Source organism: Triticum urartu, chromosome 5A (genome assembly GCF_056163025.1).
Source record: "Triticum urartu cultivar PI428250 chromosome 5A, HENAU_Tu73, whole genome shotgun sequence".
In the NCBI taxonomy this organism is placed as follows: Eukaryota; Viridiplantae; Streptophyta; class Magnoliopsida; order Poales; family Poaceae; genus Triticum; species Triticum urartu.
The window spans coordinates 467866725-468010903 of NC_141877.1; the positions used below are offsets into that span (position 1 = coordinate 467866725).

The following is a 144179-nucleotide window of genomic DNA, read 5'->3' on the forward strand; positions in this document are numbered from 1 at the left end:
CTTCTGGCGCCTCGTCCCCCCAGCTTGGGCTGAGGAGCGAGCCTTGTTCGCCCTCGTGTGGGTGTCCTTGGTCCATCATGAGGGGCACGTACTCCTCTGGCGTCGTCATCCCGAAGGCCACGCCGTAGTGCTCTGCGTGCCACGTGGTCCTGCCTGACGCGCCTACCGTGGGTTGGCAGCGCGGCTGTCCACTGGGGCCGCAGGTCGCGTCGAGTCCTTCTTCTTCACGGACCAGGAGCGGGGGCTGCGCCGCCACCGGTCCGGTGCTGACAGCCTCACTGGTGTTGGAGTAGCCCTGGAGCCCGCGGGCGCGCGCGGGGCCCCGCGTGGGCCGCCCTGGGTTGGAGATGGGAGCTGGGTGCAGAAGGGGTGAGCCCCCAAGGCGGCGAAGCCCAGGAGCTCTACCACCCGCTCCAGCAGCACGTCGCAGTCGCCCTCCAGCAGTCTGCACTGCAGTAGCTCTTGGGCCACCGTGAGCGCGGCCCTCGAGTTCGCTTGCTCCCGGCGGGTGTACGGTGTCATGGTCGCGGCGTGATTGGAGGCCCTTGCTGCCGACCGCGCCTGCCGTGGTGTGAGAGCTGTCGAAGCCTGTCCGCGTCGCCCGCGGCCCGCAGCACCCTGCGGACCGCGAGCTGCCTGGGGCACGGGGTCGCCCGAGGCGAGCGGCTCTGCGCGGGCGGGCCATGCCACCCATGGGTCTGGGTTGCCCTCCTGGTCATCGAGCATGGTGATGACGACGCGACGGGGCACGGAGCGGTGGAAGACGAATTCCGGCACACCCCTACCTGGCGCGCCAAATGTCGGATTTCGGGTTCCGACAGACCCTTGAGGTTCGAACACTGGGGTGCACGCGGAGATTTCGCCTCCTACCTACCTGCACCCCTCCGCCATGCTAGGAGCTAAAACTACGGAAAGAACAACACAAGAGACACAGGGTTTATACTGGTTCGAGCCACCGTTGGTGTAATACCCTACTCCAGTGTGTGGTGTGGTGGATTGCCTCTTGGGCTGATGATGATGAACAATACAAGGAAGAACAGCCTCGCGAGGGTCTGTTCTTGGCTAGGGCGATGAACTGCTCGGAGGAGTTCAGTCACCTTTCTCTCTCTCTCTCTCTCTCTCTCTCTCTCTCTCTCTCTCTCTTTCTCTGCTTCCTCCAACCGACCGAACCCCCTTGCTATGTGGGTGGCTGGTCCTATTTATAGAGGCCCTAGTCCTCTTCCCAAATATCGAGCGGGAAGGGAGCCAACAATGGCAGGCTAATTTGAAGGGGGACAGCAAGTATCAGCTATCCTGACAAAAGTAGTCTTCGCCTGTGCAAAGCTCTGGTGATGACGCCGTCTTGGGCTCCACGATGACCTCCGTCTCATAGTCCTTCTGGTCTTGGTCTCGTTGCACCGAAATGGCAACCTTTGCCTGATGCCTCGGTACTCCGCGGCTGCGCTTGCCCCCTTTGCACCAAAGAGGAAAGGAGGACGCTGCGCGGGCTGGCACCCGCCTGGCGCCCTGAGTCGACATGGCTTGCATCACGGGCACCTCGCGAGGTACCCCGCCTTGATCTCTCTGCCTCCTCGTGAGCCAGCCTGACGAGGCCGTGCCTGAGGAAGCTCCGCGTCGTCCGCCCCGCGAGGCTTGGCCCCTCGCGAGGGTCTTGGGTTTGTGTTGGTGAAGATGGGCCGTGCTGGGCCCCCCTTTGAGCCACACCGCAGGCCACAGGCAGGCAAGTCTGGGGACCCCCATTCCTAGAACGCCGACAAATTTCAAGTACTACACTGCTCAAATGCGTAAATATTATGTTACTGTCAAAAATTGGCACAAAATACGAAGGAGACCAATGGAAGTACTACTAGAAACCCATGATTTAAATACTCGCATGCGCGCAGTAGAGTAATAATGTCTTTCTTCGGCCCTCACATCCACTCAATTTGCATGCGCTATATTAATTGACCATCAATGAAGTGAACGACTTTACACGCGTCAAATTATCACATGGGGTGGATCTTGGTACAAAATTGCGTCCGCCCGTGTACCCGCCTGTGCATGCATGGCGTGCGTGCACATCTTCGCTTCATGCATGTACCGCCAGTATGGCTCAGGGAGGACGAGTACATTCTTCTGGAACCAGCAGCACGTCACTGTGATCAATCCACGCAAGGAGGTCGCGACAACGCCTACACATGTGCCACGTGGCTTCATGAACTGTAAGAGAGGCACTATGTAGCGTGTCATTGGTATTCTAATTTACGTGTTTTGCACATACTCGAAGTACTAGTAAGGTACACGTGCATTGCACGCATCAGATTTTGCAACCAAATTATGAATAAATACCACACTATAGCATGTAAGCTCTGAGTCATATATGCCTGATGTAGCCCTTCGTTTAATTCTTATAGTTCATCTCATTCAAAATCAATTAGTTTTTATAAAAAAGCTAAGAACGCGGGAATAGGAAAAACATGGGATTATAGTGGAATGTCGTCTTGAATCCTACATGATTGTACAAGTGTTTGATTGTGCATAGAAAAAACGCAGAATTCTTTCAAAGAGGTTTGAGTGGATGGGATGTTTCCTATGAAATCTAGTGCAAATGAATCATATGGAAAAAATCCTATGGTTTACAATCCTACGAATCAAACAACCAAGATAAGAAAAATTCCTAATGATTAGAATCCTCCAAAATTCCTTTGAGAATCCTTTGAATCAAAGAAGCCCTTAATCTATTTTATGATTCATGGAATTGTGCGTTGTAAAGCATAAAGTAAAAAACAAATAATGGCAATTCAACTAGAAAAAAGTTTGGGCAGTTATGATACGGAAGATTCTAGAACAAAAGAGAACCACTGTTGTTTTGAGGTTTGTGCATTATGCTTAAGTTCAACCATGGAGTCTGCTAGATTGTACATGTGGCAAAATCCGGTGGGGGCTAGAAGATGGTGCGAGGGGCCGAGTGGAGAGAGACTATGAAGGAATGCACAAGTGCGAGAGCGATATTTAGAGACAGAGGGCGAACACGTGCGCTGATGCGCGCAGTGGCGGAGCCATGAAAAATAAATGAGCTAGGGGGCCAAGCATTGCTAATCCTTTACGAGGAGGGTCAATTCATGAACTTAAAACATTTTTAGTAGCAATTGTCTAATGATCACATTCATATTAGCCTTGATATATAGTGATGTTAGGGGGGAGGGGGCAGGGCCCTTACTGCCCCCTGTCTTCGCCATTGTGCACGCGTCTGAGAGATGAAGCGGAAGGCATGGATGATGAGAGGGGGATGTTGGATACATAATTAATGTGGGTGTATTAGCTATATATGTTAATCCCATATAGAGAGGTATAGATTGATCGATGTGGACGTGGGAAAGAGGGTGAGACCTCACTGGATATATCGATTGATCGCTTTGTGTGGAAAACTATGAAAGACCTAGCTATATACACACATACATAGAGGAACATCGATCGTTGCGCATGCACGCGTGAGAGATAGAGAATGCCCGATATGATGGAGAGGGGTTGATGTGTGCCTTCATGGGAGACCGACCTGAAGAAAAAGATTGCATGCGTGCGATGGATAATGCCGACTGGTAGTGTGTGTGCATGCATGCATGAGCGAAAGTTAGTGGTACAATTATAAAGAGAAGACTACTGTGTGGGTGTAAAAGAATAGCTGAATAGGTGAGGTCACAATCAATGTAAAGTTGAATTCAAATATTTGAATAAGAGATCCTGATGTTTGAAACCCATGCATGCATGAATATAACGGAGATCTGCGCGGTGTGGTTTGGAAATGAGCATGTTGTAATGTATACACATTGAACAAGGCCAGACTAATTTGAATTTGAGATACCTATGGCAGACATCATTTGGCCACGTCACATCCGTGCATGGACACACTATTCTAATTGGAGATGATGGGCGGCTTTTGCATCACATATCTATATCTATACCCCTATATATATTATATTATATATATTTTTTATATTGTGTGCGGGTAACTTTAACTTTGAAAGATGGTCGTTGGATGAGGCGAATCCGATGGTCCAAAGATGGCAAATTTGAGCACTACTGGCCGTTGGATATCATCTAGATTCCACCAGATTTCGCCACATGTATAATCTAGAAGACTCCATGGTTGAACTTAAGCATAATGCACAAACATCAAAACACAAGCACTTCTTGTTTGTTCTAGAATCTTCCGTATCAGAATTGCCCAAATGTTTTTCTACATGATTTGCCATTATTTGTTTTTACTTTATGTCTTACGACGCACAATTCCATGAATCTTAAAATAGATTAGCTTTCTTATAAGAACTAGATGATTTTGAATGAAAGAACTATAAGAACTAAACGAACATCTACATCATGCATATATGACTCAAATCTTGCATGCTATAATGTGGTATTTATTCATAATTTGGTTGCCAAATCTCATGCGTGCAATGCACGTGTACCTTACTCTAGTCTAAATGGTGTTTGTGTGTGTTGTGCGTGTTGAGGTGCAAATTGTCTTTTTTGGGTACACGTTAAGCTTGTTCTTCCGAAATTTCAAGCCGCGCCTTGTTATGCCAAAAATTCAAGCTAGTGTCTCTGTCTATCGTGCTGCGAAACTCCCGCCTCTTCAACCCGCGCCTTGTTAGCCCAAAATATTTAAGATATATCTTTGTCTCGTTGTGCTCCGACAACTCCCTCCATCTCAACCCGCGCCTTGCTATTCCGAAATTACAACGCGTGCGAAAACTCCCACCTCCTGTGAAATCCCGACACGCGAAATGCCCGTGGTACCCCTGAACCGAAAGAACCGCCTCAAATCGGTGGGGGTACTTTCGTAACTTACCCCACATTTCGGACAAGCGCGTCTCTAAGCCATGGTTCCCCACTGCCATCCCATCCGCCCACCCATTCGTACACCGAGGCCGCGAAAACCCGCGACGGAACCCCACACCCTGCTCCGTCCGCCACCCAGCCGGAGCCTCTTCCTTGACGATGTCGTCGACAGCAACACCTCGACGTCCCTCATCCACCATACCGGATGAGGATCCGTCGTCGATCTCATAGTCCCGCCGGTTCAGCCACACCGTCCTCCACCTCCAAGGAGCTGCCCCAATGTTCCCCTCGTCTTTCGCACCACCTCCATTCCCACACCGCCGTCTTCACCTGCACCACCGGAAGAGCATCATCATCACCGTTTCCTCGGATGAAGTTGCGGCCTAATCGGCGCCACCAAAGAGGTTGTACACTAATCGCCGCATTTTCTTCTTGATTCGATCTCACGGTGCTGCAGGCGCTCGGTCCCGAGCCGACACGGCGCGGCTCCATCCACGACGGCGTCACCGGCCACTTCCTCCACGGCGTCGCTCCCTCGGTGACGACGTCCACATCAGTAGGACCTGCTGCTGCTTTAGCTCTCGCTCGCACTGCTGCTCTGCTCTTGCTCTCGGTCCCCTGCCTGGTCTGCTCTTGCTATTGCTCTTGCTTGCGCTGCTGCTCTCGCTCTTACTCTTGCTTGCGATGCTGCTCCGATTTAGCTACACTTCACTCCGATGCCGCCGGGGTGAAGGAAGAACTAGCCGCAGCGGGGAGGGGGCTCGCTGGAGAGGTACCCCACTATCTATCTTAGGGTTCAGGATGGGGCGGTGGTTGCCGGCGGTGGCGGGGCGTTGGCGGGGCGGTGGCGTGGGGATCGCCGGAGAAAAAGCTCGACATGGGGGGCCTAGAGGGATGGTCGGGGCGGCAGCAGACCGGTGGTGGGGAGAGTTTTCAAGGCGGGCGGGGCGGCGCACCGCCGGCCGCAGGCGACGGGGGGCTGCTGTTTGGCCGGCTCAGGGGGGTGGAGGTTGAAGATGAACCGCAAACCCTTGATTTCGTATCCAACGGCTGCAAAATCGACTAACCAGAGATGAAAAAGTCAGTCGACCGACGTGTAGCCCCACCTTGCTAGTGCGTTCAGTTTCGACAGCAAAATTCAGTTTCGACAGCAAAATTCAGTTTCGAGAGTTAAGTTCAGTTTCGACAGTTAAGTTTAGTTTCGACAGTTAAATTTAGTTTCGACAGTTAAGTTCAGAGATGAGCGGCTGATGTATTTTACATCTAGCACTTTGTGGTTATGTATTTTACATCATGTATTGGAGATGCTATTAGAATTCCACTCAGGTTAACATTGTTCATTGTCTCTCTTGTCCTGCTTCAGCCTCGGTGTCGTACAACTCCGGAGCTGCTCCAACGATGAAACCCTCCATCACAGCGGAGCAGTACCTCGGGCTCCATCTCCAGACGCCTAAGATCTTCTTCCCCTCCTCCGACAGCCAAGTCAGCCGGAGCATCCTCACCGGCCAACCCAATCACGCTGAGATCGACATGGCTTCGCCAAAGAGGTTGTACACTTGTTGCATCTCTTTTTTACTCTACATGCTATATATTTGTCCATTGAGCACTCGTAGTAATGGGAAATACGATTATTTTATCCTACTATATGACAAGAAGTGAGGTACCAGGCAACTTAGCTATCCGTCATGGACTCTCTTGAACGCCATCATTATTTATCTCTGCGCGTCTGAGCTGTGCATTTGTCGATGGGCCTGGGAGTTGAGCTAGTATGGCAGTGGCCTGGGTCCAAAGTAATAGAAGTAGCACAAAAACATTTTTTTAGTGTAGGATTTTCCTTGCTCAAGCCTGCCTACTAGAATCGCCAGTGCTTGAAAGGAAAAGTGAATGAAAAACATCGGAATTGGAAAGTTTCCTATGGTACTACTTTTCATGAATTTGGTGCAAAGGAATGGAGCAAAGGAAAACTGTAGGATTTGTTCCTTTAGTGTCTCCTTAAAAGAAAAACCGTAGGAATTCTAATTTCCACTTCTCCTCCTTTTCATATTCCTATTCATCAAGCACAAGACTAAGAGATAGTAGCATAATAGCATTATAACCGTACATTTTCTTGTGGTTTGACTTAATCTCACCATGCTTTTTTGCATCATGTGATCTTCCAATTGTTGTGAATCAAACACCCAGATTGGCAGAAATCCTGTGTTTTTAAATTCTCTGTTTTGCACGTGCATTCCTGTCCTATTCCTATCTATTTCCTATCCCTGCATTGTTAGAATCCTCAAATTCAAACAAGCCCTTACTCAATTACTTCTGTTATAGATATGTGTCAAAGAAAACCTTGTGTGGTTTGTCCTGCTCCTGCGGCGCTGTGTTCCACCCCAGCTCAGCTGCTCCAACGACGGAAGGGTTCACCACAGCAGGGATCTGCTCTCCAGACTGTCTTTCGCCGCCTCAGATCTTCTTCCCCGCCGCCGGCAGCCACGACAACTTCATTACCATCATCAACTGAGCAGATAACCTTGAGGACTACACGGGTCCTCAAGAGAGGTCGCACTCTTCCGTGTTTGCTTAAGTTATGCGTCGCTTAATATGATGACATGCTATATTATCGTCGTGTTCACCTATTAGACTCCGAGTCAGGTCCAAACTAATGCTGAAACTTGAGTTTTTAAATGGTTGTGGGGTACATATTGGGGCAGCAATCAGTACTATCTGTCTACTATCTGGTTAATCTCCAGTGTCTACTATGAGTTTCATGTTGGGTGCAAACAAACATTATAGGAGCCATTATCTGTATTTTTTAACTAAAGCTATTATCTGCCTGCTATCATTGGTTTTGGGTCTATCCACAGTTTGCTACCATCACTCTGGATTTGTGCATGCACTCCTTACATAATCTCACTATGTTTTATTCCTATGCATGCCAGTTATTGTACACAATGGAACTGATCATGTAGAGCAAAAGAGACGAGCCTTGCGTGGCAATAAAATTTCATGCAGACGTCGTTCCATGGTGGGCGCAAAGGCAGCCCCCCCCCTCCACCCATTTCAGATCGTAATCAAGAGGAAGATAACTGTTATGAGGGGGATTCAGAAGGAGAAGACCACTCCTATTTACCCCATGAGGTCTTCGCTCTAACTTGGCATGCTGATGTTGGTAATATCATGCATATGGTGCCTTGCATTGCTTACTGTATACATTAAAGATGTCATCTGCTTAGTTTAGACATGCTTTGTGTCAATGCCATCTGTTTAGTTTCTTTATCGTATATGTGAATCATGCAATGCCATCTTGTCTAGCCAGGCATCATATATGTGAATTTTGCAATGCCAGCCTAGTTAGCCAGTCATCTTATAGGTGAATTATATCATGCCATCATTTTTTTATTACATGTTAAATTTGTCAACAATTTTAGTACATTCAATTACTCTTCCTGTGCATCAGCCATTTGGCACTGTCATGGAAAAATCTGGAGTGGAAACAAGGTCTTCAGAGCAGAAAATGCTATCTGACGAAGCGCATGTCTTGCTAGTTACCGATAGCTCCTCAGAGGAGGATTCAGAGACAGATGACCAGTCATATCCCCCCCCCAAGGTGCATGCCCTAACTTGGCAGGGTTATGTTGCTCATATCGTGCATATGGTATCTTGCATTGCTATGTCATTTGCTTAGTTTAGACATTCTTTGTGTGAATGTCACCTGTTTAGTGTCTAATTACCATATATGTGAATTATGCAATGCCATCTTGTTGCAAGACATTATATATGTGAATTATGCAATGTTATCTTGTTGCAAGGCATTATGTATGTGAATTATGCAATGCCATGCTGTTTAGGCAAGCGTCATATATGTGAATTATATCATGCCGTCCTTTTTTTTGTATTTCTCATTGCTTTTGTCGACAATGTTTGTATATTCAACTGCTCTTCCTGTGCATCAGCCATTTGAATTGGTGATGGAGAAATCTGGAGTGAAAACAAGGTCTTCAGAGCAGACAATGCTACCTGCTGAAGCAGATATCTTGCTGGTTACAGATAGCTCTTCAGAGGAGGATTCAGAGGCAGATGACCAGTCCTATTATCCTCCTGAGGTGTATGCTCAAACTTGGCAGGGTTATATTACTCATATAATGCATATGTTGTATTGCAATGCTTAGTTTTTACATCATATACACAATATTGAATGCCATCTCCTTAGTTGACACATCATATATGCGATTGCCCTCTGCTCACTTCCTTAGTATATAAATCATATATTTGAATTATGTCATGCCATGATGTTTACATAGATAGCATGTATCTGAATTATGGCATGCCAACCCATTTTCTAAAGACATAATATAGTTATATCATCTCATCCTGTTTACATAGTCATCATATTTAAATTATGCCATTCTATCCATGAATTATATCATGCCATCATGTTTCCATCGACGGCATGTTTGTGATTTATGGCATGCCAACCACTTTAATAGACACATCGTATAGTTATATCATGTCATCCTGTTTACATAGTCATCATATTTTGAAGTATGTCATTCTATCCTGTTTAGTTAGCCATCATACATGTGAAATTGTGTCATGCTATCCTGTTTAATTAGCCATCATATATGTGAAATTATGTCTTTCTATTCTGTTTGCTTAGACAACATAAATGTGAATTATTTCATGCCCTGTTTTCTTCCCTACTATCCATTGCACCTGTCTATCTTGCAATGTCTGTACATTCAATTACTTTTCTTGTTTATCATCCATTTCAATTGGAGGGAGTGATGGCAGTATCTGTGGGAGTAAAAACACGGTCTTCAGAAAAGATCGTGCTATCTGTCGATGCAGATAGAACCACGGTTGTACTTGCCCAAGAACCAGCCCCACCACACATAACCCACACTCATGCAGATTGTACCCCTACCCAGTTGGACAGAGAACCAGCTACACCCCTTCTAACCCCAACCCCAGCAGATAGACACCCAGTTCCTGTTGACACACCACTGTCTCCACCACAGAGCACCCAAACATGAGCAGTTAGTAAGGCAACTCAGTGCCCAAATCACGAGGACCACCATTCCGAACCCGAAGTCAACGCTTAAAGCAACAGAAGAATTGTTCTCAGGTCAGGTTCCATAGCTATGGTTCATACTACTTTGCTATTGCATCACTGTATTTACTGATACCAACTAATTTCAAATTAGACGGATGCAATTGAAACTCCAATGGCGCAACAGGTATGTTTTAAACCTGTTTCTTCAACGTGTTTGGCTGTTTGCTGTTATAACTTGATCTATGTTGATTTCAGTTTCAATTGAATAAACAGTTATGTTCTCATGCCATGCACATTACAAGTGTTGTTATTGTTGTGTAGTTTCCCACACTTATATTCTGTCTATGCTGCTTTATCTTAAATAGATATGATTCGGACTGTATCTATCTTGATTTGGCAACATAAACTAGAATGATATAGACCATACAGTGACCATACTACATAGATATATGTTTGTTTCATGTTGTTATCATGTCCACCTTACTACTGAACTGGTTTACCAAAATGAGTTTCATATACTACATTGTAAACCTGAGATGTGTTTGTTTGTTTCTCTTTTAGAACACGGATAAAATATTGGAGAAGAGTACCTGTTATGCAATGGTAAAGGAAGTAATGCAGATAAGGTTCAAGATAGTGAGACATCCCTGTTGGTCTCCAAGAAAGCTGATAAAAACTATATTGAAGACATTGAGACAGCCCCAAAGTCCTGTCTTGATGTAGTGTTCGAGTTACTGGCTACCACTGCTGGCACCAGCTCTTCGAACTCATTGCCTGAATCAGTTCGGCTTCTTGAGTCTCAACTTCAAGTTGAAAGACATCGATCAGATGTTATGCGACAGGAAGCCGAAGGACTGAGGAAGTCCCTGCAGAATTCAGATACATACTTTCTGGTGCAACAACAAGCGCTGGAGGACTTAAGCGCCAAACAAGAGAAACTTAATAAGCTTGCTAAGCATCTTGCCAGCATTATGGGTACCCAGGATATTGTTTCTTGAGCTCTTCTGAAGTGGTTTCAGTTCTGGACTTGTTTTGCTGTGGCGTTTATATGCTGCTGTGTTCCCTATATTTGCACTGGTGGCGAACTTTGATGCCCAGTGGATGTAATATGTGTAATAGTCGTGATAGCCTAGTGTAAGTTGCTTGCTTATTTATTTCCTTGTTGTCTTGTTTATTTGTTTGCTTGTAGTTAGTGCAGTTCTTTTTCTGCGGTTTGCTAGTGGCTGCAATAACCTATTTTTTAACTAGGCCACAATAACCATGGGCTAATATTTACTGTAGTGACACTGGGCCTCCTACGGGCCGTAGAAACAATGGGCCTTGTACGGGCCGTAGAAACAGTGGTCCTTCTACGGGCCATAGAAACAATGGGCCTTCTACGGGCCATATCATCAATGGGCCTTCTACGGGCCGTATCATCAATTTGCCAAACATGGGCCAAACAGACCGCATTCTGGCTGTAAACGGGCTAGAGTTGGAATCGTCCGTTCATGGGCCGACCATAACGGGCCATCATTAATAGGCCGTATTTGATGATGCTATAAAAACGGCCCAATGTATTAACGGGCCACTAACGGGCTGACTGTAACCACGGGCTGAATTTGGCCCGCAAGCAGAAAATGACAGTAACGGGCCGTAAGTAAACGAATGCTGGAAATGAGCCCAAGAATAAATGGGCTCTGAGAAGGACGAAAGATAACATGGGCTGGAGACGGCCCAACGGAATAACGGGCCGTTAATGGGTATAAAGTGATACACTGTTCATTACAGGCCAGTTTCACCACGGGCCGTTAATGGGTGTAAAGTGATACACTGTTCATTACGGGCCAGTTTCAGCACGGGCCACTAATGGGCCAAGAGTTACAAAGGGCCTCATATGGGCCGAAAGACGTCATGGGCTATACATGGGCTAGAAGTGAAAACGGGCTGGAATCATATTGGACGGCCCAGATGACGCTACTAGGCCTAATTCGGATAGGGCGTAACAGGCCTTGGGTTAGCGGGTTATAAATGGGCTATATGCGAACAGGCCGTTAACAGGCTTTACATGGGCCAGCCCGCCAACTTTTGACCAAGTCAAATGGGCTGGCCTTTTCACAGGAATGGGCCACTGTTGGGCCATGCCACGTGTCGACGTATCATAGGCGCCTTCTGTCCAGTGAGTGGATGACATCTGTCCCAACGATGAGCCGACACGTGTTTCCTCTAGCCAATGATGATTTTACACGTGGAAAATCCCCATTGGTCGGGGCTGTTAACGGGTTATCGGATCCAAAACCCGACCCGATATCTTAACGGCGTTCCGTTACGGTGGATGCCACGTGTCGGTCACCCTTGACGAAAGCACTTCTGTGACGCGCGATTTATTGTCATGGAAGTGGACACTTCCATGATGATAATTTTGGTAATGTCATGGAACACTTCTACGACGGCACAGGTATGACTATCTTGATTCTGTCATAAATTTGTCATGGATGTACATGCATGACAAAAAAATGACCTACTGTGACAAACACGTATCATCACGGAAGTGTATTTTTTTGTAGTGGTAATTCAAAAAATTTCCTACGATCACGCAAGATCTATCTAGGAGAAGCATAGCAATGAGACGGGAGAGTGTGTTTGCGTACCCTCGTAGACCGAAAGCGAAAGCGTTATGTTAACATGGTTGATGTAGTCGAATGTCTTCGTGATCCAACCGATCCAAGTACCGAACGTACGGCACCTCCGTGTTCAGCACACGTTCAGCACGATGGCATCCCTCGAGCTTTTGATCCAATAGGGGGTCGAGAGGGAGTTCCATCAGCACGACGGTGTGGTGACGATGTTGATGATGTGATCCGCGCAGGGCTTCGCCTAAGCACTACTACAATATGACCGAGGTGGTAAACTGTGGAGGGGGGCACCGCACACGGCTAAGAAACAATTGATGTGCCTTTGGGGTGCCCCCCACCCCCGTATATAAAGGAGGAGGGGAGGAGGCGGCGGCCTAGGGGGCGCACCAAATGGGGGAGTCCAACTAGGACTCCCATTCCTAGTTGGACTCCCTTTCCCTTTTCGGATAGGGGAAAGAGGGAAGGGAGAGGAAGAGGAGAACGAAAGGGGGGGCGCCCCCTTCCCTAGTCCAATTCGGACTCCCTATCGGGAGGGGGCGCGGCCACCCCTTGTGGGCTGCCTCCCCTCTCCCCTATGGCCCATGTAGGCCCAATATTCCCCCGGGGGGTTCCGATAACCCCTCGGTACTCCGGAAAAATACCCGAATCACTCAGAACTATTCCGATGTTCGAATAGAACCTTCCAATATATGAATCTTTACCTCTCGATCATTTCGAGACTCCTCATTATGTCCGTGATCTTATACGGGACTCTGAACAAACTTCGGTCATCAAAACCACATAACTCATAATACAAATTGTCACAGAACGTTAAGTGTGCGGACCCTACGGGTTTGAGAAGTATGTAGACATGACCGAGACACATCTCCGGTCAATAACCAATAGCAGAACCTGGATGCTCATATTGGTTCCTACATATTCTACGAAGATATTTATCGGTCAAACCGCATAACAACATATGTTATTCCCTTTGTCATCGGTATGTTACTTGCCCGAGATTCGATCATCGGTATCATCATACCTAGTTCAATCTCGTTACCGGCAAGTCTCTTTACTCGTTCCGTAATGCATCATCCCGTAACTAACTCATTAGTCACATTGCTTGCAAGGCTTATAGTGATGTGCATTACCGAGAGGGCCCAGAGATACCTCTTCGATACACGAAGTGACAAATTATAATCCCGATCTATGCCAATTCAACAAACACCTTCGGATACACCTATAGAGCATCTTTATAATCATCCAATTCCAATTATGTTGTGACATTTGATAGCACACAAAGTGTTCCTCGGTATTCGGGAGTTGCATAATCTCATAGTCAGAGGAATATGTATAAGTTATGAAGAAAGCAATAGCAATAAAATTAAACGATCATAATGCTAAGCTAACGGATGGGTCTTGTCCATCACATCATTCTCTAATGATGCGATCTCGTTCATCAAATGACAACACATGTCTATGGTCAGGAAACTTAACCATCTTTGATTAACGAGCTAGTCTAGTAGAGGCATACTAGGGACACTCTGTTTGTCTATGTATTCACACATGTACTAAGTTTCCGGTTAATATAATTCTAGCATGAATAATAAACATTTATCATGATGTAAGGAAATATAAATAACAACTTTATTATTGCCTCTAGGGCATATTTCCTTCACCCAACAACATAGAGCACTTGTTTGAAGTCCCTTGAGATGGTCTCCACGTGTTGTGCATAACCCTGAGCCTCTGGTTATGGCCAACTACAACATGGAGGAACATGGCCACTTGCTCTTCCATACTGGTGTGGATGCTCTCTTGTAGCAGCCCCCTGGTCCTGAAGGTCTGGACAAGTCTGGTGAATGGTGCTCTTTTCATTTGAAGCATCCACAAGGCCTCTATGTCCTTGCAATTGTAGATGTAGTTCGGATTGGCGATCCTCTCCTGCTCCCGCATAAGCATTGGAGCATAACTGATGACATGTCTCTCACCACGATGAATAGCTCTCATGTGCATGAACATGAGTCATGCCTGAATCACAGCTATCAGTGTGTTGTTGCCTGAACTACCAGACTCATCCATGCATCCATAACCTATTCGACATCGAGGGTCCATTGAGCAATGGGGAAAACGATCCTAACAATCAACCTAACATAGGGGAGAGGGGGGCATTTCTTACCGGCATTGGAGACGAGGACGACGAAGGGGGGCATGGCTGATTCAAGGGCGACTCGGCGATGGCCAACGGGAAGGGGAGCACCAACTCCTACTATCAGATAGTGTTGTTGCCGCGTCCACCACCTTCGTCGCCGCTTTGCGCAGATATGAGTTGCCGCCGCCGCCGCCGATGGTGAGGCTAGAGGAAGTGGTTGTCCTAGAGGTAGTGGTGACCGAGTAAATGGGGGGTGAGGCTAGATTTGGCGCCATGTCGCCGCTCCCGATTTCCATATCCTACCATCCCCACTCTCTTTCGGGTTGCACCCTCGTGTGCGAGCTTGCGCCACACTAAACCCGACTCGCTGGAAATTGCTGATTCGAGGGTTTTCCAGTGAGCCAGGCTCTAGGCTGCTTTAAGGTTCATGCTGATGCGAGCTAGCCCACCACGTATGCAACCAAACACACTTTTCTTGGCCCAACGCGGCCTAGTTGGGCCTAATGTGGGCAACCAAACACGCCCATGTAGTTTTGATAAACTATGTATGCTTACAGTGGCATGTTGTATTTGTGGTGAATTATTTTGTTAATGGGACCCCCTGACTCAACATCCTGACTACGCCACTGCGCATTGGAGATGCCTAAGGTTGTCACGCCTAACTTAATGGATGCTATAAAATCTTAGGCATGTGTTTGGTTCATTGCCACATTTATGGCTTGCCACGCTTTTTCTAACTACATGGTCCACATGTCATAGGCTCAGTTTTTTGTGAAATCTTGCCACACTTGTGATAGCCATTTTGGAGATGTTAGGTTCTAGGCCTTGCAGTGCCACACTTTGCTACACATTCTTGGCAAACTTGACTAAGGTTAGTTCAATAAAATGGCAGTCACAAATTGGCAAGTCTAAAGGAATTTTTCTGCACTTTTTGAGGTATGTGATGTGGGATCCTATTCTAGCAAAAAAAAACTTGACTAAGGTGAGGCTTGAACCAAACATCTTTCTAAGTTGGTCAAATTTGTCTAACCTTAGGCGTGACAACCTAGGACAATCTTAGTCACAAACTAAACAGTCCCTTTGTTCGCCACACCTTTTGTGGCAGCCATAGTTTGTCAAAATAAGTCATGAACCAATAATCAACTGTTCACCCTCGGGTGCAGAGACCACCCAACTGGAAGAGATACTCTTTATCTTTAATAATCTAAAACTTATTGTGTATAATAAGATATAACTCTCTTTATCTTAGTATTGTACGAAGCTGAACTGGAGAGAGAGAGAGAGAGGGAGAGAGAGAGAGAGGTTTTGAGTTTGACATAAGAGCCATATCAAAATTAAGAAACAATATCTCTATTATTCCTCATTACTGGACTTTCATATCAGCATTTTAACCAGACGGTATGTTCATAAATCTGGAGTCACTGCTTTGAGAGTACTTCTCCGGAGTCCGCTTTCTCTTGACGAAAGTGAGCACAAATACACAATATTTGCATTTGCATCCATCTTGAATGGACAAGTGGAGTAGTCAAGAAATAGAGACCTAACTCTTGCTTATTCTTGCGAAACACATTACACGATGTTTCAGGCCAAATGCAGAATCAATGTCACGATAATAGGATCATTCTCATTCCTGGATAGGCGGCATTCGGTAGATGAATGGAAGCCGGCATGGTTCGTCATCTGAAACCCCAAGAAGCCCTGCTTTTTTATAGGATTCGATACTATCCGCGAGTGTCTCCTCCAACTTCCTTGGTTTCCACCCTAAATTCTTCAGCTTTTCCGAAGTGACTCCAACGTTAAAATCCACATCAACCATCCTGCCAACCCAAAATTTCGTAATGAAAATCCTTTGTATATGATAAGCAAGCTATGACATGGTGTTGATAGTCTTGATGCTATGACACTTACTTGTCTACATAAGTGTAGCTAGGGTACATGTTCTTCATGATTGCCAGCAAATCCTTTAGGTCCATTTGGTCCAGTGAGCATATGTATCTCTCAGATGGCCCTGCCTTGTTGTACAACAGGAGCAATGCGTCGGCGATATCACGAACGTCTACTATGGGAAAGAACTTGTTGTTCATCGTGTCGGGGCCTCCTGCGATCGGACATATGATGGAATTACATTAGGCACAAGGATGTGTATTTTAAAAGGTCATGCTCTGAACTTCATTAAAACCGAGGCTGTCTTAATACACTTTTAATATAAAAGCCGAGGAACTCCTCCGGCGTCATTTTTTGTTCTGAACTTCATTGCTCTGCTGTACTTCGACAACAAGAGCACAACGGAAGGAAAACAACCGGCTTTGGTTTCCAATAGTATAGTACTAACCATATGTGATGTGCAATGCACAAAATGATTATGTATCCTTGTGATGCATGAGCTGAGGAGTGGAACCTTTTATCATGTAGACGAGGACCTTGCTGCTGGTGTTGACCGCCACATGCTGCAACAGAGGGCCGAAAACCAGACCAGGGCAAAATGTGACGACGTGCAGCCCGTTCTTCTCTCCGTATTCCAGGGCCATCTCCTCGGCTTCAGTCTTTGCAAGAGAATACCAGTTCTGCCAACACAAACATGAATAATAACACTTACCCCTGACAAGAACTCGGTAAAACTGAAGATGTTACTCTCTTAAGATTTTGGTGGCAGATTTTAATCTCCTGGGGCATGCACTTGGTGCATTTACTAATTCACCATCATTGATTAATTGCTGAGCGCTGACCTCAGTCTGTCTGCAAAACTCCTTGTCTGACCAGCAGGTCTCATCTTTGATTTTATCTCGAGGCCAATCCGGGTTGAAGCAATTAGTGGCGATGGACGAGACCACGATGAGTTTATGAACTTGCATAGCTGAGCAAGCCTTGAGCACATTCATGGTGCCCTTGACAGCAGGTTCCATCATCTCTTTCTGCACAATTTTTCAAGTTTATTATCAGTAATAACAGCAGGAAGGGGTTATCTCTAGAAGCACAGAGTTTTCTGAATGAAGATTTTATTCATTTTTTTATTGAAAAGAATCAGCTCTGAGAAGAAAAGCATCTTGACATCAGTGACCAGTGGCACTCGCAGTCAAACTCTGAGCTCATCCAAAACACATTCCTCTTCTCTTGCACTTCTTCGATTCCATCCCAAACTAACAGTCAGTATTTTTTTCAGGTCTAGCTTGAATAATACTAACAGTTACTATTTTTTTTCAGATATAGCTTGAATAAATTTGGAATAGTTGCAGTTAAGCGAATTTGCACTTGCCTGTGGATCAACCATCTTTTGGTCGGGCACTGGAGTGGCGACATGGAACACGCCCTCGCAGCCGGCGAACGCGGCCGCCACCGTCTCGTAGTCGAGCATGTCCGCCTTGAACAGCCGCAGGTTCGCCGGGGCTCCGTCCAGCTGCGTCAGGAACGCGTTCTTCGGATCACCTGCAAGAGAAACCATGCATCGACCCGGAAGATTAACAAGATGCAGAAAATGAGCAGTGTCGTCAGGGGTGGCTGCGTACGTGGGTCGCGGACGGTGGCGTGGACGGCGTAGCCGCGGGAGAGGAGCAGCTTGACGAGCCACGAGCCTATGAACCCGTTGCCGCCGGTGACGCACACGCGGGGCGGCGGCGGGGACGACGTCGCCATCTCCTGTTGTTGTTCAGAGTTCAGAGTTCAGAGAAGGTGAGAGGACGCGAGAGTTTTCGTTATCGTTTCTCCCGGGACAAACGGGCCCCGCCTTTCTTGACTCTCTGTCTATCGCCACAAGCGGCTCGTGTGGATGGCTTCACGCGCACTAACAAAGTGGGGGGCAACGCCGCTGACAAAGATTTCCGATGACATTTCCGGTGCAGGCATATTATAGTTAAAAAAATCGAACCGGTGAGCCCATTGGTTCTGGTTTTAACAGGTCGGACCACCGGTTCACTGGTTCAACGGTTGGTTGAGACAAAAAAAACATGTACAAAAATAGGAATAAATATAGATTTTTTTTGAGAAACAGGAATAAATATAGATGTTCCATCATTTGACAGAAACTTGCACTTGGCTAGATGGTCTTTGGGCCGAGCATAATTCTATGGCCTGCTTCTTGGGTGACTTGATTTCGATTCCCATCTGGAGTGAAGACAGAGAGAGATCGAACACACAGATCGTATTGCCTCTGGGGCAGTTCATATAGAGTTACAGGGAGAGCACGAACCCACGATGGTGATCGTGGGCTGGCCGCGAGAGGGGGCGTGGGGACGTGCGTATTACAGGGAAAACTATACACACGTACTCCAGCTATACAAACACAACACTGTATTCTAACACCCCCCCCCCCCCTGCGTAGTCTTGGCGTCGTTGGAGGAGACACAAAGACTGGAGCGAAACTCGGTGAAGACATCGGTGGGCAGCCCTTTCGTCATCACGTCCGCAAACTGCTGGCGAGTCGGAATGTGCATGACACGGAACTCGCCGAGGGCCACGCGTTCACGGACGAAATGGATGTCCAACTCGATGTGCTTGGTGCACCGATGGTGAACGGGGTTCCTGGAGAGATACACTGCCGAGATGTTGTCGCAGTAGACCAGCGTCGCCGTGGTCACCATGCACCGGAGCTCACCAAGCGGTTGACGAAGCTAGACGCATTCCGCGACGGCGTTGGCGACGACTCGGTATTCCGCCTCTGCACTGGAACCCGAGACAGTGGCCTGTCGCTTCGCGGACCAGGAGACGAGAGCATCACCCAGGAACACGCAGAACCCTGACGTGGGGCGGCGCGTGTCGGGGCAGCCGACCCAGTCGGCGTCGATGTAGGCGTGGAGCTCGAGAGTCGAGGAAGCCCGAAGATGAAGACCGAGGTCGGCCGTGCCACGCACATACCGGAGCGCGCGTTTGAGCAGAGCGTGGTGACACTCCCGCGGATCATGCATGTGGAGGCAGATCTGCTGGACCGCGTACACGAGCTCAGGGCGCGTGATCGTCAGGTATTGCAAGGCCCCGGCCAGACGGCGATAGGCGGAGGCGGAGGCGACGCGCGGCCCGGTGGCAGCGGAGAGCTTGGCCTTGGTGTCCACGGGTGTAGGCGCAGCCTTGCAGTTGTCCATGCCAGCATGCTCGAGGATGTCCTCGGCATACTGGGCTTGTGAGAGGAAGAAGCCGGACGCCGAGCGGGTCACCTGAATGCCCAGGAAGAAGTGGAGCGGGCCCAAGTCTTTCATGGCAAACACGCTTGTGAGGTTGGTGATGATGCGGCGAAGGAGGGCGGCCGACGAGGCAGTAAGGATGATATCATCCACATACAGTAGGAGGTAGGTGGCGTCCGCGCCGCGCGAGAAGGTGAAGAGGGAGGTGTCGGAGCGCGTGGCGGCGAAGTCGATGGAGGTGAGGAAGCTGGCGAACCGAAAAAACCAGGCGCGCGGCGCTTTCTTAAGCCCATAAAGGGATTTGGCAAGGCGGCACACATGGTCAGGCTTGTCGACGTCCACAAAGCCAACGGGTTGTAGACAGAGCACCTCCTCCTGAAGTGTACCATGCAAGAATGCATTCTTCATGTCCAGTTGATGCACTGGCCAGGAGCGCGACGCAGCGAGAGTGAGCACAGTGTGAATGGTGGCAGGCTTCACCACGGGTGAGAAAGTTTCCCCGCAGTCGACACCGGCGTGTTGGTTGAAGCCGCGGACAACCCAACGGCCTTGTAGCACTCAAGGGAGCCATCGCGGCGTGTTTTGTGCCGGAAAACCCATTTTCCGGTGATGATATTGGCGCCTGGCGGACGGGGGATGAGCTCCCAAGTGCAGTTGCTGATGAGCGCTGCGAACTCCTCCTGCATGGCGGAAACCCAGTTGGGGTCTCGGAGTGCATCACGGACGGAGCGAGGCAGCGGGGAGGCGTCTGGTGGTGGAGAGACAATGGCGACGCAGACGTACTCGTTGGCGTAGCGCTGGCTGGGGCGATGGATGCCAGCATGCGCGCGGGTGAGCATGCACGCGGGAGCGGCGGGCGGCGAGGGCGTAGACGAGGAAGATGAAGGAGAGCCCTCAGATGCCCCGCGGACGGCTGCGCTTGAACGCTCAGTGGGCGGAGGAGGTGAGCGAGGCAGGGCCGTGCGATCCCAATCTAGCGGATGTGCTTGAACCCGACGGATGCGCGCCCGAGGAGAGCGCAGACGGACCGTCCGTGAAGGATCTAGCGGCTGTGCTTGAATCTTGACGGAGGCGCGCCAGATCCGCCCGAGGGAGACCCGGTGGCTCGCAGGGCGGTGATCGGAGAAGCAGCAGGCGCAGGGCTGGATGGCAGCGCGCCAGCGGGCACCTTAATAGGGGCAGGGGAGTAGCACGGCGGCGGCGGAGCCCTGCGATCCGTGGGTTGAACAGTGCGCCAGTCATGTGGGCTGTTGTGCCGGAGTCCAAATACCAGTCCGAGGTACCAGAGGACGACGAAGCAGACGTCGCGGCCTGCACAGCAGCCTGTAGAGCCTCCATGTCCCAGGGCCATGGTTGCGGTGGCGGAGGCGCAGAGCTGGAGCTCGCGCCAGGCAAACCGTAGACGAACTCAGGGGGCGGGCCATAGGCCCCGTAGCCATGGGGAGGCGGAGCAGGTGCAGTTGGCCCGACGAAGTAGGCCTGCTAGTGAGGTATGCCAGGACGGGGCCCGAGCACACCGGCGCCGGGAGCACGCCAGGGCATGGGCTACGCTTGCACCATGCCCGTCCAGGAGTTGGCGCCAGGAGCGTGGCTCGGGAGGATTGGTGCGCCAAGAGCACCAGCCGTCGGGGTTGTGGACGAGGAGGCACCCGGGCTGCCGCGCCCGCGGCGGCGACCGCGCCCGTGCCCACGACCACCGCCAGAGTCGGAGGCGGGAGACGCAGGAGGCGGAGCGGTTGGGGTCAGGACAGCCATAGATCGGGCAACAACAAGGGCGTGCGCCGACTAGATCCGGGCGGACTGCTCCGCGCGGTGTGATACGTCTCCAACGTATCTATAATTTTTGATTGCTCCATGCTATATTATCTACTTTTTTGGACATTATTAGGCTTTATTATCCACTTTTATATTATTTTTGGGACTAACCTATTAACCGGAGGCCCAGCCCAGAATTGTTGTTTTTTGCCTGTTTTAGGGTTTCGAAGAAAAGGAATATCAAACGGAGTCCAAACGGAATGAAACCTTCGGGAACGTGATTTTATCAACGAACAAGACCCATGAGACTTGGACCCTACGTCAAGACACAAAAGAGGAGGCCACGAGGTAGGGGGGCGCGCCTACCCCCCAGGCGCGCCCTCCACCCTCGTGGGCCCCCTGTTGCTCCACCGACGTACTCCTTCCTCCTATATATACCTACGTACCCCCAAACGATCAGATACGGAGCCAAAACCCTAATTCCATCGCCGTAACTTTCTGTATCCACGAGATCCCATCTTGGGGCCTGTTCCGGAGCTCCGCCGGAGGGGGCATCGATCACGGAGGGCTTCTACATCAACACCATAGCCCCTCCGATGAAGTGTGAGTAGTTCATCTCAGACCTACGGGTCCATAGTAACTAGCTAGATGGCTTCTTCTCTCTTTTTGGATCTCAATACAATATTCTCCCCCTCTCTTGTGGAGAACTATTCGATGTAATCTTCTTTTTGCGGTGTGTTTGTTGAGATCGATGAATTGTGGGTTTATGATCAGGTCTATCTACGAACAATATTTTAATCTTCTCTGAATTCTTTTATGTATGATTGGTTATCTTTGCAAATCTCTTAAAATTATCAGTTTGGTTTGGCCTACTAGATTGTTCTTTCTTGCAATGGGAGAAGTGCTTAGCTTTGGGTTCAATCTTGCGGTGTCCTTTCCCAGTGACAGTAGGGGCAGCAAGGCACGTATTGTATTGTTGCCATCAAGGATAACAAGATGGGGTTTCATCATATTGCATGAGTTTATCCCTCTACATCATGTCATCTTGCTTAAGGCGTTACTCTGTTTTCATTAACTTAATACTCTAGATGCATGCTGGATAGCGATCGATGAGTGGAGTAATAGTAGTAGATGCAGGCAGGAGTCGGTCTACTTGTCTCGGACGTCATGCCTATATACATGATCATACCTAGATATTCTCATAACTATGCTCAATTCTGTCAATTGCTCAACAGTAATTTGTTCACCCACCGTAGAATAATTATGCTCTCGAGAGAAGCCACTAGTGAAACCTATGGCCCCCGGGTCTATCTCCATCATATTAATCTCTCAATACTTAGTTATTTCCTTTGCTTTTACTTTGCTTTTATTTTACTTTGCATCTTTATCACAAAAATACCAAAAATATTATCTTATCATATCTATCAGATCTCACTCTTGTAAGTGACCGTGTAGGGATTGACAACCCCTTATCGCGTTGGTTGCGAGGATTTATTTGTTTTGTGCAGGTACGAGGGACTGGCGCATAGCCTCCTACTGGATTGATACCTTGGTTCTCAAAAACTGAGGGAAATACTTACGCTACTTTGCTGCATCATCCCTTCCTCTTCGGGGAAAACCAACGCAGTGCTCAAGAGGTAGAAAGAAGGATTTTCTGGCGCCGTTGCCGGGGAGGTCTACGCAAAAGTCAATATACCAAGTACCCATCACATACCCTTATCTCCCTGATAACCCACAAGTATAGGGGATCGCAAGAGTTTTCGAGGGTAGAGTATTCAACCCAAATTTATTGATTCAACACAAGGGGAGCCAAAGAACATTCTCAAGTATTAGCAGCTGAGTTGTCAATTCAACCACACCTGGAAACTTAATATCTGCAGCAAAGTGTTTAGTAGCAAAGTAATATGATAGTAGTGATAACGGTAGCAAAAGGTAACAGTAAAAGTAAATAAGCGAAGAACAATATATGGAAAGCTCGTAGGCAATGGATCAGTGATGGAGAATTATGTCAGATGCGGTACATCATGTAACAGTCATAACCTAGGGTGACACAGAACTAGCTCCAGTTCATTGATATAATGTAGGCATGTATTCCGAACATAGTCATACGTGCTTATGGAAAAGAACTTGCATGACATCTTTTGTCCTACCCTCCCGTGGCAGCGGGGTCCTTACGAAAACTAAGGGATATTAAGGTCTCCTTTTAATAGAGAACTGGAACAAAGCATTAACACATAGTGAATACATGAACTCCTCAAACTACGATCATCACCGGTAAGTATCCCGATTATTGTCACTTCGGGGTTAACGGATCATAACACATAATAGGTGACTATAGACTTGCAGGATAGGATCAAGAACACTCATATATTGATGAAAACATAATAGGTTCAGATCTGAAATCATGGCACTCGAACCCTAGTGACAAGCATTAAGCATAGCAAAGTCATAGCAACATCAATCTCAGAACATAGTGGACACTCGGGATCAAACCCTAACAAAACTAACTCGATTACATGATAGATCCCATCCAGCCCATCGCCGTCCAGCAAGCCTACGATGGAATTACTCACGCACGGCGGTGAGCATCATGAAATGGTGATGGAGGATGGTTGATGATGACGATGCCGACGGATTCCCCTCTCCGGAGCCCCGAACGGACTCCAGATCAGCCCTCCCGAGAGGTTTTAGGGCTTGGCGGTGGCTCCGTATCGTAAAACATGATGATTTTTTCTCTCTGATTTTTTTCTCCCCGAAACTCAATATATGGAGGTGGAGTTGGAGTCAGAGAGGCAACAGGGGGCCCACGAGGTAGGGGGGCGCGCCCCCACCCTCGTGGCAAGGTGGTGGGCCCCCTGGCCTTCATCATTGGCAGGTATTTTTCTTATTTTCTGAAAAGTTTCTCCGTGAAGTTTCAGGTCATTCCGAGAACGTTTGCTCCTGCACATAAATAACACCATGGTAATTCTGCTGAAAATAGCGTCAGTCCGGGTTAGTTCCATTCAAATCATGCAAGTTAGAGTCCAAAACAAGGGCAAAAGTGTTTGGAAAAGTAGATATGTTGGAGACGTATCAACTCCCCCAAGCTTAAACCATTGCTTGTCCTCAAGCAATTCAGTTGACAAACTGAAAGTGATAAGGAAAAACTTTTACAAACTATGTTTGCTCTTATTGTTGTAAATATGTAAAGCCAGCATTCAAGTTTTCAGCAAAGATTATAACTAACCACATTTGCAATAACGCATATGTCTCAAGTTTACTCATATCAATAGCAAAATCAACTAGCGAGCCATAATAATAAATCTCGGATGATAACACTTTCTCAAAACAATCATAATATGATATAACAAGATGGTATCTCGCTAGCCCTTTCTGAGATCGCAAAACATAAATATAGAGCACCTTTAAAGACCAAGGACTGACTAGACATTGTAATTCATGGTAAAAGAGATCCAGTCAAGTCATACTCAATGTAAACTAATAGTAATGAATGAAAATGACAGCGGTGCTCTCCAACTGGTGCTTTTTAATAAGAGGATGATGACTCAACATAAAAGTAAATAGATAGGCCCTTCACAGAGGGAAGCAGGGATTTGTAGAGGTGCCAAAGCTCGGTTTTGAAACAGAGGTGAATAATATTTTGAGCGGTATACTTTCATTGTCAACATAACAACCAAGAGATGGCGATATCTTCCATGCTACACACATTATAGGCGGTTCCCAAACAGAATGGTAAAGTTTATACTCCCTCTTCCACCAACAAGCATCAATCCATGGCTTGCTCGAAACAACGAGTGCCTCCAACTAACAAGAGTCCCAGGGGAAGTTTTGTTTGCAATTATTTTGATTTAGTTTGCATAAAGCATGGGACTGGGCATCCTGGTGACCAGCCATTTATCTCGTGGTGAGGAGCGGAGTCCACTCCTCTTGAGAATAACCCGCCTAACATGGAAGATACAAACAACCCTAGTTGATACATGAGCTATTCGAGCATACAAAACAGGATATTTATTTGAAGGTTTAGAGTTTGGCACATACAAATTTACTTGGAACGGCAGGTAGATACCGTATACAGGTAGGTATAGTGGACTCATGTGGAATAACTTTGGGGTTTAAGGGATTGGATGCACAAGCAGTATTCCCGCTTAGTACAGGTGAAGGCTAGCAAAAGACTGGGAAGCGACCAGCTAGAGAGCGACAACAGTCATGAACATGCATTAAAATTAATCAACACCGAATGCAAGCATGAGTAGGATATAATCCACCATGAACATAAATATCGTGAAGGCTATGTTGATTTTGTTTCAACTACATGCGTGAACATGTGCCAAGTCAAGTCACTTAAATCATTCAGAGGAGGATACCACCCCATCATACCACATCATAACCATTTTAATAGCATGTTGGCACGCAAGGTAAACCATTATAACTCATAGCTAATCAAGCATGGCATAAGAAACTATGATCTCTAGTTGTCATTGCAAACATGTTTATTCATAATAGGCTGAATCAGGAACGATGAACTAATCATATTTACAAAAACAAAAGAGGTCGAGTTCATACCAGTTTTTCTTATCTCAGTCAGTCCATCATATTTCATCATAATTGCCCTTCACTTGCATGACTGAATAGTGTGAATAATAATAATAGTGCACGTGCATTGGACTAAGCTGGAATCTGCAAGCATTCAATAAATAGGAGAAGACAAGGCAATATGGGCTCTTTTGTCAGATAAACAATAATGCATATAAGAGCCACTTCAATAATTTAATTATGGTCTTCTCCTATCGACCCCCAAATAAAAGAAAAGAAATAAAACTATTTACACGGGAAAGCTCCCCACAAGCAAAAGAAGAACATGAAATCTTTTTGGGTTTTCTTTTTAATTACTACTACAAGCATGGAAAGTAAACTAATTAAAAGCTACAACTAATTTTTTTGGGGGGTTTTCTTAAGGTTTATTAAACACACAAGAAGAAAGTATAAAAAGAAAAATAAACTAGCATGGATGATACAATGAAAAAGTATGAGCACCGACATCTAGCAATGAGTATGTGAGCATAAATGTAATGTCGGTGGGAAATACGTACTCCCCCAAGTTTAGGCTTTTGGCCTAAGTTGGTCTATGGCCACGGCTGGCCTGGTGGATATCCATAATAATAGCTAGGGTCGTACTGTGATGCAGCAGCTATTGCCTGCTGATCTGCAGCGTGGCGACGAGCGGCCTCCTCTCTCCTCTCGTACTCATCTGCCTCCTCTCTGGTAATAATATATCCTCCTCTTGCCTGATAATCAAAGAAGGCAGGAGCAGGGAGAGTAATACGGACAGCACAACGTCTGTCAAAGATTAGTCGGTACTGGAGAGGTGATTCATTCCTCTCAACAAACTGGTGGTGAACCATAGCATTAAAATCTAGATAAGTAGGTGGTAATTCAATATCATCTTCGCGTATATCTATACCAAGAAAATTAGTTATGCGGGTTGCATAAATTCCACCAAAGAAATCTCCATTATGTCTATTAAGATGCAACCTACGTGCAACAATGGCTCCCAAATTATATGATTTGTCTCCTAACACAGCACTCCTAAGAATACTGAGGTCGGGGACACACATGTGACATGCCTCATCCTTACCATTGATGCATCTACCTATGAAGAAAGCAAAATAATGTATAGAAGGAAAGTGAATGCTCCCTATGGTAGCCTGTGTAATATCTCTAGATTCTCCCATAGTTATGTTGGCAAGAAAATCTGTAAATTCAGATTTGCGAGGATCCCTTATACTACCCCATTGTGGAAGTTTGCATGCAGTGGTAAAATCCTCGAAGTCCATGGTATAAGATTAATCATAAAGATCAAACAGGACAGGTGGAGAATTACGTGAAGTTGAAAATTCAAACCTCCTCACAAAGGAACTAGTGAGAGTGTGATACTGGCTGCACTTCTCTTTCTCGAAGCTCACAAGATCAGCGTTACACAAATATGCGTTAAATTTTTCCTTAATTCCCGCTCGATCCATAAAGTTCTCAGAAGGCCATTCACAAGGACGCACTGGAGCGTCTCTTGGTGGCTCTTCATCAGCATCACGCATTGCAAGCCTGGGTCCTTACTTCCTTGAAGAACCACCTTGGAACATTTTCCTAAGCATTTTTCTTCCTACGAAAAATTCTGAAATTTTTTAGTAACTTCAAAATAAAAGTAAACCAAACTCAATAATATTGATAGTAACTACTCCTACAAGTGCCTAGGGCCTATATCATGCATCAAAACTACTTTTAACCATATAAATTTGACATGCAAGCTCAAGAACAGGGTCATCTAAGCAGCAAAAATTTGTAATGAATAAAGCACTAGAACAAAAACTAATTAGACCAATGGGGGAGTCACATACCAAGGAACAATCTCCCCAAGCAGTTTTGTGAGAGGTGCTTTGAGCAAGGAGATCGAAAATGGCAGCAAAACGAGCTTGGACTCGGGTTTGAGCTGGTTATTCGTGTTTGGGAGAGAAAGGAGTGTGTGGGTGCAGGAATAAGTGGAGGAGGGCCACCGTGGACCCACGAGGCAGGGGGCGCGCCCTAGAGGGGTAGGCGCGCCCTCCACCCTCGTGGGCAGGTGGCTGGCCCCCTGGTGTGTTCTCAGATCCATAAATCCTCAAATATTTTAGAAAAAATCATATTTAATTTTCAAGGCATTTGGAAAACTTTTATTTTCGAGGTATTTTATATTGCACGGATAATCAGATAACAAATAGACAAATATTTATTTTTATTTTTATTTAATTAAACCTATAAAGGATGAAAGGGTTACTAGGCAGAACCGTTGCATCCACGTCGTCGGCTATGAACAGTGCCGAGCGAGCGGAGCGTAGCGAGAGAAAAGAAAATATCTCCTCTTTCTCCATCCTCCCTGAAAATATCTCCTCTTTCTCCATCCTCCCTCCTTATCCGGCTCCTCTTCTCCATGCCGTCGCCGTCGCCTCCTCTTCCCCGTCGCTCACAGCCGCCTCGCCCCCTCCGCCTTCACCACCTCCTCTCGTGGCTCCCGTGTCGGAGTTCAGTGCCAGGGGAAGAGGGATCGACGATGGCGCAACAGAGGAGATGGAGTAGCGTGCTCCTGCCGCCGTCCGACCCCATCCTTCCTCCGCTCCTCCCCGCCCCTGCCTCCGCCTTGCCGCATCCTCTGCGCCGTCGTGCCATCACACCATCTCCACTTCTGCCCAGCGCCCCGCTGCAGCCGCCTGCTGGTCGTCCTATTCTATATGGAGCTGCACATCGGCTTCGGCATCGTCGCCGGCAGCGACTTCATTCACCGCCTCCTCTATATTCAGTCCCTCTCAGACAAACCCATCCATGAGACATCCATAGCAAACTGAAACTCAATTTCATCGCATTAGTCAAAGCATGCCATCACGTATTCTTTGCTGTTGTCACTGGAATCCTTTACAACCCGACATTATCACTGGAATTCTTTACAACCTGACATTATCGGGTTTCTTAATTTTCTCCATTGGACACTCTCCTATCTGAAATATTAGTCTTGCCTATTTAATGGTGGTTCACATGCAGGTTCAGAGAGTAGCTCACTTGGATATGAGCATATGTGCAATCTTGAGTGGTCTCAAGACGAGATGAATTAAACAATGTTGACATGCTGGTTGTGCTAGGTGAGTTCCCCTTTCATCACACGTTGCTGAGTAGTGAAGTTATGATTGTTGAATTGTATGTCCCTGGTGCCAAGTTCCCCCAAATCAATGTTTTGTAGCTATATGTGTATGAGAAATAGTGGAAAAAGAAGTTTCCCTTAGTAATCATCTCTCTACAAAATCCTTAGAAGTTTTGTAGCTATACAATCTAGAATTCAGGGAATTATGTTTTTCAATGTTAACTTTCACCAACAAAAAAACTGAATTTTCTGCAATAAGCTTCAGTGGAAATTACGGTAACCATTTTTTTATTACTGAAGCTCCTCGTCCAATTCCGCATCAATGTAACAGAAAAGTAAAAAATTAAAAACATATGTGCTGAATTTTGGTGCCAAGTACATGCCTTTCAGATATATTATTGCCTACTTAAGATGAAGCCAGTCACATTTCTCATTACACAGGATGATTTTGTCATGTTTCATGCTTCAAGAAAAGCAGGCTGGTCTTACATCTATTTGGAATATTTAGATGGCCAAGGTCAAAGAGTATCAAGGTGCTTCTAACTGATCTCACTCTTATTATTTGTGGCTGCCAATTTCCGTGTTTCAAAGGGAAAAAATGCACTGCTGCTTCATGTGTATGTTGGTTTAAATATGATACAATAGTTTGCGCATTGTGTATCCTATATGCCCAATGGTTTCCTGATCTAGGGCTTATATTGTGTACTAAAATAATCCTATTTTCTTTGAAAGGTGGGTTTTTATTGGAAATACGTCAAACCTTTACTTTTTGATTTTTGTTTCTTTCAGTTTCATTTTATGCCACTTTCAGGTTAAAAGTGGAAAATATACATGGTTCTCAATGTTTTATGCTTTGGTTATTTGGAGTTACCCTCAAACTAATGCCAGCCTCCATTTGTCCAATCAAAGTAAACCTATGTGCATGTCTACTATATTGTGCGCGAGTAAGCAAAATTTTATATTGGCATGTGGAACTGTTACTTGGTCCATGTTTAGCACTTGGCAGATGAACCTGGAATGTGAACCATGCATAAATAGCAAGGTATGATGATTAGTAAATTGTGTTAATACTCGGTACTTTTCTTCCAACTAAAGTATAGCTCCAGTTCAGATGTTAGTTACATTATGTCTACTTGAATTTAGTGCATTTTTTTGGTTCCCTCTTTCTGTGTTGAAAATATGTAAATTGATGCATCATGTGTAGCTTGTCACTCTGTTTCTACTTGGCAAGGTCTGCAATAGATTATATATGCATTACATGGTCTGCTTCTTTTGCCTGCGTCAACATATGTATGTTGTTCGTATTGTCTTTTCATGCTTATTTTTTCAGGGATCCCTCACCCTCTTAATTCATTCGTATTCTTTCCTTCTTAGTTGCAGTGTTGCAAGGTATACCCTGCCTTGGAGAAGGGCATTCTGTGGGCTGCTTCTACAGGTTACATATAGTTTTCCCACTGCTTCTCCTAATTATGCACAATGCCAAAACCAGACAGAAAAGAGTGGGCACTATTAGTTTTACTTTCTTATCTGCTATCATATTTTATTCTTTACAGAGTATCAAATCTGAGATCAATCCAGTTTTGAGTTAGGTTACCTAAAGACTCCATGCACCTCTTCGTCACATGTCCACTGATCAATGTTCTGTAATAACCCTCCGGGCCCTTATTTCTTATTTGGATCTTTTGTCACACCGTCTCATGGAGACAAGTGGCAAGGAGGACGTCTTCTCGTGGCGTTCCTACCTCTGGGGGAGATCCCCCCCACCCCCGGGTGATTCTCAAAAAAAGGTCCAGTTTTGAGTTTTGACACCCATTAATGATGCATTCATGTTATGAGTTACAAAATACTAAATCTAAAATGACATGATTTTAGAAAGTTGGGTGGGTTGAAAGAACCAAACTGTTTCAAGTTACACGTCTTCTCTGTCGTGGGCTAAAAGCTATATATGTTTGCCTCGATGAATTTTCGAAAGAAAATACAGTATGCCTTTATTTACCATGGATTGACGGAGTTCACGTGTGTTTTCATTGGTTTTTTAAATGATTTCTTAAGCGGCCTTCTATGATTTCCCACTATGATTTATTTGGGCATGAGGGTGGCTCTTTTGAGTGAATGTTTGGAATAAGCAGTAAGTTGAAAGGTGCCGGAAATAACTCTATCCTGGCAAGATGTGAGTCTCCGTTGTCCAGTCACTATACACCAATGAGGTGGTGTTGGAAACTATGAAATTGGCTTTCTCTTAATTTTCTTATTATAGATGTGTATTTAATTTGGATCCCCGATGATGTCTATATCTAATATGTATATCTAGAAGTAGTGTTTTTTTGTGTGTATTATGATCCCTCGTTAGAACAAAAATAGTATACATTTACTATTTTGGACCATAATTCATTGAGTGAAATTGCAAGCATTTGCAACTTTTCACCAGTTATAATTTCAAAGAGGGTTTTATACAGGCTCTATTTTCATTTGATCTGTCCATGGCATCCTTGCATTAATATTATGACATTGTTTATTCATGTTTAGATATTCTATTCAGTGTAATGCTACATGTATGTGCTTATTAGGTCATCCTACTATTTGTAATAAAATCCGTGTTGCATTATCTTTCCATCTAATCTCTCTACTTACTCACTACTAACATCGCTTCTAACTGGCTTCTTGCGCCATTGGCGCAACCGGGTCATCTAGTATAAATAACAGAGGGTAAAAGTGGGGTACAGAAGGTTGTGCCTTCTAGTTTCATTCATCTCATGATCATCAAAAGGAATCCACTAACAAGGTTGATCAAGTCTTGTTAACGAACTCATTTCGAATAACATGGAATCGGAGAAATTTCGAATAACACTATGTTACCTCAACGGGGATATGCACATCCTTAATAATAAGAATATCATATTTCTTCTTGACAATAGGAAGAGGAAATTAAAAACCTCCAAATATAATCGATGGAATTTTTCCAATAGAGTTGATACTATGAACTTGAGGTTGTTTGCTCGGAAAGTGTATCGTATGCTCATTACCATTAACATGAAAAGTGACATTGCCTTTAGTGCAATCAATAACAGCCCCTGCAGTATTCAATAAGGGTCTTCCAAGAATAATAGACATACTATCGTCCTCGGGAATATCAAAAACAACAAAGTTCGTTAAAATAGTAACATTTACAACTACAACAGGCACATCCTCACAAATACTGATAGGTATAGCAGTTGATTTATCAGCCATTTGCAAAGATATTTTAGTAGGTGTCAACTTGTTTAAATCAAGTCTACGATATAAAAAGAGAGGCATAACACTAACACCAGCTCCAACATCACATAAAGCAGTTTTAACATAATTTCTTTTAATGGAGCATGGTATAGTGGGTACTCCTGGATTTCCAAGTTTCTTTCGTATTCCATCCTTAAAAGTATAATTAGCAAGCATGGTGGAAATTTCAGCTTTCGGTATCTTTCTTTTATTTGTAAGGATTGGAACCTAGTAATGATAATGACATAGAAATTGAACCTGTTGTTGATCTTGATAACCCACAATCAAAGAATCAACGTTATGATAAGAAAGATTTTGTTGCTAGGAAATAAGGTAAAGAAAGAGAACCATGGGTTCAGAAACCCATGCCTTTTCCTCCCAAGCCATTCAAGAAAAAAGATAATGAGGATTTTAAGCGCTTTGCTGAAATGATTAGACCTATCTTTTTGCATATGTGATTAACTGATATGCTCAAAACCAATCCTTATGCTAAGTACATAAAAGATATTATTCATTACCAGATTGAGTTTCACCATCAGAAATAGAAATATCATTTGGATTCTCAGGTGTTTCAACAATAGGATCACTAGAAGCAAGCAAAGTCTTATTATTTTTCTTTTTCTTCTTTTTAGAAGAACTAGGTATCTCTATATTATTTCTTTGAGAATCTTGCTCAATTCTCTTAGGATGGCCTTCAGGATACAAAGGTTCCTGAGTCATTTTACCAGTTCTAGTAGCTACTCTAACAGCATTATCATCATCTTTACTATTCAATTCATTGAGCAAATCATTTTGAGCTTTAAGTACTTGTTCTACTTGAGTGGTAACCATAGAAGCATGTTTACTAATAAGTTTAAGTTCACCTTTGACATTAGCCATATAATTACCCAAGTGTCCAAGCATATTTGAATTGTATTTTAATTGTCTACCAAAATAAGCATTAAAATCTTCTTGCTTAGCCATAAATTTATCAAACTCATCTAAGCATGGGCTAGCAATTTTAGTAAATGGGATTACAGCTTTATTATATCTATAGAGAGAATTTACCTTTACTACCTATGTCGGGTTATCAAGACCATGAATTTCTTCAATAGGAGAAGGATTTGGATTATATGTTTCTTCAACAGACGATAAATTAAGACCATGTATTTCTTCAATACACTAGTAGAAAAGAGGGCTTTGGTTCAGGCCGGGTCAGCCCATTAGTCCCGGTTCATTCCAGAACCGGGACCCATGGGGGCATTGGTCCCGGTTCGTGAAGCCAGGGGCCTGCTAGGCCTCGTGGGGGCATTGGTCCCGGTTCGTCTGGCCCCTTTGGTCCCGGTTGGTGGGACGAACCCGGACCAATGGACCTCGCTCCTGGCCCACCACCATTAATCCCGGTTGGTGGCTTGAACCGGGACCACAGGCTTGTGATTCACACAAATTTCAAAGAATTCAAATTTTAACTACTTAAATTTGAAAACTAATGGCACTAACAGAAAGTTTATAATTTTTCTAAAACTAATGGCACTAACAGAAAGCAAAAAGTATTAAAAAATAAAGCAAAAAATAAAAGAAAATAAATAATGCAAAAAACAAAACAAAAAAACTGGAAAAAACTATTTTTATAGTAAAGTTAATCACAAACTTGTGATTCACACAAATATCAAAGAATTCAAATTTTAACTATTCAAATTTGAAAACTAATGGCACTAACAGAAAGTTTATAATTTTTATGACCTAAAAGAAGAATAACTAAAAATAAACTTTAATAAAATAAATAAAAATAAAAACAATAAGTATTTTGTTGTAAGTAGAAACAAAATAAAATAAATAAAGCAACAAAGAAAACAAAAAAGTGCCACCTACTGGGCCCCCACGGCCTGAATACGACTAGAAACCCTTCCATGGGTCGGGATTCAGGCCCGCAGGCGGCCCAGTAGGCCCACAGGCACACAGCGTATGGTTAGGCCCGAAAGCCTACAATTGGGAGGAGCTCGAGAGGGTGGGCGTAGCAGCGCTTATAAGCCACTCTCGAGCTCTCTCAACTAGCGAGGTGGTACTAAACTTTTGACGCGGGGCAGCACAAGGCCTTTGGTCTCGGTTGGTACCACCAACCGAGACTAAAGGGGACATTGGTCCCTGTTCATGGCACCAACCGGGAACAATGCTCCTCGCCCCTGGCCCATGACCATTAGTCCCGGTTTGTGCCACAAACCGGGACTAAAGGGTTGGTCCTCGTTGCGGGCCGAGTTTAGTCCCACCTCGCCAACCGAAGGGTGCTCACACCGGTTTATAAGCCCTTCCCCTCTCTGCCTTGTTGAGCTCCTCTCAAAGTGAAAATAGATGCTCTTATAGAGAAAAGTTTAACCTAAATTGAAAGTGAATTTCTCTGAAATTCATAGAAATTTACTATGAATTTAGGTTGAATTTTCTCTATAAGCGCATCTATGCTCATTTTTTAGTAAGTTAATCACAAACTTGTGATTCACACAAATTTCAAACAATTCAAATTTGAAAACTAATGGCACTAATAGAAAGTTTATAATTTTTCTAAAACTAATGACACTGACATAAAGTTTATAATTTTGCTGACCTAAAAGCAAAAAGAATTAAAAATTAAAGCAAAAAATAAAAGAAAATAAATAATACAAAAAACAAAACAAAAAACTAGAAAAAAAACTATTTTTATAGTAAAGTTAATCACAAACTTGTGATTCACACAAATTTCAAACAATTCAAATTTTAACTATTCAAATTTGAAAACTAATGGCACTAACAGAAAGTTTATAATTTTTGTGACCTAAAAGAAAAATAATTAAAAATAAACTTTAATAAAATAAATAAAAATAAAAACAATAAGTATTTTGTTGTAAGTAGAATTAAAATAAAATAAATAAAGCAACAAAGAAAACAAAAAAAGTGCCACCTACTGGGCCCCCACGGCCTGAATACGACTAGAAACCCTTCCATGGGTCGGGATCAGGCCCGCAGGCGGCCCAATAGGCCCACAGGCACACAGCGTATGGTTAGGCCCGAAAGCCTACAATTGAGAGGAGCTCGAGAGGGTGGGTGTAGCAGCGCTTATAAGCCACTCTCGAGCTCTCTCAACTAGCGAGGTGGTACTAAACTTTTGACGTGGGGCAGCACAAGGCCTTTGGTCCCGGTTGGTACCACCAACAGGGACTAAAGGGGGCATTGGTCCCTGTTCGTGGCACCAACCGGGAACAATGCTCCTCGCCCCTGGCCCATGACCATTAGTCCCGGTTTGTGCCACAAACCGGGACTAAAGGGTTGGTCCTCGTTGCGGGCCGAGTTTAGTCCCACCTCGCCAACCGAAGGGTGCTCACACCGGTTTATAAGCCCTTCCCTCTCTGCCTTGTTGAGCTGCTCTCAGAGTGAAAATAGATGCCCTTATAGAGAAAAGTTTAACCTAAATTCAAAGTGAATTTCTCTGAAATTCATAGAAATTTACTATGAATTTAGGTTGAATTTTCTCTATAAGCGCATCTATGCTCATTTTTTAGTAAGTTAATCACAAACTTGTGATTCACACAAATTTCAAACAATTCAAATTTAAAAACTAATGGCACTAATAGAAAGTTTATAATTTTTCTAAAACTAATGGCACTAACAGAAAGTTTATAATTTTGCTGACCTAAAAGCAAAAAGAAATTAAAATTAAAGAAAAAAATAAAAGAAAATAAATAATACAAAAAACAAAACAAAAAACTGGAAAAAAACTATTTTTATAGTAAAGTTAATCACAAACTTGTGATTCACACAAATTTCAAGCAATTCAAATTTTAACTATTCAAATTTGAAAACTAATGGCACTAATAGAAAGTTTATAATTTTTCTAAAACTAATGGCACTAATAGAAAGTTTATAATTTTGCTGACCTAAAAGCAAAAAAGAATTAAAAAACAAAAAACAAAACAAAATAAATAATGCAAAAAACAAAACAAAAAAATGAAAAAAAAAACTATTTTTATAGTAAAGTTAATCACAAACTTGTGATTCACACAAATTTCAAAGAATTCAAATTTTAACTATTCAAATCTGAAAACTAATGGCACTAATAGAAAGTTTATAATTTTTCTGACCTAAAAGCAAAAAGAATTAAAAAATAAAGCAAGAAACAAAAGAAAATAAATAATGCAAAAAACAAAACAAAAAAACTAGAATAAAATAAAAATAGCAACATTAAGTATTTTGTTGTAAGTAGAAACAAAATAAAATAAATAAAGCAACAAAGTAAACAAAAAAACAAAAAAAGTGCCACCTACTGGGCCCCCACGGCCTGAATATGTATAGAAACCCTAGCATGGGCCAGGATTCAGGCCCGCAGGAGGCCCAGTAGGCCCACAGGCAGATAAAGTGACTTTAGGCCCGTAAGCCTGCATTTGAGAGGAGCTCGAAGTGGTCAGCGCAGCAGCGCTTATAAACCACTATCGAAGCCTCTCGGCTAGCGAGGTGGGACTCAACATCCCACCGCACCGCGCCAGTTCCAGCACAAGGCCTTTGGTCCCGGTTGGTGCCACCAACCGGGACTAAAGGGGTGTATTGGTACCGGTTCGTGGCATCAACCAGGACCAATGCCACCCTTTAGTCCCGGTTGGTGCCACCAACCGGGACCAAAGGCCTGCCTTTGGTCCCGGTTGGTAGCATCAACCGGGACTAAAGGGGGGCATTGGTCCCGGTTGATGCCATGAACCGGGACCAAAACCTTTTCTATATAACCAAACACTTAGGAAATTTCCCCCACCCGCCATTCTTCTCTCCAATGCCGCCAGGCTGCTGCGCTGCTCCTCGACGCCGGCCCCTGCCCCGACGTCGCCGTCGCCTCCCCTAGCCGCCCGAGGTCGCCGTCGCCCGTGCCCTCGCCCGACGCCGTCGCTGATCGCCGCCCTGCCCCGACGCGCGTCGCGCGCCCCGGCCCACGCACCCCCGTCGTCGCCGTCGCCGTCTCCCTGCCCCGCCCCCTTCCTCGCCGGCCGTCGCCCCTGCCCCATCGCCGTCCTCGCCGCCGAACACACGCCCCTTGCCCCACCGAACCCGCGCCCTGCCCCTCCCTTGGTCCGACCGGCGTCGCCCCTCCCCTGTTCCTTTTTTTCATATATTATATGCTTGTTTTTTTCAGATTATATATATATGTGTATATGTGAGTATATGTATCGTGTATGTTGCTTCTTTTCAGATTTTTTTCATATATATGATGATTTGTATTTTGCTTTTTTATAAAAATGTATATATGTTTGTATGTTCTGTGTGTATATATGTTCATATATGCAAAAAAAGTTAGATTTATATATTTAGAAAAGGATTATCTATATATGTTCTCTGATTTAGTACATTTTAGGTTAGTTTCATTTTTAGAAAAGTTTTATATATTTGGGAGAGGAAAAAGGAAAATAAGAAGAGGAAAAAGGAGAAGAAGAGGAGAGGAAGAAAAGGAAGAGGAGAAGAAGAGGAGAGGAAGAAAAGGAAGAGGAGAAGAAAAAAAAGGAATAGAGAGGAGAAGAAGAAAAAATAGAAATTTTTCTATTTTTTCTTCTTCTCCTCTCTATTCCGTTCTTCTTCTCCTCTTTTTTCTTCTTTTTTTCTTCGGTCTTCTCCTCTATTCCTTTCTTCTTCTCCTCTTTTTATTTCTTCTTCATCTTCTTATTTTTATCGGGTCTGTCGTCATCGATATACCCCGTGTCCCGATAACTTCAACACGAGGGGGGGTTCGACCTACCCCCTCCCCGATAATATTATTTTCCCATGTATGTATGAAAAAGTTACATTTTTAGAAAAGTTTTATATATCTAGCTAGGAAAGGAAGAAGAAGAAGAAAAAGAATGAGAGGAAAAAGGAAAATAAGAAGAGGATGAAAGGAGAAGAAGAGGAGAGGAAGAAGAGGAGAAATAAATAAGAAGAAGAAAAAAGAAGAAAAAGAAGAGGAGAAGAAGAAAGGAATAGAGGAGAAGAAGAAGAGAAAATAGAATATTCTATTTTCTCTTCTTCTCCTCTATTTCTTTCTTCTTCTCCTCTTTTTTTTCTTTTTTTTCTTCAATCTTCTCCTCTATTAATATCTTCTTCTCCTCTTTTTATTTCTTCTTCGTCTTCTTATTTTTTATCGGATATGTCATTGTCAATATACCCCGTGTCCCGATAACTTCAACACGAGGGGGGGTTCGACCTACCCCCTCCCCGATAACATTATTTTCCCATATATGTATGTCGTCGTTGTCGATATAACCCCCTCCTGGATAACTTCGACCGTGATAACTTATACCAAGGGAGCACCCCTCGGCCCTCTTGCTCGACCAAAACTCTCGAGGACACCCAAACCCTAGAAAAAAACGATGTCGGTCTCCTACCCCCTCCCGCCGCGCCCCTACCCTTGAAGCGTTGCCGAGGCCACCCCAAACCCGGAATAAGCTAGGTCTACGTTTGCCACTAATATATCCACATCCTGTCATGTTTGTGTAATGATTGACATGTTGTAATATTTGCAGAAACAATGGAGTTCGGACGAGACGAGGAACAAGAACAGGTGTTGGGGGACATAATCTTAGCCGGAGGTGATGTCATGTCGTATCGTAATGACAATGATGATATGGAAGCAGAACAGGGTGAAGAAGAAGCAGGCTACGGTGATCGAAGAGTGGAGGAGGAAAGACATGATTATGATGGCTCCGGTGACCCAATGCTGGTGCAAGACGGAGCCCGTGGTGACGGCTCCGGTGACCGAACAGAGTCCGGCCAGGTAAATATATTAGTTAAGCCTGTGATGACTAGCTAATTGATGCATTCATTGTTTTGGTATGTACAAATATTAATTAACTCTCGTCTAATTCTTCTTTTTCCTAGTCCTCCGGATCGAGCACAACTTCGGTAAAGAGACGAGGCCCGAAGAAAAAGTTGATCTCGGATGAAAGGTTTGAGATCACAGAAATCGCGCGTGATGGCATGCCGATTGAACCCATCCGGACAAAGGAAGCATTTGCTGCTCAGTGCGGGGTTCTTGTTAGGGACAAGATCCCGATCAGCATCCAGCAATGATGTAAGCCTAAGAACGAAGACCCTGAGGTGTTTTATGTCAATGATATGCAGAAAGATGATCTTTGGACTGAGCTGAAGGGAAATTTCACCCTACTGCTAGAGGAGGATCTGGAGAAGCCAGTTAAAGAGCAATTAATCAAGTCTCATGCTCTTAAGAAGATGGCAGACCTATTCAGGAGGTGGAAGAATGAGCTGAAAACGTTTGTCGACAAAGAAGAGACACCAGAATTCATCGGCAGATGAGAATATCAGAGATCACTGGCCCGCATTTATGGCCTACAAGACATCGGAAAAGAGTAAGAAGATGTCGGCGACAAACAAGAAAAATACTGCAAAGAAGAAGCTTCACCATCGCACGGGGTCAGGTGGATACCTCAAAGCCCGGCCTAAGTGGGCCAAGGCTGAGAATGGTCTGCTTGATAAACGGATCGAACCAGTGACAATGAATTGGCTAGACCGTTGCCAGACTTGGTTCTTCGAGGCTGGCAGAACCTTGGACCTTGTATCAGGGAAATGCGTTTGGACGGACGAGCAATTGAACATACCAGTCAAGAAGCTAAAGCACTATATCGATGCAGCGCAACAAGGGACGTTCATTCCAGACAGAGAGAACGACGAGCTCACAATGGCCCTCGGGGAATCCTGAGCACCCTGGACGGACACGAGGCACGCCAGGCTCCGTTCCGTGGAATGCTGGTTTTCTGGACGCAGGCGGTTACAAATGCCAGGAGAGGAGGAAAAAAGTGGAGCATGCCCAAATTCAGATGCTGCATGAAAGGGTTCAAGCGCTAGAGGAACGAGAAGTAGCTCGCACGAAGCGACCTGCCGAAACTACCCCCGAAGCTAACCCGCCATCTCAGCGGAGAAGCAGCTGTTGGGGAACATAGCAGAAATTCAAAATTTTCTACGCATCACCAAGATCAATCTATGGAGTAATCTAGCAACGAGGGAAGGAGAGTGCATCTACATACCCTTGTAGATCGCTAAGCGTAAGCATTCAAGTGAACGGGGTTGATGGAGTCGTACTTGTCGTGATCCAAATCACCGATGATCCTAGTGCCGAACGGACGGCACCTCCGCGTTCAACACACGTACAGCCCGGTGACGTCTCCTATGCCTTGATCCAGCAAGGGGAGAAGGAGAGGTTGGGGAAGACTCCATCCAGCAGCAGCAGCACGACAGCGTGGTGGTGGAGGAGAGCGGTACTCCAGCAGGGCTTCGCCAAGCACCGCAAGAGACGAGGAGGGAGAGGGGTAGGGCTGGGCCAAGAAGGACATGTTCTCATGTGTATGGCAGCCCAAAACCCCACTATATATAGGGGAAAGGGAGGGGCTGCGCCCCCACCTAGGTTTCCATCCCTAGGGGTGGCGGCCAGCCCTAGATCCCATCTAGGGGGCGGCCAAGGGGGGAGAGAGGGGGGGCGCACCACTAGGTGGACTTTAGGCCCATCTGAGCCTAGGGTTTCCCCCTTTTCCCTTCTCTCTTTGCCTTGGGCCCTGGTGGAGGCGCACCAGCCCACCTGGGGCTGGTCCCCTCTCACACTTGGCCCACGCAGCCCTCTGGGGCAGGTAGCCCCACCTGGTGGACCCCCGGGACCCTTCCGGTGGTCCCGGTACGTTACCGATAGCACCCAAAACTTTTCCGATGACCAAAACAGGACTTCCCATATATAAATCTTTACCTCCGGACCATTCCGGAACTCCTCGTGATGTCCGAGATCTCATCCAGGACTCTGAACAACATTCGGTAACCACGTATATCTATTCCCTATAACCCTAGCGTCGTCGAACCTTAAGTGTGTAGACCCTACGGGTTCGGGAGTCATGCAGACATGGCCGAGACGACTCTCCGGTCAATAACCAATAGTGGGATCTAGATACCCATGTTGGCTCCCACATGTTCCACGATGATCTCATCGGATGAACCACGATGTCAAGGATTCAATCAATCCCGTATACAATTCCCTTTGTCCATCGGTATGATACTTGCCCGAGATTCGATCGTCGGTATCCCGGTACCTTGTTCAATCTCGTTACCGGCAAGTCTCTTTACTCGTTCCGTAACACATCATCCCGTGATCAACTCCTTGGTCACATTGTGCACATTATGATGATGTCCTACCGAGTGGGCCCAGATATACCTCTCCGTTTACACGGAGTGACAAATCCCAGTCTCGATTCGTGCCAACCCAACAGACACTTTCGGAGATACCTGTAGTGAACCTTTATAGCCACCCAGTTACGTTGTGACGTTTGGTACACCCAAAGCATTCCTACGGTATTCGGGAGTTGCACAATCTCATGGTCTAAGGAAATGATACTTGACATTAGAAAAGCTTTAGCATACGAACTACACGATCTTTGTGCTAGGCTTAGGATTGGGTCTTGTCCATCACATCATTCTCCTAATGATGTGATCCCGTTATCAACGACATCCAATGTCCATGGTCAGGAAACCGTAACCATCTATTGATCAACGAGCTAGTCAACTAGAGGCTTACTAGGGACATGGTGTTGTCTATGTATCCATAGATGTATCTGAGTTTCCTATCAATACAATTCTAGAATGGATAATAAACGATTATCATGAACAATGAAATATAATAATAATAACTAATTTATTATTGCCTCTAGGGCATATTTCCAACAGTCTCCCACTTGCACTAGAGTCAATAATCTAGTTCACATCGCCATGTGATTAACACTCACAGGTCACATCGCCATGTGACCAACATCCAAGAGTCTACTAGACTCAATGATCTAGTTCACATCACTATGTGATAAACACTCAAAGAGTTTTGGGTTTGATCATGTTATGCTTGTGAGAGAGGTTGTAGTCAACGGGTCTTGCCATATTCAGATCCCTATGTATTTCGCAAAACTTTATATCATAGATGCTGCTACCACGTTCCACTTGGAGCTATTCCAAATTGTTGCTCCATTATACGTATCCGGTATCTCTACTCAGAGCTATCCGGATAAGTGTTAAGCTTGCATCGATGTAACTCTTTACGTCGAACTCTTTATCACCTCCATAATCGAGAAACATTTCCTTATTCCTCTAAGGATAATTTTTGACCGCTACCCGATGATCTACTCCTAGATCACCTTTGTACCCTCTTGCCAGACATGTGGCAAGGCACACATCAGGTGCGGTACTTCAGCATGGCATACCGTATAGAGCCTATGACAAAAGCATAGGGGACGACCTTCGTCCTTCCTCTTTCTTCTGCCGTGGTCAAGCGTTGAGTCTTACTCAACTTCACACCTTACAACTCAGGTAAGAACCGCTTCTTTGACTGATCTATTTTGAACTCCTTCGAAAACATGTCAAGGTGTGCGTTCTTTGAAAGTATCATCAGGCGTCTTGATCTATTTCTATAGATCCTGATGCCCAATATGTAAGCAGCTTTATCCAGGTCTTCCTTTGAAAATCACTCTTCAAACAACCGTTTATGCTTTCCAGAAATTCTACATCATTTCGGATCAACAATATGTCATCCACATATACTTATCAGAAATGTTGTAGTTCTCCCACTCACTTTCTTGTAAATACAAGTTTCTAGCAAACATTGTATAAACCTAAAAGCTTTGATCACTCCATCAAAACATATATTCCGATTCCGAGATGCCTGCTCTAGTCCATAGAAGGATTGCTGGAGCTAGCATACCTTTTAGCATTCTTAGGATCGTCAAAACCTTTTATTGTATCACATACAACTTTTCTTACGAAAACTGGTAAGAAAATTTGTTTTGACATCCATCTGTAAGATTTCATAATCGAAAAATACAGCTAACGCTAACATGATTCCGACGGACTTAAGCATCGCTACGGGTGAGAAATTCTCATCGTAGTCAACTCCTTGAACTTGTGAAAAGACACTTTCCCACAAGTCGAGCTTCATAGACGGTAACATTACCACCCACGTCCGTCTTCTTCTTAAAGACCCATTTATCTCAATGGCTTGCCGATCATCGGGCAAGTCCACCAAATTCCATACTTTGTTCTGATATATGGATCCTATCTCGGATTTCATGGCTTCTAACCATTTGTCGGAATACGGGCCCACCATCGCTTCTGCATAGCTCGTAGGTTCATTGTTGTCTAACAACATGATATCTAAGACAGGATTACCGTACCACTTAGGAGTAGTACATATCCTTGTCGACCTACGAGGTTCGATAGCAACTTGATCCGAAGCTTCATGATCACTATCATTAACTTCCTATTCAACAGACGTAGGCGCCACAGAAAACATCTTTCTGTGTTGCATCACTTTCTGGTTGAAATAAAGGTTCGACAACCTCATCAAGTTCTATCTTCCTCCCACTCAATTCTTTCGAGAGAAACTCCTTCTCGAGAAAGGACCCGTTCTTAGCGACAAACAATTTGCCCTCGGATCTGAGATAGAAGGTATACCCAACTGTCACCTTTGGGTATCCTATGAAGATATGTTTGTCCGCTTTGGGTTCGAGCTTCTCCGGCTGAAGCCTTAAGCATCGCAGCCCCAAACATTAAGAAACGACAACTTTGGTTTCTTGCCAAACCAATGTTCATACGACGTCGTCTCAACGGACTTATATGGTGTCCTATCTAAAGTGAATGCAGTTGTCTCTAATGCATAACCTCAAAATAATAGCGGTAGATTGGTAAGAGACATCATAGATCGCACCATATCTCATAAGGTTCGATTACGACGTCCGGACACACCATTACCTTGTGGTGTTCCAGGTGGCTTCAACTGCGAAACAATTCCACAATGTCTTAAGTGATTGCCAAACTCAGAAAATCCCCTTTTGATCAGATCGTAGGAACATGATCTTCTTTGTTATGATGATTCTTAACTTCACTCTGAAATCGCTTGAACTTTTCAAACGTTTCAGACTTGTGCTTCATTAGGTAGATATACCTATATCTACCCAAATCTTCAGTGAAGATGAGAAAATAGCGATATCCACCGCACGCTTCAATTCTCATTGGATCACACGCATCAGCATGCATGATTTCCAACAAGTCACTTGCCCGGTTCATTGTACCTGAAAACGGGGTCTTAGTCATCCTGCCCGTGAGGCATGGCTCGCATGTGTCAAGTGATTCAAAATCAAGTGACTCCAAACATCCATCGACATGGAGTTTCTACATGCATCTTACGCCAATATGACCTAAGCGGCAGTGCCACGAGAAAGTGGTACTATCATTATTAACTCTACATCCTTTTGTGTGAACATGTGTATTACCATGATCGAGATTCAATGAACCATTCACATAGGGTGCATGACCATGAAAGGTATCATTCATGTAAACAGAATAACCATTATTCTCTAACTTAAATGAATGACCGTATTGCAATGAACATGATCTAATCATATTCATGCTCAACGTAGACACCTGATAACATGTATCTAGGTTCAATACTAATCCCGAAGGTAGATGGAGCGTGCCATGGTGATCTCATCAACTTTGGAAACACTTCCAACACACATCGTCACCTCGCCCTTAGCCAGTCTCCGTTTAGTCCGTAGCTTTTGCTTCAAGTCACCAATAATAGCAACTGAACCGGTATCCAATACCCAGGTGCTACCAGGAGTACTAGTGAGGTACACATTAATAACAGGTATATACTTTGTTGAAGTTGCCAGCCTTCTTATCTACCATGCATTTGGGGGTAATTCCGCTACCAGTGACCGTTCCCCTTACAATAGAAGCACTTAGTCTCGGGTTTGGGTTCAACCTTCGGTTCCTTCACTGGAGCAGCAACTGGTTCACCATCCATGAAGTTTCCCTTCTAGCCCTTGCCCTTCTTGAAACCAGTGGTCTTGTTAAACCATCAACACTTGATGCTCCTTCTTGATTTCTACCTTTTGCGGTCTTAAGCACCGCGAACAGCTCCGGGATCAACTCCATCCCTTGCATGTCATAGTTCATCACGAAGATCTAGTATCTTACTGATAGTGGCTAGAGAACTCTATCAATCACTGTTTTATCTGGAAGTTTAACTCCCACTTGATTTAAGTGATTGTAGCACCCAGACATTCTGAGCACATGCTCACGAGCTGAGCTATTATCCTCCATCTTGTTGGCAAAAGAACTTGTCAGAGGTCTCACACCTCTCAACACGGGCATGAGCCTGAAATCCCAATTTCAGCTCTTGGAACATCTCATATGTCTTATGGCGTTCAAAAACGTCATTGGAATCCCGATTCTAAGCCGTAAAGTATGGTGCACTAAACTATCAAGTAGTCATCAGGATGTGTCTGTCAGGTGTTCACAACATCCACAGACGACGTTGTAGGGGTTTGCACATCGAGCGGTGCAGCAAAGACGTAAGCCTTCTGTGTAGCAGTGAGGACACTCCTCGGACTACGGACCTAGTCCGCATCAGTGCTTACAATATCTTTCAACTTGGTCTTTCTCTAGGAACGTATTGAAACAGGGAGCTACAACGTGAGCTATTCATCTACAACATATTTGCAAAGACAATTTAGACTATGTTCATGGTAATTGAGTTCATCTAATCAAATTATTTAATGAACTCCCACTCAGATAGACATCCCTCTAGTCATCTAAGTGAAACATGATCCGAGTCAACTAGGCCGTGTCCGATCATCACGTGAGACGGACTAGTCAACATCGGTGAACATCTTCATGTTGATCGTATCTTCTATACGACTCATGATCGACCTTTCGGTCTTCCGTATTCCGAGGCCATGTCTGTACATGCTAGGCTCGTCAAGTCAACCTAAGTGTATTGCGTGTGTAAATCTGGCTTACACCCGTTGTATTCGAACGTTAGAATCTATCACACCCAATCATCACGTGGTGCTTCGAAACAACGAACCATCGCAACGGTGCACAGTTAGGGGGAACACTTTCTTGAAATTTTAGTGAGGGATCATCTTATTTAAGCTACCGTCGTTCTAAGCAAATAAGATGTAAAACATGATAAACATCACATGCAATCAAATAGTGACATGATATGGCCAATATCATTTTGCTCCTTTTGATCTCCATCTTCGGGGCTCCATGATCATCGTTGTCACTGGCATGACACCATGATCTCCATCATCATGATCTCCATCATCGTGTCTTCTTGAAGTTGCCTCGTCATCTATTACTTCTACTACTATGGCTAACGCTTTAGCAATAAAGTAAAGTAATCACATGACGTTTATGTTGACAAGCAGGTCATAAATAAATTAAGACAACTCCTATGGCTCCTGCCGGTTGTCATACTCATCTACATGCAAGTCGTGATTCCTATTACAAGAACATGATCAATCTCATACATCACATATATCATTCATCACATCCTTTTGGCCATATCACATCACATGGCACATGCTGCAAAAACAAGTTAGACGTCCTCTAATTGTTGTTGCAAGTTTTTACGTGGCTGCTATAGGTTTCTAGCAAGAACGTTTCTTACCTACGCGAAAACCACAACGTGATATGCCAATTTCTATTTACCCTTCATAAGGACCCTTTTCATCGAATCCGATCCGACTAAAGTGGGAGAGACAGACACCCGCTAGCCACCTTATGCAACTAGTGCATGTCAGTCGGTGGAACCAGTCTCACGTAAGCGTACGTGTAAGGTCGGTCCGGGCCGCTTCATCCCACGATGCCGCCGAATCAAGATAAGACTAGTAACGACAAGTAAATTGGCAAAATCGACGCCCACAACTGCTTTGTGTTCTACTCGTGCATAGAAATTACGCATAGACCTAGCTCATGATGCCACTGTTGGGGAACATAGCAGAAATTCAAAATTTTCTACGCATCACCAAGATCAATCTATGGAGTAATCTAGCAACGAGGGAAGGAGAGTGCATCTACATACCCTTGTAGATCGCTAAGCGGAAGCGTTCAAGTGAACGGGGTTGATGGAGTCGTACTCGTCGTGATCCAAATCACCGATGATCCTAGTGCCGAACGGACGGCACCTCCGCGTTCAACACATGTACAGCCCGGTGACGTCTCCTATGCCTTGATCCAGCAAGGGGAGAAGGAGAGGTTGGGGAATACTCCATCCAGCAGCAGCACGACAGTGTGGTGGTGGAGGAGCGCGGTACTCCAGCAGGGCTTCGCCAAGCACCGCAAGAGACGAGGAGGGAGAGGGGTAGGGCTGCGCCAAGAAGGAGATGTTCTCATGTGTATGGCAGCCCAAAACCCCACTATATATAGGGGAAAGGGAGGGGCTGCTCCCCCACCTAGGTTTCCATCCCTAGGGGTGGCGGCCAGCCCTAGATCCCATCTAGGGGGCGGCCAAGGCGGGAGAGAGGGGGGGCGCACCACTAGGTGGGCCTTAGGCCCGTCTGAGCCTAGGGTTTCCCCCTTTTCCCTTCTCTCTTTGCCTTGGGCCCTGGTGGGGGGGCGCACCAGCCCACCTGGGGCTGGTCCGCTCTCACACTTGGCCCCACCTGGTGGACCCCCAGGACCCTCCCGGTGGTCCCGGTACGTTACCGATAGCACCCGAAACTTTTCCGGTGAGCAAAACAGGACTTCCCATATATAAATCTTTACCTCCGGACCATTCCAGAACTCCTCGTGATGTCCGGGATCTCATCTGGGACTCCGAACAACATTCGGTAACCACGTATATCTATTCCCTATAACCCTAGCGTCATCGAACCTTAAGTGTGTAGACCCTACGGGTTCGGGAGTCATGCAGACATGGCCGAGACAACTCTCCGGTCAATAACCAACAGCGGGATCTGGATACCCATGTTGGCTCCCACATGTTCCACGATGATCTCATCGGATGAACCACGATGTCAAGGATTCAATCAATCCCGTATACAATTCCCTTTGTCCATCGGTATGATACTTGCCCGAGATTCGATCGTCGGTATCATGATACCTTATTCAATCTCGTTACCGGCAAGTCTCTTTACTCGTTCTGTAACACATCATCCCGTGATCAACTCCTTGGTCACATTGTGCATATTATGATGATGTCCTACCGAGTGGGCCCAGAGATACCTCTCCGTTTACACGGAGTGACAAATCCCAGTCTTGATTCGTGCCAACCCAACAGACACTTTCGGAGATACCTGTAGTGAACCTTTATAGCCACCCAGTTACGTTGTGATGTTTGGTACACCCAAAGCATTCCTACGGCATCCGGGAGTTGCACAATCTCATGGTCTAAGGAAATGATACTTGACATTAGAAAAGCTTTAGCATACGAACTACACGATCTTTGTGCTAGGCTTAGGATTGGGTCTTGTCCATCACATCATTCTCCTAATGATGTGATCCCGTTATCAACGACATCCAATGTCCATGGTCAGGAAACCGTAACCATCTATTGATCAACGAGCTAGTCAACTAGAGGCTTACTAGGGACATGGTGTTGTCTATGTATCCACACATGTATCTGAGTTTCCTATCAATACAATTCTAGCATGGATAATAAACGATTATCATGAACAATGAAATATAATAATAATAACTAATTTATTATTGCCTCTAGGGCATATTTCCAACAGCAGCGTGGCTTCCACCGAGCTGCTTCAGCCGGAGCATGTCTTGACGGCTCCTGCTAGCTACCCCGTGGATGCTATCACGGAGTCTCAACATTGCCACCTTATGACGCAATGGCAGAACTTCAAAGTCAAGGCGGCTGTCGGCTCTATTCGACCTACTGAACCCGGCGCAACTTTTCACTGTAGTCCGATTCCAGAAGGATATGCCAGGGTGACGGTGGACGAAATAACGGAGGGATTTGAGGACCTCCAGCTTGACTACCCTACCGGTGAAGGGGAGACTCGGCTGGGTTCTTGTCTATTGACTCCATGCCTATGGCGGAAGGAGCTCATCAAGCTTCTGAACTGGATGCCTCCGCCTCCTCCTCCGGCGAGTCAGGGCACTCCGCCTCCTCCTCCGGCGAGTGATCAGGGCACTCAGCCTCCTTCTCCGACGCGTGGCGGCACTTGATACATCTCCAACGTATCTATAATTTTTGATAGCTCCATGCTATATTATCTACTGTTTTGGGCAATATTGGGCTTTATTATCCACTTTTATATTACTTCTGGGACTAACCTATTAACCGGAGGCCCAGCCCAGGTTTGTTGTTTTATGCCTATTTCAGTGTTCTGAAGAAAAGGAATATCAGACGGAGTCGAAACGGAACAAAATCAACTGGAGAAGTTATTTTTGAAAGGAAACACACCTGATGGACTTGGACCCCACGTCAGAAGATACGGGAGCTGCCCACGAGGGTGGGGGGGCGCGCCCACCCCCCTAGGGCGCGCCCCCTGCCTCGTGGGGCCCCCGTGGCTCCCCTGATGTACCTCATGCACCCATATATACCTACGTGACCTAAAACTTCCAGAACACAACATAGATCGGGAGTTCCGCCGCCAGAAGCCTCCGAAGCCACCGAAAACCAATCTAGACCCGTTCCGGCACCCTGCCGGAGGGAGCAATCCTTCTCCGGTGGCCATCTTCATCATCCCGGTGCTCTCCATGACGAGGAGGGAGTAGTTCTCCCTCGGGGATGAGGGTATGTACCAGTAGCTATGTGTTTGATCTCTCTCTCTCTCTCTCTCGTGTTCTTGAGGTGATACGATCTTGATGTATCGCGAGCTTTGCTATTATAGTTGGATGTTATGTTTCTCCTCCCCCTCTACTCTCTTGTAATGGATTCAGTTTCCCCTTTGGAGTTATCTTATCGGATTGAGTCTTTAAATATTTGAGAACACTTGATGTATGTCTTGCCGTGGATATCTGTGGTGACAATGGGATATCTAGGGGTGGAAAGTGGTAGCGGATAATCCGAAATATCCGATATTCGTATTCGAGAAAATGCCTATTTGTATCCGAAACATCCGCATCCGAACCAAAATGGTAATGGAAATTATCCGTATCCGAATTTATTAAACAAATAAAAAATAAAATATGGTAGGAGATTTTGACACAAATATGGATATGGAAGTGGATATATCCATATCCGAATAAGATTATGGGAGGTAATTTTTAAAATCCTAGGCCCAATATTCCAATTATCCAACATAAAAGCCAAATAAGTGGTCAAATTTTACTCTTTATATGATTAAAATTATAAATAATTATGCATTACAATAGTATTTATTCATAAACCTATTTATCATTGACTTATTATATGTCACACGTTGATTATTTTAGGTCACATAGCTATCGACTAATTTACTTAAGCAATATGTTGATATTATTCGTATCCATTGCGAATCAAGAAATATCTGATACGTATCCGTATTCGAATAATATCCGAGCCGTATCTGTATCTGATAACATCCGTATTCGGATTCGTATTCGTTTTGAAAATATGAAAATGGAAGTGGTAAGAGCACTATCCGATCCGCATCCGATCCGTTTCCACCCCTAGGGATATCATGTGATTCACTTGATGTATGTTTTGGTGATCAACTTGTGGGTTCCGCCCATGAACCTATGCATAGGGGTTGGCACATGTTTTTGTGATGATTCTCCGGTAGGAACTTTGGGGCACTCTTTGAGGTCCTTTGTGTTGGTTGAATAGATGAATCTGAGATTGTGTGATGCATATCGTATAATCATACCCACGGATACTTGAGATGACATTGGAGTATCTAGGTGACATTAGGGTTTTGATTGATTTGTATCTTAAGGTGTTATTCTAGTACGAACTCTAGGGCTGTTTGTGACACTTATAGGAATAGCCCAACGGATTGATTGGAAAGAATAACATTGAGGTGGTTTCGTACCCTACCATAATCTCTTCATTCGTTCTCCGCTATTAGTGACTTTGGAGTGACTCTTTGTTGCATGTTGAGGGACAGTTTTATGATCCAATTATGTTAGTATTGTTGAGGGAACTTACACTAGTTAAAGTATGAACCCTAGGCCTTATTTCCACACATTGCAATACCGTTTACGCTCACTTTTATCACTTGCTACCTTGCTGTTTTTATTATTTCAGATTACAAAAACCATTATCTACCATCCATATACCACTTGTTTCACCATCTCTTCGCCGAACTAGTGCACCTATACAATTTACCATTGTATTGGGTGTGTTGGGGACACAAGAGACTCTTTGTTATTTGGTTGCAGGGTTGCTTGAGAGGGACCATCTTCATCCTACGCCTCCTACGGATTGATAAACCTTAGGTCATCCACTTGAGGGAAATTTGCTACTGTCCTACAAACCTCTCCACTTGGAGGCCCAACAACGTCTACAAGAAGAAGGTTGTGTAGTAGACATCAAGCTCTTTTCCAGCGCCGTTGCCGGGGAGGTGAGTGCTTGAAGGTATATCTTTAGATCTTGCAATCGAGTCTTTTAGTTTCTTGTTTTATCACTAGTTTAGTTTATAAAAGAAAACTACAAAAAAATGGAATTGAGTTTGTCTCATACGCTTCACCTTTTTAATATCTTTCGTGAGTATGATGGAAAGGATAATTGTGCTCAAGTGCTAGAAGAAGAAATCTATAAAATGTTTGGCACTAAATATTTGAATGATGAGCATGATTGCAATGTTGTTAGTACGAATTCTTTGAATATCCATAACACTAATGATGATTGCACTAGTTATGATGAAAATGCCTCCTATAAACATGTCAATTTTTGTGGAGTAGACTGGGTTTGCAAGTACACACCAAATAGGGAAGATAGATATTGCAAGAGGCATAAGTACTTAGAAACCAAATCGTTGCAAGAAAGCCTAGATGAGTGTGCTGAAAGATTCAATATTTTTCGTGCCCCTTGTGAACTTTGCAATGAACATGGTCATTTAAAGCTCTAATGCTATTTGTTTCATGATCAAGTCGTGTCCAAACATTGTGATAATTTGATTACCCTTGAGCATAATAAAGAGCTTAGCCTTCTTTTGGGTTATGAAGAAATGAAATGTATAACTAAGGGTATTCCAAAGTTTAATCTTGATAGAGTTCTTGATTTTGATCTAGAGAAAATTTATATGTATTGTGCGGTGAATTGCATTGATAATCCTTATATTGCCAACTACATAAAGAAAAGAAAACAATTAGAAGATGAAGAGAATACTAATGAAAGGGAAGAGACTTCCCAATATCCTCCTATTATTTCTTATGATGAATCAGGCAACGAGGAGGAGCCTCCTATTCAACCAATCTCATTAATAAGGAGCTCCAAAAATAGGATTGAACCCACACATGATGTGGTGAAGAAGAAGAAAAGAAAAAGGAAGAGAGGTAAAAAGGTATCTCTCCCAAATAAAGTTGCTCCTATTACTATTGTGCCTCATGAAAATATAATTGTGGAAGATAATGATACTTCTTATGATCTTGAAAATCTTTTTGGCACTTGCTTGGAAGAATATAATAATTGCTATACTATTGGTGCTATCCATGCTATTAATGATGAGAGTGATTATGCTTATGATACGAAAAGGCCCAAGCTTGGGGAAGCTATGTTTGATGAGGATGACATATTTGAGAATATATTTGCTGCAATTAATGTTTGTCCCAAGCTTGGGGATGCTACACTTAATGATGATATTTTTAGCCTTCCATGTTTAGATATGCAAAGTGATTATGATGAGAACAAAGTTGCTACTTATGATGATTATTGTGATGAAACTTATGCTATAAAAAGTAGTGATGATTATATTTATAAAACTTGTCATGATTATGATTACCCCTTCTCTGAACATTACTCTTTTAATATGGAAACAATTTATAGTATTCGAGTTTCCTATGATACTCCCACTATTATTCATGAGAAGAATTTTGCTTATGTGGAGAGTAGTAAATTTTCTATGCTTGTAGATCATGAAAAGAATGCTTTGGGTGCTGGTTATATTGTTGAATTCATTCATGATGCTACTGAAAATTATTATGAGGGAGGAACATATACTTGTAGGAGTTGCAATAATATCCAGTTTCCTCTCTATGTGCTTAAAGTTTTGAAGTTATGCTTGTTTTACCTTCCTATGCAAGTTGATTCTCGTTCCCATGAGTTATTTGCTCACAAAATCCCTATGCATAGGAAGTATTTTATACTTAAATGTGGTAGTCATATTTTTCATGATGCTCTCTTTATGTTTCAATTCTTATCTTATATGTGAGCATCATTGAAATCATCATGCCTAGCTAGGGGCGTTAAACGATAGCGCTTGTTGGGAGGCAACCCAATTTTATTTTTATTTCTTGCTTTTTGTTACTGTTTAGTAATAAATAATCCATCTAGCCTCTGTTTAGATGTGGTTCTATGCTTTTAATTAGTGTTTTTGCCAAGTAGAACCTTTGGGAAGACTTGGGTGAAAGTCTTGTTGATCATGCTGTAAAAAACAGAAACTTTAGCGCTCACAAGAATTGCTGCCATTTTTATTTGGAGAGTTCTATTTAGTTAATTATTTTTGCAGGTGATTAATAGATAAATTCCCCAGGTCCAGAAATTTATTTGAGAATTTTATGAGTTTTAGAAGTATACGTTTGATCCAGATTACTACAGACTGTTCTGTTTTTGACAGATTCTGTTTTTCATGTGTTGTTTGCTTATTTTGATGAATCTATGGCTAGTCAAATAGTTTATAAACCATAGAGAAGTTGGAATACAGTAGGTTTAACACCAATATAAATAAATAATGAGTTCATTACAGTACCTTGAAGTGGTGATTTATTTTCTTATACTAACGGAGCTTACGAGTTTTCTGTTAAGTTTTGTGTTGTGAAGTTTTCAAGTTTTGGGTAAAGATTCGATGGACTATGGAATAAGGAGTGGCAAGAGCCTAAGCTTGGGGATTCCCGAGGCACCCCAAGGTAATATTCAAGTATAGCCAAGAGCCTAAGCTTGGGGATGCCCCGGAAGGCATCCCCTCTTTCGTCTTCGTTCATCGGTAACTTTACTTGGAGCTATATTTTTATTCACCACATGATATGTGTTTTGCTTGGAGCGTCAATTTATTTTGTTAGGATTTGCTTTCTGTTATTTAGAACAATGTTTTTCATCTTTTATTTCAATAAAAGTGGCATTGATAGCCTTTACTATGCCTATTTTAGAAGTCCACATGTTGCTGTTTGAAAACAGAAAGTTTACCACTGTTGCAATAATTCCCTAGAAAATTCAGAATGTGATAAAATGTTGAAACCTTTTGAATATTAAGCTCTGATAAATTTACTACAGTGGGAATTTTCTTTCATAATTTTTGGATCTAGGAAAGTATGGATGTTGCTGCATTCTTTACAGACTGTCCTGTTTAGGCAGATTGCTGTTATGTTTGCATTGTTTGCATATGTTTGCTTCTTTAATGATTCTATTTGAGGATAGGACTATTAAATATGCAGAGGAATTTAGTATGCAATGTTGAATAATAATTTTAGTGATTTTCTACAGTAGAGTATGATAAGGTTTTTGCAATGGTTTATACTAACTTATCTCACGAGTCCTTGTTGAGTTTTGTGTGGATGAAGCTTTTGAGATTTAGGGAGACCGTGATATGAGAAGTATTAAGGAGACACAAAAGCTCAAGCTTGGGGATTCCCAAGGCACCCCAAGATAATATTTCAAGAAGTCTCAAGCATCTAAGCTTGGGGCTGCCCCGGTTGGCATCCCACCTTTCTTCTTCAACAATTATCGGTTAGTATCGGTTGATCCTAAGTTTTTGATTCTTCACATGATGTTTGCTATTCTTAGATGTCATTTTATTTTGCTTTGATTTCTGTTTGAATAGAGTACCAAGATCTGAAAGTATCCTCACTTATATCTTTCGGAGTAGTTTGTCATTTGCTCTAGTGCTTCACTTATATCTTTTAGAGCATGGTCGTAGTTTTATTTTGAAGAAATAGATGAACTCTCATGCTTCACTTAGATTATTTTGAGAGTCTTAAATAGCATGGTAATTTGCTTAAAATCCTAATATGGTAGGTATACAAGATTAATAATAAAATTCTCTTATGAGTGTGCTGAATACTAAGAGAAGTTTGATACTTGATGATTGTTTTGAGATATGAGGATGGTAATATTAGAGTCATGCTAGTTGAGTAGTTGTGAATTTGAGAAATACTTGTGTTGAAGTTTGTGATTCCCGTAGCATGCACGTATGGTGAACCATTATGTGACGAAGTCGGAGCATGATTTGTTTATTGATTGTCTTCCTTATGAGTGGCGGTCGGGGATGAGCGATGGTCTTTTCCTACCAATCTATCCCCCTAGGAGCATGCGCGTAGTACTTTGTTTGGATAACTTCTAGATTTTTGCAATAAGTATGTGAGTTCTTTATGACTAATGTTGAGTTCATGGATTATACGCACTCTCACCCTTCCACCATTGGTAGCCTCTCTAGTACCGCGCAACTTTCGCCGGTACCATAAACCCACCATATACCTTCCTCAAAACAGCCACCATACCTACCTATTATGGCATTTCCATAGCTATTCCGAGATATATTGCCATGCAACTTTCCACCGTTCCGGTTATTATGACACACTCCATCATTGTCATATTGCTTAGCATGATCATGTAGTTGACATTGTATTTGTGGCAAAGCCACCGTTCATAATTCTTTCATACATGTCACTCATGCATCATTGCACATCCCGGTACACCGCTGGAGGCATTCATATAGAGTCATACTTTGTTCTAGTATCGAGTTGTATCATTGAGTTGTAAATAAATAGAAGAGTGATGATCATCATTCAATAGAGCATTGTCCCAAAAAAAGAGGCCAAATAAAAAAAGAAAGGCCAAATAAACAAAAGAAAGGCCAAATAAAAAAAGAAAGGCCAAATAAAAAATAAAAAATAAATAAAAGGGACAATGCTACTATTCTTTTACCACACTTATGCTTCAAAGTAGCACCATGATCTTCATGATAGAGAGTCTCCTATGTTGTCACTTTCATATACTAGTGGGAATCTTTCATTATAGAACTTGGCTTGTATATTCCAATGATAGGCTTCCTAAAATGCCCTAGGTCTTCGTGATTAAGCGAGTTGGATGCACACCCACTAGTTTCTTTTGTTGAGCTTTCATATACTTATAGCTCTAGTGCATCCGTTGCATGGCAATCCCTACTCACTCACATTGATATCTATTAATGGGCATCTCCATAGCCCATTGATATGCCTAGTTGATGTGAGACTATCTTCTCCTTTTTGTCTTCTCCACAACCACCATTCTATTCCACCTATAGTGCTATATCCATGGCTCACGCTCATATATTGCGTGAAGATTGAAAAAGTTTGAGAACGTCAAAAGTATGAAACAATTTCTTGGCTTGTCATCGGGGTTGTGCATGATTTAAATAGAAGATGGAGCATAGCCAGACTATATGATTTTGTAGGGATAACTTTCTTTGGCCATGTTATTTTGAGAAGACATGATTGCTTAGTTAGTATGCTTGAAGTATTATTATTTTTATGTCAATATGAACTTTTGTCTTGAATCTTTCGGATCTGAATATTCATATCACAAGTAAGAAGAATTACATTGAAATTATGCCAACTAGAAATCCACATCAAACATTATCTTTTTATCATTTACCTACTCGAGGACGAGCAGGAATTAAGCTTGGGGATGCTTGATACGTCTCCAACGTATCTATAATTTTTGATTGCTCCATGCTATATTATCTACTGTTTTGGGAAATATTGGGCTTTATTATCCACTTTTATATTACTTTTGGGACTAACCTATTAACCGGAGGCCCAGCCCAGATTTGCTGTTTTATGCCTATTTCAGTGTTTTGAAAAAAAAGGAATATCAGACGGAGTCGAAACGGAACGAAATCAACTGGAGAAGTTATTTTTGGAAGGAAACACACCTGATGGACTTGGACCCCACGTCAGAAGATACGGGAGCTGCCCACGAGGGTGGGGGGCGCGCCCACCCCCCTAGGGCGCGCCCCCTGCCTCGTGGGGCCCCCGTGGCTCCCCTAATGTACCTCCTGCACCCATATATACCTACGTGACCTAAAACTTCCAGAACACAACATAGATCGGGACTTCCGCCGCCAGAAGCCTCCGAAGCCACCAAAAACCAATCTAGACCCGTTCCGGCACCCTGCCGGAGGGGGCAATCCTTCTCTGGTGGCCATCTTAATCATCCCGGTGCTCTCCATGACGAGGAGGGAGTAGTTCTCCCTCGGGGCTGAGGGTATGTACCAGTAGCTATGTGTTTGATCTCTCCCTCTCATGTTCTTGAGGTGATACGATCTTTATGTATCGCGAGCTTTGCTATTATAGTTGGATCTTATGTTTCTCCTCCCCCTCTACTCTCTTGTAATGAATTGAGTTTCCCCTTTGGAGTTATCTTATCGGATTGAGTCTTTAAAGATTTGAGAACACTTGATGTATGTCTTGCCGTGGATATCTGTGGTGACAATGGGATATCACGTGATTCACTTGATGTATGTTTTGGTGATCAACTTGCGGGTTCCGCCCATGAACCTATGCATAGGGGTTGGCACATGTTTTTGTCGTGATTCTCCGGTAAGAACTTTGGGGCACTCTTTGAGGTCCTTTGTGTTGGTTGAATAGATGAATCTAAGATTGTGTGATGCATATCGTATAATCATACCCACGGATACTTGAGGTGACATTGGAGTATCTAGGTGACATTAGGGTTTTGATTGATTTGTATCTTAAGGTGTTATTCTAGTACGAACTCTAGGGCTGTTTGTGACACTTATAGGAATAGCCCAACGGATTGATTGGAAAGAATAACTTTGAGGTGGTTTCTTACCCTACCATAATCTCTTCATTCGTTCTCCGCTATTAGTGACTTTGGAGTGACTCTTTGTTGCATGTTGAGGGATAGTTTTATGATCCAATTATGTTAGTATTATTGAGGGAACTTACACTAGTGAAAGTATGAACCCCAGGCCTTATTTCCACACATTGCAATACCGTTTACGCTCACTTTTATCACTTGCTACCTTGCTGTTTTTATTATTTCAGATTACAAAAACCATTATCTACCATCCATATACCACTTGTTTCACCATCTCTTCGCCGAACTAGTGCACCTATACAATTTACCATTGTATTGGGTGTGTTGGGGACACAAGAGACTCTTTGTTATTTGGTTGCAGGGTTGCTTGAGAGAGACCATCTTCATCCTACGCCTCCTACGGATTGATAAACCTTAGGTCATCCACTTGAGGGAAATTTGCTACTGTCCTACAAACCTCTGCACTTGGAGGCCCAACAACATCTACAAGAAGAAGGTTGTGTAGTAGACATCAGCACTCCGCCTCCTTCTCCGCCTGTGCCGATGCACCCGAGCAGCCAGCCTCCTCCTTCTCCGCCTCGTCAGCAAGGGCGGAAGAGAACCGCCGCTGCTCCGGCTGCTCCGGCGTGTCATAGTCCTTCTCCTCCGCCTCGTAAGCAAGGAAAGAAGACAGCCGCAGCCGCTCCGTCTGCTCTGCCGGCGTCTAGCAGTACAGCCAGAGGCGGGAGGCAATACAGATTCGGTCCTTCTCTGAAGACTCCAGAGAAGTTACCATATGAGAGGACCCCGGAGGAGAACGCCAAGATCGCGCGAGCCGAAGTGAGGAACTTCTTTGAAGGGGTGAAAGCAAAGAAACATCCACCTCCGGAGGAGAAGGTAGATCCGGTGAAAGCGAAGCGCACTCTGGCTGCCCTGAAAAAACCAGCAAAGTCTCCGCCGAAAGGCAACTATGACCGGATTATTGCAAAGTCATTTGCCGAAGCGGAGCAGTCGGGAAGTACTGTCAGTGATCAAAGGTTAAAAGAACGATGAGCTGGGAAAAAAATTCCCCAGCTCGGCGAACAAGCAAACCAACCGTGCCCCCCACTCAAGGTGCCTACTAATGATCCGAGGATGGTGCCCGGTTATAGCAATCTTGGAGATTACCTGCCCGACAATGTACATTATGAGTTCTTGGAGGTGGAGGAACACAAATACGAGTACGGGAAGCCTCTCGTCAAAGATGAAAGATCTCTAACAACGATGATGCGAAGATTCCATGATTGGTACATGAAAACCTGCAGAGAGTCTGGGGGGAGGAATACTTTGACGCTGAGAGTTAGAGAGGAGCATGACCTCGTTGGAATTGAACTGTTGAATGTTCCATTTGAGGAGTTCTTCCAGTTTTTCAATCAAAAGGCCCTCGATAAAGGAACGGTCACTTGCTACTGTCTGTAAGTAGTACTACTTCTGTCATTAAGTCTCTCTATATACATCAGCTCTTTCATTGCATGTATTTATAATTATCCTCACTATATTATGCAGATTGAAGATCGCCGAATTGAAGAAAAGACAAATCGGTGATATTGTGTTCATTAACACAAATCTCATAGATGCAAATGAGGTTAAATATAGTGCCGAAGATACCGAGGCCAACTTGCTACGATCGTTGGTAATAAATGAAAACAAAGATATAATACTCTTTCCTTACAACTTCAAGTGAGTGTTACTGTCTTGTGCATATTCGGTTTCCCTTATTAGTCCAGGTTATAGTAATGTAATTGATGAGTTATGCATGCGTGTGCAGGTTCCACTATATTCTCCTAGAGATTAAGCTTGAGTAGGGACTAGTAACTGTCTTAGACTCGAGACGAAAAGATCCCCAGGAGTATGCAGACATGACTCAAATGCTCGAGAAGTAAGTTAAATCGATCATTATCCACCATATCAGCAACTTTGTTCATTTCCTGATATATCAAGTAATTGTTTTCTTTGTCTCGCAGGGTTTGGAGAAAATTCACCAAAAAAGCTCCGGGACTGCCAAAGAAGCTGCAATTTAGACACCCGGAAGTAAATACTATAGTAACATGTTCCACGCATCTCCTAGTGATTCAAGCGCTAGTTTCATCAATACCATTTATAGCATGCTTGCTTATCAATTTGATTGACCTCCATTTCTTGTAAAGTGGCTGTGGCAGGAACCCGGGAATAATTACTGTGGATACTACGTTTGCGAGTCCATCCGCCACACGACCTATGAACGAGGGTACTCTGACGAACAATATGAAGTGCGTAAGCAATAATATTCACAATTTTATTTTATTACCATCATTTGTGTTGAGTTTCATTTATTCATATATATATATATATATATGTATTGACCCCCTTATTCAAATTAGATGTTTCGGATGCGGGATGAACTCCTAGCACCAGTTCGTATGCGAGCAATTCAAGAGGAATTGGCGGCATTCTTCCTTGACCACGTGATCGCTGAAGACGGAGAATACTATGTGGACCCTGTGTTCATATATAATTAGGAGATTATATTGTAAGAGATAATTATTGTATATATGTAGCCGGTAGTGTCGGATAGATATACGAGAACTTGTTGTTCGACCAATCTCTCGGAGAAGGAGAGGTGGTCGATATCACTTCTCTCTGTATGCATATGTTCATGACGATCTTCTGTTTCCTTTATTTGCTTACTAGCTAGCGTGTCTAGTCCTCTCTATATACACGTATATATAGCGTCCTCCAAGCACGGACATAAGAGAGGACACTTCTCTCTATTAATTAGCTAGCTAACACAATATATGAAACACCTAAATTAAACCCCCCCAAACCCCCAACCCCCCCCCCTTCAAAAAAAACAAAAACCCCAGCCCCTGAAATGCTGACGCGTGGATGCCTATTGGTCCCGGTTGGTGCCACCAACCGGGACCAAAGGCCCTCCTGCCTGGGCTCGGCGCACCGGCCACGTGGAGGCCCATCTGTCCCGGTTCGTGTAAGAACCGGGACTAAAGGGTTAGGGCATTAGTAACAACCCTTTAGTCCCGGTTCACAAACCGGGAAAAAAGGCCCTTATCAACCGGGACGAATGGGGTTTTTTCTACTAGTGATAGGAGGTAAATTCTTAACATCTTCAGCTTTAATGCCCTTTTCTTTCATAGATTTCTTTGCCTCTTGCATATCTTCAGGACTGAGAAATAGAATACCCCTCTTCTTCGGAGTTGGTTTAGGAATAGGCTCAGGAATTGGCTCTGGAGGTGTCCAATTATTTTCACTTGTCAACATATTATTCAATAGAATTTCAGCTTCATCCGGTGTTCTTTCCCTGAAAACAGAACCATCACAACTATCCAGGTAATCTCTGGAGGCATCGGTTAGTCCATTATAAAAGATATCAAGTATTTCATTTTTCTTAAGAGGATGATCAGGCAAAGCATTAAGTAATTGGAGAAGCCTCCCCCAAGCTTGTGGGAGACTCACTTCTTCAATTTGCACAAAATTATATATATCCCTTAAAGTAGCTTGTTTCTTATGAGCAGGGAAATATTTAGCAGAGAAGTAATAAATCATATCCTGGGGACTACGCACACAACCAGGATCAAGAGAATTAAACCATATCTTAGCATCACCCTTTAATGAGAACGGAAATATTTTAAGGATGTAAAAGTAATGAGTTCTCTCACCTTTAGTGAATAGGGTGGCTATATCATTCAATTTAGTAAGATGTGCCACAACAGTTTCAGATTCATAACCATGAAAAGGATCAGATTCAACCAAAGTAATTATATCAGGATCAACAGAGAATTCATAATCCTTATCAGTAACAAAGATATGTGAAGTAGCAAAAGCAGGGTCAGGTTTCATTCTAGCATTTAGAGATTGCTTACTCCATTTAGCTAATAATTTTTTAAGTTCAGTTCTATTTCTGCAAGCTAAAATAGCTAAAGAAGCATCTTGATCAAAAACATAACCCTTAGGAATGGCAAGTGGTTCTTCATCATCACTTTCATCAGTATCATCAGATTCAATATTTTCAATTTCTCTAGCCCTAGCAAGTTGTTCATCAAGAAAAGCACTAAGTGGCATAGTAGTATCAGGCATAGAGGTAGTTTCATCATAAGTATCATGCATAGGAGAAGTGGCATCATCAATAACATGCGACATATCAGAACGAATAGCAGAAGCAGGTGTAGGTGTCGCAAGCTTACTCAAAACAGAAGTTGAATCAAGTGCAGAGATAGATGACAGTTCCTTACCTCCCCTCGTAGTTGAGGGATAGATCTTGGTTTTTGGATCTCTCAAGTTCTTGATGATGATAAGCAGATATATATCCCAAGTGACTCAAAGAATAGAGCTATGCTCCCCGGCAACGGTGCCAGAAAATAGTCTTGATAACCCACAAGTATAGGGGATCGCAAAAGATTTCGAGGGTAGAGTATTCAACCCAAATTTATCGATTCGACACAAGGGGAGCCAAAGAATATTCTCAAGTATTAGCAGCTGAGTTGTCAATTCAACCACACCTGGAAACTTAATATCTGCAGCAAAGTGTTTAGTAGCAAAGTAATATGATAGTAGTGATAACGGTAGCAAAAGGTAACAATTAAAGTAAATAAGCGAAGAACAATATATGGAAAGCTCGTAGGCAATGGATCAGTGATGGAGAATTATGCCGGATGCGGTTCATCATGTAACAGTCATAACCTAGGGTGACACAAAACTAGCTCCATTTCATTGATATAATGTAGGCATGTATTCCGAACATAGTCATACGTGCTTATGGAAAAGAACTTGCATGACATCTTTTGTCCTACCCTCCCGTGGCAGCGGGGTCCTTACGAAAACTAAGGGATATTAAGGTCTCCTTTTAATAGAGAACCGGAACAAAGCATTAACACATAGTGAATACATGAACTCCTCAAACTACGGTCATCACCGGTAAGTATCCCGATTATTGTCACTTTGGGGTTAACGGATCATAACACATAATAGGTGACTATAGACTTGCAAGATAGCATCAAGAACACTCATATATTGATGAAAACATAATAGGTTCAGATCTGAAATCATGGCACTCGGGCCCTAGTGACAAGCATTAAGCATAGCAAAGTCATAGCAACATCAATCTCAGAACATAGTGGACACTAGGGATCAAACCCTAAAAAAACTAACTCAATTACATGATAGATCCCATCCAACCCATCACCGTCCAGCAAGCCTATGATGGAATTACTCACGCACGGCGATGAGCATCATGAAATTGGTGATGGAGGATGGTTGATGATGACGATGGCGACGGATTCCCCTCTCCGGAGCCCCGAACGGACTCCAGATCAGCCCTCCCGAGAGGTTTTAGGACTTGGCAGCGGCTCCATATCGTAAAACGCGATGATTTCTTCTCTCTGATCTTTTTCTCCCCGAAACTCAATATATGGAGGTGGAGTTGGAGTCGGAGAGGCAACAGGGGGCCCACGAGGTAGGGGGCGCGCCCTAGGGGGGCAGGCGCACCCCCCACCCTCGTGGCAAGGTGGTGGGCCCCCTGGCCTTCATCTTTGGCAGGTATTTTTCTTATTTTCTGAAAAGTGTCTCCGTGAAGTTTCAGGTCATTCCGAGAACGTTTGCTCCTGCACATAAATAACACCATGGTAATTCTGCTGAAAACATCGTCAGTCCGGGTTAGTTCCATTCAAATCATGCAAGTTAGAGTCCAAAACAAGGGCAAAAGTGTTTGGAAAAGTAGATACATTGGAGACGTATCACTCCCGCATTACATTATTTGCCATTTGCCTCTTGTTCTCCTCTCCCCCACTTCACCCTTGCCGTTTTATTCGCCCTCTCTCTCTCTATCCTCCCTCTCTTTCTCTATTTGCCTCTTTTTGCCCGCTTGCTTTTTGTTTGCTTGTGTGTTAGTTTGCTTGCTTGTCACGATGGCTCAAGATAATACTAAATTGTGTGACTTCACCAATACCAACAACAATGATTTTATTAGCACTCCGATTGCTCCTCTTACCGATGCTGAATCTTGTGAAATTAATACTGCTTTGCTGAATCTTGTCATGAAAGATCCGTTCTTCGGCCTTCCTAGTGAAGATGCCGCTACCCATCTTAATAGCTTCGTTGATTTGTGTGACATGCAAAAGAATAAAGATGTGGATAATGATATTGTCAAATTGAAGCTATTTCCTTTTTCGCTTAGAGATCGTGCTAAAGCTTGGTTTTCGTCTTTGCCTAAAAATAGTATTGATTCATGGAACAAGTGCAAAGATGCTTTTATCTCTAAGTATTGTCCTCCCACTAAGATCATCCCTCTTAGAAACGATATTATGAACTTTAAGCAACTTGATCATGAGCATGTTGCGCAAGCTTGGGAGAGAATGAAATTAATGATACGTAATTGTCCTACTCATGGTTTAAATTTATGGATGATTATAGAAAAAATTTATGCCGGATTGAATTTTGCTTCTAGAAATCTTTTAGATTCAGCCGCGGGAGGCACTTTTATGGAAATCACCTTAGGAGAAGCTACTAAGCTTCTAGATAATATTATGGTTAATTATTCTCAATGGCATACTGAAAGATCTACTAATAAAAAGGTGCACGTGATAGAAGAAATTAATGTTTTGAGTGGAAAGATGGATGAACTTGTGAAATTATTTGCTAATAAGAGTGTTTCTTCTGATCCTAATGATACGCCCTTGTCTACTTTGATTGAGAATAATAATGAATCTATGGATGTGAATTTTGTTGGTAGGAACAATTTTGGTAACAACGCGTATAGAGGAAATTTTAATCCTAGGCCTTATCCTAGTAATCCCTCTAATAATTATGGTATATCCTACAACAATTCTTATGGAAATTATAATAATATGCCCTCTGATTTTGAATCTAATATTAAAGAATTTATTACTTCGCAAAAGAATTTCAATGCTTTGATTGAAGAAAAATTACTTAAGATTGATGAGTTGGCTAGGAACGTTGATAGAATTTCTCTTGATGTTGATTCTTTGAAACTTAGATCTATTCCACCTAAGTATGATATCAATGATTCTCTCAAAGCCATGAGAATTTCCATTGACGAGTGCAAAGAAAGAACCGCTAGGATGTGTGCTAAGAAAGATGCCTTTATAAGAGCGTGTTCTTCTAGTTCCTATGAAAATAAAGATGAAGATCTAAAAGTTATTGATGTGTCCCCTATTAAATCTTTGTTTTGCAATATGAATCTTGATAATGATGGGACTGAATATGATTCACCTTTACCTAGAAGGCGTTCCAAGAATTCGGAATTTTTTGATCTTGATACTAAAATTGATAAAAGTGGGATTGAAGAAATTAAAACCCTAGATGTTGCTAAACCCACTATTATGGATTTCAAGGAATTTAACTATGAAAATTTCTCTTTGATTGATTGTATTTCCTTGTTGCAATCCGTGCTAAATTATCCTCACGCTTATAGTCAAAATAAAGCGTTTACTAAACATATCGTTGATGCCTTGATGCAATCTTATGCGGAAAAACTTGAATTGGAAGTTTCTATCCCTAGAAAACTCTATGATGAGTGGGAATCAACTATTAAAATTAAAAATAAAGATCATGAATGCTATGCTTTATGTGATTTGGGTGCTAGTGTTTCCACGATTCCAAAGACTTTGTGTGATTTGTTAGGTTTCCGTGATTTTGATGATTGCTCTCTAAACTTGCACCTTACGGATTCCACTATTAAGAAACCTATGGAAAGAATTAATGATGTTCTTATTGTTGCAAATAGGAATTATGTGCCCGTAGATTTTATTGTGCTTGACATAGATTGCAATTCTTCATGTCCTATTAGTCTTGGTAGACCTTTCCTTAGAATGATTGGTGCAATTATTGATATGAAGGAAGGAAATATTAGATTCCAATTTCCATTAAGGAAAGGCATGGAACACTTTCCTAGAAATAAATTCCTAAAGATGGTAGATGCCTCATTGAAGAATTTCCTACCAAAGATGGCAATACCTAGATCTATCCTTGCTTGTTATGCCTAGCTAGGGGCGTTAAACGATAGCGCTTGTTGGGAGGCAACCCAATTTTATTTTTTGCTTTTTGCTCCTGTTTAGTAATAAATAAATTATCTAGACTCTGTTTTGGTTGTGTTTTTTGTGTTTAATTAGTGTTTGTGCCAAGTAGAACTGTTGGGAAGACTTGGGGAAAGTCTTGTTACACTTGCTGTAAAAAAACAGAAACTTTAGTGCTCACGAGAACTGCTGCCATTTTTATTTGGAAAGTTCTATTTAGTTAATTATTTTTGCAGATGATTAATAGATAAATTCCTCACGTCCAGAAATTTATTTTAGAATTTTTGGGGTTCCATATTTTGCGCTAGCTACAGATTACTACAGATTGTTCTGTTTTTGACAGATTCTGTTTTTCGTTTGTTGTTTGCTTATTTTGATGAATCTATGGCTAGTAAAATAGTTTATAAACCATAGAGAAGTTGGAATACAGTAGGTTTAACACCAATATAAATAAAGAATGAGTTCATTACAGTACCTTGAAGTGGTCTTTTGTTTTCTTTCGCTAACGGAGCTCACGAGATTTTCTACTTTGAGTTTTGTGTTGTGAAGTTTTCAAGTTTTGGGTAAAGATTTGATGGACTATGGAACAAGGAGTGGCAAGATCCTAAGCTTGGGGATGCCCATGGCACCCCCAAGATAATCTAAGGATACCTAAAAGCCAAATCTTGGGGATTCCCCGGAAGGCATCCCCTCTTTCGTCTACTTCTATCGGTAACTTTACTTGGAGCTATATTTTTATTCGCCACATGATATGTGTTTTGCTTGGAGCGTCTTGTATGATTTGAGTATTTACTTTTTAGTTTACCACAATCATCCTTGCTGTACACACCTTTGAGAGAGCCATACATGATTTGGAATTTGTTAGAATACTCTATGTGCTTCGCTTATATCTTTTGAGTTATATAGTTTTGCTCTAGTACTTCACTTATATCTTTTAGAGCACGGTGGTTGATTCGTTTTATAGAAACTATTGATATCTCATGCTGCACTTAGATTATTTTGAGAGTCTTAAATAGCATGGTAATTTGCTTAAAATCCTAATATGCTAGGTATTCAAGATTAGTAAAAATTTCTTATGAGTGTTTTGAATACTAAGAGAAGTTTGATGCTTGATGATTGTTTTGAGGTATGGAGGTAATAATATCAAAGTCGTGCTAGTTGAGTAGTTGTGAAATTGAGAAATGCTTGTGTTGAAGTTTGCAAGTCCCGTAGCATGCACGTATGGTAAACGTTATGTAACAAATTTGAAACATGAGGTGTTATTTGATTGTCCTCCTTATGTGTGCCGGCGGTCGGGGACGAGCGATGGTCTTTTCCTATCAATCTACCCCCCTAGGAGCATGCGCGTAGTGCTGAGGTTTTTGATGACTTGTAGATTTTTGCAATAAGTATGTGAGTTCTTTATGACTAATGTTGAGTCCATGGATTATACGCACTCTCACCCTTCCATCCTTGCTAGCCTCTTCGGTACCTTGCATTGCCCTTTCTCACATTGAGAGTTGGTGCAAACTTCGTCAGTGCATCCAAACCCCGTGATATGATATGCTCTTTCACACATAAAACTCCTTATATCTTCCTCAAAACAGCCACCATACCTACCTATTATGGCATTTCCATAGCCATTCCGAGATATATAGCCATGCAACTTTCCACCATCCCATTTATCATGACACATTCATTATTGTCATATTGCTTAGCATGATCATGTAGTTGACATAGTATTTGTGGCAAAGCCACCGTTCATAATTCTTTCATACATGTCACTCTTGGTCCATTGCATATCCCGGTACACCGCCAGAGGCATTCATATAGAGTCATATTTTGTTCTAGTATCGAGTTGTAATCATTGAGTTGTAAATAAATAGAAGTGTGATGATCATCATTTTCTAGAGCATTGTCCCAAGTGAGGAATTATATAAAAAAAGAGAAATGCCATAAAAAAGAGAAGGCCCAAAAAAAGAAAGAGAAAGGCCATAAAAAAAGACAAGGCCCAAAAAAATGAATGAGAGAAAAAGAGAGAAGGGACAATGTTACTATCCTTTGCCACACTTGTGCTTCAAAGTAGCACCGTAATCTTCATGATAGAGAGTCTCTTGTTTTGTCACTTTCATATACTAGTGGAAATTTTCATTATAGAACTTGGCTTGTATATTCCAACAATGGGCCTCCTCAAGTGCCCTAGGTCTTCATGAGCAAGCAAGTTGGATGCACACCCACTTAGTTTCTTTTGTTGAGCTTTCATACATTTATAGCTCTAGTGCATCCGTTGCATGGCAATCCCTACTCCTTGCATTAACATCAATCGGTGGCATCTCCATAGCCCATTGATTAGCCTCGTTGATGTGAGACTTTCTCCTTTTTGTCTTCTCCACATAACCCCCCTCATTATATTCTATTCCACCCATAGTGCTATGTCCATGGCTCGCGCTCATATATTGCGTGAAAGTTTATAGGCTTGAGATTACTAAAGTATGAAACAATTGCTTGGCTTGTCATCGGGGTTGTGCATGATGAGAGTATTCTTGTGTGACGAAAATGGAGCATGACTAAACTATATGATTTTGTAGGGATGAACTTTCTTTGGCCATGTTGTTTTGAGAAGACATAATTGCTTAATTAGTATGCTTGAAGTATTATTATTTTTATGTCAATATGAACTTTTGTCTTGAATCTTTCGAATCTGAATATTCATACCACAATTAAGAAGAATTACATTAAAATTATGCCAAGTAGCACACCGCATCAAAAAATCTGTTTTTATCATTTATCTACTCGAGGACGAGCAGGAATTAAGCTTGGGGATGCTTGATACGTCTCCAACGTATCTATAATTTTTGATTGCTCCATGCTATATTATCTATTGTTTGGACATTATTGGGATTTATTATCCACTTTTATATTATTTTTGGGACTAACCTATTAACCGGAGGCCCAGCCCAGAATTGTTGTTTTTTGCCTGTTTTAGGGTTTCGAAGAAAAGGAATATCAAACGGAGTCCAAACGGAATGAAACCTTCGGGAACGTGATTTTTTCAACGAACAAAACCCAGGAGACTTGGACCCTATGACAAGACACAAAAGAGGAGGCCACGAGGTAGGGCGCGCGCCTACCCCCCCCCCCCCAGGCGCGCCCTCCACCCTCATGGGCCCCCTGTTGCTCCACCGACGTACTCCTTCCTCCTATATATACCTACGTACCCCCAAACGATCAGATACGGAGCCAAAACCCTAATTCCACCGCCGTAACTTTCTGTATCCACGAGATCCCATCTTGGGGCCTGTTTCGGAGCTCTGCCGGAGGGGGCATCGATCACGGAGGGCTTCTACATCAACACCATAGCCCCTCCGATGAAGTGTGAGTAGTTCACCTCAGACCTACGGGTCCATAGTTAGTAGCTAGATGGCTTCTTCTCTCTTTTTGGATCTCAATACAATGTTCTCCCCCTCTCTTGTGGAGAACTATTCAATGTAATCTTCTTTTTGCGGTGTGTTTGTTGAGACCGATGAATTGTGGGTTTATGATCAAGTCTATCTACGAAAACTATTTGAATCTTCTCTGAATTCTTTTATGTATGATTGGTTATCTTTGCAAGTCTCTTCGAATTATCAGTTTGGTTTGGCCTACTAGATTGATCTTTCTTGCAATGGAAGAAGTGCTTAGCTTTGGGTTCAATCTTGCGGTGTCCTTTCCCAGTGATAGTAGGGGCAGCAAGGCATGTATTGTATTGTTGCCATCGAGGATAACAAGATGGGGTTTTCATCATATTGCACGAGTTTATCCCTCTACATCATGTTATCTTGCTTAAGGCGTTACTCTGTTTTCATTAACTTAATACTCTAGGTGCATGCTGGATAGCGGTCGATGAGTGGAGTAATAGTAGTAGATGCAGGCAGGAGTCGGTCTACTTGTCTCGGACGTGATGCCTATATACATGATCATACCTAGATATTCTCATAACTATTCTCAATTCTGTCAATTGCTCAACAGTAATTTGTTCACCCACCGTAGAATACTTATGCTCTCGAGAGAAGCCACTAGTGAAACCTATGGCCCCCGGGTCTATCTCCATCATATTAATCTCCCAATACTTAGTTATTTCCTTTGCTTTTACTTTGCTTTTATTTTACTTTGCATCTTTATCACAAAAATACCAAAAATATTATCTTATCATATATATCAGATCTCACTCTCGTAAGTGGCCGTGTAGGGATTGACAACCCCTTATCACGTTGGTTGCGAGGATTTATTTGTTTTGTGCAGGTACGAGGGACTGGCGCGTAGCCTCCTACTGGATTGATACCTTGGTTCTCAAAAACTAAGGGAAATACTTACGCTACTTTGCTGCATCATCCCTTCCTCTTCGGGGAAAACCAACGTAGTGCTCAAGAGGTAGCACGGTGCTCCTCGAGAAGGATGAACGACCGAGCTTGCAGGAAAGTGGGCAGTGGAACGCGCGAGGTGAGATGCGGGATCGCGCCGTGGTACTGACGGTTGAGGCCGCGGATCATGTTGAAGAGCTGCTGCTTGTCGCCGACGGGCTGACCGAGATCGGCGAGCTGATTAGTGAATGTCTTCAAGCGGGTGCAGTACTGCATGATCATCTGACCCCCCTGAACGGCGACGTGGTACTCGGCGTCGAGGTACACCGCACGGGAGAGCTGGTTGTTGCGAAAAATGTCGTCGATCGCCGACCAGAGAACGGCAGCGGTGTCCTCGGGCTGCATGACGGTGGCGAGAAGCTCAGGTGAGATCGTGGCGTAGAGCCAATGGACCATGCAGTGATCGATCATAACCCACTCGGGATCACGACGAGCAGGAGCAGCAGGGGCGATGATGTGATCGCGGATCCCGAACATGCCCACGACGATGTAGAAGAACCGGCACCATTGGGTGTAGTTGCCGGCGTGAAGGTCGAGGGTGATGGGTATATGGTGGCAGATATCAATGGTCTGCAGCACGGAGGAGGGAAAAGCGCGAGGCGGCGGAGGCACGGCGGCACTTGGAGTAGTGAAGATGGTATCCTGGAGAACACCGGCAGTGGCGTGATCGCCGTCGGCTGAGGAGTCAGGGGAGGAAACGGGGTTGGTGTCCATGGCAGCGGAAGGGTGGGTGGGATCGGTCGCGAAAGGATTGAGAAGTTCCTTTGCGTCTGATACCATGAAGACAGAGAGAGATCGAACACACAGATCGTATTGCGTCTGGGGCAGTTCATATAGAGTTACAGGGAGAGCACGAACCCACGATGGTGATCGTGGGCTAGCCGCGAGAGGGGGCGTGGGGACGTGCGTATTACAGGGAAAACTATACACACGTACTCCAGCTATACATACACAACACTATATTCTGACATGGAGCAAGCCTTTTCTATTTACTGTATTTTAGGTAACTACAGTTGCTGCAGACATACTTTCTACCTTGTGATGTTGTGAAAATCTTGAAGATCAGAGCATCTCCAAGATTGCATGAAGATATATTGCCGAAAAAGGTTTTCGCCTCGCTTTATATATAAAGCAAAGATCCACAGTGCCCGGAACAACCACACTCACCCACCACAAACACACACACAGACGCACCCAAGGCAGGATACATGGGCGCTGAGCGCAACAACACATACCCTAGCACGACAAGAGCCGCCGGGGGCTTCATCCGAAGAAGTGAAGCCGCATATGACGAACTGTGGGTTCCAAGGCGGTGCCTTCAGGAAGGATACGACACCGGAGCATCGCCACCGCCCGATCCGAGGATCAGAGTTTCCCCTGAAGCACCACGACGGGTAGTGATAGCCGCGACGACGCCTTCAAGAAGGGAGCGATCTTCGCCGTCGCCAGTCCGTCCGAAAATAGAGTAGGTTTTCACCCCGGCCAACATTCACTGCCACCGAACGCCACACCCCAGCTACCACACCGCCCACACGGCTGTGGTAGCCGGGCAGCGCCGAGGCACGAGCTCTGCCCATGAGCACCGCGCCACCACCACCAGGGTCGCCGCCCTGAAATCCAAGACCTTGACACCAAGTCCCCCGAGCCCCACCGCTACCCCCACCGCAGAGACGGGCGGAAAGGATCCGCCTTTCACACCCCTGGCCAGACCCAACGCCGAGACCCAATAGGCCGGCCACAACAAGCCTCCATCGAGCCGTCCTGCTACACCGGGCGCGAGACGAGCGCAATCCTGCTGCCGGGCGCGAGACGGGCCGATCCTGCTGCCGGGCGCGAGACCAGCTCGGTCCTACGGCACCGGGTGCGAGACGAAGGATGGACCGCAGCCAGGAGAAGGCCAGCCCTCCGATAAAAGAAGCGAACGGACGTCGAAAAGAGAGGTCGAAGGCCGATACACGCAGCCTACAGACGGGCCGACACCAGGAAAATCTGGCCGCCGCTACAATCAACCTGCCACCACCACATCACCTGCGCCTCCACGCCCTGGTCAGCACCAGCCGAAGCCCCGCCACCCCGCACCGGCAACGCGGACACCGGCCGCCACACCACCACCACCACGGGGTCGCCGGCCACCCCCGTCAACGATGACCCGCACATCCACCGGCCCAGATCCGCCGCCAACACTGACCTTGCCCACCAAATCCCACGAGCAGCAGGGGGAGGGGAGGAGGAGACGCCGGCGGGCCACAAGGGCGCAGGGCGGAGCGCCGGAGCAAGAGCCGGCCGGGACCCGACGCCGCGGGCAGGAGGAAGGCGGCCCGCGACTCCATCCAACTGCGCGCAGGGGGAAACCGCCCCGCCGCCGCCTGGCCACGCGGCCTTTGGCCGGCGGCGGCGAGGGAGGGGGAGGCGGGGCGGAGGGCCGGAGGGGAGGCGCGAGGGTTGCCTCCCGACGGCGCTCGCGGGAGCGCCTCGGGAGGGAGAGGGGAAGGAGTCCGCTTTTCTTTCACAGTGCAGTATGCACCATGAAGATATATTAGCTTGGGGTCCAGGAGTGCACGGAAATTTTTCTGTCAAAAGTGCTTATAATCTAGCATTGCAACTGTCCGCCGGTGAAGCTACAGGTTCATCAAGCTCGGCTCCGGATGGTAGCAGAAAATGTTGGAAGCTTGTATGGTCCTGTGAAGTTCCTCCTACAATCAAGAATTTTGCTTGGCGTCTATGCACAAATTCCCTACCAACATGGCAAAACAAGCACCGTAGGGGTCTTGAGACAATGCCCATATGTCCAATTTGCGGCAGAGGAATTGAGGACAACTACCATCCTTTTTGTGTTTGTCCAAATTCAGTTGAGCTATGGAAGGAGATGGCAAATGTGTGGCGGCTTCCTGCAATTGAATCAATAAAAAACATTGGAGTTGAGTGGCTGTTTCAAGCTCTGGAAGTGTTGCCAGATACTGATCGAGCCATGCTACTGATGCTTATTTGGAGATGTTGGCATGTACGAAATGAGATCGTTCATGACAAGAGTCCACCACTGATAGAGGTATCCAAACGTTTTTTATGCAGCTACTTGGAATCGCTATTATGCATAAAAAATGACCCGTTTGCGGATCCGTGCAAAGGTAAAACTGCTGTGTTTCCAGATGCCTTGCTACGCATATCACATAAAAGAACAGTGGCTGCAGCTTGTGGCTGGGTTCGGCCGGATCGAGGCTGGGTGAAACTTAGCTCGGACGGGTCGTTTTCAGAGGATGGAAGAGCTGGATCAGGCATGGTACTCCGTGATGAACAGGGCTGCATTATCTTCTCCTCTTGCAGGGAATTGTTCTCGTGTCGGGGAGCCCTCGAAGCTGAACTAGGAGCGTGTATGGAAGGGCTATCATTGCCGTTGATGCGTTCGGAACTTCCGGTGGCGATCGAGATGGATTCTTCAGTTGCAGTGAAGATGATAAAATCCAGTGATGAAGATAGATCAGTCTATTCAGCTTTGGTAAAGGAGATCAAGTATCTCATGGGTCTTCGTAAAACTAGTATTACTCACGTTAGTAGAGCTCAAAATAAAGTTAGTAACTCTCTTGCAAACTTTGCTCGTGTGGAGGGAAGAACTATGACCTGGCTTGGGTCGGGACCTCCGGAGGCCATTGAGCTTAACTACTTTGATTGTAATCCTGTGTGAAGTGAGTAATACAAGTTTTCCTGCAAAAAAAGTGGTTTAAGAAAAACATTGCTATACCATGACAATTTTCTCCATTGACATGGCAAATTCTTTTTTTTTTCCAGAAAAGAAGATGTTGAAGAGGGGGAGAAGTGCATGCGTGAATGCCTCCTCGGAAGAGCCTCTCAGAGCAAAGGATGGTTCGCTCCCGGGGAACAAGGAGGGCACGTTCCCTCCCTATTAGCGTAAAAAAAAGACAAGAAGAATCCGAGTATGGAGAGTACCATGGTTCAACTCCAGCGTGAATAACACACTTGATACTGTTCATAGTTTCTTAAGTTGTGGATCAAGTTTTGAAATAAAAATCTGGGACGGGATAATAACATTTTGTGTCAATGTTGTCAAAAGAATTTACACTTATTTTTCGTTGTATTTACGTGTAGGTACACGGAAATGCTGTAAGGAAGGGAAACACTTGACACACTCTCGAGGATGCTTGCTCATGCGGGGCAAAATGGTGTACAGAGGAGAGTTTGAGTGCAAGGGCAAAGCCATCCTCCATACCTGTATCATCATAAATCAATAGACCAAAACGGTGAATAGAGGAGGGCGAGTGTGCGTGGCCCCACCTACCACACTTCCACCCCCTGCATCCTTTTCCTCCACATATAATGTAATAAAGCAGGGGAAACCCTTTTTTGATAAATATGATTGTACTAATATTACGAGTCTTAATAATGTCTTATATTGCTTCTTCTGTTTGTGCACAAATATTTTTACTCCGTCCTCTTAATTGCATGTTAGAGATCTATTTATTATTTATTATTGACTGCTGGGAGTGCTGAAAATTTTATTACAAGAGGTCCTAATGCGTTGAATGATACGATCTGGCAAATAGTCGATGTCCATGATGTGGCCCATGCTTTCCTTCTAATATATGAGAAACCAGGAATCATCCCGAAGATATATGTGCGCACCAAATTACATTACCACAAAGGCTTTGCTGGAGCTTCTAAAGAAAACGTACCCTGACTATAACTATGTAAAATGGTGGGTCTCTTCTCTTATCACGTGTTCCTTGTGTGCATCAAATGGCACATTTTTCCTGAACGCCTGTGCTTGTTTATATGGTTTGAACAAATCTCTCTATGCTTTCTGCAGCAAGGGGGACGCACATCAAAACTCTCCTATCACGCCAATTTTGTCTGGAAAATTGAGTAATCTGGGAGGAGACGCTCCTGGACAGCATCGAATGCTACCAGGAGACATGAATTCTGCAGGATGTGGAGGGATAGACCTACCGCTTTCCTGATATTTTCTGTCATTTTCAAGCTGCCGACTAATGAGTGGAGGGTGGTAGTGCTCAGTGCATTCTACATAAGTCATTGTGCTTGTGACTTGCTGAATGTTATGTGAAATAGTAAAGGATATGTTGGTGCTTTCGATCTCAAGGGCAGGTGATAGGAGACCAAGGAGTGAAGCTGCTCATTGCCTACCGTAGATAACTTTTCGGTTCAGGACTGTATCTCCTTATTTTCTGCTGTGTTGTGTCGAGGTATCAAGGGTGATTATGAAGATGTTGTTAAGAACATTTATCCTCTTCGATAATAAAGGAGTAGATCCCCGATTTCTGATTTTAGTATTGAAGAAAACTGTATTCCAAATATTTTATGAGAAGGCGAGTCTCATCGTCACTGTGATCACTATCGAGGTAGCCTGCAGCGTAGGATGTGTGATACTGCGCGCTTAGCGCATCTACGACATGTGCGTGACCAAATTAGCCGAACACTGGTCGATCGGCATGGATGTCGATTTTCCTTCTTTTTTTAGAATGCCATGTCAAAATCTCTTATTTCTCTCCGGTGTAGGATGGCACCTGCAGGGGTTTGGATACGGGTGGAGCCATCCCATACCTTTATCCGTCTACCTTGAACTTACCTATACCCGCCAATGGATATAATTTTTTTCTCATACCCATTACCTGACATGGTAAACGGATACCCGCAGGTAAAATTACCCATGTTTGCAAAGCATCAGTTTGAAGAACTCATAGCCATAAAAAGCAATATACAATAAAAATTTATAAACAGCAACACATTACATGGCAACACATACTTATAAACAACAACACATTTAATAAACAACATCATTTTCTCGTAAACAACAACACATCAAAACAACATCATATATTCATACATTTTGAGTTCACACATTCACGACAAAGTGTAGAGATAATATGGTTTCAGAATTCCCTATTTATATACCCATGGGTGACTCTATGTCTCATACCTTACCCTAATAGGGTTTTTACACAATGGATACGTGGGTAATGGGTACCCATTGCCATCCCTTGTAGCCATTTTTTTTGCTGCAACATGAGCCTCATTCTGACATGAATTAATATAAACAACTCTATGTCTCTATCCCGTCATGATTCTGACATGAATTAATGTAAATAACAATTTGACACCGGAGCATGGGGCTTGCTCATGTACCCATGCTTTCAACGGCAGATCAGCTATTTTCTATTATCCACTAAAAAAGGTACACATGCTTTCATGTTTGTAGATTTGGCAGCTGTTGGCACTTGGCACTACTGGCAAATGCCAAATTCCTACTTTAGTGATCTAAACACTTTTATATTTCTTTGGCCAGTTAGGTGGGTTTACAGAAGCTAGATGAGTCATTTACTAAGGGCTATTCACATCATTTTTCATGGTATTGGGGAGCCACGGCCCACCAAGTTGAGAAAAGCTATTATCTCATGCACGGGAGGTCCGGTTCATGCATGCGTTCATTGGTTCTGCTGGAGATCGGTGCATGCAAGCTAGCCTTCCTTGTATACATGTGGTATTTACCATTGGCATTAAATATAGCCTCATGTCACCACGTCAGTCATCAATCCAATTTATGGAATTAGATCAATCTTGGATACATTCAAATCGAGTTTGGAATGAGTTAAATCAGATCAATCTTGTATAACCTTGTATACACGTGATCTAATTCCATAAAAAATCTAAATTAAGTGAAATTAGTTTTTTTCTTTTTTGAATTAGTAAAAGCAGTGTTTGGAATGAGTGAACTCAGCATTTTGAAATAATCGAGTTTTTCCAGTGAGTGAAATATGTTTTTCCAGTGAGTCAAATCAGCTTTTTGAAATGAGTGAAATATGTTCATGAAATATAAACTCTCTTAAAATATATTCAAGATTGATCTTGTTTTAAAAGCCACATCGTCAAGAATTCAAATATATAAGAATATTTTAAAATGAGATTTTTATTCAAAAGATAATCAACGAAAGAATATCTCACAAGAAAATAAAATGTTGGCTTTTGCATGAATAGATTGGTTACACATAGGGGATGACTTTTGCATTACTGGCCCATGTATCACTATTGCACCATTAATACTCGAGGGCAATTCTTAGGTGTATCTGACAGGGTGTATGGGGTATTGTACAGATGAGTGCCAATGAAAAGTATTAGAATAATCGTCCTTGTGCCACACCGAACAGCTGGACCATGCACGGGACTCCCACCAAGTTGGCATGTAGTACTATACTTTGTAATTGGTTTGTGGGCGTGGTTCCTATTTGGCGCGTAGGTCGTTGTTTAGTGACTTAGCACATACCCGCCCTCCCTCCTACACACTCCTATTCAGCGCATCGGCCGACCTAGTTTGGTTTTTTCCTCCGGTATTAGAGCAACTCTAGTAGACCCCGTAAAAATACGACCCGCAAAACGCGTTTGCGGGTTCACGAAAATCACTTTTGCGGGTCAAAAATATACGCGTCCAAGCAGAACCCGTATCTAAACCTGCATAATTTGAAAAACTTCTTTCGCGAGAGAAATTGCGCAAACACAGTTCATCACACATACTACATTGTTCATCACATACTACATGGTTCATCAAACTACAAGCATAGTTATACTACATACTACGTTAAACTAGTACTAGGGGGTAACGGCGGCGAGGTCGCGGCAACCGGACGACGCCATGGAGGAGCTGGACGCTCACTCGTCCTCGTCGGAGCTGCAGAGATCGATGAACTTCTTCGCCTGCTTTGCGCGGATGCGGCGCCACTCCTCGGCCTTCTCCTTGCCGGCGACCGCCTGCCGCCACTCGAGGGCTTCGAGCTCCTCGGCGTGGCGCCGTCGCTCCTCCTCCTCGCGCACGCTCCGCTCGGCGACGACGGTGGCGATGGCGTCGAACTCCGCGACGAAGTCCTCGGGCCCGACGACTCCGCGGCGGCCGAGCGGAGCGGGGTCCTCGGGCTCCTCCTTCACCGGCGCGAAGGGGAACGGCGCCGGCAGCTCCGTCTCCTCCTCCTCGTCCGACCACTCCCTCTTCACGAGGAGGAAGCCCGCGACGGAGGAGGAGGGGGATCCGGCGTATGAAGACCGCGCGGAGGAGAACGACGCACGCCGGCGGTCGTACTCCACCGTCTCGCGGCGGTCGAAGCTCGCCGACGGCAAAAGCCCGCGGTTTGTCCACCTCGCACGCCGCGCTTCCTCCCGCCGTCGGACCGGACGCGCCGCTCGCGCTCCGGGTCCCTCTCACGGCCGGATTGACTGCCGGAGCCACGTCCGGAGCTCCACATTCGCCCCCACATGACGGCTGGAGGCGGGGCGGAGGGTCGCCGGCGGCGAGAAATTGGGAGAGGAGAAAGGGGAATTGGGTGGCTCGCGGCGGCGGGGGGATAGGGTTTGGACCCGCAAAAGGGTCGCGGAACCACGCTTATAGTGCTCAGGGCGTGCGGGCTGCGGCAAAAGTTTTTGCGGGCCGGGCGAGTATGCGGGCTCTATTCTGGCTGCAAAATTGGCCCGAGCCCGCATACTCACCGGAATATTTGCGGACCAAGCGTTATGCGGGGTCTGCTAGAGATGCTCTTAGGAAGCTTCAAGAACCCTCCCTAAACCGGGTTTTTTTGTTTCTCATCTAGTTTTCTTTTTTTTCTCACTTTTCTCTTTTTTCGTTTTCCCGTTTTCTTTTCTATTTTTCTTTTATAAAATGATGTTTTTCATTCTCTTTGTTTCTTTTCCTTTTTCATGTTCGTTTTATTTTACTTTAATTTCATATTTATATTTTATGTATTTATGTATTCTCATTTTCCTATTCTTTATCATTTTGTGAACATCTTTCTAATTTTTGAACATTTTTTGAAGTCGTGAACCTTTCTAGAATTATGAATATTTTTTGAAATTGCTAAAAAAAATTGGAATCACGAACAACTTTTAAATTTGCATTTTTTTAAAAAATTGAGAACATCTTTTACAAATTTGCAAACATTTTTGAAATTGGAACATGTTTTTCAAACTTGTGAAGATTCTTTCAAATCATTGAACATTTTTGAATTTTTGGAACACATTTTGAAATTAATGATTTCGTTTTGTTCTTAATGAAAACGTTTCTTGACATGCATGATCACTTTTTTAATTCATGAAAAAAAATTGAATCGACGAACATTTTTGAATCGATGAACTACTTTTGAAATTTGGGAAAAATTCTGAATTTCATTTGTATTTTTTATGAACATTTTACAAAAATTCATGAATGTTTTGTGAATTTGTAAATATTTTTCCAAATTCATGAACATTTATTGAATATGCAAGCATTCCTGAACAATTTTTCAAAATCATACACTCTTCTTAATCATTCGAACATTTTTTTTCCAAAAGCATGCACATTTTATGAATGCTTGAATATTTATCAAAATCATGAACATTTTATGATTTCTCAAACAATTTTTGTTGAAATCTCATTATTTTCTGAAATTGGGAAATTTTTGCAATCACGAATTATCTTGAAGAAGAAAGTAATAAAAACAAAAATCTAAAAAATGAAATGAGAAAACAGGGGCATCCCTCCTCCCGCATGGGCTGGCCTAAAAATGCTTGCGGGGGGAGGTGCATGTTTCCTCCCTACTTGGCGTGCAGGTCGCCAGATAGGAGGTCCCTGGTTGTGGGTGCCCTTAACCCATTTGCTCCCTATCCAGATTCTGCAGGGTCTCCATACAAAGGAGTACCAAGCCTTATTTGGTGGGCGCTGTGGTGTCAAGAGGACGTAGCCCCATCCCGACATTCAAGGTTTGCATCGGGAGTGTGTGCTCAGCATGACACAAGCAAGTAGATAAACTGGTTCCGAATACAAGGTGTCACAAGGGACATAAAGAGATGGGGCTAGGTCGCCCTGACCTCCCCTTCGCATGCGGGCGGGCACACAAGACGGCGCATGCCAATGCGTCCGGAGCCACCCCATGACTGTGGCCCTGGCAGCACCCGCGATCCATCCATCATGGAACCCGAGGCAATCCGCCCGATGCGGGCCGCCCGGGAAGAGCAAATGGAGCATAGGGCCCCAGGGAGGTGCCCGCGACGCGCAACTAGAAACAAATCTTGCGGAGACCCTCCTCGCCCTTAAAGCCCCGAGGAGGTGGATACTCCAGCATCCTTTATACTACTAATATGCTCTCTGATCTATCTTTCTTTCTTTGGCCAAGTTTGAGGGGTGATCTCCAAGAGGGATTTGTGTATGATAGTTGGGTTTAAAATTGCAAGTAATTAATGTACCACATTGACAGAAAGTGGAAAAAGGCTTGTATTGTGCCGTTGGCACTAGTGATAGAAAAGATGGTTTTGTAGGTGTCCTTTGAACACGGGGTGAAGACAATATATCATCTTATTCATTGCAATACTTCGTTTCTTACTTAATACTTTATGATGCACATGGTCTTGGGATGAGTATTAGCTATAGATGCAATTGGATTGTAGTTATAAAAACTACAGTTTAATCGATGCACAACTGTAATTTGTTCACCACACCATACTTTATCTTGGAGGGAAACCATTAGTGAGCCTGTGGACCCTGGTCCATTTTTCTGTTCCTTGGTCAAACACTCTTTTCTATTCCTTGGTTTTACTTTTTCGTTGCAATCAAATTTTCCATACACTTGTGATTTTAATCCTTGTTACTAGCAACCTAGTGAGACTGACAACCTCACCAGTCCTATTGGGGCTAAGGTGGTTCTGTATTTGTGTGTGCAGGTACTGATCATTGGTTGGCTTACTAAATTCCTGTTGGTTTGATAAACCTTGAGGCCACTTGAAGGACATTGTTGCTTGCTACAAACCCTTGCACTTGAGGGCCCAACACCTTCCTAGTTGAGTGAAGCACCTGCCGCCATGGAGACACAGCCGTCGTGCCACGAGTTGCCACCTGACCGCGGTCGCGCCGCTACTACCAGCACACTGCCACCAACAACCACCATTGTCACACCGCCAAGCCCCTCATACGTCCAACGTCTACACCCTGGAGGGTCATTGTCCCGCGCCAACCACCACCGAGGAGAGGAGACAAGGTGCCCGCCCGCCAGCCACCGTTAGGGGCGTGCCCTGGTGGCTCCGGCCGACGATGTTGGTTTTGGGGAACGTAGTAATTTCAAAAAAATTCCTACGCACACGCAAGATCATGGTGATGCATAGCAACGAGAGGGGAGAGTGTTGTCTACGTACCCTCGTAGACTGAAGTGGAAGTGTTGACGCAACGTAGAGGAAGTAGTCGTACGTCTTCCCGGTTCAACCGATCCAAGCACCATTACTCCGGCACCTCCGACTTCTTGGCACACGTTCAGCTCGATGACGCTCCCCGGGCTCCGATCCAGCAAAGTTTCGGGGAAGAGTTCCGTCAGCACGACGGCATGGTGACGACCTTGATGTTCAACCGTCGCAGGGCTTTGCCTAAGCACCGCTACAATATGACCGAGGTGTAATATCGTGGAGGGGGGCACCGCACACGGCTAAGGAACGATCACGAAGATCAACTTGTGTGTCCTAGGGTGCCCCCTGCCCCCGTATATAAAGGAGCCAAGGGGACGGGCGGCCGGCCAAGGAGGGCGCGCCAAGGGGGAGTCAGGACTCCCATCTTTCCTAGTTGGATAAGGAGAAGGGGAAAGAGGAGGAAGAGGGAAAGGAAAGGGGGGGGCGCCGCCCCCTTCCCTTGTCCTATTCGGACTAGGAAGGGGAGGGGCGCGCGGCCACCTCTTGCCTCCTTTCCTCTTCTCCCTTAAGGCCCATGTAGGCCCAATAACCCCCCGGGGGGGGTTCCGGTAACCCCCCCCCCCCTCCGGTACTCCGGTAAAATCCCGATTTCACCCGGAATGATTTCGATATCCAAATATAGGCTTCTAATATATCGATCTATATGTCTCGACCATTTCGAGACTCCTCTTCATGTCCATGATCACATCCGGGACTCCGAACAACCTTCGGTACATCAAAATACATAAACTCATAATGAAATTGTCATCGTAACGTTAAGCGTGCGGATCCTACGGTTTGAGAACAATGTAGACATGACCGAGACACATCTCCGGTCAATAACCAATAGCGGAACCTGGATTCTCATATTGGTTCCTACATATTCTACGAAGATCTTTATCGGTCAGACCGCATAACAACATACGTTGTTCCCTTTGTCATCGGTATGTTACTTGCCCGAGATTCGATCGTCGGTATCTCAATACCTAGTTCAATCTCGTTACCGGCAAGTCTCTTTACTCGTTCCGTAATACATCATTTCGCAACTAACTCATTAGTTGAAATGCTTGCAAGGCTTATGTGATGTGCATTACCGAGAGGGCCCAGAGATACCTCTCCGACAATCGGAGTGACAAATCCTAATCTCGAAATACGCCAACCCAACATGTACCTTTGGATACACCTGTAGAGCACCTTTATAATCACCCATTTACGTTGTGACGTTTGGTAGCACACAAAGTGTTCCTCCGGCAAACGGGAGTTGCATAATCTCATAGTCATAGGAACATGTATAAGTCATGAAGAAAGCAATAGCAACATACTAAACGACCGGGCGCTAAGCTAATGGCATGGGTCATGTCAATCAGATCAATCACCTAATGATGTGATCCCGTTAATCAAATAACAACTCTTTGTTCATGGTTAGGAAACATAACTATCTTTGATTAACGAGCTAGTCAAGTAGAGGCATACTAGTGACACTTTGTTTGTCTATGTATTCACACATGTATTATGTTTCCGGTTAATACAATTCTAGCATGAATAATAAACATTTATCATGATATAAGGAAATAAATAATAACTTTATTATTGCCTCTAGGGCATATTTCCTTCAGTCTCCCACTTGCACTAGAGTCAATAATCTAGATTACACAGTAATGATTCTAACACCCATGGAGCCTTGGTGCTGATCATGTTTTGCTCGTGGAAGAGGCTTAGTCAACGGGTCTGCAACATTCAGATCCGTATGTATCTTGCAAATCTCTATGTCTCCCACCTGGATTAGATCCCGGATGGAATTGAAGCGTCTCTTGATGTGCTTGGTTCTCTTGTGAAATCTGGATTCCTTTGCCAAGGCAATTGCACCAGTATTGTCACAAAAGATTTTCATTGGACCCGATGCACTAGGTATGACACCTAGATCGGATATGAACTCCTTCATCCAGACTCCTTCATTTGTTGCTTCCGAAGCAGCTATGTACTCCGCTTCACATGTAGATCCCGCTACAACACTTTGTTTAGAACTGCACCAACTGACAGCTCCACCGTTTAATGTAAACACGTATCCGGTTTGCGATTTAGAATCGTCCGGATCAGTGTCAAAGCTTGCATCAACGTAACCTTTTACGATGAGCTCTTTGTCACCTCCATATATGAGAAACATATCCTTAGTCCTTTTCAGGTATTTCAGGATGTTCTTGACCGCTGTCCAGTGATCCACTCCTGGATCACTTTGGTACCTCCCTGCTAGACTTATAGCAAGGCACACATCAGGTCTGGTACACAGCATTACATACATGATAGAGCCTATGGCTGAAGCATAGGGAACATCTTTCATTTTCTCTCTATCTTCTGCAGTGGTCGGGCATTGAGTCTTACTCAACTTCACACATTGTAACACAGGCAAGAACCCTTTCTTTGCTTGATCCATTTTGAACTTCTTCAAAACTTTGTCAAGGTATGTGCTTTGTGAAAGTCCAATTAAGCGTCTTGATCTATCTCTATAGATCTTAATGCCTAATATGTAAGCAGCTTCACCGAGGTCTTTCATTGAAAAACTCTTATTCAAGTATCCCTTTATGCTATCCAGAAATTCTATATCATTTCCAATTAGTAATATGTCATCCACATATAATATCAGAAATGCTACAGAGCTCCCACTCACTTTCTTGTAAATACAGACTTCTCGAAAAGTCTGTATAAAACCAAATGCTTTGATCACACTATCAAAGTGTTTATTCCAACTCCGAGAGGCTTGCACCAGTCCATAAATGGATCGCTGGAGCTTGCACACTTTGTTAGCTCCCTTTGGATCGACAAAACCTTCTGGTTGCATCATATACAACTCTTCTTCCAGAAATCCATTCAGGAATGCAGTTTTGACATCCATCTGCCAAATTTCATAATCATAAAATGTGGCAATTGCTAACATGATTCGGACAGACTTAAGAATCGCTACGGGTGAGAAGGTCTCATCGTAGTCAATCCCTTGAACTTGCCGAAAACCTTTTGCGACAAGTCGAGCTTTGTAGACAGTAATATTACCGTCAGCGTCAGTCTTCTTCTTGAAGATCCATTTATTCTCAATTGCTTGCCGATCATCGGGAAAGTCAACCAAAGTCCATACTTTGTTCTCATACATGGATCCCATCTCAGATTTCATGGCTTCAAGTCATTTTGCGGAATCTGGGCTCACCATCGCTTCTTCATAGTTCGTAGGTTCATCATGATATAGTAGCATGACTTCCAGAACAGGATTACCGTACCACTCTGGCGCGGATCTCACTCTGGTTGATCTACGAGGTTCAGTAGTATCTTGTTCTGAAGTTTCATGATCATCATCATTAGCTTCCTCACTAACTGGTGTAGGTGTCACAGAAACAGGTTTTTGTGATGTACTACTTTCCAATAAGGGAGTAGGTACAGTTACCTCATCAAGTTCTACTTTCCTCCCACTCATTTCTTTCGAGAGAAACTCCTTCTCCAGAAAGTTTCCGAATTTAGCAACAAAAGTCTTGCCTTCGGATCTGTGATAGAAGGTGTATCCAATAGTTTCCTTTGGATATCCTATGAAGACACATTTCTCCGATTTGGGTTCGAGCTTATCAGGTTGAAGCTTTTTCACATAAGCATCGCAGCCCCAAACTTTCAGAAATGACAACTTTGGTTTCTTGCCAAACCACAGTTCATAAGGCGTCGTCTCAACGGATTTTGATGGTGCCCTATTTAACGTGAATGCGGCCGTCTCTAGAGCGTATCCCCAAAACGATAGCGGTAAATCAGTAAGAAACATCATAGATCGCACCATATCTAGTAAAGTACGATTACGACATTCGGACACACCATTACGTTGTGGTGTTCCGGGTGGCGTGAGTTGCGAAACTATTCCACAATTTTTCAAATGTACACCAAACTCGTAACTCAAATATTCTCCTCCACGATCAGATCGTAGGAATTTTATTTTCTTGTTACGATGATTTTCAACTTCACTCTGAAATTCTTTGAACTTTTCAAATGTTTCAGACTTCTGTTTCATTAAGTAGATATACCCATATCTGCTTAAGTCATCTGTGAAGGTGAGAAAATAACGATATCCGCCACGAGCCTCAACATTCATCGGACCACATACATCTGTATGTATGATTTCCAACAAATCTGTTGCTCTCTCCATAGTACCGGAGAACGGTGTTTTTGTCATCTTACCCATAAGGCACGGTTCGCAAGTACCAAGTGATTCATAATCAAGTGGTTCCAAAAGCCCATCTGTATGGAGTTTCTTCATGCGCTTTATACCGATATGACCCAAACGGCAGTGCCACAAATAAGTTGCACTATCATTATCAACTCTGCATCTTTTGGCTTCAACACTATGAATATGTGTGTCACTACTATCGAGGTTCAATAAAAATAGACCACTCTTTAAGGGTGCATGACCATAAAAGATATTACTCATATAAATAGAACAACCATTATTCTCTGATTTAAATGAATAACCGTCTCGCATCAAACAAGATCCAGATATAATGTTCATGCTTAACGTTGGCACCAAATAACAATTATTTAGGTCTAATACTAATCCCGAAGGTAGATGTAGAGGTAGCGTGCCGACCGCGATCACATCGACTTTGGAACCATTTCCCACGTGTATCGTCACCTCGTCCTTAGCCAATCTTCGCTTAATCCATAGTCACTGTTTCCGAGTTGCAAATGTTAGCAACAGAACCAGTATCAAATACCCAGGTGCTACTGCGAGCATTAGTAAGGTACACATCAATAACATGTATATCACATATACCTTTGTTCACCTTGCCATCCTTCTTATCCGCCAAATACTTGGGGCAGTTCCGCTTCCAGTGACCAGTCTGCTTGCAGTAGAAGCACTCAGTTTCAGGCTTAGGTCCAGGTTTGGGTTTCTTCTCTTGAGTAGCAACTTGTTTGTTGTTCTTTTTGAAGTTCCCCTTTTTCTTTCCTTTGCCCTTTTTCTTGAAACTAGTGGTCTTGTTGACCATCAACACTTGATGCTCCTTCTTGATTTCTACCTCCGCAGCTTTCAGCATTGCGAAGAGCTCGGGAATAGTCTTATTCATCCCTTGCATATTATAGTTCATCACGAAGCTCTTGTAGCTTGGTGGCAGTGATTGAAGAATTATGTAAATGACGCAATCATCTGGAAGATTAACTCCCAATTGAATCAAGTGATTATTATACCCAGACATTTTGAGTATATGCTCACTGACAGAACTGTTCTCTTCCATCTTGCAGCTATAGAACTTATTGGAGACTTCACATCTCTCAATCCGGGCATTTGCTTGAAATATTAACTTCAACTCTTGGAACATCTCATATGCTCCATGACGTTCAAAACGTCATTGAAGTCCCGATTCTAAGCCGTAAAGCATGGCACACTGAACTATCGAGTAGTCATCAGCTTTGCTCTGCCAGACGTTCATAACATCTGGTGTTGCTCCAGCAGCAGGCCTGGCACCCAGCGGTGCTTCCAGGATGTAATTCTTTTGTGCAGCAATGAGGATAATCCTCAAGTTACGGACCCAGTCCGTGTAATTGCTACCATCATCTTTCAACTTTGCTTTCTCAAGGAACGCATTAAAATTGAACGGAACAACAGCACGAGCCATCTATCTACAATCAAGCATAAACAAGCAAGATACTATCAGGTACTAAGTTTCATGATAAATTTAGGTTCAATTAATTTACTTAAAGAACTCCCACTTAGATAGACATCCCTCTAATCCTCTAAGTGATTACGTGATCCAAATCAACTAAACCATGTCCGATCATCACATGAGATGGAGTAGTTTCATTGGTGAACATCACTATGTTGATCATATCTACTATATGATTCATGCTCGACCTTTCGGTCTCCGTGTTCCGAGGCCATATCTGTATATGCTTGGCTCGTCAAGTATAACCTGAGTATTCCGTGTGTGCAACTGTTTTGCACCCATTGAATTTGAACATAGAGCCTATCACACCCGATCATCACGTGGTGTCTCAGCACGAAGAACTTTCGCAACGGTGCATACTCAGGGAGAACACTTCTTGATAATTAGTGAGAGATCACCTTATAATGCTACCGTCAGTCAAAGCAAGATAAGATGCATAAAAGATAAATATCACATGAAATCAATATAAGTGATATGATATGGCCATCATCATCTTGTGCTTGTGATCTCCATCTTCGAAGCACCGTCGTGATCACCATCGTCACCAATGCGACACCTTGATCTCCATCGTAGCATCGTTGTCGCCTCGCCAATCTTATGCTTCCACGACTATCGCTACCACTTAGTGATAAAGTAAAGCATTACAGCGCGATTGCATTGCATACAATAAAGCGATAACCATATGGCTCCTGCCAGTTGCCGATAACTCGGTTACAAAACATGATCATCTCATACAATAAAATTTAGCATCATGTCTTGACCATATCACATCACAACATGCCCTGCAAAAACAAGTTAGACGTCCTCTACTTTGTTGTTGCAAGTTTTATGTGGCTGCTACGGGCTTAAGCAAGAACCAATCTTACCTACGCATCAAAACCACAACGATAGTTTGTCAAGTTGGTGCTGTTTTAACCTTCGCAAGGACCGGGCATAGCCACACTCGGTTCAACTAAAGTTGGAGAAACTGTCACCCGCAAGCCACCTATGTGCAAAGCACGTCGGGAGAACCGGTCTCGCGTAAGCGTACGCGTAATGTCGGTCCGGGCCGCTTCGTCCAACAATACCGCCGAACCAAAGTATGACATGCTGGTAAGCAGTATGACTTATATCGCCCACAACTCACTTGTGTTCTACTCGTGCATATAACATCAACATATAAAACCTAGGCTCGGATGCCACTTTTGGGGAACGTAGTAATTTCAAAAAAATTCCTACGCACACGCAAGATCATGGTGATGCATAGCAACGAGAGGGGAGAGTGTTGTCTACGTACCCTCGTAGACCGAAGCGGAAGCGTTGACACAACGTAGAGGAAGTAGTCGTACGTCTTCCTGGTTCAACCGATCCAAGCACCGTTACTCCGGCACCTCCGAGTTCTTGGCACACGTTCAGCTCGATGACGCTCCCCGGGCTCCGATCCAGCAAAGCTTCGGGGAAGAGTTCCATCAGCACAACGGCGTGGTGACGATCTTGATGTTCAACCGTCGCAGGGCTTTGCCTAAGCACCGCTACAATATGACCGAGGTGTAATATCATGGAGGGGGGCACCGCACACGACTGAGGAACGATCACGAAGATCAACTTGTGTGTCCTAGGGTGCCCCTCTGCCCCCGTATGTAAAGGAGCCAAGGGGAGGGGGCGGCCGGCCAAGGAGGGCGCGCCAAGGGGGAGTCCTACTCCCACCGGGAGTAGGACTCCCATCTTTCCTAGTTGGATAAGGAGAAGGGGAAAGAGGAGGAAGAGGGAAAGGAAAGGGGGGGGGCGCCGCCCCCCTTCCCTTGTCCTATTCGGACTAGGAAGGGGAGGGGCGCGCGGCCACCTCTTGCCTCCTTTCCTCTTCTCCCTTAAGGCCCATGTAGGCCCAATAACCCCCCGGGGGGTTCCGGTAACCCCCCCCCCCCCCCCGGTACTCCGGTAAAATCCCGATTTCACCCGGAACGATTCCGATATCCAAATATAGGCTTCCAATATATCGATCTTTATGTCTCGACCATTTCGAGACTCCTCGTCATGTCCATGATCACATCCGGGACTCCGAACAACCTTCGGTACATCAAAATACATAAACTCATAATGAAACTGTCATCGTAACGTTAAGCGTGCGGACCCTACGGTTCGAGAACAATGTAGACATGACCGAGACACGCCTCCGGTCAATAACCAATAGCGGAACCTGGATGCTCATATTGGTTCCTACACATTCTATGAAGATCTTTATCGGTCAGACCGCATAACAACATACGTTGTTCCCTTTGTCATCGGTATGTTACTTGCCCGAGATTCGATCGTCGGTATCTCAATACCTAGTTCAATCTCGTTACCGGCAAGTCTCTTTACTCGTTCCGTAATACATCATTTCGCAACTAACTCATTAGTTGCAATGCTTGCAAGGCTTATGTGATGTGCATTACCGAGAGGGCCCGGAGATACCTCTCCGACAATCGGAGTGACAAATCCTAATCTCGAAATACGCCAACCCAACATGTACCTTTGGAGACACCTGTAGAGCACCTTTATAATCACCCATTTACGTTGTGACGTTTGGTAGCACACAAAGTGTTCCTCCGGCAAACGGGAGTTGCATAATCTCATAGTCATAGGAACATGTATAAGTCATGAAGAAAGCAATAGCAACATGCTAAACGATCGGGTGCTAAGCTAATGGAATGGGTCATGTCAATCAAATCATTCACCTAATGATGTGATCCCGTTAATCAAATAACAACTCTTTGTTCATGGTTAGGAAACATAACCATCTTTGATTAACGAGCTAGTCAAGTAGAGGCATACTAGTGACACTCTGTTTGTCTATGTATTCACACATGTATTATGTTTCCGGTTAATACAATTCTAGCATGAATAATAAACATTTATCATGATATAAGGAAATAAATAATAACTTTATTATTGCCTCTAGGGCATATTTCCTTCAGTTGGCGAGGAAGGGAGGGGTTGCGTGTCGCAAGATCTGGCGCCGTCGCCCGAGTCGCCCGCGGGGGGGGGGGGGGGGGGGGGGGGGACAACGCGGGGACTAGGGCGTGCGGGCTTCTTTGCAAATCCGAACTGTTCCCTACACATCCTGTCCTCAAGCTCGCGATAGACTTTTAGACCGCAAGTTGTAATGTCGAGCTGACTGCGCTGACGAACTAAAGGTTTTCCGTTGTTTTTTCATCTGGGTTTTTTCCTCCTTTCTCTTTTTTCGTTTTTCCATTTTCTTTTCTTTTAAATGATACTTTTCATTCTCTTTTTTCTTTTCCTTTTTTCACGTTCGTTTTTATTTTATTTTCAATTTAAATTTATGTGTTTATTTATTCTAATTATCCTATTATTTATCATTTTGTGAACATCTTTCTAATTTTTGAACATTTTTTGAAGTCATGAACCTTTTAAGAATCATAAATACATAAATTGCTAAAAGAAAATTGGAATCGTAAACATTTCTTAAATTTGCTATATTTTGAAATTGTTAACATCTCTTACAAATTTGCAAACATTTTTAAACTGGAACATATTTTTGAAACTTGTGAACATTTTTTCAGATCAGTGAACCTTTTTGAATCGATGAACATTTCTTGAATTTTTGGAACACATTTTGAAATTAATGATTTTGTTTTGTTCTTCATGAAAACATTTTTTGACATGCATGATCACTTTTTTAATTCGTGAACAATTTTTGAATCGATGAACATTTTTGAATCTATGAACTACTTCTGAAATATGGGAACAATTCTGAATTTCATTTACATTTTTTTTATGAACATTTTACGAAAATTCATGAATGTTTTGTGAATTTGCGAAAAAATTTCCAAATCCACAAACATTTTTTGAATACGCAAGAATTCCTAAACAATTTTTCAAAATCATAAACTCGTTTTAAACATGCAAACATTTTTTTGCCAAAATCACAAACATTTCTTGAATCTGTGAACATTTTCTGAATTCTTGAAGATTTTTCAAAATCATGAACATTTTATGATTTCTCAAACGTTTTGTTGAAATTTCGTTATGTTTTGAAATTGAGAACTTTTTGCAATCCTGAATTATCTTAAAGAAGAAGATAATAAAAAAATCTAGAAAATGAAATGAAAAAACATGGCCATTCCTCCTCCGCATGGGCTAGCCTAAAAATGCTTGCGGGGGGGGGGGGGGGGAGGGGAGGTGCATGTTTCCTCCCTACTTGGCGCGCAGGTCGCCATATAGGAGGTCCCTGGTTGTGGGTGCCCTTAACCCATTTGTCCCCTATCCATATTCTACAGGGTCTCCATGCAAAGGAGTGCCGAGCCTTGCTTGGTGGGCGTTGTGGTGTCAAGAGGACGTAGCCCCATCCCGACATTCGAGGTTTGCATCGGGAGTGTGTGCTCAGCATGACACAAGCAAGTAGATAAACTGGTTCCAAATACAAGGTGTCACAAGGGACATAAAGAGATGGGGCTAGGTCGCCCCGACCTCCCCTTCGCATGCGGGCGGGCATGTGAGACGGCGCATGCCGATGCGTCCGGAGCCACCCCATGACGGTGGCCCTGGCAGCACCTGCGGTCCATCCATCATGGACCCCGAGGCAATCCGCCCGGTGCGGGCCGTCCGGGAAGAGCAGATGGAGCAGAGGGCCCCAGGGAGGCGCCCGCAACACGCAACCGGAAACAGACTGTGCGGAGACCCTCCTCGCCCTCAAAGCCCCCCAGGAGGTGGGTACTCCAGCATATCTTTCTTTTTTGGCCAAGTTTGAGGGGTGATCTCCAAGAGGGATTTGTGTATGATAGTTGGGTTCAACATTGCAAGTAATGTACCACATTGACAAAGTGAAAAAGACTTGTATTGTGTTGTTGGCACTAGCGATAAAAAAGATGGTTCTGTAGGTGTCCTTTGAATGTAGGGTGAAGACAATATATCATCGTACTCATTGCAATACTCTGTTTTTTACTTAATACTTTATGATGCGCGCGGTCTTGGGTTGAGTATTAGCTATAGATGCAATTTGATTGTAGTTATAAAAACTATAGTTTAATCGATGCACATTGATTGTAGTTATAAAAACTATAGTTTAATTGATGCACAACTGTAATTTGTTCACCACACCATACTTTATCTTGGAGAGAAACCATTAGTGAGCCTATGGATCCTGGTCCATTTTTCTCTTCCTTGGTCAAACACTCTTTTCTATTCCTTGCTTTTACTTTTTCGTTGCAATCAAATTTTTCATACACTTGTGATATTAATCCTTGTTACTAGCAAGCTAGTGAGACTGACAACCTCACTAGTCCTATTGGTGCTAAGGTGGTTCTGTATTTGTGTGTGCAGGTACTGATCATTGGTGGGGTTACTAAATTCCTATTGATTTGATAAACCTTGAGGTCACTTGAAGGACATTGTTGCTTGCTACAAACCCTTGCACTCGAGGTCCCAACACCTTCATAGTTGAGTGAAGCACCTGCCGCCATGGAGACACAACTGTCGCGCCACGAGCTGCCACCTGACCACGGCCACTACGCTACAACGAGCACGCTACCACCAGCAGCCACCATTGCCGCGCTGCCGGGCCCCTCGCACGCCCAACGTCTACGCCCTGTGCCAACCACCACCGAGGAGAGGAGACAAGGTGCCCTGCCGCCGGCCACCGTGACGGGCGTGCCCTGGCGGCTCCAGCCGACGACGTTGGCGAGGAAGGGAGGGGTTTCCTGTGGCAAGATCTGGTGTTGTCGCCCATGGGGGGGACAATGTGGGGACAAGGGCGTGCAAGCTTCTTTGCAAATCCGAACTGTTTCCTACACATCCTTTTAGATCGCAAGCTGTAATATCAAGCTGACTGCCGCAACGAACTAAAGGTTCTCAGTTTTCTTGTTATAGTTTTAGTTCAGGAGTAATTTAACATGAGACCAGATTTCCCTTAGTGAAGTGTTGGTAGCCCCTACCTAACGAACAACTATCTGCATTAACACTGGTCTATTTTGACAAATTAATGGTGTTACTATTACATGTTATGCATGCTATTCATCCAGTTGGCGGGTATTCCAACCGACGCATACGAAAAATGCTTCTCTTAAAAAGCTATGGCCATCGATGTGACTACACGGTCTAAAATTATTTGTACAAATAAGAACATCACGTCGAGGAATAACTTGTTTGGCAGTATTCTTCAGAGTGGTTTTCTGGTAAAGCCTTAAAATAGCCCTACATAATGACTATCCCATGAAACTCCGCCCATATCACAAGGGATCAAAACCTAATTTTCTTCCGCGGCTTTAAAGATAGTAGTACAAGTATATTTAGCTCTGTGATAAGCACATATTTAGGAAGCGTCTATGTCTCTGTTGGTATAAAAATAACAAATTCTCAATTGACTTTACAAAAAAAATTAATCAAATTTAAAAAGTTCAACATAAATATTGTTCCTACATAAGACTATTACTACAAAAACTGTACGTTCTAGTTTATTTTTGAACTGTACCTTCCTCAAAATTCCAACCGTAGTCTTTTCCTTTTTTGCAAACACGCAAAAGCTATTCGCGTAGAAGAAGAATAGGTTTATCAAGTGTAAAAGGAAGTAATATTTTCTCAACTAGACAATACCCCGTGCTTTGCAGCGGGATGGAAGTGTAATAAACTTTGAAAGAGAAGGGCACACGTTAAGGAGAAAAAGAGTAAGAAAATAAAAATAAAAAATATTTTGCAGCAGAAGATGGCTTGGATTTAATGTTTAACTCTGAAATAGAGTAGTGAGGATGACTCCCCCCGTGCGTTGCTACGGCAACTTTGTTAAAAAATGCGTAAGTAGTTGACAAAAACTAACTAAATCTAATGAAAGAAAGTATAAGTTTGAAAATCAATAAAAGAAAGTGTCTAAAAATAGAATATATTTTTGAATTACAGTTAAAAGTGTCATTTCAAACAAAAAATGCGAAGGATGATTAACATGAATATATGATGTGGCTGCGTTACATGCATAGACTAATGCAAAAATAATTATATTTATAAGTTAAATGCATGACTCATTTATGTGGCAGATTTTGCATGCTTTAGTGGGAGAGAAGACTTAAATGCATTGCATAGTGGGACGTTAAGGTAGACACTTTGCATGATGAGAGAATTGGTACCATCTTCTTAAGAACGTAAGATATACGTCATGTATATCTACAATAATGTTCACCATGTTGTAACATTTTGTTCATCCAGTGGGGAAAATGTATTCCTTTTCCTCTCAAAGTCAAACTAACGTTGAATCGTGCATGCAGCTCAACATCGGATAAATGGTCGGTCATCTGGGATTAGCAAAATCCAATGATTCTTTTTCTAAGATATTTTTTTGAACAAATTGCTTTATTCAGATAAGAATGATACAATTGTAATTTAAATAACAGATTTCACACAATAGGAAAATAACAAGCCTTAACATTGACGAGTTGCCGTTGACGAGAACAACCCACACCGATAGAAGCATTGCTGCAGTAAGGAACCATTTGCGCCGTCACCGGGACTCCACCCAGGGGATCCTCCTTGAGGTTTTTAAGCCGCTTGAGCCACCTAAGCTATCCGGGTTTTGGAAGGGATGAACGCACCTTCGTCGTGATGGCAAAGTCCTTGGATCAACGAGATCTTCATTCATTAAGAAAGAAACCGTTGCCCACAACTATTGGGAAGGAAGATGAGCATTAACCATCTATCAAAGGAACATCGTTCCAACTGTTGATATCTGGAGAGAGCCCATAGATACGGGGACACTGTGGGAGTCCTGGATTATGGGGTTTCCGGACAGCCGGACTATCTCCATTGGCCGGACTATTAGACTATGAAGATACAAGATTGAAGACTTCGTCTCGTGTCCGGATGAGACTCTACTTGGCGTGGAAGGCAAGCTAGGCAATACGGATATGGATATCTCCTCCTTTGTAACCGACCTTGTGTAACCCTAGCCCTCTCCGGTGTCTATATAAACCGGAGGGTTTTAGTCCGTAGGACACAACAACTACAACATACAATCATACCATAGGCTACCTTCTAGGGTTTAGCCTCTCTGATCTCGTGGTAGATCTACTCTTGTACTACCCATATCATCAATACTAATCAAGCAGGACGTAGGGTTTTACCTCCATCAAGAGGGCTCGAACCTGGGTAAAACATTGTGTCCCCTGCATCCTGTTACCATCCGGCCTAGACGCACAGTTCGGGACCCCCTACCCGAGATCCACCGGTTTTAACACCGACATTGGTGCTTTCATTGAGAGTTCCTCTGTGTCGTCGCCGTTAGGCTTGATGGCTCCTACTATCATCGATAGCGATGCAGTCCAGGGTGAGACTTCTCTCCCCGGACAGATCTTCGTGTTCGGCGGCTTTGCACTACGGGCCAATTCGCTTGGCCACCTAGAGCAGATCTAAAGTTACGCCCCTGGCCATCAGGTCAGGTTTGGAAGCTTAAACTATACGGCCGATGTCCGCGGAGACTTGATCTTCGACGGATTCGAGCCTCTGTCTTGTGCGTCACGCGGTCACGATAAGTACGATTTAGCTCTACCATCGGACAGTGTTCAGGAAATCGCACCGGCAGCCGCTCCGACACTCAATTCGGAGCCAGTTGCGCCTTCCGCGGACGGGTGGATGGACCCCGCCACGGAGGCCCTACCCTCAGCGGCGATCGAGCCGAATATCGACCTTACCTTGCACGAGAGCCATGTTGACAAATTGCCGGATCCTTCTCCGGCCACAGACTCCGAACCGCCTGCGCCCGTTCCTATTGAATCTGATTGGGTGCCGATCATGGAGTTTACCTCCGCGGATATATTTCAGCACTCGCCCTTTGGCAACACCGAACTCGTTAAGGTCTCTCTCCTTGTCAGGAGGATCCTGGCCGAACTATGTCCGGCAGGACTGGGATGCGGACGACGAAGAAATTCGCGACCCACCCACCACCCACTTAGTAGCCATTGTAGATGACTTAACCAACGTGCTCGACTTCGACTCCGAAGACATCGACGGTATGGACGACGATGCGGGAGACGAAGAGGAACCACTGCCCACAGGGCACTGGACGTCCACCTTATCACATGACGTATACATGGTGGACACACCAAAGGAAAACGATGACGAGGAACGGAAGGACGCAATGAAGGGTTGTCCCCTCGAGAAGCAGTCAAAGCGGCGGCGTAAGCGCCGCCCCAAATCCCGCCTCGACAGAAATAACGATCATACAGACCCAGCGTTAGAGCAGGGTGAACCACTGCCGGACCACGGCAACGCGGAGAATCAAACCGAACAAACCAACTCTGTCAAAGATAATAGTCCGAAGGACATAACACCGGACAGACACCCGGAGCAACAAAATGCCCATCACAGGCTTGTTGCCAGCGCGAGGAGTCTAAAAAGGCAGAAGCAAAGGCTCAAGGCTGCGCAAGACACACTCCAAATCAGATGGACCAAAGTACTCAAAGCAGCAGCAAAGTACGGCGGCAATCACCCCACCAAGAGTTACCCGAAGCGGAAGTTACTACCTGAATTCGATGAGGAGGCCTTAGATCCCCCGCAACCAAAAATCAAAACGGCCACCTGGCTGGATAGACGACCTCACGGCCAACATAGAGCGGCAAACAATGCCACATATAAGCCAATACGCGATCCACGCGAGGGCTCGCATCAAAAGGACGGCGCAACCAGATCCATCTATGGACCACGCAAGCGCTCTCCAGCATATGATGCAACACAACAAACATCCGAACAACGCGGCACGCCCAGATACAGGGGCGCCGCACACCCCCTATGTTTCACCGATGAGGTGCTGGACCATGAATTTCCAAAATGATTTAAACCCGTAAACATAGAGGCATACGACGGAACAACAGACCCTGGGGTCTGGATTGAGGACTATATCCTCCACATCCATATGGCTCGAGGAGATGATCTCCATGCCATTAAATATTTACCCCTCAAACTCAAAGGGCCAGCTCGGCACTGGCTTAAAAGCCTCCCCGAAAACTCCACCGGAAGCTGGGAAGAGCTCGAAGACGCTTTCCGGGCAAATTTTCAAGGGACTTATGTCTGACCTCCGGACGCGGACGATTTGAGTCATATAACTCAACAGCCCGGAGAGTCAGCCCGAAAGCTCTGGAATATGTTTCTTACTAAAAAGAACCAAATAGTCGACTGTCCGGACGCCGAAGCCTTAGCAGCTTTTAAGCATAGCGTCCGTGACGAATGGCTTGCCAGACACCTCGGCCAAGAAAAGCCGAGAACAATAGTAGCATTAACAAGCCTCATGACCCGCTTTTGCGAGGTTGAGGATAGCTGGCTAGCCAGATGCAGCACCAGCGACCCTAGTACATCCGAAGCTAGAGATGGAAACGGGAAATCACGGCGCAACAACAATAACAAACGCCGGAATAAAGAAGACAGCATGAAGAGCATGGCAGTAAACGCCGGATTCAAAAGCTCTCAGCCAAGTCAGCAAAAGCCGCCCTTTAAAGGCGCTAGAGACGAACTGTCCAGTCTAAACAAAATTCTGGACCAAGTATGTCAGATCCATAGCACCCCTGGTAAACCCGCTAATCATACCCACAGAGAATGTTGGGTCTTCAAGCAGTCTGGCAAGCTCAACGCCGTACACAAGGGGGAGGATACACCAAGCGAAGACGAGGATGAGCCTCTCAAGCAAGACGCTGGGGAACAAAAGAAATTTCCACCAGAAGTCAAAACAGTAAACGTGTTACACGTGATCAAGGGGAGAAACAAAGCGGCACTCCCAGATAAATATGCCCAAGGGCCTATCACCGCGGAGCCCTGCCACTGGTCGTTTCAACCGATCACTTTTTACCATCAGGATTACTCAGCAAGTATCCGACGGGCAGGATGGGCTGCCTTGGTATTAGACCCAATAATTGACGGATATCACTTCACATGAGTCCTGATGGACGGTGGCAGCAGTCTAAACCTGATATATTAGGACACAATCCGCAAAATGGGGATAGACCCAACAAAAATTCGCCATAGCAACACTACCTTTAAAGGAGTAACGCCAGGCCCAGGGGCTCACTGCACGGGCTCCCTGCTACTAAAGGTTATATTCAGCTTCCCCGATAACTCACGCAGCGAACATTTAACCTTCCACATCGCTCTGTTCCAAAGCGGTTATCAAGCACTACTTGGACGCGAAGCTTTTGCTCGCTTTAATGCAATACCGCATTACACTTCCCTCACGCTCAAGATGCCCGGTCCATGTGGCATCATTACAGTGAACGGAAATATTAAGCGATCTTTGTGCGCCGAAGAGAATGCGACTGCCTTGGCTGCCGCACACTAAAAACGGCCTCATCAACTAAAGCATTTGATAGGTCGTCAAGACCACGGACGCGGTTAGACGAGTCCGGCGCTGCTATATGTAATTTGTACCGGATTGATGGCCACACCCCCATTACAAATACAAGGGGGCTCAACGCGCGCAGACAAATGATCATCGTGCTACACCCGTCAAGGATACGGCACAACGGAGGCACAGGCGCAGACGTGCAGCAGGAACCCACTCCAAGGATTCTTTTTAGATTAAGACCCTGCGTAAACCTTTTTTTACTGTCTCTTGTTGATACACATCCCTCGAATTCTCAGTGCAATTGAGAAGGATGCTGACGTCTTGGCATGTGGCCACATCAGAATAATGCACGTATCTGGACACAAGGGGCTTCTTACAAAGGGCACTATTTAGGCTCGGTTTATACCATAAAGACTGAATACCTTAGGGAGTGTCCGGCGTCGCAAGTTTGGCCTTATATGCATCAGCTCTGAATCATGTCTTTGGTCAAATGTTTTGCCCGGCTCCTATGTTTTGGTACCTTACGTTCCGCTCTATCGGCTAAGGTAGCACTAGGAGAACTACTGCGATTGTGCCCCGGGTCATCCGGACGAGCACCTCAGTAGAGAAAGCCGAAAACTGAATGTCATGATATAGCGTGAGACTGGTCAACCACTCGATGACCTATCGGAATGTTAGAATTCCTCCGCCTTAATGAAGGGTCGTTTCCCGGCCAAGCATGTACGCACCCCGAATTCGGGAGAGTGCGGAGCCAACAAGGGCTATATAGTAGCCCCACCGTCAAACTCCTATGGCTAAGTGAAAGTGTTAAACCATTATAGTCTGGTTGCCTCGTTCGCTGCGCTATCACCTCCTTAATAGGACCAAGACGTTGGGTTAAGTGTGAACACGCATCTTCTACGAACACCTCCGCATTATATGCGTGAAGGCTGAAGCCGACGACTGCAATCTTTCAGGTTATACGCATGTATACATAAACGGCCGCACAGGAGGCACCATATTAATTTCAGGCAAAAGTATAAACACGGCCTTAATAAATTTCATAAAAACATTGTTTTTACAATGGGAATACATGTCACTCAAACATAATATTCTTCAAGCACTGGGACTCTATCAAACGAGCACCCTCGAGAACCTCTTCGAAATAGTGCTCGGCAGCCACTCGGCCTATGGCCGAACCCTGCGCCGCAACAGTGGTAGCATCCATCTCCGCTCAGTATGCTTTAACATGGGCAAGGGCCATCCGCGAGCCTTCTATCCACGCCGACCTCTTCATCGCGTTGATGCGCGGCACCGCACCAAGGAACTGCTGAACTAAGCTGAAATAGCTGTTCGGCTTCGGCTTCTCCGGCCACAAATGATCTACGACGGACCTCATGGCAAGTCCGGACAACCTATTAAGTTCGGCCCATTAGGCTAGTCGATCAGTCAAGGGAAGCGAACGCTCTGGAACGTTAAATTGCGACCAGAACAGCTTGTCCACTTCCCGATCTGACTGATCTCGGAAGTATTCGACCGCATCGACAGCGCTCGCCGCCAAGTCCATATATGCGTCTGCCGAACTCCACAGCCGATCCAGAGGGGCATAACACGGATCTCCGAACTTCCTCTGCAGCAGAAAGGGCTTCCCAGCCACAATATCCCCAGCTTCGCGCAGCTCCTCCTTCTTCGCCCTCATAGCGGAGCGAGTGTCTTTGGTTGTCGTCGTGGCCTTCTCAAGGTCCGCTGCCTTCACTCGGTTCTCTTCTTCAAGAAACTGGCAACGGTCGGCAGTGCCTTTTAATTCCACAGCCATCTTGGCCATTTTTTCTTTACTTTCGCAATGGGCGGCCTTCTCAGCTCTTAACTCTTCGGCTGCCTTCAAAGCAGCCGCATTACTAACCCTCGCTTGTTCCTTGGCTCAGGCAAGTTCCGCTCGAAGGGTCTCCATGGTGGCAGCTCCGTCTGCAGTCACAACATATTAAAGATACTGGCATCATGTTGCTCTTATTATGTGACATTCACCAGGAAAACATTACTTACCCTGTGACTCGTCAAGCCACCTGTTAACAAACTCGATGTCGGTGTCTGCCGCATCTAGTTGCCGCTTTAGTTCGGCACACTCATGAGTCCGGCTAGCCACCGGAGCTCCCATTACCTGCACATTAAAGCGGTATGGTTATTGCCTGGAACTACGATCCTCTGTTCGCCGCCATTCTCGATGACAACCAGAGTCTCAGGGGCTACTATCTACACAGGGCACACTTAACATGTGCGGTACTATCAAAAAGTATATCATTTCACGTACCTCAAAGCTCGTCAGTAGACTCATAAAAGCTTCATGCAATCCACTTTCGGCGGACGAAACTCTTTCCATCACCGTACCCATTAATGTACGGTGTTCCTCTGAGATGGTTGCTCGCCCCAACAGCTCCCTCAGTATGTCCGACCGCATACCAGACGGTACCTGACTCTTTTGTTTGCTCTCTTCAAGAGCCGGACGCTGAGGACTTCGGGTGGCTATAGGATTATCTTCTGGCCTCACCAAATCCGGAGAGGCCCTCCGTGATGACACTTCAAGGTCGCCCGCTTCTTGAGCGGAGGAGTCCGGGGGAGGCGTTTCGCTCTCCATCATCTCCGGAAGAAGATCCCCCGAAGATGAGCTCTGCTAAGAAGGGCTAAGATCCGAACTGCAAGATAAACACTTCGTTTATTTTCCTCAGAGGAAAGGTAATATATCTTCACTATTGAAGTACTTTCTAATTACTTACAGCTCGTTGGAGGGCTGATCCTCGCGCGTACTTTGTGCGGCAAACGCACCCCCAAGGCAGGACCCTCTAGTGGGGATTTCTTCTCCCGTTTGGAAGCCTCGGTTTCCGGATCTTCAGAGGCAGTCCTCTTCCTTCCCCGAAGTGAGAGAAGGTCGGATTCTTCTCCTTCGTTGTCCTCCTTCACGGAGGCGCTCATTCCCTCGGCTGGAACTGGCAGCGATGGGGGCCCGCTTCCACCCATATTATTCCCCCCTGTATCCTCCTTCGAGGGCTCCAGGCAAGGTGCGAGCTCAAGCATCTTTTCCAGCACCGGATTTTCCAAGCCCTCAAGGAGGGGGGCCGAACACCGGATCATTTTCGCCTTTGTTAGCCAGTCCTGGTCAAAGAGCAATCTCTCAGAAATAACGTCATGAATAAAAGACGGTGTGTTCGGCTAGAGGATTACTTACTTGTTCGGCGGCGCGGTTGCTACTCAGGCCCATGTCCTCGGTAGTATCCGAACACTCTATTTGAGGTCCGAAGAATGACTTGTACATTTCCTCGCGCGTCAGGCCGAGGAAATTCGGAATAGCCCGCGATCCTTCTGGGTTGAACTCCCACAAGCGAAGGGGTCGGCGTTTGCAAGGCTGGACTCGACGAACTAGCATAACTTGTATTACCACAACCAAATTAAGATCTCACTCAAAGAGATCGTGAATGCGTCTTTGCAGTATAGGCACGTCCTTGGCTGGACCCCAGCTCAGACCTCTGCTAATCCATGACATCAGTTGTGGTGGGGGGCCTGAGCGGAAAGCGAGGGCAGCCGCTCACTTGGCACTTCTGGGAGCCGTGATGTAAAACCACTCCTGTTGCCATAATCCGGACACCTCTGGAAAGGAACCTTTCGGCCACGGAGCTCCGGCCATCTTGCTTATTGACGCGCCGCCGCACGCCGCATGTTGCCCCTCGATCATCTTCGGCTTCACTTCAAAGGTCTTGAGCCACAGGCCGAAGTGAGGGGTAATGCGGAGGAAGGCCTCACACACGACAATAAATGTCGAGATGTGGAGAAAGGAGTCCGGGGCTAGATCGTGGAAATCTAGCCCGTAATAAAACATCAAGTCTCTGACAAAGGGATCCAGAGTAAGGCCTAGGCCTCGAAGGAAGTGGGAGATGAACACAATGTCTTTGTTGGGTTCAGGAGTAGGGACAACCTGCCCTTGGGCAGGCAGCCGATGCAAAACCTCGGTGGTCAGGTATCTGGCCTCCCTCAATTTCTTGATGTCTTCTTCCGTAACGGAGGAGGGCATCCATCGGCCTTGAAGGCTAGATTCGGACATGATTGAAGGTTCGGAGTGAAGGAAATATGCCCTAGAGGCAATAATAATGTTATTATTTTATTTCCTTATATCATGATAAATGTTTATTATTCATGCTAGAATTGTATTATCCGGAAACATAATACTTGTGTGAATACATAGACAAACTAAACATCACTAGTATGCCTCTACTTGACTAGCTCGTTAATCAAAGATGGTTATGTTTCTTAACCATAGACATGTGTTGTCATTTGATTAACGGGATCACATTATTAGGAGAATGATGTGATTAACATGACCCATTCCATTAGCTTAGCACCCGATCGTTTAGTATGTTGTTATTGCTTTCTTCATGACTTATACATGTTCCTGTGACTATGAGATTATGCAACTCTCGTTTGCCGGAGGAACACTTTGTGTGCTACCAAACGTCACAACGTAACTGGGTGATTATAAAGAAGCTCTACATGTGTCTCCAAAGGTAGATGTTGTGTTGGCGTATTTCGAGATTAGGATTTGTCACTCTGATTGTCGGAGAGGTATCTCTGGGCCCTCTCGGTAATGCACATCACATAAGCCTTGCAAGCATTGCAACTAATGAGTTAATTGCGAGATGATGTATTACGAAACGAGTAAAGAGACTTGCCGGTAATGAGATTGAACTAGGTATTGAGATACCGACGATCGAATCTCGGGCAACTAACATACCGATGACAAAGGGAACAACGTATGTTGTTATGCGGTCTGACCGATAAAGATCTTCGTAGAATATGTGGGAGCCAATATGAGCATCTAGGTTCCGCTATTGGTTATTGACCGGAGACGTGTCTCGGTCATGTCTACATTGTTCTCGAACCCGTAGGGTCCGCACGCTTAAGGTTTCGATGATAGTTATATTATGAGTTTATGAGTTTTGATGTACCGAAGTTAGTTCGGAGTCCCGGATGTGATCACGGACATAACGAGGAGTCTCGAAATGGTTGAGACACAAATATTGATATATTGGACGGCTATATTCGGACATCAGAAGTGTTCCGGGTGATTTCGGAGAAAACCGAAGAGCCGGAGGGTTACCGGAACCCCCCCCCCCCCCCCGGAGAAGTAATGGGCCATATGGGCCTTAGTGGAGAGAGAGAGGGGCAGCCAGGGTGGGCCGCGTGCCTCCTCCCCCTGGTCCGAATTGGACTAGGAGAGGGGGGGGCAGCGCCCCCCTTTCCTTCTTCCTCCCAACTTCCTTCCCCCTCCTAGTAGGAGTCCTACTCCTACTAGGAGGAGGACTCCTCCTTGGCGTGCCATAGGGCCGGCCGGCCTCGTCCCCTTGCTCCTTTATATACAGGGGCAAGGGGCACCCCTAGACACACAAGTTGATCCACGTGATCGTTTTCTTAGCCGTGTGCGGTGCCCCCTTCCACCATAATCCTCGATAATTTTGTGATGGTTATTCATTTAAATCAGAGAATAATGGTTGTTCTATTTATATGAGTAATATCTTTTATGGTCATGCACCCTTAAAGAGTGGTCTATTTTTATTGAACCTCGATAGTAGTGACACACATATTCATAGTGTTAAAGCCAAAAGATGCAGAGTTGATAATGATAGTGCAACTTATTTGTGGCACTGCCGTTTGGGTCATATTGGTATAAAGCGCATGAAGGAACTCCATACAGATGGGCTTTTGGAACCACTTGATTATGAATCACTTGGTACTTGCGAACCGTGCCTTATGGGTAAGATGACAAAAACACCGTTCTCCGGTACTATGGAGAGAGCAACAGATTTGTTGGAAATCATACATACAGATGTATGTGGTCCGATGAACGTTGAGGCTCGTGGCGTATATCGTTATTTTCTCACCTTCACAGATGACTTAAGCAGATATGGGTATATCTACTTAATGAAACACAAGTCTGGAACATTTGAAAAGTTCAAAGAATTTTAGAGTGAAGTTGAAAATCATCGTAACAAGAAAATAAAATTCCTACGATCTGATCGTGGAGGAGAATATTTGAGTTACGAGTTTGGTGTACATTTGAAACAATGCGGAATAGTTTCACAACTCACGCCACCCGGAACACCACAGTGTAATGGTGTGTCCGAATGTCGTAATCGTACTTTACTTGATATGGTGCGATCTATGATGTCTCTTACTGATTTACCGCTATCGTTTTGGGGTTATGCTCTAGAGACAGCCGCATTCACGTTAAATAGGGCACCATCAAAATCCGTTGAGACGATGCCTTATGAATTGTGGTTTGGCAAGAAACCAAAGTTGTCGTTTCTGAAAGTTTGGGGCTGCGATGCTTATGTGAAAAAACTTCAACCTGATAAGCTCGAACCCAAATCATAGAAATGTGTCTTCATAGGATATCCAAAGGAAACTATTGGATACACCTTCTATCACAGATCCAAAGGCAAGACTTTTGTTGCTAAATTCGGAAACTTTCTAGAGAAGGAGTTTCTCTCGAAAGAAGTGAGTGGGAGGAAAGTAGAACTTGATGAGGTAACTGTACCTGCTCCCTTATTGGAAAGTAGTACATCACAGAAACCAGTTTCTGTGACACCTACACCAATTAGTGAGGAAGCTAATGATGATGATCATGAAACTTCAGAACAAGATACTACTGAACCTCGTAGATCAACCAGAGTGAGATCTGCGCCAGAGTGGTACGGTAATCCTGTTCTGGAAGTCATGCTACTAGATCATGATGAACCTACGAACTATGAAGAAGCGATGGTGAGCCCAGATTCCGCAAAATGGCTTGAAGCCATGAAATCTGAGATGGGATCCATGTATGAGAACAAAGTATGGACTTTGGTTGACTTGCCCGATGATCGGAAAGCAATTGAGAATAAATGGATCTTCAAGAAGAAGACTGACGCTGACGGTAATATTACTGTCTACAAAGCTCGACTTGTCGCAAAAGGTTTTCGGCAAGTTCAAGGGATTGACTACGATGAGACCTTCTCACCCGTAGCGATGCTTAAGTCTGTCCGAATCATGTTAGCAATTGCCGCATTTTATGATTATGAAATTTGGCAGATGGATGTCAAAACTGCATTCCTGAATGGATTTCTGAAAGAAGAGTTGTATATGATGCAACCAGAAGGTTTTGTCGATCCAAAGGGAGCTAACAAAGTGTGCAAGCTCCAGCGATCCATTTATGGACTGGTGCAAGCCTCTCGGAGTTGGAATAAATGCTTTGATAGTGTGATCAAAGTATTTGGTTTTATACAGACTTTCGGAGAAGCCTGTATTTACAAGAAAGTGAGTGGGAGCTCTGTAGCATTTCTGATATTATGTGTGGATGACATATTACTAATTGGAAATGATATAGAATTTCTGGATAGCATAAAGGGATACGTGAATAAGAGTTTTTCAATGAAAGACCTCGGTGAAGCTGCTTACATATTAGGCATTAAGATCTATAGAGATAGATCAAGACGCTTAATTGGACTTTCACAAAGAACATACCTTGACAAAGCTTTGAAGAAGTTCAAAATGGATCAAGCAAAGAAAGGGTTCTTGCCTGTGTTACAACGTGTGAAGTTGAGTAAGACTCAATGCCCGACCACTGCAGAAGATAGAGAGAAAATGAAAGATGTTCCCTATGCTTCAGCCATAGACTCTATCATGTATGCAATGCTATGTACCAGACCTGATGTGTGCCTTGCTATAAGTCTAGCAGGGAGGTACCAAAGTGATCCAGGAGTGGATCACTGGACAGCGGTCAAGAACATCCTGAAATACCTGAAAAGGACTAAGGATATGTTTCTCATATATGGAGGTGACAAAGAGCTCATCGTAAAAGGTTACGTTGATGCAAGCTTTGACACTGATCCGGACGATTAAACGGTGGAGCTGTCAGTTGGTGCAGTTCTAAACAAAGCGTTGTAGCGGGATCTACATGTGAAGCGGAGTACATAGCTGCTTCGGAAGCAACAAATGAAGGAGTCTGGATGAAGGAGTTCATATCCGATCTAGGTGTCATACCTAGTGCATCGGGTCCAATGAAAATCTTTTGTGACAATACTGGTGCAATTGCCTTGGCAAAGGAATCCATATTTCACAAGAGAACCAAGCACATCAAGAGACGCTTCAATTCCATCCGGGATCTAGTCCAGGTGGGAGACATAGAGATTTGCAAGATACATACGGATCTGAATGTTGCAGACCAGTTGACTAAGCCTCTTCCACGAGCAAAACATGATCAGCACCAAGGCTCCATGGGTGTTAGAATCATTACTGTGTAATCTAGATTATTGACTCTAGTGCAAGTGGGAGACTGAAGGAAATATGCCCTAGAGGCAATAATAAAGTTATTATTTATTTCCTTATATCATGATAAATGTTTATTATTCATTCTAGAATTGTATTAACCGAAAACATAATACATGTGTGAATACATAGACAAACAGAGTGTCACTAGTATGCCTCTACTTGACTAGCTCGTTAATCAAAGATGGTTATGTTTCCTAACCATGAACAAAGAGTTGTTATTTGATTAACGGGATCACATCATTAGGTGAATGATCTGATTGACATGACCCATTCCATTAGCTTAGCACCCGATCGTTTAGTATGTTGCTATTGCTTTCTTCATGACTTATGCATGTTCCTATGACTATGAGATTATGCAACTCCCGTTTGCCGGAGGAACACTTTGTGTGCTACCAAACGTCACAACGTAAATGGGTGATTATAAAGGTGCTCTACAGGTGTCTCCAAAGGTACATGTTGGGTTGGCGTATTTCGAGATTAGGATTTGTCACTCCGATTGTCGGAGAGGTATCTCCGGGCCCTCTCGGTAATGCACATCACATAAGCCTTGCAAGCATTGCAACTAATGAGTTAGTTGCGAAATGATGTATTACGGAACGAGTAAAGAGACTTGCCGGTAACGAGATTGAACTAGGTATTGAGATACCGACGATCGAATCTCGGGCAAGTAACATACCGATGACAAAGGGAACAACGTATGTTGTTGTGCGGTCTGACCGATAAAGATCTTCATAGAATATGTAGGAACCAATATGAGCATCCACGTTCCGCTATTGGTTATTGACCGGAGACGTGTCTCGGTCATGTCTACATTGTTCTCGAACCGTAGGGTCCGCACGCTTAACGTTATGATGAAAGTTTCATTATGAGTTTATGTATTTTGATGTACTGAAGGTTGTTCGGAGGCCCGGATGTGATCATGGACATGACGAGGAGTCTCGAAATGGTCGAGACATAAAGATCGATATATTGGAAGCCTATATTTGGATATCGGAATCGTTCCGGGTGAAATCGGGATTTTACAGGAGTACTGGGGGGGTTACCGGAACCCCCCGGGGGGTTATTGGGCCTACATGGGCCTTAAGGGAGAAGAGGAAAGGAGGCAAGAGGTGGCCGCGCGCCCCTCCCCTTCCTAGTCCGAATAGGACAAGGGAAGGGGGGCGGCGCCCCCCCCCCTTTCCTTTCCCTCTTCCTCCTCTTTCCCCTTCTCCTTATCCAACTAGGAAAGATGGGAGTCCTACTCTCGGTGGGAGTAGGACTCCCCCTTGGCGCGCCCTCCTTGGCCGGCCGCCCCCTCCCCTTGGCTCCTTTATATACGGGGGCAGGGGGGCACCCTAGGACACACAAGTTGATCTTCGTAATCGTTCCTTAGCCGTGTGCGGTGCCCCCCTCCACGATGTTACACCTCGGTCATATTGTAGCGGTGCTTAGGCGAAGCCCTGCGACGGTTGAACATCAAGATCGTCACCACGCCGTCGTGCTGACGGAACTCTTCCCCGAAGCTTTGCTGGATCGGAGCCCGGGGAGCGTCATCGAGCTGAACGTGTGCCAAGAACTCGAAGGTGCCGGAGTAACGGTGCTTGGATCGGTTGAACCGGGAAGACGTACGACTACTTCCTCTACGTTGCGTCAACGCTTCCGCTTCGGTCTACGAGGGTACGTAGACAACACTCTCCCCTCTCGTTGCTATGCATCACCATGATCTTGCGTGTGCGTAGGAAATTTTTTGAAATTACTACGTTCCCCAACAGGTCTTGTGTGTGCGTAGGAAATTTTTTGAAATTACTACGTTCCCAACACGGAGCACCTGACCTGGGCTTTGGGTGTTAGAACTCGAGGCGGGGGAAGGATTCGATTGAGCACGGGAGGGAAAAAGTAAAAGTCTTATCCCTTTATAAAGAGGGTGAATATCAAGCGTCCTCTCCGCGGCCGTTTGGACTTGCCTATAATCTAGGAGTCCTAGACACGGTTGGGTTACCCATGACCGTATTAATGAGAATCCCGTAATTATGGGAACACGATCTCTGTTTTGACAAGACGTGTTAAGAAACCGCCTCGCGTTATGTGCGGAGCTGGTTGAGGAAAAACGGTTCAAATAAGTATCGGGCCATGGCATGATGTCATGTTGCCAAAATGTGTCAGCAGATTAAAGATTTGTGGAAATATTATTCTCTCTACGGTGGTATGTGAAACTTGTTTTGCAGGGTCGGATACTATCCTTATATTCAAAATTCTTCCGTGGTGTATTCGGAGGAGGAACCCTCCTTGCAATGCCGAAGATAATACTGCGCGCCGGACTCATCGTCATTGAAAGCCTGGTTCAAGGGCTACTGTGGGAGTCCTGGATTAGCGGGTCTCCGGACAGCCGGACTATCTCTATTGGCCGGACTGTTAGACTATAAAGATACAAGATTGAAGACTCCATCTCGTGTCCGGATAGGACTCTACTTGGCGTGGAAGGCAAGCTAGGCAATACGGATATGGATACCTACTCCTTTGTAACCGACCTTGTGTAACCCTAGCCCTCTCCGGTGTCTATATAAACCGGAGGGTTTTAGTCCATAGGACACAACAACTACAACATACAATCATACCATAAGCTAGCTTCTAGTGCTTAGCCTCTCTGATCTCGTGGTAGATCTACTCTTGTACTACCCATATCATCAATATTAATCAAGCAGGACGTAGGGTTTTACCTCCATGAAAAGGGGCCGAACCTGGGTAAAACATTGTGTCCCCTGCATCATGTTACCATCCGACCTAGACGCACAGTTCGGGACCCCCTACCCGAGATCCGCCGGTTTTGACACCGACAGACACAAACTCCCACAGATCCTACGCCGGCGCGGGGTCGAACATCATCAAGGTAGGGAGAGACATTTTTACCACACAACATTGGCACCTGATTTCCCCACTGCATGGTGAGGAGTGTCACCACAAGATCAAAAAACACTCATCGCTAAAAAGGATTAAAAAATCTCCACCCTCACCGCCGACTGAGCGAGCCTCACCAATGTCCTCTTGTTTAGAAATCTTGTTCCCTTTCTTGATCAAACAAGGTAGCTTTATTGCTCAGTAATAGTATTACAATCATTGGCGATTAACTCTGCCACGAGCTGTCATCTGACAGCGGTCACGCTGCTACAATGAGCATGCCGCCACCGGCAGCCACCATCCTCGCGCCGCCGGGCCCCTCGCACGCCCAACGTCTCCGCCTTGGCGGCTCGTCGCCCCGTGCCAACCACCACCGAGGAGAGGAGAGAAGGTGCCCCACCGCCAGCCACCGTGAGGGTGTTACCTTGGCAACTTCGGCCGACGATGTTGGCGAGGAAGGAAGGGGGTTGCCTGTGGTGAGATCTAGCGTCATCGCCCGAGTCACCTGCGGGGGAACACCGCGGGGACTAGTGTGAGCATGATTCTTTCAAAATCTTTTAGACCGCAAGTTGGAATGCCGAGCTGATTGCGCTGATGAACTGAAGGTTGTCTGTTATCTTCACTTACACGCAACAAAATTTCAGGAGATCAAGTCTAGCTAAGCAGAACTAGTCCACAAGTAAAGTCACTATTTAAAAAAAAATATGTTTGAACCAAACACCACCGATAGCCTACACCTTGAGAGATCACTTGGTGGACAAAAAATCCTTGAAAAATGCGTGCTCGAGATATTTGTCGTCTAGAATCTAGCAAAGAGACCCGAATAAAATTCACGCACTTGTTTTTTTGTTGTAGTTTTAGTCCAGGAGTAATTTAACATAAGACGAGATTTCCCTTAGTAAAGCGTTGGCAGCCCCTACCTAACAAACAACTATCTGCATTAACACAGGTCCATTTCGACAAATTAATGGTGTTATTACTATTACATGTTATGTGTGCTATTCATTCAGTTGCGTGGGTATGTCAAGCTATACACATGAAAAATTCTTCTCTTAAAAGGTTATGGGTGTCGATGTGACTACACAATCTAAAAATATTTGCACAAATATGGACATCACGCTGAGGAGTAACTTGTTTGGCAGTATTCTTCAGAGTGGTTTTCTCGTTAAGCCTCAAAATAGCCCTACTGTGAATGATTATCCCATGAAACTCCGCCTATACCACAAGGGATCAAACCTATTTGTCTTCCCGGGATCTTAAAGGTAGTAGTACAAGTATGTTTAGCTCTGTGATAAGCACATTTTTAGAAGCGCCTATGTCTCAGTTGATTTAAAATTTACAAATTCTCAGTTGACTTTACCAAAAAAATCAAGCAGATTTGAAAAAAGTTCAACATAAATATTGTTCCTACGTAAGACTATTACTACAAAAACCATAGGTTCTAGTTTATTTTTGAACTGTAACTGCCCCAGGATTCTAACCGTAGTCTTTTCTTTTTTTGCAAACACACAAAAGCTGTGTGCGTCGATGTATTAGAAGAAGAATATGTCCATCAAGTGTAAAAGGAAGTAATATTGTCTCAATATACCTCATGCATATCTACAATAATGTTCACCGTGCTGTAACATTTTGTTCATCCAGTGGTAAAAAAAAGTATTTTTTTCCTCTCAAAGTTAAACATTAACGTTGAATTGTGCACGTATCTCGACATCGGATAAATGGTCCTTGACGTCCGCCGACAACTAAGTAATTCTTTGTCAACTGGGATTAGCAAAATCCGATAATTCTTTTTTCTAAGATAGATTTTTTAGAATAAACTGCTTTATTCGGATAAGAACCATACAATTGTAGTTTTAAATAACAGACTTCGCAAGACAGGAAAATAACAAGCCCTAACACCGATGATTTGCTTTTGACGAGAACAAGACATTTTTGTCAAATATATGTTTTCTCATATATGTTTTTGTCAAATATATGTTTTGATGTCTATGTTTTTGTACGCGTTATATATTTTACTTATACACCCAAAACATTTTTCTATAGATATTTAACATCCTTTTGAATGACAATAACATCTGTGTACACTGTATAAACTTAAAAAAATTCATGTACATGTTTTTGAAATGCATGAGCATTTTGGAAATGCAACAACCATTTTATTAAAGCTGTCAACATTTTTTAAAGTTACGCTAACAAAATAATTACACTGTTAAAAAAATTTAAATTCTTTTTTTATTTTTTTGAAGTAAATTAAGTTTTGGAATATATGTACAGTATTTAAAATATAGACAAAAGTAAAACAGAAAAACGAAAGAGTGAAGAAACGTTGAAAAAAGGAACTATGTGAAAGTTAGGCCGGCCCATACTTGCGGCTGGGAATACTGGGCCATCTCAGGCCCGGCCCTATCGGCCCACCCAGGCCTGGCCCTAAAATCCAGGGCCTAGGCCCGATGGGCTTGTCCGTGGGCCAGGCTTGGGCCTGAGTTTTGAGCCCATCAGCAGGGCCTGGACGGGCTTGGGCTTGGCATATTGGCATTTTAAGGAAGAGGCCCGACCCACGGCCCTAAGCCCTAAGGGCTTTTCAGGGCTTTTTACGAGATGGGCCGGGCTTGGGCTTGAAAAGTAGGCCCGATGATAGGGCCTGGGCCTTAGTTTTTTTTCATGGGCTTTTTTAGGCCCGGCCCAAGCCCGGCCCGGCCCGACCCATGGCCAGATATAGGCCTCGCTATATGTGAGACCTGGTCGCGCCATGGGTCTCACTTGTTAGCCTCGCATCTTCTTTCCCCACTCTTCTTCCTCCCTTCCGCCCTCTCTCCTGCATCCTCCCTGTCACTGATGCTCCCCTCCTCTAGCTCCATGTGAGCGACCCCACCCAGCCCCTTCTCCATCTGACATAATGTCACTGCAAGTTTTGAAGTGCCACTAGACTGTTACTTCATCCGTCCCATAATATAAGATGTTATTACAACTGATATATGTAACATCTTATATTATTATTTTGACAGCATATGTAACATTAGGACCGACGGATTACTGCTTTATTTGCCATTGATGTATGATTTATTCATTTGGAGGAATTTTATTTTTGCAAGAAAAAGAAAAGTGTCCTGCAAGTCTACGGAGTTATCCAAATGTGATTCCTTAATAAACCTGCAAGTCACGTTCAACATGTTAAGTCGATGTTTCCTTTCCGTAACTTGTATGAGATGGCGGCATTTAATATCCAGGAGGCTCTAAGTTGGAAGGAGAAATTGAGATGATCATCGATCAGGTTTAACATTTGAAAATCATGAATCACACGTATATGCGGTTCCAGTAATTGCTGAGAGATTCTTTGTTACTTCTTGTTTGCACAATAAGAACATGCAGACATAGACAATATTGGCACCCCTGTTAATGTTTGTGAACTTAATCAGGAGTCCATACTGTAATTTAAAAACATGTACACAATATTTTCCTTATTTTTGGAGTGCAGTGTTTCGGTGTCCAAACTCATCTGCACCTAGTTAAAAAACACAAAAAAATCAAAAAAAATTGCGTGGTAGAAAATTTATTACGTGAGGTCCGCTCCTATTTTCAGTTTATTTGGACATATGAGTAGCTCTCAGCAAAAATGGCAAATCGGGTTAGAATAGTGCATGAATAATAAACTTTTTTATAGACCCTGGATTTGTATTTTTTGCCGATAGCTACTCAGATGTCAAAATGATTTGAAAATTGGAGCGGACCTCACGCATTAAATTATCTATCATGGGAAAAATGGATTTTTTTAATTTTTCTAGTATTTATTTTAAAAAAATCTTTAACGCGGGTGCAGATGAGTCTGAACTCAGAAGTGGATTGTCGCTATTTTTTGTTACTAGTTCCTTTTGCCCTCACAGCCTGAGAATAACCTATTTCATTGTATATGCCCAAGTGCACGGCACCTAGATTGATTCTTCTAATCTAGCTGTAGCGCTGCCTCATGGCAATACAGCCTTTATTTAGCTCATCGCGGCAAAAGGCTAGCGTAGAAATGGAGGGAAATCTTGTTCCTTTTTACAGTCAGACAAGGTAAGGATGGTAATTTTACCCATGGATAGCAGATATCATATGCACATGGACAGGGTATGTGCATAATTTTATACCCACGGGTAATATCCATACTCTATCCGTTAAGTCAAGAATAGGTCTCTATACCCTATCTGTCAAGTCAAGAATAGGGCACGAGTATAGTCTTTATACATGGATATATTCATACCCTGTCCATTTATACTGACATGTGAATCCTACCCGTGATTCACAAGTGTACCTAGGTGAAAGTTGTGTCGTGTGCTTACGAATCTATGTTAAATTTGTCACCAATTGTCAATTTGAATTGAGATAATTGTCATGTACTCATCTATCTATTATTGAGTTGAGATCAATGGATTTTTTTTGCCAAATGTGTTATAAATGAATGCAAATTTGTGAATAACTTGTGTACTGTTTGATCTACCCGTTGGGTACCCAATGGATTTGGGTACCCGTCGGGTATGGGTACGGGTAAAATTTCATACCCATGGATACAGGTATGGGTAATGTTTTGTACCCATTAACTAAATGTGTATCATCCGTAAAAAAAACTAAATGCGTATGGATATGGTATTGCTCTATCCGTCCCATACCTTACTCATTGCCGGACACAGCTTCGGTGCCTTAAAAGGCACCTGCCTTTGGGTCATTAACATATGAGCCAGTCACCTGTTGGGCTCACATGTCATAGACACAAAGATAGATGCCTTAAGGCACCGAAGCATCATCCCTCATTGCCATCCTTAGACAGGGGTGGCAAATATAGCAGGATTGCGGCCGTCAGGACGAGGAGGCCGAGGGACAGATTTTATTTATTTCATCGCTGTTACGCAGCAAAGCATAGCGCATTTGGCACGCCCCAGCCACTAGTGGTGTTCGGCCATTGTTGCTGTTGCGAGACTCCGTCAAAGGCACAACAGCTTACAGAAGTTCAACCATAAAACAAACAAAGCACCAGCCACCACGGTTCATTCACTGATCACCAGCCAGACGGAACAGATGCGGGAGCCGGCAAGGGCGCGCGGCGGAACCCTGCAGAAGGCCGGCCTTCTCGTAGCAGCCCACGCTGTCCGAGAGCGTCTCCTCCAGCTTCCTCGGCTTCCAGCCCAGACCCTTCAGCTTCTGCGATGACAGCGGCGCTTTACGGTCCACGTCAACGAATCTGTAAAAAGCAGAGCAAGGTTTCTTCAGATCATGAACTGGCTGCGGGGTAATTGTGCAGTGTGATAAGTTCTGACCGAGCAAACGTGAGAGGTGAGATAACCTACTTGTTCACATAGCTGTACTGTGGGTACATCTTCCTCAGCAAGTCCACTAAGTCCTTTGCGCAGATGCTATTCGGCGAACAAATGTATCTCCCAGATGATTCTGGCTTCTCGTACACAAGCAGCAAGGCGTCCGCCACGTCACGGACGTCTACAATGTGCCACAGCTTGTTGCTCATCACGTCAGGGCCTCCTGTGAATTGTGACACAATGTACCAGTTAATGGAGTCTACCATGTGACACAATGTTGCAATAACAGATTTCTGCCATGTGCGACGGCAAGAATAAGACGGGAGAACTAGGGCCCCATCTCAAAAAAAAAGAAAAAAAAGAAGGAAAACTATCATTTATTTCAGGACTACTCATTTTCCAAAAGCTTACTTCAACAACACGCCAAAGGTGCCGCTTCAACAATTCTAGCATGGAATTTGGCATTGTGTGCTTCTGTCAATCGCTGTTCAGTGCATAATATCGACAATGAATGCGGTATCAAATGCGCAGGCACATGCAACAGGTTGTAAAGGATCAGCTTATGGATGGATGCCCTCATCTCACAGCTGTAGAGCATCATACAAAGGCATAGCAGCTATCGTTGAAAAGGAATACAGAGGACAAACAGGTGCCAAGAGAGGAACCTAGTTATCATCTGCAAACAAGAAGTTCTAGATAATGACCAGTGCCAAAACAAAATTGGACTTCTCCACTGATTGAATTTAAAGAGCAGATCGATATAACAACAGGGACTATCAATGTGATTGATCCCATCTATATCTAACAACAGGAACTATCAGCATGATCTCATCTATATCTAACAGCAGATAGCCGTATGATCCACATCCAAAAGTCTTTTGGTTGGACATATGGAATACATTCATTCCTCAAATGGTAGATAGACTTGGATTAAACCAACTTGCCAAGTCAAACATGATATTTATTAATGTGAAATTTCAGGCAATAAAAGAGAACAGATGGACAGAGATCAGTATTACCATTAATAACATAGATTAAGAATTTGCTACTTGTATTCACAGTTGGCTGCAACAATGGGCCAAAAACTAAAGGAGGGCAAAGCGTAACAACGTTTAATCCATGTTTCTCTGAATATTCCAAGGATGCCTGTTCAGCCACAATCTTCGCGACAGAATACCAGTCCTGCAAGCACAAATTAGTAAAGGTCACAATTTAGTCTTTGTGGAAATTATCTCTGGGAAGACTTTCTTTGTTGAGAACACATATCAATACAGTGAACCAGAGAAAAAAAAATGACGCGCGTGAAAAGTAGTCATGTGTGCCCACCAATGAATTGTGATGTATACATAGTGCTTTGGTATTTTTCTTTACTAAATAGTATCTCTAACCTCATTCTCCTGGCAGAAGTCTTTGTCTGACCAGCTACTCTCATCTTTGAGTCTGTCTTGAGGCCAATTCGGGTTAAAATCAACAGCAGCATTGGATGACAAGACAATAACCTTCTGAACCTTCATAGCTGAGCAGGCCTTCAGCACATTTGAAGTACCTTTCACAGCAGGAGCCAATACTTCTGACTGCACAAATGCATTTAAACTGTGGTGAGAAAAGTACTAGCAATTCTACAGTGTTCAACACTCACAATAGGTACAATTCACAATGCTGCTTTACCATCAATACAAGTTCAGTATACTGTACCAAAATAATGTAGCTACAGCAGCACATGAACTGATTTTACGACAACGAAGAATTAGTTGGAACGAACACCTGCCTCAGGATCAACAATCTTATCTTCAGGCACCGGTGTGGCGAGGTGGAAGACCCCCTCACACCCCTCAAACGCACGTGTTAGCGTGTCGTAGTCGAGCACATCGGCCTTGAACAGGTGCAGATTCTCCCGGGCTTCGTCCATCTGCTTGAGGTGGACATTCTTGGGGTCACCTGAAAGAGCATTCAGACATTAATCAGAACACTGTACTTACCCGTGGACTAAGCACTTTGTTTTATCCATTCGCTTTCGCCCAGGATCAATTAAAACCTGCTTTCTTCATGCGGACACGGAACTCCGATTGATTAACATTTAACAACCATGAATGAATGCAAAGCACATAACGACACAGAACATTGGTTCACATTTTTCAACTATGAATGAATGCAAAGCTCATCTAGACACGGAACTCTAATTGATTTACGACTATGGATGAATGAATGCAAATCACATCTATGACACGGAACTGAATCAACTGCAATCGCAAGGGGGGCCGGTTGCGCAGGCGTGAGGCGAACTGCGTCCGTACATGGGTCGCGGAGGGTGGCGTGGACGGCATAGCCGCGGGAGAGGAGCAGCTTGACGAGCCACGAGGCGATGAACCCGCCGCCGCCGGTCACGCACAGGCGCCGCGGCGGTGCCATCTTCCCTTCGTCCTGCCCGCCGCCGCCGCCACCAGTGCACTGTGACAGCGAGCTCACCGAGATGTGCGCAGCAAATGGCTAAAGTAATCGTAGCACTAGCAGCCTGACGTGGAAATCGATTAGGAAATCCGCGCCGAAACAAAAACGGATTTGGACTCGTCCGGGAGAGCGGTGCGGAGAGGAACAAAAACACGTGGAGGGAGCGGTGGAGCAGACACGCACCTCGCGGCCACCTGTTCCCTTCTCCGACGACGACGACGCCGCCGCCGTCGCTTGGACTGCGGGGTTCCTGGGGTCAAGAACGCCGTCGCCATCGGAACCATTTTTTTACAGCGCCACCGCCGGTCGATGTTTTTTTTTGTTTGAGGCAACCGCTGGTCGACGGCTGCGAAGCCACGGCCCAGCACAGCCCATCCACGTGACTGGGCCGAGCTCATCAATCTCGGGAAAGGAGGAGGAACCGGAGACGGGCTAGTGGCCCGCTGCTGAAAATAACCATGAAGCTTTCCTTTTGTCCCCCCCCTCCCCCCCCAAAAAAAAAACCTTTGTGTTCATCTAAAAAAAACTTTGTGTTTGTTCGGTCAGAATGCAACGTTTTTTTTGTCCAATAAAAAAGAATGCAATGGTTTTACACAGAGAAAAATGCAACTTCCATGGACAACGAAAACAGCATGTATCAAAATGCAACTCCTTGTGAAGGTTAGCTTGAAGTGGGGTCCTCTAAGTTCTACATGGGTGAGAGGATTGGGGTAAAGTGGGGATTGAACTCTTTCAAACCGAAGGGGTCGATGGGTTCCGGGTAGATAAGTAAAATTGAGGTGAAGTGGGGAGTGAACTCATCATCACCACCGCCAACTACAAATTATAAGGTACTCCCTCCATAAAGAAATAAGAGCGTTTAGATCACTAATTATGTGATATAAACGCTCTTATATTTTTTTTACATGGGAAATAGTAGAGGTACTTGAGTTACAAAGTTTAGAAACTCAATGGGAAAAAACGTAGTTTGGAACTTGTAATATTTTTTCAAATGTTCCACATGTAGGTGTGAAAGGCGCTTGAAGCCAAAGGCCTTGGCTGAAGACACGAACAAAGGGAATGTCAGATGCAGTCCATGGAATATACATATGTGCCTACCTTCCTACTACTCCCCCTGTTTCGAAATAATTGAAGTTCTAAGTTTGTTCTAAATCAAACTTGATTAAGTTTGATTAAATCTGTGGAAAAATATGCTAAAATATAACACCGAATAAACATAATACGACTATAGATATATTTCATAAAAAATCTCAAGAGACTAATTCCATGTTTTAGATGTTAATATGTTTTCATAGACTTGGTCAAACTTCAACAACTTTGACTTGGGACAAATCTAGGACCTCAGTTATTTTGAAATGGATGAACCAGTAGCTAGCTAAATGCGGGTATCTACTAAAAGAACTAATTAAATGGTGTACCATGTTGTAACAGGTTAGAGCAACTCTAACAGAATCGTCATATGTGTCATCGCTATATGAGATATAGAGTGCGCTTCAATAATAATACGGAGCCTGCCAAAGGCGGTACGCAGTTCAGATGTTAATATATCTGCTAGTAACACACACACACATGCACCCAGGAGCATGCACATGTGACACATATGTCTGGCGTCGAGGCATCTCAACGCGCCAACGGCCACCCAAGCTGACGAAGAATGAGAAAAAAAAATCTTCCTCGCCTGAATCAAACAATAATTAAATATTTGAACTTGATTTAAAAATTTTAAATTACATTAAGCTTTAGGTGGCGCACCCAAAGATTTCATTGGATGCTCGACCTAATGCTTAGTGTAATTATAACTGAAGCTTCACCCAGACCCCGCTCGTCTCTGAGAGTGGCTGTGAGCAGAGGGGGAAATGGAGGTCATGGACGGCTAGGAGGAAGTGGAGGTTGTGGGCTATGGACGGTGCGATTATAAGCTCATGGGCTAGATTTGAAACAATCTTCATAAAAATACATTGATCCAAGTCTATATGATGACTCTGTAAAAGCGGCATTTTTAACCAAAATAGTAATATCATGTTTATTTGATGAAACAGTGTTTGATCTTTCCAGATCCGACCGACGTACGGTGAACACGCACAAATTTTAAATGCACAAATTACATGTTGACAAGATACGATAGTAGGTGGCCCTAGCATCCTCTTATAGACTTAGTCAAATTTAAACAACTTTGACTTGGGACAAATTCAGGACTTTAGTTATTTTGAAACGGATGACTATGAGAGTGGTTGTGGGCGGAGGGGGGAGTGGAGGTTGTGGGCAACGGAAGGAAGTGGAGGTCGTGGGCTATGGACGGTTGGGTTACAAGCTCACGGGCTAGATTTGATGCAACCTTCATAAATTATATCGATCTAAGTTTTTAACCAAATCTATAATGTCGATGCTTATTATGCCGAGCGAGCATACAGGGACTTTGCTAGAGAGTTCCTCTTACCTGGCCTGCGAAACAGTGGTTGATCTTTCCGGATCCGACCGACGTACAGTGAACACGCACAAATTGTAAATGCTCAAATTACGTGTTCAGAAAGACACGCTAGTAGGTGGCCCTAGCATACATCGTCGTCATGCTTTGGCCGCTCTACGATAAAAATGTGCTAGAACCTGAAGCATGGTGCCGTTAACCATACTCTGTGGAGTGATCCGACATCACACTTGTTGGCTTCATCGACCGCTCGTTGTCGCCTTCACCGCAAGGCAGGGACGCAACAGGACCTCGATGGCAGTGGCTCCTTGTGGAATCCACCGACGCGTACGTGTTACTTCGCCCTCGCTTCGCGCGCGTCCCTCTGCAAACGTAGCGTCCCAACGCGGCCAAACGCAGTCTAAACAAAAAAAAGCACGTACTACTAGTAGTACGTGTCAGCAGCACCGCTGTAAGTGAGTTGTACCGCTATCAAGGCTCCGAGAGTAGCCCGTACTGTACGTGCGTAGGCGTGACGGCGACGGCCGGCCTATCGAGCTTAGCCGCCGGCCGGTGCGCGCGCGGCGGTGGTACTCAGCTTGTACAGTAGGTCACTCATTAAAATCCTCCCGTCGTGTTTCGATCGCCCCCGGCCGGCCGGCCGTCGCTCCAACTCAGGGGCGGAGCCAGAATTTAGGCATAGGGAGGCGAGACAACAATGAAGGCGAAAAATATTTTGTCTCACAAACTACATAAGAGTTTTAATCCCAATATTACTAGCTGTCGGTGCAGGTCTAGCTATAGCTTATAGCATTGAACAACTCCACGTGCACGCCATGTAGATGAAGTTGGTAACCATATTATTCTGAAATACAGCATAAAGTACGTTGGTACGGAACATTATCATCATATGTATATTTACAAACATGACCGATCATCGTCTAACTAAATAGCAGGATTTAGCTTGCATTCATATAGTTTTGCATGGAAAATCAATCGACAACGGACATACTTAAGCATCTAGAACCAATATGCGTTGTATTTGAAAAAAAAGTGACCAAGTTGCAAGAATGCATACCTAGCTAGAGTATGGAATTAAAGCCCAGCTCGTCCCATCTGCTCGTCATAACGGATGATCGTTGTTTCCGTAGACCACAGGCATGTGGTAACCATCGATGGTCAACGTTGCTCGACGAAGCATGGAAGGATTCGCACTTCCGAAAGATAGTGTGCGCCTATTCCCTAGCATGGCGATGATGGCCGACGTCAACGCTTGATTAAGCCCTAGCCTGTCGTGGGCGGCGGCGGCGGCGACAAGAGATTAGTTGGAGTGTGGTTAGGTCAAACGACACAGAATGAAAACGAACGACTGTACGTGTAGATGCCTGTATTACATATGGTCTTCGATCGATCGCGTGAATCACGTGATTGGATTGATGCGTCTAATTCACTCACGGGAACCATTTGTTTTGGGCTTGGGCCAGCCAACAATGTTGGGACGCACAGAGAAAAGGCCTATACTTTGCTAATGGGTGAGGTACTAAGTAACAATTACACAGAAGATTAGTATTAACCTCCCGCTAAAAATCCATGGGGTGGCCGATCCATAGAGGGGGTCTGGCCCCGCTCGCCCCCCTACTGGCTCCGCCCCTGCTCCAACTGCCCACGGCATTTTGTCCACCGACGGCCACGTGCACGCACGCATGTCCCCGGGCCTGATATGGCGCGCGCTCGGTCGGTGTGGCCATGCAGCGCCGAGTCCGCCGGCCCACTGTATAGTAGACTGGTATCCGTTTCTCCATCGATGCGTGCATGCGCATGAGTACCGAGGCCAACCCCAACGCGCGAACCTCAAACGATTCAGCCGCGTTCGTTTAGCGGCAAACGGAGAGAACAAGTCATCCAACGTGCGGTCACAAACGGACCATCGTTTGTTTTTTATCCGTTTTTATCATTTCCGGCTTAAAGTTGAATCATGTTTGCGGCCAAACGGACATGTATGGACGGGAGTTAGTCCCCCTGGCCCGTCAGTCGGGGACACAACCACTTTTCTCTTCCCCGTCTCTTTCCTCTGCCCTTCGGTCGTTACCGCCATCCCCGTTCCTGACCACGTCGCCTTCCATCAAGGCCACCCCCACAACCATGCCATGTCATAGCCGTCCCACACCCGCGTTTCAGTTGAGTTTTTTGCCGGCGTTTGTGGTTCCTTGTTGGCGGTGGGAGAGAGGCTACAGCCGCATGCGCCGACCCTTGACCCCAACAACTTCCGGCAGGCGCTCCACTGCCCCAGGCCGCCCACCCCACCGACACCAGCCTTGCTTCGTTGCATCGACTCGCTCTCTTTCCGGCCGCGTCTCCAGCACGACTGTAAGGTGTTCGACGCGTTGCTCCCAAGGTATCATGGATAGCGGGGATGAATTTTTCTTTCACAATTTCATTTGTTCATCGGATGATGAAGACATTGTGGCGGCTGCATTGGTCGTCCACGACCAGGAAGCGCCCTCGATTCAAGGGATCAATCCCTGGCCATGTTCCGGCCTTGAACCGCAATATGAAGAGAGGCCACACCTTTCTCTATGCCGATTACTTTGAGAATAGCGCACTCTTCAAACCACACAAATTTCGCCGTCGCTTTTGTATGGCGAGACATGTGTTAAACCATATTCGGGAGGGAGTGGTAGCATATGGCCCTTATTGTGAGTGCAAAGAGGATGTCGTTGGCAAGCTTGGCTTCTCTTCTTACCAAAAATGCATTGCGGCTATCCGCATGCTTGCGTATGTAATTCCTGGTGATCTTGTGGATGAGTATGTTCGTATGAGTGAGTCCACGTGCTGTCAATGTATAGTTTCTGCAAAGCCATAGTGGCAGTGTTCGGCCCTGAGTATCTGAGAGAGCCAACTGCCGTTGATACATAGAGGTTGTTGACGATCAATACTAAGAGGGGCTTTTCGGGCATGCTTGGTAATATTGATTGTATGCACTGAAAGTGAAAGAATTATCCATTTGCTTGGCAGGGGCAGTACAAGGGGCATGTGAAAGGTGCTACTGTCGTACTTGAAGTGGTGGCTTCACAGGATCTGTGGATATGACATTTTTTCTTCGACATGGTTGGTCTCACAATGATATCAGTGTTCTTCAGCGATCTTTAGTGTTTGCAAGGCTTGCAGAAGGCCACTCCCAGGAGGTCAACTTTGAGGTCAATGACCACCAATACAATAAGGGATATTACCTTGCTGATGGTATCTATCCACAATGGCCCACTCTTGTCAAGACCATATACCCAATCCGCAAGGAGAAAAGAGAAAGAAGTTTGCCCAAATGCAGGAGAGTGCTAGGAAGGATGTGGAGCGTGCTTTCGGCATGCTTCAGTCTCGATGGGGTATCGTTCGAAACCTTGGATTGACATGGAGCACTTATAAGATTTGGAAGGTGACGACTGATTGTGTGATCATGCATAATATGATCGTGGAGGATGACCGTGATGAAAGCATCTATGACCAAGGGTTTGATTTTCAAGATGAAAATATTGAGCCTGAGCAGCCACCTCCTACAATCTTCGAACACTTTGTTCATTTTTATCGTGAATTATGTGATTGGCATACTCATGTCCAGCTACAGAATGACTTGGTTGAGCACATGTGACATTACATTGGCAACCAATAGATTTATCGGTTACCTTTCATGCAAACTAATTTCAGTTGGGTTGTAAAGACTATTTTATATCTGGCTTTATTTCGATTGGGTTGTAATAAACTATTGCGAATGTGAAACTATTTGCTATGTTTCATTTGAACTATTACGCTTTGTGTTGGGCGCACGAATGAGATGTGGCCGAAATGCGGTCGCGTGTTGGACGCACCGCAACCGCATCCAGAAGTTTGACCGGACAAGGCCTCATTGTCACCTTTAAGCGAACGACGAATCACATGTTGGAGTTGGCCTGAGGGCATGGCCATGCAGCGCCACGGGTCCACGCTCCACAGCCTTTGTTCAGTGAGTAGAGCACACTCATGCGTGCGTGCACAATTATTGGGCATGGGAAACTAGATCGATGGACCAGGTTGCATGAAATGGGAAGGATGGATGGGAGTTACGTGCATACTCTCACGGACACACAGTAGTGCCGATCAATTAAGCTCTGTGCATGTTTGTACGTACGTGTCTGAAGCCGCGTCAGTGTCGCCGTCAGGCACCCTGCTCCGGAGCATGGGGTCGATTGATCTTTGTCGTGAACACACACACGTATACACGCGAACATTGCCGAAGGCAATTAAGAGGCGCTGAGAGCGATCAGGTACCATCGGCGTTCGATCGATTGTCCAACATTTCGGGGAGGCGAATCTCGATGACGGATTCGGCTTGCCTGCTTCATTTTCATGTTTCTATCCGTGCTTCTACTTTATTTTACGATTGTTTTTTTTTCTAATCTAATCATCTTTCCCCTGATTTTAAGGAGACGGGGCGGGGAGCAGACAAGTCTCGTCCCTCGACAACATGTTACACCGATCCGACACAGCATTGACATGCTAGCTACTGGCTGATACACCCTTCATACCTAAATACAAGTCTTTTTAGAAAATTCAATACAAATTACATACGGATGCATATAGACATATTTTAAAGTGTAGATTTACTTATTTTACTTCGTATGTAGACTTTATTAAAATCTCTAAAGAAACCTCTTCTTATTTTACTTCGTATAGTGTTTCTTCTATTTCCGTACTTTAATTTTGACAATAAATTTAAGCAACGAGACCGACTGCGGCGTTAGCAAAAATTATGAATTTGTATTCAAAAGAAGTTTTTTAATTATATAATTTTTTTCTCCTGCTGTAATCGGTCTTGTTAGCTAAATTTATGGTCAAAATTAGACCTCGAAAAACGAAGGCACACTATATTTTAGAATGAAACGGAGAGAGTAGATACGGCAGGCCTGTGCATTAACTGATGGTGTGCGCACTGTACTACTGCGTACATGAAGGACACGACCACACCATTCATGCATGCATGTGCACTCCACACAGTTGCACTATTGTATCGTATGGTGCACAGTGGGAATGTCGAATGCAATCCATGGAATATACGTATGCGCCGACCTTCTTACTACCTCCCCTATTTCAAAATAATTGAAGTTCCAAGTTATTTCTAAGTCAAACTTGAGTAAGTTTGATTAACTCTATAGAAAACATGCTCTGAAATATAACACCAAATAAACATAATATGCTATATACTCCTATATTTCATAAAAAATCTCAAGAGAATAATTTGATATTCTAAATGTTAATATATTTGTATAGACTTAGTCAAACTTAAATAACTTTAACTTGGGACAAATCTAGGACTTCAATAATTTTGAAAACAGATGAACTAACAGCTAGCTAATTGCCAGTGTAGGCTAACAAACTAATTAAACGATGTACCATGTGGTAGTAGGTTAGGGCAACTCTAGAAGAGTCGTCATATGTGTGGTTGCCATATGAGATATAGAGTACGGAGCCCGCCAAAGACGTTGCGCAAATTCAAAATCCTTCAAAAAATTCCATGTAGGCCCTACTTATTGTTGACCAGAAAGTTTTTTCCTCAATTCCCCATATACAGTTTGATGTGTAATCTGCTAGTAACATGCACACAAGCACATATCTCTTGCACAACACACATAAATCAACCCGCACACGAAGCGCACACGCGCACATCTGCTGGTCGTCGACGCATATCGGAACACGGCAGCGGCCTCCCAAGCTGACGAAGAATAAGAACTATTTCTTCCTTATCCGAATCAAACAATAACGGAAGCTTCGAACTTGATTTTATATTTGATTAAAATTATATTAAGCTCTTGGTGGTGCACCCAAAGATTCCATTGGATGTTCCACCTAGTGCTAAACGAAGCTTTACCATGATCCTGTTCATCTCTGAGAGTGGCTGTCAGCGGCCGGCAAAGTGGAGGTTGTGAGGGGCGGGGAGGAAGGGGAGGTTGTGGGCTATGAACGTGGGGTTACGATCTCACGGGTTGGATTTAAAACACCCTCCATAAATTATAGTGATCCATGTCTATATGATGACTCCGTTAAGCGGCATTTTTTGACAAAACCTTAATACCAACGTTTATTATGCCGACAGAGCATACGGGGACTCTGCTAGAGAGCTGGCCTTATCTTGGCCTGTGAAACAACCGTTGATCTTTCCGGGTCAGACCGACGTACCTACAGTGAACACGCATAAGTTTTAAATGCTCGAATTACGTGTTGACCCTAGCATACATTGTCGTCATGCTATGGTCGCTCCACGATAAAAATGTAATCGTGTAGCAACTGTTACTGTGAAGTTCGTAGTACAGTTGACCATACTCCGTGTAGTGTCATCGACCGCTCGCTGTCGCCTTCACCGCAAGGCAGGGACGCAACTGAGACGCAACAGGACATGGCAGTGGCTCCTCGTGGGATTCCACCGACGCGTACGTGCTCCTTCCTCCTCGCTTCGCGCGCGTGTGTCTGCGCACGTAGCGTCTACTACGCGCGGTCGAACGCAGTCTAAACGAAAAAACACGTGCTACGTGTCAGCAGCACCGCTGTAAGTGGGCTGTACCGCTGCAGCTTGGATACTCCAGTGTCCAGGCTCCCAGAGTAGCGCGTACTGCGTGCGTAGCGGTGACGGCGACGGCCATGGCCGGCCTATCGAGCTGGCCGCCGGCCGGTGCGCGCGCGGCGGTGGTACTCATAGCTCATACTAGCTCGTAGGTCACTCATTAAAATCCTCCCGTCGCCCCAACTGCCCACGGCGTTTTGTCCACCGGCGGCCACATGCACGCACGCACGCGCGCCCCCGGGCCGGATATGGCGCGCGGCCGGTCGGTGTGGCCATGCAGCGCCGGGTCCGCCACTCCGCCGGCCCACTGCATAGTAGACCGGTATCCGTTGGAAGTCCAGCTGGTCTCCTACGATCCTGTTCTCTATCCGTAGATACATATGCATCAGTAGCGAGGGCATGGCCGTGCAGCGCCATGGGTCCACGCTCCACAGCCTCTGTTCAGTGAGTAGAGCGCATTCATGCGTGCGTGCACAATTATTGGGCATGGGAAACTATAGATCTGTCATTGAGTGTCGCAGCTTTCCATGATCGTTTCCTATGATCGCAGCTTTCTAAAACCTTCAGTACAGGATGGAAGGCCCATACTCTCATGGACGCCACCACCTGTGGGCTGGGTAAAATTGAACTCCGATGGGTCTTTTGCTCCGGATGGTGCAGGAGCGGGCATGGTACTGCGAGATCCTCAGGGAACAATCATCTTCTCAGTGTGCAGGAAATTTTTCTCTTGTCGTGAAGCATTGGAGGCGGAGCTGAGCGCTTGTATGGAAGGTTTATCACTGGCGATTCAGAGAAGTGATTTCCCGGTCATAATGGAGATGGATTCATTAATGACAGTGAAGATGATCCAAGGCAGAGAACAAGATAGATCCATTTATGCTTCTTTAGTTAAAGAGATTAGATATCTCTGTTCCCTTCGTGAGGTTTGTATTACTCATGTGAGCCGTCTATAAAACAAAGTTAGTGATTGCTTAGCAAATTTTGCTCGCTCTGAGGGTAGAGCCATGACTTGGTTAGGATCGGGTCCCTCTATTGCGGTTGAGCTGGCTCTTGCTGATTGTAATTTTGATGTTTGAGTAATACAAATTCTTTCACTCGCAAAAAAAAAGAGTGTCGCCGTCAGGCACCCTGCTTCGGAGCATGGGGTCGATCGATCTTTGTCGTGAGCGCACACGCATACACGCGAACATTGCCGAAGGCAATTAAGAGGCGCTGAGAGCGATCGAGACACCATCGGCGTTCGATCGATCGCGGAACATGGCAAGCCGCAAAAGGACCGCTGATCCGATTGTCTAACATTTCGGCGAGGCGAGTCTCGACGATACGTACGTGCTCCTCCTACATGTACAGCATTGACATGCTAGCTACTGACTGATGGATACGGCCGGTGCTCTGTGAACTAGAGAAGCCAGCCGGCCGATCTATCCATCATACAAAACTGCCATAGTGATCGATATCGACGACACGACCACACCATCCCATCCATGCATGCATGTGCACTCCACAGTTGCACTATTGTATCGTGCTGTGCACGTGCATGATGCATGCACGTTGCACACATCACTTGCGTATCCGTGTGTGCATTCGGGCCTGCCCATCCCGAGTTTAATTTGGGTTCTCCCTTCAGCAGAAGTCAGCGGCGAGGAAGAACAAAGAAGAAGCGAACTGTCCAAGCGGGGCACGACGGTTCCCTGCACGTACCTAGCTAGATGAGCCCGCCGCCCGCCGGCTGCCATTACGACTTTGGTCAAACATCACTACCAAGATCGATGCCCCATGTTTTGGTACGTACCAGCCACAGCACTGCAAGTTGACTAAGTCTCTCTGTGGCGTACGTTCTGTCTCGAACAAGTTGTTAATTAAACAGCACTTAAACGTCAGGTACCTGAAAAGACGATTCATAGTCACTTGTTTCCTGACCATCAGATCTACATCCAACGGCTGATAGGTTGATAGATACGAGGTCAATCTGGTATGGTCGACGGCTGGCTGGCGGCTAATACTAGCGTGTTAATGCATGCACTGTCAAAAGGAGATTCATGACTGATGCTCACGCCGGTGTTTTTAGCTTAGGCCGACCAATCAATCGTTCAGCTGCCGACTGCTATACTATGTCAGTGTGTTATGACGTGCCTGCCGGCTGCTATATATAGTTATGATGTGTTAGGGACTTCGTAGCGGAAGCTTTGCGAGGTTTAATTACGGTGAGACTAACGAGTTTGTAGAATCGGCCATCCGATATAGGCACGTCAGAAATGCCAAACATGTGTTGCTGTTATTTCAGTGTTTGATCGTGGTAATTTTTTGTTACTATTGACAAAAATTCAAATAAAATTAGAAGTGGCAAATGACGATATTTCATGTCATGTAAGACTATATGTGTTTACGATAGCTTATTTGTTTTCTTCTTTCAATGATTTGCGGAAGTCCGGGCATCAACCACGTTGGACTTGACATCCTCTGCCATCCAAAACTCAGGTGGAGTCTGCCGATCTGGAGTTGACCGCCCTATTTTCGTGGCAACCCCCTTTTTGAACCATCTCCGCGACCAACACATGTTTATGTGCAACTTGTTCTGAAAGACCGCCCTATATGCGTGCAACTTGTTCTCAAAAATGGTGAAGAGAAGCTTCGTCCTCATGCATTAAGAGCATCTATAGCCAGACCTATCAAACCCACATCATATGTTCGGGTAGGCCGCCCGGTCACTGTCCGGTCATAATTTTTTGACCCAGACGGACCCCTCAAACGGCACTCGAATATCCGGGCTGATCAACACCCCCCATATCCAGCCCAAATATGGAGCTGATATGAGGGCATCCGGGCACGCTCGCCACATTGGATCCGGCCCACGCTGGTCCACCCGACCCCACATAAAATCCTCCCCCATCCGCTCGCCGGACCAAACCCTAGCCACTTCACTCTCCTCCCCTCCACTCCCTTCCGAACGCGCAACCCCTCCGGTGGCGCGGCGATATTTGGGTCGCACCATCGTCCCACGAAGGCCATGGCATGAGGTGCCCGCCGTGCAAGGCACCGAGCGCGGGAGGTGGCAGCAGCCCTCGCGGTGGCGGACGTCGGCGAGGCGGAGTCGCAATCTCCGGCACCCCGTATGGCGCATCAGTCCGGGCGCCGCAACCGCATTGTGGTGGACGTCGGCGGCTCATCCCCGGATGGATCCGTCATCGATCTGACGTCCACAGGCACCGTTCGGGTTCCGGTCTCCGACGAGGAAGAGTAGGGCATGGGAGACGGTGGGGCCTTGAGTCCCATGAGCCATCTCGTATCCCATGCCCTACCCTACATTGCCGGCGACCGGACCAACATTCTGAGGAGTGCAGCCGCCCGCCGGACATGGCCAGGGCGAAGTTGGGCGAGCGAGGAGCAGAACCGGACGAGGTCCGCTTAGACTAGGTTTCACGTTAGATGTAATAATATGGATTTGAGATTTCTAATTAAAGGTATCCAGATGAGGAATGTGTTTTTGAGGGGAGACCAGTCACTGTCCGCAGACACGTCGGGGCGTGTCCGCGGGCGTTTAAGGGGTCGGATTTGCCACGTCCGGCCGTAGATGCTCTAAGAACAAGTTGCTTGCCGGAGATGCTCTATGTGTTGGTCATTTCATGGCAACCCCCCTTTTCATGTGTTTACAATGTTTTTCTTTGTAGCTTCTCGTGCGTGCAACTTGTTCTTAAAGATGAAGAGGAGCATCCTCATGCATTGCTAGTTAAAGTTGAGTGGACAACCCAAGTGAAATTTATTCATCGTGAACTACATCAAGACTGTTAGTATCGGCACCGAGGAAGAAGCAGAAAATCTAACCGACGCAACAAAAGAGCTGCCCTGAAAGATTAGAAGAGGGTCCTGAGAAAAGAAGTGGGAGGAGGAGAAGAAAAAGCGAGAAGAGGAGGCGACCAAGCTTATGGAGAGGTTCGAGGACATCTTGATAAAGGAGGAGTCATGCATGTGTCAAGCGCTCCTACGTCAAGAAGGAAAAAAAGACCGAGAGGTTTAACATGTTGATGACGGCGACCGAGAAAAAGCTCAAGCTCGAAGAGAAAAAAAAACCATGCTCGAGGAGAAAAATGTTGAGATCCTGGCCGCTTCGGATGATTCGAAAATATTAACCGTGAAGATGAAGGCTTTGAATTGACGACGCAAGGATAATTATGTAAGCCGTCCCTCTTAGAAAGTTGAAGCGATTGAAAAAGCAGCTGGAGGCGGCGGATACGCGGTCCGGTTCTATGGCCGCCTGGCCATCGCCCCAACTGCGCGCGTCGTTTAGGTCATCGGCGGCCACATGCACCCGCCGGATCTCGCGCGCTCGGTCGGCGCCAGTATACATGCCATGGAGTGCGCTCGGTTGTACACATGCTGCCGGCCCACTGTATTTGCATAGTAGACTTTGGCTATGTCAAGTCTATCGCTCCTTGCAGTATTAATGTACGCATGGAGTGCGGCCGGCCAAACCACGTGTAGCGCCATGGGTGCACGAGAGCTTTGTTCAGTCAGTGCTTCTTACGTTCATGCGTGAACAATTTGTGGTTACGGAAAATTAAGATCGATTGATCAGGTTGCGTGAAATGGGAGGATCGAAGTGAATAGCGTGAAAAGCGATTTTATATTATGGAACGGAGAGAGTACATATTATCTGAACACCCTGTTTCAGAGCATGGGATCCGTACGTGTCAGCTAATTTTGTCGTGAACACACCGTGTACATACGAGTTGCGAAACTAATTACTGAGAGTGAGACCTCGCCCGAGTCAGATCGCACAACCGTACGTGACAAGCTAGCCAAGGGACCGCCGATCCACATGATCGTCTAACATTTCGGCCAGTCGAATCTTGACGCGCGACGCGTGCTCCTACACTGCTAACATTGCCATGCTACCTAACAACTGATCGGCACGGCGTGCCGGTGCATTAACTGATGATGATGTACGAAACAATGTGAACTAGAGAGGCCGGATGGCGTACCGAGGGAGACCCGTCGTACATTCTGCCATGCCCATCGATATCGACACGACGATCGACGGCATCGGCGCGTGCATGCATATGTTAGGATGATCTCCACCGTGTGGGCCCAACGGCCCACCGGGCCCTTAGATCCGCGTCCTGATCGAAGGCGTTCAACCCATTATGGGTGACGCGCCCCTGTCACTTGCACTATATAAAGAGGTGGGGGCCGGTGGCTCGCATCACGAGGTTCGTCCAGCGCCGTACACCCCACTTAATCTCCTACCGATTTAGGGTTAGTGCAATGCTGACGGGAAGCGCTGCCACCACTCCGCCCACTCTCTGTCATCACCAGCGACTACACCGTCAACCTCTACACCGACCGTCGCTGCCCGTGTGCAGACCTTCACCGACGAACCAACGATGGCCGGAAGCCTGAGGTACACACCCAAATACTGTCAATATCCCACTGATCTACTCCTAGTCGATCCAGTAATAATAACAATGGTATCAGATCGCCTGTCTAGTGAATAGATCGAGTTGGGAAAGAAAGATTTGAAAATGAATCAAAAGAGAAAAAGAAAACATACATATATGATTTCGATCTCGAATTGAAGCAGAAAGATGAAAAGGTCAAAACCCTAACCCTATATCGAAAGGACGCGGGGAGACCGACACTTCCTCTGCAGTCATGATCGCCGTTGTGCGGCAAAGGGACCCGCCGCCATGCGGGTCACAGACCACAGACCGAGTCATCGCACCGCCGACGCGAGGGTTGGGGCTCAGGGCGTCGCAGCGAAACCGCTCGACGGCGCGCGCTCTCCCTAGCGGGGAACGCGCTCGCCAACAAGGGGACCCGCGGCGGCGCCAACCTCTCCGTCCTCGGCGCCATGGGCGTCTCTGTATCTCGCATGGCGCGGACTAGAGAAGAGGGGCAGAGGAAAAGATGAAGGAAAGAAAGGGGAAGGGAAAGAGCTCGCGCGGCGCGGCGGCCATCGACGTTGTCGCCGGCGACCGGCACGACGCGGCAGCTGAGCGCCGGAGAGAGACGCGTGCGAAACGAACGAGAGAAAGGAGAAGCGGCGCATGCGGGGAGCAAATGAGCAAGGGTCTCGCTCGGCCTCGTCGCTGCTGGCTTTTTGATCCAGCGAAAACGACGGTGGACCGCCTGTTGGAAATATGCCCTAGAGGCAATAATAAAAGGATTATTATTATATTTCCTTGTTCATGATAATTTTCTATTATTCATGCTATAATTTTATTATCCGAAAATCGTAATACATGTGTGAATACATAGACCACAATGTGTCCCTAGTGAGCCTCTAGTTAACTAGCTCGTTGATCAACAGATAATCATGGTTTCCTGGCTATGGACATGGGGATGTCATTGATAATGGGATCACATCATTAGGAGAATGATGTGATGGATAAGACCCAATTCTAAACATAGCACAAGATCGTATAGTTCGTTTGCTAGAGTTTTTCCAATGTCACCTTAGACCATGAGATCGTGTAACTCCCGGATACCGTAGGAGTGCTTTGGGTGTATCAAACGTCACAACGTAACTGGGTGACTATAAAGGTATACTGCGGGTATCTTCGAAAGTGTCTGTTCGGTTGACACGGATCAAGACTGGGATTTGTCACTCCGTATGATGGAGAGGTATCTCTGGGCCCACTCGGTAATGCATCATCACAATGAGCTCAAAGTGACCAAGTGTCTGGTCACGAGATCATGCATTACGGTACGAGTAAAGTGACTTGTCGGTAACGAGATTGAACGAGGTATTGGGATACCGACGATCGAATCTCGGGCAAGTAACGTACCGATTGACAAAGGGAATTGTATACGGGGTTGCTTGAATCCTCGACATCGTGGTTCATCCGATGAGATCATCGAGGAGCATGTGGGAGCCAACATGGGTATCCAGATCCCGTTGTTGGTTATTGACCGGAGAGCCATCTCGGTCATGTCTACATGTCTCCCGAACCCGTAGGGTCTACACACTTAAGGTTCGGTGACGCTAGGGTTGTAGAGATATGAATATGCAGTAACCCGAAAATTGTTCGGAGTCCCGGATGAGATCCTGGACGTCACGAGGAGTTCCGGAATAGTCCGGAGGTGAAGAATTATATATAGGAAGTGCAGTTTCGGCCATCGTGAGAGTTTCGGGGGTCACCGGTATTGTACCGGGACCACCGGAAGGGTCCCGGGGGTCCACCGGGTGGGGCCACCCATCCCGGAGGGCCCCATGGGCCAAAGTGGGAGGGGAACCAGCCCATAGTGGGCTGGTGCGCCCCCCTCGGCCCACCCCATGCGCCTAGGGTTGGGAACCCTAGGGTGGGGGGGCGCCCCACCTGGCTTGGGGGGCACTCCACCCCTTGGCCGCCGCCCCCCTAGGAGATCCCATCTCCTAGGGCCAGCGCACCCCCTAGGGGGCCTATATAAAGTGGGGGGAGGGAGGGGGCAGCCGCACCCTTGAGTCTTGACGCCTCCCTCTCCCCTGCAACACCTCTCCCTCTCGTAGTAGAACGGCGAAGCCCTGCTACGGTGACCCCTGCATCCACCACCACGCCGTCGTGCTGCTGGATCTTCATCAACCTCTTCTTCCCCCTTGCTGGATCAAGAAGGAGGAGACGTCACGCTGACCGTACGTGTGTTGAACGCGGAGGTGCCGTCCGTTCGGCGCTAGGATCTCCGGTGATTTGGATCACGTCGAGTACGACTTCCTCATCCCCGTTCTTTGAATGCTTCCGCGCGTGATCTATAAAGGTATGTAGATGCAATCCGATCACTCGTTGCTAGATGAACTCATAGATGGATCTTGGTGAAACCGTAGAAATTTTTTTGTTTTCTGCAACGTTCCCCAACACCGCTCGATCGAGATCGACGGTCACAAGATGAACCCTAGCTCCGACCAGGCCTATTGGGCCGAAAGTGGCCACTGAGGCCAGCGGGCGCTGCCACGCGAGCTGGGCCGAGGCCGCAGCCGCGGGCGGCCCAGGCCAGGAGCTGCGAGTGAGCAGGCCATTTTTCGGCCTAGAGAGCTCCAGTATTTTTTTTTTGTTTTTTGTTCTATTTTAGGCAAAAAAAGAAAAAAAACAGAAAAAGAAATGTTCATGAATTTTAGAAAGAAAATAATAAAGTACATGCATTTTTTATTTGGTCAAAGAAAAGTTTCTGTAAAGAATAAAAGGTTCATGAATTTTTATTCATGTTTTCCGCTGCAAATAAAAATGAAAGTGATTTTTTAAAAGTGAATAGAACTAAAGTAAAAGATTAAATTGTTGCTTTTCTAATGCATTTTTGAACCAACCGGTTAAAATTGCTTAGATAGTAAAAGAGTACATAATTGTTTCTGAATAGAATATTGTAAAGTTTCCGCTGCAAAATAAAAGTTTTATTCTCCAATTAAATTGGAACCAACGGGAAAATTTAATTGGAAGAAATGTTCTTAGTAATGTTTTTCCCCTGTGGGTGAAATCAGATTCAGATAGCTTCCGCTATGACAAAAGAAAGATATTTGTTTTTAAAGTTAAAATATGGTATTGTTATTTTCTGACCAACGTTGATGATAATTGTACTATAATTCTATGAGTGTTGTGTTCAAAGCTTAAATCTCTGATAAATTTTGTATCAAAGTGATCAATTTTCAGAGAAAAGATAAAGTTCAAAAAATGCTCTTGAACTAGAGAAATGTATATTTCTTGTTTACTGCAATAAAGTTGATGATGATTATTATTTCTTAGCAAAGTTGCTTAATAGAAATTTAATCATCACATTATTTATGAATTATATGCGTTATTTCCATTTCTGCCCAACGGTGATGTGGAATTAATGTAAAAAGGTGATGTTTTGTTCTATTTTTGCCTAACGGTGATTTAGAATATAAAAGAAAGGTGTGCATATCTTTAACCAGACCAGCGTAGGGTTTTTTTTTGCTCACTATTGTTGATTATTCGCTAAGTTTCTCAGACTAAAAGTTTTCCATGCTTTCATTAGTGAAAGCAAAAGGCTGGGTACTTGTGTCCCGAAAGATGGCAAGAAAGGTCATAACGTGAGGGAGTATGTTCTCTCTAAAGAATGGCTTCAAATAAGCCAATTTTGGATATTAATCCAAGAAAGAGATATATCATCGAGAGTCTTGCTGGACGAATGTCTTCATGTACTCTCCATGGAAAAGAATTATCATTTTCTATGAGATGCAATACGTGATATGCATGATTATTTTGACCAACGTCGGATTAAGCATGTGTATTAAAGAATATTCAGATTTATTTATAAATCTGATGATTGAATATGCAGTCAAAAGAGCCAAATTCTGGCATTTATGTCCCTTACAGGGAATTACCCGCATGGCAGGAAAAGATGATTATGATAAAACCCGCATGGCAGGAAAAGTCTGGGAAAATCCCTGCGTAACCCGTATGACGGCAGAAATTTTCTCAGACTTATTCCGTATGTGCTTTTAATGTGTTCCACCCTGGGAGAAAAGTATGGAGTAGCTATTTTGCTTTCCTAGTATCAACCGTACTTCCTATGTGTAACAGTCATTAAGCACTCAATAAATCCGAAGAGAATAAAAGTTACAGACAAAACTAAAGATAAGAATGATATGCAAGTGTCACTTGCAAAAGTACTAATGATAAAGAACTCTGTTGAGTTTCTGAAATGGAATGAGGAAAAAGTACTCCCATACTAGTTAAAAGATAACTTCATTTTGTATGGAGAAATAATTTCATTTCGTATGAAGTAATCTGATGAATGAAGTAGATAATCGAAGTTTCCTCAATTCACAAGAGTTATCAATGGTTTTCAAAATTGTGGCAGAAAAGTTCTTGCCACATTTCGAGGGGGAGAAAGATATATGAGATAAATTAAGAATGATGAAACTCCCCTATACTTTAGATAATGTGATGAAGAATGTGATCGTCTGGGGGAGTATGACGGTCATATTAATACCCCTAAAGAAAAGAAATAGTTGTATTTCTGGATCTTTTACAGTTCCAAAAGCAGAGTAAGGAATACTAAGACGATGCTTAAAGTGCCATAAAGAAGAAAATTTTAACAGAATAAACCCAAATTATAAAGTTTAAAGATACGCCATTTTTAGTGAAGATGGAGTAATCTGGGGGAGCATGTTGTATGACCTATACAACACATCCCCATATGAGAGAAGTGCCAGTACCTGAGACACTGATGGTCTCAAGGAATGAGAAAATCAGATACTTCTGATTACTATAAAGTCTATGTTAGTGAAATTCAAATGGAGGTTGATCCCACCTCATTTAAAGGCTCATTCGAGCTTTGAGAAGTGTCTGCTTATCTAAATGATAAGAGACTATGTGAGATGAAATGAAATTGGTGAATCCCGACGATGTTTGGGACTAATGAGTAATTTCCAATGGAGCCAGAACAGTAGGTTGTAAAGAGTCTACAAGGACAATCTGATTCCAAAGGAAATACGTAAAGGTGTAAAACACGACTTAAATCGAAAGGTTTTTGCGTGTTTTGCACTGAATAGATTGCAATGAGCGTTGGTAGCACATCATGATCTGAGTTACATCAGATGAAAGATATTATGATCCGAGTTACATCACATGAAAGTAAAGAACACAGGGGATACTGCCTGAAGAAGTCTTTTATGGACTAAAGCAATCAAATGTTGTTTTGGGTTAAAGAAATGTGAGGAAAGCTGTGTTTGTATAAAGTTATAGAATGGGAAATTCATTTCATAATCCTGTGCATGTGGATGACGTCCTGCTTGCTAGTGGTCATGTCAATCTACTGCAGGAGAAGAAAAGAAGTTTTTGTTCTCAAAGTTCATATTATAATTATCGAGATTCATCAAGAAAGGAATAAAAGGGGTATTAGTAATGTCGCATGGACATGCTAAGAAAGGTCTCTAAAGTGTGCATGCGAGAAAACCTACGCCTGTTCTTATAGTTAAGGGTAATGGAACTGGAAACTATGGTGTTCCAAAAGTTGATGAGAAAAGATTGAAAATGGATATGGTACCATATGCTTCGGTTGTTGGAAGCTCAATACATTACCCTGACACAGTTCACATATCCGGGTTGTTTTGGCAATGTCCAGTCCATATATAGATCACTGGAATGGAGTCAAAGATATCGGCCTCAAGCTGAAAGAAATAAGTGCTCTCAAAAGATTGTGAGTACAAAGACATGACTTGTGAAATGTATAGCGAAATCCACAATTGTCGCTAACTTTCATACTTGGAGGTTTTTGTGTGGAAAAGCTCCAAAGAATGAAACAATTATCATCAATGTGATGCAAAGATATGTTATAGCTTGATATGAGGCTGAGGGACAGGCAAAATGGTTATGAAGACCTGTACCCGGAGTTGATAATGGTTGACAACAATGATAACCATTTTAAGTTTTTCGCTCCTATGACAACAAGTCAAGTGTTGATGCCCAACACACTGACACAGAGTTATGCGTTGTAATGGAGAAAGTCCGGAATTATGTAGAAATGCTTGAAGCATAAAAGCAATAGACAAGTGTTTGCAGATCTGCTTATTAAAGGCTTACCGCCCAGTGTGTTCGGAGAACACACAGTCGACATGGGTTTTGTGGTGTAGTCTAAGATTTCCGGATAATAAAAGGGCCCAAGGTTAAAGAATTTGTTTCAAAACAGAGAGGTACGTTGTGGCTGTCTAATTCTATCGGCAATTGAGCTGTGACGATGAAACATGTTCTATGTATTGATCTGTTATGAAACAAGTAAAGTAAAAGTATACGGTCAAAAGTAAAAGTTGAGATCAAAGAGAAGAATGTTAGGATGATCTCCACCGTGTGGGCCCAACGGCCCACCGGGTCCTTAGATCCGCGCCCTGATGGGGGCGCTCAACCCACTATGGGTGACGCGCCCCTGTCACCTGCACTATATAAAGAGGTGGGGGGCGGTGGCTCGCATCACGAGGTTCGTCCAGCGCCGTACACCCCACCTCCCCCTACCGATCTAGGGTTAGTGCAGTGCTGACAGGAAGCGCCGCCACCACTCCGCCCACTCTCTGCCATCACCAGCGACTACACCGTCAACCTCTACACCGACCGTCGCTGCCCGTGTGCAGACCTTCACCGACGAACCAGCGATGGCCGGAAGCCTGAGGTACACACCCGAATACTGTCAATATCCCACTGATCTACTCCTAGTCGATCCAGTAATAATAACAGCATCTGCATGTGCGTTGCACGGTAGTACCATAGTACTCTATGATGTACTGTACATGCATCGGCGTATCCATGTGCGTGCATGCAGGCACGCCCATCCCGATCAAGTTTAATTAACTAGGTTCTCAGCATAGGTCAGCGACGAGAGAGAACTAACGCAAAACGAAGCGAGCTGAAGTCTGGACACGTCGGCTCGATGCATGCACGTAGCTTAGGTGTGCCCGGCTACCATGTCGTTGGTCAAACATCACTGACAAGATGCCCATGCTTTTGTGACCACACTAGCTTGAGACAATTGCTGATCGATCGCCTTTAATTAACAGCCACAGCGTCACACAATGCCGCAGGTTGAATTAAGGTTCGTTGGCCAAGGGAAAGAAAATCTCAGTCTAAGCAGCCTCCGGACTAAGTACAGTGTAGAAGATGTAGTTTGGGCGTACGTCTCTCCGTAGCGTACTTGCCCTGACAAGTTGTTAATCAACTATGCAGACCGCATGGCCGGTCCATGGAGTGTCTCTCCGTAGCATCTTTACTCTGACAAGCTACTGATGAACCATGCAGGTAAGCATGATACTCCGGCTGGCCATGCAAGTACTCCCTCCGTTCCTAAATATATATCCTTTTAGGCATTCCAAATAAACTCCAATACACGAATGTATGTAGACATATTTTAAAGTGTAGATTCACTTATTTTGCTTTGTATATAGTCATTTGTTGGAATCTTTAAAAAGACTTATATTTAGAAATGGAGGGAGTATTGTTCTTTCGCAAGAGACAAGCTAGCTTGGTAAAACACTTGAGCGTACGGTCGTGGTATCATACAGTCTGGCTGGCCGCCGGCGCATGAATTGACTGAGAAGTAGTACGTATGACAAAGGCACATCGACGGCTGAAACACGCTGAAATAAAGATGCGGTCAATTTGGTCTGGGTCTGGTCGCCTGCTGGCTGGCGGCTGTTCTGTCTTCTTCGACTAGTATGCATGAACCAACGTCAGGCGGCCGACGCAACGACGACTAATTGGATGGAAGAGTGTTAGTAATGCATTGTGAAAGAGATATAGACTCGTGGGTCGTGACTGACACCACCGGGGTGTCTGGGTTAACCAATCGATTGATCAGCTGCCGGCGGCTATACCATCCACGCCAGTGTCCTGTGATGTGCGTGGACACCATGTAGGATTTTAGTTATATGGTTTTAGCCGTCCAATCTACGGACGTAAGACAAAAAAGCAATACATGTGCTCTCTTCATCCGGGTTTATAAGTCAGCTGTGGGTTTTTATGTCATCAATTTGATTAACAAAATATGGATAATGTGCTTAAAATATGTTTTTTTTGCGGTGGATGCTTAAAATATGTTTAGAAACTTCATTCTATGATGAACCTAAAGATGCATTTTTGTGGTACATAACACATATTTCACTAATTAAAATGATGACCTAAAAATATTCTCCTGCCTTATAAACCCGTGGGAGAGGCAGTATTGTTGACCGTTATAACCATGTGGTGGCAATTCTTTTGTTAGTATTTGACTAGTATTGACAAAATCCAGTAAAATTAAAATTGGCAAGTGATGAACATTTCCTGGTCAATAAGGCCATGTTTGAGATAGTTCATTCGTTTTCTGGTTTATTCATCTAACCTCTTGTTTATTCATCTTTAATTTTTATATGCTCCTTGCTTCTACATATATGTGGTTTCATTATATGTGGAGTGCTGATTCCATCCACACTAGTATCAAATTTCATCAAGCTAACATACCCCGTCCCCCACGTCACCTTTAGGGGCGGCTCGGGCAGAACCCTAGATCGAGCCGCCGCCGCCCCCCCCCCCTCTCCCATCTTCGACCCCCCCCCCTCTCCCATCTTCGACCCCCCCCCCCTCGCCTTGCCGGATGAGGCCGCCGGACTAAGTCCACGCGGCGGATGGCGGCGGCGGGGCGTCTCCTTGTCCTGTGGCAGGATCCCGCGGTGGAGGGAGGCTCGCCCTCCTGCGCGGTGTCGCGTCGGGCTCTGCGGCGGTGCCCTCCAGGGTTGCGTCTCCAGCAGCAGCTGTCGAGGTGACGGTGTCGCCGGATCCCTGGGCTACGGCCCGGTGCTCTCGCCGGTGCGTCGGGGCGGGGTGGCGGGCCCCCCTTCCAACCATTTGGAGGCTCCTCCTCGCGCGTGCTCTGCTTTCGATGGTGATGCGTTGTCGGCAGCTGCTGCCGTGGTGACGGTGCTGGCGGGCTCCTGGGCTACGGCTCGGTCCTCTCGCCGGCGCATCGGGGCGGGGTGGCGGCCCCCTTCCTGCCTTTTGGAGGCCTTTCCGCGCGCGTATGGTGGCCTGTGCGTTGATGCTGCAGCAGGAGGTTGCCCGATCTGTCTTCGAATCCGGCTCGTCGCTGTCTGCCGACGGCGAGGTGGTTGCTCTTGCGTGGGATGGCGCCGTCTCCATGCTTGAGGTGCTTGGACCAGCGGGTGTGCGGGCCTGTGGCCCTTCTGTCGCCGGTTGCGTGGGTTGGAGAGGTTTGGGATGCTCCGAATGAGAATTTGCTCAGCTTTGTCGGTGCCGACGATGCGTCGCCCATGGGCGTCGTTCTCCTCGCTGGAGGGTCATTGTGGAGCTCTTCCCCTTCCCCCATCCCGAGTCATGTCCTTCGTGCGAAAGCTCAAGACTCCACGTGAGTCGGGTGACGGCGTCACTTCAAGGTCGCTGCCACCTTGGGGGCGTCACCTTGAAGGTCATGGTCTCCTACGCGCTTCCCCATGGGCTGGACGAGCACAACACCGCGGTCGGTAGGTGCCTGGCCGGCGGTGTGAGGTTGGTGTGGCGTTGTGACGTGTGTGGCAACAACTATGATGGCGAGCAGAGCCGAGTCGCTGCATGTCCTTCTGATGCCGACGGTCTGGTGCGCCAATATATATCTAGGTTAACCAATTGATCGATCAACTGCCGGCTGCCATACCATGACGACGCCATTCATATAGTCAAATATGTTGCATGTATATGGTTTGGAGAGACATGACTTGTTCCCCGCAAAAAAGAAAAAGAAAAGAGAGACATGACTTGTAGAGAAGTTCGAACGGTTTACAGAGGGACTGATATGAGTTAACTTGTAGTATCCGCCATCCAATTAAAGGGCGTTAAAAACATCTAACAGTTTGTTGCTGATCACCACAGTCTACAGGTTTGGTAGTAAAAAAATATTGACAAAATCCAATACAAGACGAATTGGAAAATGCTTAAGTTTCCAGTTTATTGATGCTATGTTCTAATAATCGGATTTGTTCGGACTTTTGCTTTGTTTACATTACCCTTTTAGCACTTTTTTTTTTACTTTTTAATCAGATTATAAAACTCATTCGGCACAATTCAACACAATCAAAATGAGTCTAAGTCCGCCATGTTGTTTTGGCTGGCGGCTAAAACTCGTGCTCAGACTTCGATTAGTTGTCAGCTGCTCTCATATAAGTGGGCACGTAATTGCTACGGAGCCTAAAGCCGCATGTATGCTAGTGACCCTTTTTCCCAACAACAAAAACATTGGCATTGAACTTGGGAGGTTCAAACTTGCATTTTTTTTTAGTAATGCACGAGCTTGTGGAAAGTGGAAACATAAACAATTGTAGTTAGAACATACTTTGGTTTTGCTATCTCCGAAACAACCAAGAAATGACTATTTCTAAATTACCACTAGAACTATGTGAAAAGACATCAAAGATTTGTATGATTTTATTGGATGTGGCTATATTAATTTGTTTTAAAGATATGACTATATTAATTGGGTGGAAGAGTAATGCACAATGAAAAGGAGAATCGTGACTGACACCACCAATATGTCTTGGTTAACCAATCGATTGATCAGCTGCCGGCTGCTATACCATGATAGGGCCATGCATTAGTTATGAGTGTGTACCATGACGGCGCCATGCAATAGTTATGAGTACGTGTATATGGTCTGCAGAGCAAGGACTTGTAAAAGTTCGTAAGGTTTACAGCGAGATTGATATGAGTTAATTTGTAGCATCAGCTATCTAACCAAGAGACGTAAAACCGCATGTGTGTTACCCGATCACCACATTTACATGTTTCATAATAAATAATGTTAGTAAAAATAAAATTCAACAGAAATAATGGAAAATGCTAAAGTTCCTGTTCTTTTAGGCTATTTTATGATAATTTGATTTGTTTGGTCCTTTTCTTAGTTTATTACATTAGCCTTTTTAGGACACTTATTTTTACTTATTAATCAGATCATAAAATACATTCTAACACAGTTCAACACACATGAACTAAGTCCAAACCCTCCATGTTACAATGTGCGGTTGCCAAGTGCGGTGGGAAGATCACACCTAGTCGGCCACAAAGCCCCAAAGAAGTCACATGCATATGCTGATGAGTGGTGATCCTTGTCTCAAAAAAACAGGTGAGTGGTGATCCCTTTTTTTTGTGGGGGAGCGGTGATCCATTTTGAAGAGAGAAAACGTGCAGTTGAACTTGGAAGGTTCAGACTCGCTCGATCGAGCTACACACATTCGCGGAAGTTTATCCAAGGTTGGGAACTAGCATTGGATTGTCGTAGTGAGGCGGCATATATATGGCAAGTAATATCGCTTTCCAACTTAGATAGAAGTACATATAAAATAAATACAAATGTATCTTTACAAACGGAAATATGAATGTGCTGCTGGATTTTGAAGCAAATATGGATGTACAAATGCATATTCATGTGTCCAAAGAAAATTATTGCTAGCCAATTTAGATAGAAGTAAATGTGAAATAAATACGAATGTATCTTTACAAATGGAAATATGAACCTGGTGCTGGATTATGAAGCAAATACGGATGTAAAAATGCATTTTCATGTGCCCGAGTAAAAGTATGCTAGCCAATCTCACCAATTCTACACGTATATATAGACCAATTATATGATCTAAAAAACAAACAAAGTGGTCAGATGTCCTTTTTTGTGATTGGACCTACAAAATTATGACACACGGTGGTATGATTTTTAACTATGTGGCACATATCACTGTTGTCTACCATTATATCGTTAGACATAATACATCATGGCATAGTCATGGATCTATTTATTTTTACCCTATATTAGTATGTTGCTAAAGTTCTCAGATGTTCGCACCCCTTCTAATTGGATAAACATCACCCGTATCCATATCCGAGCATTCATTTAATAACATATGCATTTACAACATACTACTTGTTTTGGAAATATGGAAAATGAAAATAAGAAGAGCATTATCCAATCCATTTTCACCTCCTCGCTAGCACTACCTCTGCTTTTATTCACTCTGCATATTAGCTTTGTCATAAGACGAGTTTATAAAGTTTGACCAAAATTTATAATATGGACACTTATAATACTATAACTAATACTCTATACGTTTGCAAATAGAAGATGTTTTGAATGTTTCAAGATG

General features: G+C 44.8%; 2 protein-coding genes, 2 long non-coding RNA genes and 1 pseudogene across 5 annotated transcripts; 2 read left to right on the plus strand and 3 right to left on the minus strand.

The window, feature by feature from the left end:
• Nucleotides 1-15936: 15936 nt before the first annotated feature.
• On the minus strand, nucleotides 15937-18358 carry LOC125509813 (cinnamoyl-CoA reductase 1). Its single transcript, XM_048674841.1, has 6 exons — nucleotides 18106-18358; nucleotides 17856-18025; nucleotides 17329-17514; nucleotides 17001-17166; nucleotides 16511-16700; nucleotides 15937-16419 (listed from the first exon to the last, which is right to left on the minus strand). The coding sequence occupies exons 1-6, from the start codon at nucleotides 18230-18232 to the stop codon at nucleotides 16227-16229; spliced, it is 1032 nt and encodes a 343-aa protein (XP_048530798.1). The 5' UTR covers nucleotides 18233-18358; the 3' UTR covers nucleotides 15937-16226.
• Nucleotides 18359-20640: 2282 nt separating this feature from the next.
• On the minus strand, nucleotides 20641-71223 carry LOC147971996 (uncharacterized; annotated as a pseudogene).
• LOC125509814 (uncharacterized) lies at nucleotides 28313-31656 on the plus strand. Its single transcript, XR_007284228.2, has 2 exons — nucleotides 28313-29132; nucleotides 29573-31656. It is a non-coding gene; the product is annotated as an uncharacterized LOC125509814 (long non-coding RNA).
• A 272-nt stretch (nucleotides 71224-71495) lies between the features above and the next one.
• On the plus strand, nucleotides 71496-75717 carry LOC147971997 (uncharacterized). Of its 2 annotated transcripts, XR_015602372.1 has the most exons (3): nucleotides 71517-74189; nucleotides 74293-75217; nucleotides 75329-75717. It is a non-coding gene; the product is annotated as an uncharacterized LOC147971997 (long non-coding RNA). The 2 variants fall into 2 exon arrangements; XR_015602373.1 differs by lacking the exon at nucleotides 75329-75717 and having other exon boundaries at nucleotides 71496-74189; nucleotides 74293-74912.
• Nucleotides 75718-114694: 38977 nt separating this feature from the next.
• Nucleotides 114695-117671, minus strand: LOC125556276 (cinnamoyl-CoA reductase 1). The gene is made up of 6 exons (XM_087521222.1): nucleotides 117461-117671; nucleotides 116931-117104; nucleotides 116555-116736; nucleotides 116186-116348; nucleotides 115200-115389; nucleotides 114695-115093 (listed from the first exon to the last, which is right to left on the minus strand). The coding sequence occupies exons 1-6, from the start codon at nucleotides 117573-117575 to the stop codon at nucleotides 114904-114906; spliced, it is 1014 nt and encodes a 337-aa protein (XP_087377348.1). The 5' UTR covers nucleotides 117576-117671; the 3' UTR covers nucleotides 114695-114903.
• Between the last annotated feature and the right edge of the window lie 26508 nt (nucleotides 117672-144179).

Coding starts and splice junctions, on each gene's coding strand:
- LOC125509813 (XM_048674841.1), bottom strand. CDS start 18,232: ATGGCGACGTCGTCCCCGCCGCCGCCCCGCGTGTGCGTCACCGGCGGC. Junction 18,026..18,105: donor CGCCACCGTCCGCGACCCAC/GTACGCAGCCAC, acceptor TTTCTCTTGCAG/GTGATCCGAAGAACGCGTTC. Junction 17,515..17,855: donor AAAAGATGGTTGATCCACAG/GCAAGTGCAAAT, acceptor AAAATTGTGCAG/AAAGAGATGATGGAACCTGC.
- LOC125556276 (XM_087521222.1), bottom strand. CDS start 117,575: ATGGCACCGCCGCGGCGCCTGTGCGTGACCGGCGGCGGCGGGTTCATC. Junction 115,390..116,185: donor CTTAATCTATGTTATTAATG/GTAATACTGATC, acceptor CACAATTCACAG/GAGGCCCTGACGTGATGAGC. Junction 115,094..115,199: donor CAGTACAGCTATGTGAACAA/GTAGGTTATCTC, acceptor TGCTTTTTACAG/ATTCGTTGACGTGGACCGTA.